Source organism: Alnus glutinosa, chromosome 1, assembly GCF_958979055.1.
Source record: "Alnus glutinosa chromosome 1, dhAlnGlut1.1, whole genome shotgun sequence".
NCBI classification, from domain to species: domain Eukaryota; kingdom Viridiplantae; phylum Streptophyta; class Magnoliopsida; order Fagales; family Betulaceae; genus Alnus; species Alnus glutinosa.
The window spans coordinates 47,872,639-48,016,817 of NC_084886.1; the positions used below are offsets into that span (position 1 = coordinate 47,872,639).

General features: G+C 36.0%; 10 protein-coding genes and 1 pseudogene across 14 annotated transcripts; 7 read left to right on the top strand and 4 right to left on the bottom strand.

Moving 5' to 3' along the window:
- Nucleotides 1-2,443: 2,443 nt before the first annotated feature.
- On the bottom strand, nucleotides 2,444-22,380 carry LOC133854375 (uncharacterized). Its single transcript, XM_062290561.1, has 5 exons — nucleotides 21,815-22,380; nucleotides 11,617-11,742; nucleotides 4,547-4,698; nucleotides 4,221-4,380; nucleotides 2,444-2,975 (listed from the first exon to the last, which is right to left on the bottom strand). Exons 1-5 carry the CDS (start codon nucleotides 22,307-22,309, stop codon nucleotides 2,781-2,783), a joined length of 1,128 nt encoding a protein of 375 aa, XP_062146545.1. The 5' UTR covers nucleotides 22,310-22,380; the 3' UTR covers nucleotides 2,444-2,780.
- Nucleotides 22,381-37,231: 14,851 nt separating this feature from the next.
- On the top strand, nucleotides 37,232-43,785 carry LOC133854384 (DIS3-like exonuclease 2). 3 transcript variants are annotated; one of them, XM_062290581.1, is made up of 8 exons: nucleotides 37,232-37,396; nucleotides 38,744-39,165; nucleotides 39,263-39,316; nucleotides 39,425-39,493; nucleotides 40,016-40,166; nucleotides 40,353-42,271; nucleotides 42,604-42,675; nucleotides 42,796-43,785. In XM_062290581.1, exons 1-8 carry the CDS (start codon nucleotides 37,276-37,278, stop codon nucleotides 43,210-43,212), a joined length of 3,225 nt encoding a protein of 1,074 aa, XP_062146565.1. In that variant the 5' UTR covers nucleotides 37,232-37,275; the 3' UTR covers nucleotides 43,213-43,785. The 3 variants fall into 3 exon arrangements, with proteins under 3 accessions (XP_062146565.1, XP_062146556.1, XP_062146573.1); XM_062290572.1 differs by having other exon boundaries at nucleotides 40,016-42,271; XM_062290589.1 differs by lacking the exon at nucleotides 37,232-37,396 and having other exon boundaries at nucleotides 38,771-39,058; nucleotides 40,016-42,271.
- Nucleotides 43,786-44,515: 730 nt separating this feature from the next.
- LOC133854402 (uncharacterized) lies at nucleotides 44,516-51,796 on the top strand. Its single transcript, XM_062290601.1, has 7 exons — nucleotides 44,516-44,738; nucleotides 44,827-44,965; nucleotides 46,235-46,336; nucleotides 46,570-46,694; nucleotides 47,499-47,785; nucleotides 47,867-47,957; nucleotides 51,276-51,796. The coding sequence occupies exons 1-7, from the start codon at nucleotides 44,625-44,627 to the stop codon at nucleotides 51,711-51,713; spliced, it is 1,296 nt and encodes a 431-aa protein (XP_062146585.1). The 5' UTR covers nucleotides 44,516-44,624; the 3' UTR covers nucleotides 51,714-51,796.
- A 234-nt stretch (nucleotides 51,797-52,030) lies between these two features.
- Nucleotides 52,031-54,267, bottom strand: LOC133854412 (uncharacterized). Of its 2 annotated transcripts, none has more exons than XM_062290612.1 (3): nucleotides 54,051-54,267; nucleotides 53,827-53,891; nucleotides 52,031-52,515 (listed from the first exon to the last, which is right to left on the bottom strand). In XM_062290612.1, the coding sequence occupies exons 2-3, from the start codon at nucleotides 53,874-53,876 to the stop codon at nucleotides 52,281-52,283; spliced, it is 285 nt and encodes a 94-aa protein (XP_062146596.1). In that variant the 5' UTR covers nucleotides 53,877-53,891; nucleotides 54,051-54,267; the 3' UTR covers nucleotides 52,031-52,280. The 2 variants fall into 2 exon arrangements, with proteins under 2 accessions (XP_062146596.1, XP_062146605.1); XM_062290621.1 differs by having other exon boundaries at nucleotides 53,827-53,901.
- An 806-nt stretch (nucleotides 54,268-55,073) lies between these two features.
- On the top strand, nucleotides 55,074-60,782 carry LOC133854426 (uncharacterized). Its single transcript, XM_062290633.1, has 3 exons — nucleotides 55,074-55,279; nucleotides 60,218-60,286; nucleotides 60,391-60,782. The coding sequence occupies exons 1-3, from the start codon at nucleotides 55,100-55,102 to the stop codon at nucleotides 60,583-60,585; spliced, it is 444 nt and encodes a 147-aa protein (XP_062146617.1). The 5' UTR covers nucleotides 55,074-55,099; the 3' UTR covers nucleotides 60,586-60,782.
- Nucleotides 60,783-64,837: 4,055 nt separating this feature from the next.
- Nucleotides 64,838-66,729, top strand: LOC133854577 (caffeic acid 3-O-methyltransferase-like). Its single transcript, XM_062290841.1, has 4 exons — nucleotides 64,838-65,322; nucleotides 65,433-65,746; nucleotides 65,916-65,980; nucleotides 66,217-66,729. Exons 1-4 carry the CDS (start codon nucleotides 64,892-64,894, stop codon nucleotides 66,508-66,510), a joined length of 1,104 nt encoding a protein of 367 aa, XP_062146825.1. The 5' UTR covers nucleotides 64,838-64,891; the 3' UTR covers nucleotides 66,511-66,729.
- Nucleotides 66,730-69,719: 2,990 nt separating this feature from the next.
- LOC133854435 (uncharacterized) lies at nucleotides 69,720-75,959 on the top strand (annotated as a pseudogene).
- Nucleotides 75,960-80,242: 4,283 nt separating this feature from the next.
- Nucleotides 80,243-82,085, top strand: LOC133854848 (caffeic acid 3-O-methyltransferase-like). The gene is made up of 4 exons (XM_062291144.1): nucleotides 80,243-80,726; nucleotides 80,836-81,149; nucleotides 81,346-81,410; nucleotides 81,646-82,085. Exons 1-4 carry the CDS (start codon nucleotides 80,296-80,298, stop codon nucleotides 81,937-81,939), a joined length of 1,104 nt encoding a protein of 367 aa, XP_062147128.1. The 5' UTR covers nucleotides 80,243-80,295; the 3' UTR covers nucleotides 81,940-82,085.
- A 22,189-nt stretch (nucleotides 82,086-104,274) lies between these two features.
- LOC133861000 (uncharacterized) lies at nucleotides 104,275-107,433 on the bottom strand. Its single transcript, XM_062296693.1, has 3 exons — nucleotides 105,841-107,433; nucleotides 105,287-105,748; nucleotides 104,275-104,346 (listed from the first exon to the last, which is right to left on the bottom strand). Exons 1-3 carry the CDS (start codon nucleotides 107,431-107,433, stop codon nucleotides 104,275-104,277), a joined length of 2,127 nt encoding a protein of 708 aa, XP_062152677.1.
- A 6,770-nt stretch (nucleotides 107,434-114,203) lies between these two features.
- Nucleotides 114,204-115,926, top strand: LOC133855865 (caffeic acid 3-O-methyltransferase-like). Of its 2 annotated transcripts, XR_009897719.1 has the most exons (3): nucleotides 114,204-114,676; nucleotides 114,787-115,308; nucleotides 115,545-115,926. XR_009897719.1 is itself a non-coding variant. In XM_062291457.1 (2 exons), the coding sequence occupies exons 1-2, from the start codon at nucleotides 114,246-114,248 to the stop codon at nucleotides 114,875-114,877; spliced, it is 522 nt and encodes a 173-aa protein (XP_062147441.1). In that variant the 5' UTR covers nucleotides 114,204-114,245; the 3' UTR covers nucleotides 114,878-115,536. The 2 variants fall into 2 exon arrangements, 1 of the variants encoding a protein (XP_062147441.1); XM_062291457.1 differs by lacking the exon at nucleotides 115,545-115,926 and having other exon boundaries at nucleotides 114,787-115,536.
- Nucleotides 115,927-132,919: 16,993 nt separating this feature from the next.
- LOC133861009 (uncharacterized) lies at nucleotides 132,920-135,420 on the bottom strand. The gene is made up of 2 exons (XM_062296705.1): nucleotides 134,220-135,420; nucleotides 132,920-134,172 (listed from the first exon to the last, which is right to left on the bottom strand). The coding sequence occupies exons 1-2, from the start codon at nucleotides 135,418-135,420 to the stop codon at nucleotides 132,920-132,922; spliced, it is 2,454 nt and encodes an 817-aa protein (XP_062152689.1).
- Nucleotides 135,421-144,179: the final 8,759 nt, after the last annotated feature.

Here is a 144,179-nt window from a genome sequence, read left to right on the forward strand (position 1 = left end):
TGGTCACTCCAAACCGAAACACTTTCCTGACTTCAAAATGTTCCATTCCATCAAATATCCTCTCCAAGCTCTACACACCATTCACCTTCCACCAGAACCCTCCACCTTCAAACAGGCTACCTCCAAACCCGAATGGATTCATGCCATGAACCTTGAATATCAAGCCTTGCTCTCAAACCAAACATGGTCTCTCTGCCCGCGACCTTCTAGTCACAATGTGATCCGAAACAAATGGGTCTTTAAAGTTAAACAAAAATCAGATGGCAGTGTGGATAGGTACAAGGCAAGACTAGTGGCTAAGGGGTTTGATCAACTTGGTGGGATTGATTATTATGAAACCTTTAGCCCAGTCATTAAACCAGCAACCATTCGTCTAGTCTTAGCCTTAGCAGTCCAATTTGATTGGCTAATCCACCAACTGGATGTCTCTAATGCATTTCTCCATGGGGTGTTGGATGAAGAGGTCTATATGGAACAACCCCAAGGTTTTGTTCATCCTTCCTACCCGGACTATGTGTGTCGTCTACATAAGTCAATCTATGGTTTAAAGCAGGCCCCGAGAGCTTGGTTCACTCGGTTATCTCAAGCTCTTCTTGACATTGGCTTCACCGGCTCTCAATTGGATCCCTCCCTTTTCACCTATCATGCCAACTCTGTTCACATTTATCTATTAGTCTATGTAGACGATATCATACTCACTGGCAACAACAACGACACTATTTCCTGGATATTCAGCAAGCTTAAATCAGAATTTGCTCTCAAAGACCTTGGTGAACTCAGCTACTTCCTTGGGATTCAGTCTATCCGAGACTCAACTGGCCTCCACCTTCGACAGTCCAAATATATTACTGACCTTCTAGACCGCACTCAGATGACAGATGCCAAGCCTTACCCGGCTCCATGTGTTGCCGGCACCAAAATGTCCAAATTTGATGGAGCACCACTGTCTAATCCGACTCTCTATCGCCACATTGTTGGAGCCCTCCAATATGTGACCCTCACCCGGCCAGACATAGCCTATTCAGTCAATCAACTATGTCAACATATGCATGCCCCCACCACCACTCATTTCACAGCCGCCAAACGTGTCTTACGATACCTCAAAGGCTCCATTGATTCTGGCCTTCACTACACGAAAGGCCCCATCAAGCTCACTGCTTATTGTGACTCGGATTGGGCAGGGGATCCGGATGATTGGCGGTCTACCTCCGGCTTTGGTGTATTCCTTGGCTCTAATCTCATATCCTGGTCCGCCAAGAAACAGCATATTGTCTCCAGATCAAGCACTGAAGCTGAGTATAGAGCCTTATCATTGGCTACTGCAGACATGTACTGGCTGCGTATGCTGCTCCGGGAACTTCATGTTACACTTCCTTCTCCTCCGGTTCTGTGGTGTGACAACTCAGGAGCCCTTGCTCTGGCCTCCAACCCAATCCATCATGCCCGCACCAAGCATGTCGAAGTCGACATCCATTTTGTTCGGGAGAAAGTTGCCAATCGGGATCTCCAACTCCATTATATTTCCACCCTTGATCAATTGGCTGACATCTTCACCAAAGGTCACACCGCTGCTCGGTTTTGTTTCCTCCGTGACAAACTAATGGTTCTTCCTCCCATTAGTTTGCGGGGGGGTGTTAAGGAAGTAAACCTAGTGGAAACGGAAAAACAGAATGCAGAGGAAAACCTAGTCACTACCGAGTAACGGCTAGTAGCCGTTACTCAGCTCCTGCTCTCCTTTGGCTACTCTTCCATCATTTCTCAGCATTCATCCTTGGGACTCAGCATACACATGAACCTAAGATTGATCATCAGCATCCTAGACTAGTCTGCACAGCCAACCTGCAGCAGCATTCCTTCCAGGATTTGAGCTGCATTTTCACCTCCTGGTTTCCTGCCTTGTTACACGGACCAAGACATCCTCTTCTCTCTTTGTTTCTATTTGTTTAATTTAGTTGTTGTAAAGTATTGTGTTAGTTTTCCAAAACTAATGTACATTGATCAATATAAATAACATATCCTCCCTGGTTTGGTAAATTAACCAAAACCAGTTTCTGTTTAAACTTTCAGGAAAACAGGGAGTGGAGAGGGGAGGTAAGGGCCAAAGCCCATCCCCCCTCCCTATCGGCTCAAGTTGAAGGAGGAGAGTTTTAGAGGGGAGGTTTTTTCGACATCATTGGATGTTACCACTTTCATATCTGAAACTCTGAAAAACAAAGGCTATGCCCACTACAGTTTTCTTTATCAGTAATGGTGAATTCTGTGTAAATGAACATCTTAAAAAGGTAACCCCCCAATTAAGATTCCTTGAATAACATTTTACTTTAGCAATTATGGCTCAAATGCCTCTGGATATATCAGTTTATTGAAGAATATATCAAGCCAAAAAATATATAATTGATCATTAATGATTTTACAGCAATCATATATCAACAGTTCTACAAAATTGATCACTAATAAAATGCCTTTAAACAAAATGTTTACAAATATATTTTTCATGATCTAAAGAACAAAGACATGCCAAACCTAACTATTATTTTATATAAGGCCTGAAAATAAGACCTGGTTTGACATTAGCCACATAATAGAAAATATCATAGGAAATTAAAGATACACGCACACAAGCAGTTATTCTAACGTTTGCTGCCTATTAAAATGGTATAGAAAGACTTGATTGAATTAGCATAGTGCTGGTGAAGAGATATATAAATCTAAGTTATAGTGAGTTTAGTTTAATAAAGAGGCACGAAAAAAATTAAAAGACAACCCTTACTATGCACTAGCTAGGAAACATCCATTTTGTCACTAGTACCAGAATGTTTTGCTGAAGTTCCATGCTCAATCAACCGCACCTTAATGGCCCATCTCTCCATATCTTCCCATGCTTCGCATATCATGCTCTCCTTTTCCCAGTCCCATATATCCTTTGAAATTGAGATAGTTCCTCCTTGGTTCAGTTTGTTGGACGCATCAAGTCCCTATGTGGCAAATCAAAGAAACTTTTGGACAATTTTTTTAACAAATAAAGCACAATATAGTAGTAAAGGCTCAGAAAAAAAGTACAATTTAGTGTAGTTCTTATGCATAACCAGACACCAAAAGAAAAAAGGGAGAAAATAAATTATCAAGAGTATGCAATTTGAAATTGCTTCATTATTTTAAAAAAATCCTGTATGGTACATATTCAGCAGATTAAATTGAATCACCCTCGAAAAGTTAGAGGCTCACTATAAATGACGAGATAGCATCACTTTAAAGAATTCATGAAATACCCTGTATTGATTTTGTCTTTCTTCGATCATATATGGTGATGGATGCCTGTCTAGAACTATACTGCTCGTAGGTATTAGACTGTTCCCGTATTATATACAAATCAAATCAACAATTAAATTTTCAAGCGACATCTAAACAGGGCCAGAAGCACCTTTTCCTGTTGTTCTTCTAGTTACTCTTCTAGTGAAATCCCAAGAATTGAGTGGAGAAACCATTTTAAGAAGGACAAGCCCAAAAAAAAAATTCAAAGAAAAGAGGAGAAAGAAAGGAACCAGTTAGATTGTTTATTGTGAGATGGTAAGAGGTATGTTCTAAAGTGAATCTTAAATTCATTCAGTTTACATCTCCCTTCCATTGCTGGAAAACTATAATAGTACGGTGAAAAAACGGGGGAAAAAAAAAAGAGAGAAAGAAGAACGAGGTAGTGCAGTAATCAGATCGAGCTCATTATGATACAAAGCCACATAAGCAGTATCAACCGCAGATACATTTACAAATTGAAGTGCAGTTGTAGACTTACTAATAGATATGTAATAATAATAATTGTTTATAGATACATCATGTCATGTAAATTCACAACCAAAATCTTTTTCTTTCTTTTTTTGGAAAGTAATTCATTACCAAGATCACTAAAATGAAAAAGTGGAAAAAAAGAAAAAAGAGAGGTTATTTAATGGGGAAATTACAATTTAGCTTCCCAAACTACCAGTCATTCTACGAATAGCCTCCCGAACTATCAAGGTTTGGACTCTGGCCCCTCTAAACTACCAAAACGTTTGAAAAATACCACTTTTGACAAAATATGCCCATAATATCCTTGCCACGTGTCATTTTTCAATTAAAAAAAATTAAAAAACTAAAAAAAAAATTGCAGTTCTTATATAGCAGAGGCTTTGCTTAGATTTGGAGGGAAACTGACTTTTACAATTTAATTGGTGGAAAAGGATTACCTCCTTTGAAAAAGGTAATAGGTGCAACAATCCATCAGCATATTCTGACATATCAACACGCAGTTGAAGAGATTGTTTCACAATCAAAAGTGCCTTATCCATATCAAGAGAACCAACTTCCACCATCCTCCTTAAGACTCTAGCCTGGAAGGTCTTCCCCCTGTGCAGAAAGTGAGAATTCAGATTTTGGTTTTTATGCAACTATTGGTAATAAACATATAAGGGAACCAAGAACAAAGTGCAAAAATCATTTTAATACAACGAATACGATTGCAGCAAGGAATCGATACCAAAGTAGGATTAATACATAAATAGCAGCACCTAACCTGCTAAGATCCCTGAGTGGTGATCGAAGTTCTGGGGCAGGTATAATCCCAGCAAGCATTGCAGACTCCCCCAAACTGAGAAGAGATGGATGCTTCCCAAAGTAGAAAATTGATGCTGATTTAATGTCATAAATACCATGTCCCCAGTATATCTGTAATATTATCTGACTTCTATTACAATCTTACACCCAACAAGAATTATAAGAAAATATCTGAAAAATAGCAGGGCTATGATATTGGGAATAGGATTCTAGGAACCATTTCCTGGTTAAGATTTTGTTTTGTTACATCAAATAGTGTAATGGCGCTACGTCATTTAGAAATTTTAAATGATGTGACAACATATACACCATTAGATCCGTAAAATATAATTTAGACCATGAAATGGTTCCTCTCCATTTCACTTCAAATTGAGAGGATCTTGATTTGTTATATTGAACCCTTCACATTGTGAGTGCATGAAGTTATTAAAGCTTTGGCTGTGGGCTTTAAGAATTTAAAATAATTGCCAAATGGGCTACCCAAAAGATAGTGTAAGAAGAAACAATGCTGCCAGTAAAGAAACCATACCATCTATCCATCACAAAAGTTTAGGAAGAACATGGTCTATAAATTACAAGCCTCAGGATTTATGCCAGAAAAGTTGACATATGCCACCGGATCCTTCCTTTTGGAAAGGGAGGATTAGGAAAATCCTATTGATTGCAGCTTTCCCCAAACCTCTAGGAAAAATCACGAAAAAAAAAAAATTTGAATACCATCTGTCAACCCAGAATTAACGAAATCTTTAAGAATTTGATTCTGCATTAGCAACTTCTATTTTTTCTTTTTCCGTCCCTTTCTTCTTTTTTGACTGGAAATAGAATAGTTGGCTAAATCAAAAAACCAAAGAATGTTCAAGGCCAAGGTAAAGATGTTTGAGTAACAGTTATTTGTGAGATCTTTTTGACTTTACCACGACCTTATGACATTATCTTACATTCATATTAGGGTTAGGCAGCCGGCAGAAGAACCAAGGAGCTCAAGCTAGGCCTGTTTTACAGTTCTTCAAACCTCAGCCTTTATTATTAACAAAGACGAGCCAAGCTTAAATATGAATTTTGAGCTTGTCAGTTCAATCAGCGCAACTTGGGTTACACTCGTAATCCCTTACCCTGCCAATTAGCTCTAGCTTAAATACCTCCTTCGATTATAAGAACAGGATAGAGGGCAAAGTCTTGGATTCAAGACCAATTGGGTCTGTATAACTTACCAATAAATAAAAAACCTACTTCAACCCAACAGAAAATGACAAAAGGAGGGGGGGGGGGGGGGGGGGTGAGGTTTTGCTTAATAGTAGTCTAACTTCCATAAACTTTTTTTTTCTTCTTTTTTTTATATATTATAAATCCTCTTATTGGTGGATGTAACAAAGATCAAACCCTCCTTTTGCAACATAATTTCTTAAAAAAAAAAAAAAAAAGGTCATTACAATAAATCTTAAACAAGCATTCGTAGGCACTCTTTTGAATGAAAAAAGTCTCCAACTATGTTTTTTTTAAAAAAAAACCATTTTGCAAAGTAAATGCTAACCTTCTAGTCTATCCTTTATGAAACCCAAGAAAGAACACTTGCTCTAACACATGGTTTCGAGAATAATGATTGAAGATATTTGACAGAATATAGAACAATCTTGATTTCCCTTGGGATAGTAAGAAATGTTTAAGCCTTAAGGAGATCAAGATATGAGGTTCAAATAATGGGATTTTTCATATTTGATTGGACTTGTAAGACAAGTCCAACCATACAAATCTATGGTTGGTTGTACTTTTGCAACCTATTCATGTTTGACATTCTTTTATTTTTTTAGGTTAAATACCTTTTTGGTCCTTGTGCTTTGCATTTTTATCAAACTGCTCCTTAGGTATTCCCTGCGACCCACTTGCAGGAGAGAAGGGGTCGCGGGGATGGGGTCCCCCACGACCCACCAGCGGGAAGGTGGTTCACGGGGGAGACTTTATCCCCGCGACCCCACCTGCCCCGGGATCTCCCTGTTGACGGGTCGTGACCCACCCAATGCCTCTCTTTTTTTTGCCTATTTCTTTTTTAATTTTTAAGTGATATGTTTAGGTGGCAAGAATGGACATGTGGCAATGTTTTATTGGTTTTATGTACCAGCCTGACACATGGCACATAATCCGTTGACTTTTTTAACGGAATATGGACGGAAGGAGTAAAACGATAAACGGTGAAAGCACAATGATTGTTTCTGTCATTACTAGGGAACCAAAAAGGTATTTAACCCTTTTTTTTCCATTACTAGGGGAGATCTATTCGTCCCGTTGATGAAGAGATGTATTTTGAGCTAGGACCATGATTCAGCCAATAACTGGACTACAACCTTTATGTTGACCATGATCCTTGTCTAGTTCCTTTTCCTCCACATCTTCATTGCCTAAATTTTTTTTCATCTCTAATATTGACAGTGCAACCTTACATTTACGAATTACGAAATGGTGATTAGATCAATAGGACTAGAAAACAACTATTTCAAAAAGTCTAATAACTTGTAACAAATATGAGTACAGTAACTTAGAATTGAAGAGGGGGGAGGGAAGAAGTCAGTTAGAATAACAAGTGAGCTAATATTCTCAACCCACACATGACACATCCAGCTAAGAAATTTAAACAATAGACACATTAACTTCCAACAGATAAAATGACACATCCACCCTCTTTCTCTTTTTTATTATTATTTCTTTCTTTCCTTCTATATTCTTCAAGTTGGTACCAGAGCAATTGATTCCTAGGAAAATAACCGAAAAAAAAAATATATATATATTGAAATGTTAGCCATACAAGCACTGACAAGAGCCATATGAATGCTGCCATTAGCATAATGGAAAGGGCTCGGTTTTTTGCTCACAATCTCATGGAATTCACAAATGTGTTTGTTGAAGATGGTAGAAGATCATTCGAAGGTTTTCTTGGTTAAATCTGAAAAACACAACCGGAAAAGGTGGTGCAAATCAGTTACTTTGGTCTTGATCCTTAGTTTTTTCCTGGATGTAGTTTGTACGGATACGATTAGAGTAAGCAGCATGTTCTGTATTGGTTTCTAAAGAAATCCCAAGTTTTTGGTGGTTGCGGTAACTGTTCTAGTGGCCATGTATGGCGGTGGTGAAAAAGAGCTAAAATGACAAGTTGTTTTGTTTGAAGGGAAGAACAACATATCGTATGTTTTGCGAACGATAGACCGCATAAGATGCAGAAAGCGGCACGTCATGTAGCTTGGGACCAAACATAAGTTGGCCTAAACAATAGATCTTTTTGAGCAAGCAAAGAAAAAAAACAAACAAACAGATGTTGCTCTACTTGTGTTGTTTGCATAGTTTATCAAGTATGATGTGTGTTGCCTAGTTTATCTTCAATATTTGATATTTCATTGAGCCTAGTGGTTGAGTATTGGAGCTATTTGTTTGGATGTCTTATCTCAAAATGTCATAAGTCAGACCTCATAAAATCACAAAAAGGGGCTTAATTATATTACTTGGTTGCAGTCTACCATGTTATATATTAAGAGTAAGAGAAAATGGGATATCTGAATGGTAAAATCCCTGAACCCCAGTTGGATGATCCTATTTATGATAAATAGTAGGCAGAAAATTCAACAACTATGCCATGGTTATTACATTCTATGCAATCAGAGATTAATCAGGGTTATCTATTTCTCTGCACTGCAAAGGATATTTGGGATGCAACAGCACACACTTATTCAAAGATGGGGAATGCAGCATAGATTTATGACTTTAAATGACATATTCATGGGACAACCCAGAGTGAGTGGTTTGTAGCTACCTGTTTTCATAAGCTTCGTGGTTTGTGGCAGGAATTGGATTGTTATCAAAACTTTCAAATGCAGTGTGCAATGGATGCAATAACTATCCAAAGAATAATAGAAAAGGGCGTACTTTGAGTTCATTGCTGGTTTAAATTTTGAGTTTGATCAGTGGTACCATCCACCTTTGAGTAAGTGTTTTGTGCCTATGGACGTGATGTTCTTTGGATCACAATCTTATTTTTCGTCTACCCAGACTTCTCTTCAAGGGAAGAGCAATAATAAAGAGAAATTCTCTATGAGTCATTTGTTTGTTCCTGCTACTTTGCCAGAACAAGAACATGAAAATCAATCATCTACTAATGAGGCGTGTGAGCCACCAACGAAGTTGAAAGTTTACTTCATACGTCATAAGAGTATGACCACTCCTTATTCTCCTTGCCAAGCATCACTCTAAATCAAGTAATTTTACTTCTATCCATGCTTTAAACTCTTCAACACTTGTTAAAAACATAGACCTTCTTATTACACAGTTCAAAGGAGTCAGATTATGTACTCAATATCTTATATCTAACTTTGTTTCTTATCAACATCTTTTACCTTCATATCATACCTTTATTTCCAAATTGTCTTTCTTGTCTATTCATCAAAATTTATAGGAGGCATTTAGTGAACTAAAGTAGAGGGAAGCAATGCAAGAGGAGATGACAGCCCTTCACAAAAAAGGCGGTTGGATGTAAATGGATGTTTACAGTGAAGTATAAGGCCAATGGTTTCGTGGAAAGATACAAAGGCTCGATTGGTTATGGCTTTACACAAACCTATTGCATGGACTATGAGGAGATGTTCATTCCGGTAACAAAGATGAATTCTATTTGATTCTTACTCTCATTGGCAGCAAATTTAGATTGACCACTTCACCAATTTGATGTGAAGATTGCATTTATTCGTGGAGACCTACAGGAAGGCGTATACATGGAAGTCCCTCCTGATCTTGAATTCCCCTCGGCCAATAGTAAAGTGTGCAAGCTGAAAAAGGCATTATAGTGACTATAACAATTTGTAGGACATGGTTTGAGAGATTTTCCAAGCTATGTAGAGATGTGGTTATAAGCAGGGTCAGGCTGATCATACACTTTTCATCAAGCATTCTCCACAACGAAAGGTAATTGCTCTTATCGTTTATGTAGATGATGTCATATCGGTAAGAAATGATGATGAAGGAATGTGAAGGTTAAAAAATTATCTTACCAATGAGTTCAAAAAAAAAAAAAAAAAACTTGGGCTATTTGAAGAAGTTTTTGAGCTTTGAGGTAGCAAGATCAAGACATGGTATATCTATTTCTCAACGAAAGTAAGTTCTTGCTCCGCTCATAGAAACAAGATGCTCGGTTGTAAAGTAGTTGATAATCCCGTACAGCAGGAGTAATAAGTTAGGGGAACCCCTGAAAATTGTGAGAGTCCTCTAGTCGAAAAAGGAAGATATAAATGATTAGTTTCCAAATTAATTTAATTGTCTCATACACATTCGGACATTGCCTATGCAGTCAGTGTGGTGAGTCATTTCATTCACCATGTAAGTCTTATATGAAGGCGGGCTATTGGATTCTTTGTCACTTAAAATCCTCACTTGGTAAAGGTTTGTTTGTTGTTTTCTCAACATCATCACTTGAAAGTAGAAGCCTATACAGATGCATATTGAGCTAGATCAGTTATGAAATGATAGTATTGTTAGAGAATATGCTTCCTATATTGAATGGAAATATGTTGAAGTTTTTCTCCATATAATTATGATTGAATATGGTAGGAGAATATATGATATTGTATGTTACTTACCTTTTATAGGATTCCTTACTCCAGAGACCCTCGTCCATGCTTACAGCTTGCACCATATTTTTATTCCTACTCCAGGAACCCTTGTAAAAGCCCATGCCATGAACTTTTGCCCTTCACTCAAGGACGCTCATCTATACTCGCACCTTGCACCTTTTTGTCCCTACCACAAGGACCTTTGCTTGTGTTTGCGCCACTCCACTATACTGCACACCACCATCGGCTCTGATACCACTCAACAATCTCCCCCTCATGTGTGAGTCTATTATCACATTGCTACAAGTATACTTCAGGATATTGCACATTTATGCTAGGTAATTTTGTTACTTGGCATAGCAAAAAACAATCGGTGGTTGCTACATTGAGTGTAGAAGCAAAATTCAGAGCCATGACCCATGGAGTATGTGAAATATCATGTTTGAAGATACTGTTGAAAGAACTTGGGTATGGTTCTAAAGATTCCATGAGATTATATTATAACAATAAATTAGTAATTAACATTGCTCACAATCCAGTCTAACAAGACCAAAGCACGTTGAGATTGACAAGCATTTTACTAAGGAATTGTCCGCAAGCTTAATTTGTACACCACATGTAAAGACAGGAGAACATCTTGTAGATATTTTGGCTGAGGGAGTTTCAAGTAGTGTCTTTCACACAATCTTAAGCAAGCAGGGCATGCAGGATATCTTTGCCTTAGCATGAGGGGGAGTGTTGATGTACTACATCTATTTGTATATTATTATGATATTGGAAGGCAGTTATGTAATTGTATATTTTTTTTAGGCTATCATAAATAAACCGTTAGCAGAGTAGGAACCCTAATTTTGAGTCCTCTTTTTGACAACCTCCCTCTCCCTTCTCTTCTTTCTTTCTTTCTTAATTTTCTTCTATATTATTCAAATATGATAACTATTCCAAAAATCCTAATAACTTGTAACAAATATGAATACAGTAACTTAGAATTGAAAAGGGGGGAGGGAAGAAATGAGTTAAAATAACAAGTGAGCTAATATTCTTGACCTATATATATGCTAAGGAATTTAAACAACAGTGCCACATTAAATTCCAACAAATAAATTGAAAATACAATATCTCCAATGTTTTCAATTATTGCACTTCCTAGAACCCGTGGATGGGTGGGTGGGTGGGGGTGGGGACAGGAAATATGTTTCCAAAGATCGAGTTTAAACACATTATGTGCAAGATGCAACTATATTAATCCTGTTAGCATCTCTTCAAAACTGTTTGGTGCAGAAATAATCACATTAAACAACATGAACTGACAAAAAAATTGACAAAGCACCCCTCCTCCCCCCGTCCCTCATCTCCTGTCCCAACACAAACTAATACACATGAGGGATTGAAGAGACAGCATCTCGTGATAAATTAGATTTAGAAGAAGCATAGTTGACCAAACCTTATTCACATAGCAGCTCAGAATTCTCCTTTTTGACATTGTCCTCTCCAATGCTAGCGCCAACACCATCTCAACTATTTTTCTCGGAAGAGTGCGTTCATTCTTTAGGAAGGTGTTTTTGACAAGCTGCAATGTGTTTTAAGAACAGTCAGGAAACAATGGCATAAATCAAAACGCATAGTGTTGAAATCAATTAAAAGAAGAAAACTGAAAAATAGCATCACACTTGATTCCATGTCAATGTTTTCAAAGGCACAGGATGATTCAACCCAAGAACAACTATATAGGCCAAGGTCTCAAGAATTAAAAAAACAAAAAAACAAAACAAAACAAAAAAAAAAACAAAAAAAACCTTATAAATGAATAGTGAAGTAATCAAGACTGTGTTTGGTAACGGTTTCAAAAAGTCTTCTCTTTTCAAAACCAAAAACCCGTTTTCTCAAACATTTAACAAGCAATTCAATTTTCAAAACACAACACACTTTTTAGAATTTTTCTTTTTTTCATAAAATTTTTCACACCTTATAAGAGTATTTTGAGAAAACGGATGCTTAATTTTTCAAGAGTAGGGGCTAACTTGTCACTTATAAAAAGATTTTTTTTAAAAGAGGTGGCTGCGTGGCCACCTCTATCAAATAGCCACCTGGCCAAGGGTGGCCACGCAGCTACCCTAACCACTTATGTTCTACTAAGAGGTGGCCGCACAGCACACTACCACTCTATTTTTAAAAATTTATATTTTTTTTTTTATAAGTAAGAAGTCAACTCTACACATGTTTGTGTTTTCTCAAAATAATCATGTTTAGTTTTTGTTTCTTTGAAAAGACAAGACACTTTCCAAAAAGTTTAACACAATTTTTTTAGGGGAACTCCACAGAAAACATTTTGTCAAATGTGGACCCCACAAAAAACAGTTCTCAACTTTATATCACATCAAAAACTTTTTCAAATCAAAACACAAAAAACACTTTTCAAAATCATTAATACCTCAAATGTTTGTATTTTTAGATAAAAGGTATCCAATCAAAATAAACACATACAAATGTAATCCTCTCAACATTAGCTATTATAATATCCTAAAATTGTACCCATCAAAAAAAAAAAATTTGTTAACCTATCAAAAAATAATATCCTAAAATTGTGAAAAGCAACTATAGGAAAGATAACTTTGTTTGAGTATTATGATTGCAGGGCATTGTTTTCTATTTTCTATGTCAATTACTTCAACCATCATATTAAGAGATAAATTTGTCATCAATCTCGATTAAGCCTTGATGGAAGTCAAATATTTCACAGAGTATTATCATGCATTGGCGGAGAACAGACAAATGTTCCTCTCCTCAAAGCCCTTTTTTCTTTTTATGCCTTTGGTGAGACTGCAAATGACGGCCACTATACAAATTTGTTAGTTTGGGCTTTATTAACGCACATGACTCAACCACTCAAGACACTTCTCATCCTATCCGTGAGTCTAGTGATAAAGAGATAAGGAATAAGACCATGAAGAGATAGAGATAGGAAGACATTGTAATCTAATATAACTCAAACTCAATGTATAGATGAGGAAGAATTATACTTCAATATGAAGACATAGAAGAGGTAGAGTTGTAGTTGATTTTATATATTGTAAATGCTATATATATCAATCAAAGCTCACTGAAATGAGTACTGTGAATCAGATTATACAGCAAGGGTTATTGTGTTCTATTATGATATCAGGACCTCATATAGACCACCGTCTTTGATCCTTATGGCTGACTCTACCTCCACCACCTCTTCCATGGCCTCACCGCGCCACCCAACCAATCCCATGTTTGTAGTCTTCACCGTCCCTAACATGAATCACTCCCTGAATATCAAGCTCTCCAAAGGGATGACTTGGAGAGGGCAAGTTCTTGCCTACTTCCACGGTCAAGATGCGTTCGGGTTCTTGGATGGCTCATCTCAACCACCTGCCCAAATTGTTCCCAATACTAGCACAGAGCTGGTGCTCTTTCCACCATGGCCAATCCAGAGTATCTTGCATGGTGCCAAAGGGATCAAATGATCCTTAGCGTGCTAATTTCCACGCTCACTGAGCCTTGTGTTGTTCATGATGTAGGATGTGCCATTGCCCATGCTTTATGGACCACATTGGTCACCATGTTTGCCTCTCAAGCCCGGGCTCGCGTCATGCAGATCTACTTTCAATTAGCCACTATCAAGAAAGGGAATACCTCTATCACTGAGTATTTTCAGACCATCAAGACCTTAAGTGAAACCCTGGCTGCTGCTAGCCAGCCACTAAACGACTTTGAAAGAGTCTCCTTCCTTCTCAAAGGTCTCGGATCCAAGTATGACCCGTTTGTTACCTTTGTAACAACGCGTGTGGATCCTTTATCCATCGATGAGCTTTATGGACATCTTCTTGCACATGAGATGTGTATTGAACAACAGCTCCCGTCCATTGATCTTGCCCAGCCCTCTGCTAATATCTCTTCTCAATCTACTATGTCTAGAGGTCGATGTTTCCGTGGCCATGGCTTGTCATCTTCCTCTGGTGGACGAAACTACTATCGCGGTCGTGGTTCTTTGTCAATCAATTGAGGTCGTGGCTCCTACTTCTCAAATGACACTGCCTCTTCATCACAGCCTACATGTTAGATTTGTGGCAAGCTAGGCCACACTGCACTACGGTGCTACCAAAGGCAGGATTCAACACCTCCATCTGAATCTTAGCACAGTCCACATGCTTTCTACTCTTTCTACTCTTTCCCTGCCCTACCTAATGAAGACAACTTGTACCCCGATACCGGGGCAACTCATCACATTACCAGTGAGCTCCAGCATCTCAATCTCTCTTCTGAGGCCTACGATGGTCAAGATCAGATCCGTATAGGAGATGGAACAGGTTTGCCTATAACTCACATTGGTTCTGCATCTCTCACTCTTACTCGTCGTCAATATCTACTTAAACAACTCCTTCATGTTCCTTCAATTTGCAAAAATCTTCTCTCAGTTCGTAAATTTGCTCATGATAATTGTTTTTTGAATTTCATTTATCTTATTTTGTGATTAAGGACAGTCAAACCGAGATCCCACTCCATCAAAGCCCAATTAAGGATGGGCTCTACCAACTCCATGCTTCGCCTAGTTCTTCCTCTTCAATAAAACAAGCACTTGTAGGTGAGCGAACCTCCACCAATCACTGGCACAAGCGCTTAGGTCATCCTGCTCTTCGAACAGTCAACCAAGTCTTACCCTAGTTTCATCTTTCAGTTTTCCCTAATAGGGCATCGACTCCTTGCACTGTCTGCCCTCAGGCCAAAGGACGTCAATTGTCATTTTCATTTTCTACTTCAAGCATATGTAAACCTTTAAATTTATTTTTTTCAGATGTATGGAGTCCTTCTCCAACTCTTTCTATCAATGGAAATCATTATTATGTGTCATTCATAGATGCTTTCAGTCGTTTTACATGGGTCTTTCCCATTCAATCTAAATTTGATGTTATGCCCGTGTTTCTCACATTTCAAGCCATGGTTGAACGCTTACTAAACTCAAAAATTAAAAGTGTGCAACAGATTGGGGTGGCAAATATCGCAACCTCCATACCTATTTTCAATCCATTGGCATCCTCCATCGCATTTCATGTCCTCACACGCATCAATGGCAAGGATGCGCTAATAGAAAACACCGTCATCTTATTGACACCATGTTGGCTCTTCTAGCTGATAGTCATCTTCCCAAAACCTTTTGGGATGAGGCGTGTCTCATTGCTTGCTACCTCATTAATAGGTTGCCCACTCCATTGATGAAAAATAAATCTCCCATTGAAAAACTTTTTACCCGCACTCCTAACTACGGGTGCGTTTGGGATTGCGATTTCATAGACAAAAAGTGCGATTTTAAACCAAATCGCAAAAAATAAACCGTTTGGAAATTGCGTTTTTAAAAAATTGCGATTTGAAAACGCATAAATCTGTTTCTTCAAATCGCAAGCAATTGAGTGCTTTTTTGAAAATACAAAAATATAAAAGGCTAACTTGCGATTTTAAAGGTCAAACTGCGATTTTGCCAAACGCTTAATTGCATTTTTAAAAATTACTTTTTCAAATCGCAAACCCAAACAAATCCTACACCTTCCTTAAAATCTTTGGGTGTGCATGCTTCCCTAATCTTCGACCCTATAACTCTCATAAATTCTCTCTCCGTTACAAACAATGTGTCTTCCTTGGCTACAGTCCAAACCACAAAGGTTACAAGTGCTATCACACTGAGTCCAGCCGCATATATATCTCATGGGATGTGGTGTTTCATGAAATTAATTTTTAACAAACTAATATCACTATATTCAGAAGACATTTTCAGTACAATATAGAAAAATAAACTCACAAGTTTCTAGAGCTTCAACTATAGATTCAATGACTAACAAATAAATAACTCTACTGACCAATAAAAGAAACCGAAATTTGTGGTTAACTTTAGCTAACCTCTTAAAGTATATTATGCAATCAAATAACTTTGTAGTTTTACAACAAAATGTGAATGACCAAACAAGATAGCCAAGCAGTTTGCTTAAAAAAGCAATGCCGCCAAAGCGAGCTAATCAGGCTGGTTGAAAGAGTCAAACATCACCAAGAGGACAGTGAATGACCAATAATGGCTGAACTGTGGCCGAATTAGGCCCATCAAATGGAAAAACAAGCCCAACAATAATGACCTCATGGTGGCCAATATCAGACGTGTCAATTGGGCAAATGCGTCCATAGTGACTAGGATGGATATCCCGTATCCGAAAACTAGTAGTTCGCCCTGTCAATCCTCCAGGGCCCAAATAACTCGATTTTCTCCCATGAACTATTTGCGTTAATGGATTAGTTCGATCCAAAACTTGAGATAGTGGGTATAATCCGAAAAAGCTCCAATTCTGATAGGAGTCATCAAAATTTTGGCACTTTAATATGATAACCAGCAGCACTTTGACAAGTTGAAACTACCCAATGCATTAGTTCATTTACCAAAGGAGAAGTAATCTGGAACTAAAACAATCACGGAATCACACAAAATTCCCAAGTCCTATGTGACGTCCCACATCACCTGGGAATGGAGATATGCTTATATGTATAAACGCACCCTTCTTGACACAACACGTTTTAAAGCCGTGATGACCATGAACCTATCAAAACTCCGCAGTTAAGCATGCTTCTGCAAGAGTAGTACCAAGATGGGTGACCTCCTAGAAAGTTTGGTTCATGGAAGCTAAAAGCGGACAATATTGCGTCATTAGGGGTGGGTCATTACAAATGGTATCAGAGTCATTGCCCAACCTGAGATGGGAAGAGCGTGCACAAGCTTATGAGGGTCGCCAGCGGGCACTTGATGAGACGCCAAGAATGGGGTGATCCCATGAGGGTCACCAGCGGGGACTCTGGGTCCCAAGAAGAAGTGATTGTGATATCCCACATCGCCTGGGAATGGGGATGTGCTTATATGTATAAACGCACCCTTCTTGACACAATTCGTTTTAAAGCCGTGATGGCCATAAACCTATCAAAATTCTGCAGTTAAGCATGCTTCTGCGAGAGTTGTACCAGGATGAGTAACCTCCTGAGAAGTCTGGTTCAGGGGAGTCAAAAGCGGACAATATTGTGTCATTGGGGGTGGGTCGTTACATCCTAATCAAACTATACCGAGCCAAATCATTTATGCGTTCATACTTCTACCCAAAACAAACCCACTATTACATTACAGCCTCAAAACAATTTCCTGTCGCATGGACATGAACTTGTCACACAATTTAAAGACAAGAAAGAAAAAAAAAGTAACAAGGATGGTAGAAAGACTTTATATGGAGAAGTTTAACACTAGAACATCATCGATTTCATCAATAGAATGATGTTTGATGTTTGGAATCACATCAACTAGATCTATGTACTAGCGAAGAAAAGAAAAAAAAACAGACCTACCTAGTTCATGACAGAAAATAGATGTAAATAATGACAGTTTTTGGATAATTTCCAAAGTTATTATAGCATTCAACAACAACCTTTTTTCATTTGGATAAAGGTCAAAAGCATTGGTCTCTTTTCTTTTGCATAATTAATTCTAATTCGAGAAAGTTCCTTACTAAGGCAAGCTTAACAATAACTATGACTTAGGAACACAGCAATTATGTTCCAAACAACAAAATCTTCTCAATTCTGAACAGTTAGCATAGCAAATCAATGAATATCATGTAACAACAAAAATAATGACACAAAATTTACAAAATATTCAATCATCCTGGACAAAACGACAAAAATAGAGATATTACGAATAGAATTCCATTACCGTGAGAAGGAAAATAAATTCGATTATTAGGTTGCTAAAAGGGGCCCTGTACTTATACAGTGAAATGAAAAATAGCCTAGACACATTCTGAGTCAGCACCAAAAGAATGTGTAAAATATACATACCATGACAATCTTTGAGCATCTTCTCATACTGCCAATCTACTATAATTAGATATAACAACATAGTGACATTCAGAGAGTAAAATATAAGGACTGAATCGACCTCTGGTTTACATATAATTTTATATATCAAAAGAACCCTTTACACAAGTGTAAAGAGTCAGTCACTAAATCCATCTTGAGCCTTGTGGCAAAATGTAAGCATGGTACAGTACATTCCATTTTTAAGAGAAAGCAATAACTAGAATCCCTAACAACATAGATTTCATGGTCGTTCGCAGAAAACTATACAGAGTGGCAAAATCTTGGCCATTCAACACTATCTTGGGCCAGAGATCTGCTGCGAAGAGATATAAGAAAAACCCGTATGAAAGCCACATGTTGTGCTTGTAGTTGTAGAAGCATTTGCTAGTGGATATGGCATAGAACCATTTGGCTCCATTATTGTGGAAGCCTCAGTAAACCTACGCCCATAAAAGCGCAAGAAGTTTAGAGATTCTATCACTGGCTGAACCAAAGGAGTCCCACCTTCCAACATTCCAACAACATTAACCATATTCGGCCTAAGCATTGGTTCCTCATGAAGACAACACAAAGCAACACGCACTAATTTCTCCACCTCTTCCCTTGTTACCCGTCCCTGCAGCCTTGGGTCAGCAAGCTCCAAGTACTTCCCTTGTTCATGCATCTCTAATGCAAGTAGAGGAAAATAAACAAGCACTGACCTTAATGATGATGAAGAGTGGCCACCGTCGCTATTACTGTCATCCATGCTATGGCTTTGTGATCGAATTAAACAATTTTTTCTTCCACTCACAAGTTCAAGCAGTACCATTCCAAAACTATAGACATCAGTTCTTTCAGAGATTGCAGAGTTGGTTAGCCATTCAGGTGCAAGATAGCCACGAGTGCCTCTCATTGTTGTGAACAGACCAGACTGTTCAGGGCTCAGAAGCTTTGAGAGCCCAAAATCAGAGATTTTTGCCTGAAGGTTGTCATCCAATAGAATGTTCTCTGGTTTGACATCACAATGGATGATCTTGTGTTGACATCCACTATGCAAGTATGCAAGCCCACGTGCTGTTCCCAGCGCAATATCAAACCTCTCTTGCCATTCTAAGACTGGTCCACTGCCAAAGAGAGTCCGGTCCAGTGAACCAAGGTTCATATATTCATAAACCAATAGGCGTTGTCTGCCTTGGACACAAAACCCTTTCAATCTAACCAAATTGACATGGTGAATATTTCCAATAATTGCAATCTCAGTGCAGAAATCTTTTCTCCCCTGAACACCTAAATTGGTTATCTTCTTTATGGCCACAACAGTTTTATCAGGCAGCGTACCCTTGTATACAGCACCAAACCCACCTGATCCAATCTGAGTCTTAAAATGATCAGTTGCCACCTCAAGCTCCTCATAGCAAAACCTTTTAGGTAAGCCTGGGATGTAGAAGGAATCCAAGTCTTCGGAAGAATGTGAGTTGAAGCGGCGTAACTTTATTTCTTTACTCTTGGAGAGTCTCCATCTCCTCCACCACAGAAAACCTAGCGCCACTAACAGAAAGAACCCAGTGAAAGGTAGAAGCACCAGAGCAGCTACGGGAACCTTTTGTCTTTCTTTACTAAAACTGCTACTACCTTTGGGTTTTAGTGTATTTGATCCAGCAAGAGTTTTGATGTAGCCCTGCAGGTCACTTTCACCAGCGTTGCTTGATATAATGGACCCCAGCTCATTTTCAAGCACATAGCAAGAACCAGATGAGTTTCCATAGAAAATTCCCAAGCAGGAACAGTCCCTTGAGCAGAGATCTTCACAAACTGACAAGTTCACACCATAAAGTAAAGGCTCCGAGAAATCAGTGGAAAAATAATCTACTCCATAGCCAAGCCACAAATATGAAACAAGTGATGTGTTTACCTGACTCTCATTATTGGTTGAGTTACAACCAAATGGCAGAGAGTAAGAACCATCACTTGGCACACAGCCACTCATATTCTGTGAACCTACATGGAATCCCAATGGACATGAACATATCGGGGTTCTGGACGGTGGGTTGTCGGTACACAATCCAATTTGGCCACAAATGAATGGAATTTTACAGTCATCATCTGGCCCAAAAAATTCCTGAACCCACTTGGCACTAGAATATCTACTGACACTAAATTGCCCTGATGCACCCAACTTGGCAATTCGGAAGTCCGCTGGCGGCAAGATGAGCTGTATAACAACCACTGACTCATTATGACCAAAGAGATAAAGACCTGTTCTGTTTATTGCCATGTATTCCACAATATAGTTCGAGTTGATATAAGCGTTTGTATCCATTGACAATTTCCAGTATGTCTGCTGGTTCCATTGCTGTAAGGCATCAGAAGTACTTATCATGAGCCTGTAATCACCAGATGATAAGTTGTAATCTGATACGGCACTAGATAGATATGTCCCAACAGCTAAGTGCTGTCCTATCACAATTGTGTCCGTGGGATGGTGGAAACTCTCCCAAAGCGAACCATTGGAATGATCAAGTAAGACAAGATTACCCATCTCAGTTAACAGTAATGCATATACCGATGACTGTAATGCCGGAGTTGACCATCTGGGCTTGCCATCTTGATCAGCTATTGCAATCCCTTTGGTCGTAAGAGTGACTGTACCAGACTCCGAGATGGGTGCATCACGGTTAGCAGACCAAATGATTGTGTTCGATGCCATATGGATGACACACAAGTAGAAATTGGTTTGTTGAGCACCGGGATTGAAGATAGCAGCTGTGAATGTGCCGTTGTGGGAGGACAAGAAAGCACCATGGTTGTCAATAAGTTGATATTCTGATGCGGTGAAATTGGGATGTATGAACTCTGAGGATGGAAAACCAGAGACAAGGGTAACGACTAGAAAGATGGCTGGGAAGAATAAGAAGTATCCCATGCAGAGGTTTAATGGAATGAATAAGAGAGAAAAGTAAGTGGAGTGTTTGATGAAAAGCTTAATGGTGAGGGTAAAGATGGTTTGCTCTGGTTTCCTCCATTTCTTTCCTCCCAATCCCAGATGGGTTTTGTGTTGACTATGAAACTCTCTAACCACCAACCTGATTCTAATTGGTGGCCAAGATTATATTTATTCAAAGCTAACATCAGCCACGGATGTAAGGTGCAATAATTATAAGTGCTGGTCAAACCTGAGTGCATATTTATTTATTCTAAGAAGATTGGTGTTTCATGCATTAACACCATTTCTCCCCCTATTTTATTGCCTTCACACTGTCTTGATTTCCTTAAATGCTACACGCACGATCATAATTCCTGCTCTCTTAAATTATACCAATAATGCAATTTGCTAACCTGTTGTTTCTTTATTCTGAGCTAATGGCGTAAAGTGCATCGTGCACTATTTCCCTTTGTTAGTTCTTTTATGCATATACTAATCCATCAATCATTGATCTATAAAATACCCTTCTCTTTTTTTCTTTCTTCTTCTTCTTCTTCTCTTTTTCTTTTTTTTCTTTTTTTCTTTGGGAATGGGGGAGAGAGAGAGAGAGAGATTTGAAGTTAGAGCCTATCCAATCTCCGCCATGCCGCTTTACCATCTGAGCTATGACCCAAAGACCGTAAATAAATAAAACTTTTTCTTTAGACATCAAAGATTTCAACGATATTAGCAATAACTGATAAATGATAAATACCCATTATTCCAATTGGTTGAAAGAAACCATCAAACACATGGTCTGCAAAATAAAAAAAATTCAAGTAATTACAAACTGCACCTGTTGGGTAATGGTGCTGCCGCCCCCAAGAGCCGAAAAAGACAACACCGCACGGGCAATCCCGACCGGGTCAATCCCAAAATGCCTGAAGAAGCGCTGGTCCTCGTAAGCGACAATGGCTTGCCACACATGCCAAGGATAAGAACTGGCTCTGACTTCGGCTTCTGCGGAGAAAGCAACAAGGTTTCTCCACCGACTGGGAAAATCCGGTAGGAAGACATTGGAGAAGAGCCGGAGGCAGAGAAGGAGCGAAGAAAACGCCAAGAGGATTAGTATTTCCGCAACGACGTGGTTGTTTAAGGAGTTCCGAGAGGAGATCCGTGCCAATGGGGGGATCGAGTGGACTCGCCTGCGCACTGGGTTGGAACGAGTTGGAGGTCTGTGGGTGAAGAAAGGGAGTGAATGTGGAGTAGGTGAAAGACATGGGTTTGGGTTTGGGTTTGAGAGATCGAGTTTCAGTTGGAGAAGAAGATGGCGGATGGCACTGAAGCTCATTTCTCTCTCTTTTCACACACTGTTTCAGTTCATGGATTCGGTAATACAGTTAAAATTCAACCGTTTGTTTCACCAAAATTCAAAAAAAAATTGCAAAAAATAATAATAATAATAATATATCACTAATTATAATTTAAAACTAATCTTTTTAAAAAAATAAAGATAATGTACTTCTTATATGATTAAAAGACAAATAATAATTTTATGAAAAATGCAACATACTATAAGTCTATCTAATCTTCATCCAAGAAAGCTGACATTATACTTTCAATTAAATCTTCGATTAATTTTTTTTAAATAAAAAATAATAATTCAGTGGTTGATTTAGAATGTCACGTCAATATTGTTATATAATTGCAGGATAAAAATATAGTATCTATTGTTACTATCATTTTATATACTAAATTGGAAAAATAAATATGTTAACCCAATTTTTTTTTTAAAAAAAAAAAAAAAAAAAAAAAAAAAAAAAAAAAACTGGATCCTTATTATAATTTTAAATTTTTAATAACTCCATGGAGGAAGTTGTGAATCTTATTTTAATTTTAGGATTTCTCAGTTAAAAAAAAAAAAAAAAAAAGTCTAGTTAATAAATTAATTTTGGTCAAAATGACTGCAAACTCAAGTACAAGCTATCGCAAGTAATAAATTTTTTATGAGAACGAGGTCGATTATCAAATTATGATAAACACTCAAGTCAAATCTCTATTCAAAATAAATAAATAAATAAAAATGACTTGGATGTTTAGGGTTGTCTTAACATTCCATCAATTCCTACAAAAAAGTGATTCCTTCGTTAATATTCTATTTAAGCTCAAGTTCATTGGTTGAACAATATTCCCTAATTCAATATAGAATAAAATAATTAGTGTAAATAAGTTATGATAATGCTTATTATTAAGGATATAAATTTCCTACGGACCGATTTATAATAAGAAATTTATATCCTATTATTAATAAAATAATGCACATTTAAACTATTGTCAATCATTTTTTTGAAGTTTACTCTCCTAAAATAATATTGTTCTTTTGCATTAATTACAAGTGGGGTAATATAGTTCTCTACACTCCAATAAAAAGCTAGGGACAGAATTTATAAAATAAAAATAGTATAAAATTCCAAAGTCAACACTAACGTGTTCAATTTTTTATGCCATTCTTTAATTAATTAACAATAATATATATATATATATATATATATATATATATATTGTGCCGGCAAGCGGTGGTTGCCAAACCCTATTCACCGGATGTAATCACATTTTCAGTTTAATGCCAAATGAACAAGTCCAACTCATTCAATTTGCAAGTTTGTTTTTGAGATCCAGTGTATTTTACAGGATCATTGATCTCAACCACCAAATCTTGGTGAGAGACCAACCCATTATTATCTGACGGGCACAATCGAATTGCATTTGTTTTTGTTTTCAATGCCTTAATTATTGAGAATCATTACTAGAATTAAGGCCCGCAAATTTTGCCATGAATTGTGAGTCGGATATAAATATAACATAAAATTATTAGGTTATGGTCGAGTGATTTGACCCGTTTAATTAAATAAATTGGTTAGAATTGACGTATATAATCTTATACTAATTCTTTGATTCAACCCAAACCTAACACATAAACACGAATGGACAACTTTAAGCAGAATTACCTTAAATAAGAAATTGAGCGAATTCGTTTTACGGTTAAGATTTTGTTTTGTTGCATCTAATGACGTACATAATGCTAAGTCATTTAAATTTTTAAATGACGTGACAATATATATTTGTGAAAATGTAATATAAACTATAAAATGAATTATCTCAATTTCACTTAAAATATAAGGGAAATAGGTGGTTCACCATGGAGGTCATATAATTCCATTAAATTACTCCATTTTCACAAGCTTGAGATTTTCTCTGTCACGTTAAAATTTGAAAGAGTCCAATTTTCAAAAATTGGATTAGAATTCCCTACAGTGTCTTTGAATTATAGATTCTCAAATTATGTGAAATGAGTATATTGTCGTCAGATTCTTATACTATATGTTGTAAAAAAGCTCAGAGTTAAAATTGTCTCGTAGTATCTAAAATTTTTTAAAATTATAATGGATCTTGATCCACAAATTTTTACTTGCTTATGATTTAAGCAATTTGTCAATTTTAGGCGTGATAAGAGTCGACCAATCAAAGCCCCTTGAAAGTCTCAAACTATGCATAAATTTCAAAATGGCTTCCCGGTTTCGGGTGATTTTGGTTGAAATTAGTGTAAATGACACTATTCTGGATTTATAAATAATGTTTACCAAAATTAGTGTAAATGACACTCTTCTTTTTCTTTTCTTTTTCTTTTTTTTTTTCCTTTTTTTTGGTAGGTTTATAATGAATAATTTGAGTTAAAGAAAGACAAGTAAGAAGAACAGATTGTTTCCGTAATAGTCAACTTGATAAATTAGTTGCCGACCAACGACTTTAGCAATATAAAACGGTGTAAAATAAAGCATGATAGAAAGACATCATACATGTGAGGGTGATATCAATCATTAGTGCTATAATAAATAAAAATAATAAATAATTAGTGCTATTTAGCCTAATAAGCCAAGTTGAAGGTATTTGAAGTTTTCAAATTCACATACATCATGCTTTTAATTGGACTTTTTTTAGAATTTTTTTTTTTTTTCTGAGCTACTTTAATTGGACTTTGACATTAATAATAATATAATAATAATAATAATGGCGTCTAAAAAGTTGTAATTGGTGACCAAAGGAAGTTGTTGATTGCTTTAAAGGTATATAAATATAGGTAAATGTTTGATGGGGGACACTCATCCATCCCCCATTTATAATAAAATAATAATTTTTATTAAAAAGTAAGCTTTGATGTGACATCAAAGCTTACTTTTTAATAAAAAATTATTATTATATTATAAAAGGCTCAAATGGAACGGATGACCGTCCCCTGTAGCAAGACTCATAAATATAATGTATTTTCTAGCTACATCACATCCAATAGCATCCATTGGCAAAGCACTTGTCATTCGTCGAAAAAAAAAAAAAAAAAAAACCCTTGTCGTTAAGAACAAAAGGTGTGATTAGCCAGCATGTTTGGTCAGGCTAAAAAGGGCTTTGGCTTTTTAAATTTCGAAACAATTTTTTAGACTAGTTCTTCGATGGCAAAAATTTATTACAAATCGATTTTATATAAAATTTTATACAATTCATGTATAAAATTGATATATGTTCCTTGACATGTGAGAAGCACATGTTGTTTTAATAACATATGTTTTTCACATGTTTTTTTAATAGCATTAATATAAAAAAAAATGTGCTTCTTACATGTTTTAATGTCACATGTCACTTTTATATGTGAGTTGTATAAAATTTCTTACAAACCGGTTTATAAAAACGTGTGACATTTTTTTAGGGAAAAAAAAGAAATAAGCAGTTTTATAAAAGTTTTATCACCTTCATATAAGGATGTTTTGAAAACACATGTTCAGCATTTCAAAAATAAGTTAAAAATAACTTTGAAAACACACTCCGGCTTTTTCACACAAAGGACCATCTCGCTAAGAATAATATTACATATTATACCCTTGTAATATTTGGATGATGCGAGTCGGTCCTTTAATTTTATTCTTTTAATAATGGTTGATCTAATGACTGATGGACACAACCACTAGGTCCACTTCAATCCAATATAATAAAAGTATAGTATGTAACATTGCTCTCTCACTGATAGAAAGGTGGCTCATGGCCGCTCCCACTAATAGAGGGATTGACTCGTGAGCACTTCCACTACAAAGAGTAATGTTATATTCCACAATAGTAATATGACAGTTTCATTCAACTTTTAATTAAAGATTAATTGAGACTAATATATCAATATTGTGTGATAATTATGAGATAAAATGTAATTTATAGTATTACTCTTTTGAAAACCATCAAAATAAAATAATTTTTTTTAACAAAAAAAAAAAAAGTTTTAAAAAACTTATCCGAACGCATTAGTGAAAAACTGTTGGTTGTGAGCCGAAAAACAATTGGGCTAAGTTGGCTTTTAAAGCCCAAATTGTGATATCATACAGCTCTTGTGACGACGCCCATAGTGTGCACAAAGAGAAATGCTAAATTTTCTAAAATTTTATTCTCAAATGATATGTTACAATCTCATGAAATTGTGATACATTTTTCAAAATGATAGGTTATTTTATGAGATTGTGACACATCATTTGGAAACCAATTTTATTTTTTTATTTTTTATTTTTTTTAAAAAAAGGATGTATAACATTTTCCATGCACAAAGTTTCAGCCTGATCTAAGTAGTTTGCTCTAGTTGTTGTTATTTTTTGTTGGGCAAATTTTATTTATAAATTGGGTTGCAATAAAAGTTCGAACACATTGTACTTTTAGATATTGTGTTAGAGGAATTTGTGTAATTCAATTTATAGGAAATTTATATCCAACAAAAAATGATATAAATTTACTAAAATATGTGTTGTAGGAATTCCTAAAATCTAATCTCTAAAAATGTCATATGTGGCTAGAACATGTGAGAAACATTTTTAATTTTTATTAACGTTACTAAAAAGCATGTGAAAAATACATGATTTTTAAAAAAATATGTGTTTCTCATATGTTAATGGACACATGACACTTTTAGAAATTGAGTTTGAGAAATTTTCCTACAGCTCAATTTGTAGAAAATTTCTGTCATTTTTTGTTTTGATTTTCTTAGCTCTTCAAGAGAATAAAAATCAAGAAGGGTGGTTGTATTTGTATTTTCATAAAACAGTTTTTAACCAAAAAAATTACAACTATTTTTTTTAAAAAAAAAAAAAAAAAAAAGAAGAAAGAAAATCAGTTTTAGATGATTAATGTTCTTTGAAAAAAGAAAAGAAAAAGAAAGTAATGTTCTTTGGAAACACCTTTGGTAGCTTGTTTGTGAATTATTTTCCATTTTTGTGAATTTGAAGTGGATATAAATTTTTTAAAATTTGAATCAAAATAATGAGAGGAAGAGATGAGACAAATATTATTATTCTAATTGAAGAGATGAGACAATTTAGAGGGTACGCAATCTAAAAATTTAGACCACAATGCTTGAAATTTAATGGAGGACTATAACTAGTTAAATTATAAATAAAATTAGGGACGGGTCACGCGACCACCTTCTCTATTTCTTTGTTTAATTTGTGGCTGCATAATTACGTATCTTTTCTATTGAGAGTTGTCACACTTTACCATGTTTTTGGTGGCCGCATGACCCACTAATTTTTTCGCTGGTGGTGGCCATTTCCTTTATTAAGGTTGGTCTTGCAGCCGCCTCCTTTGTCCTTTTAAAGTGACCATGTGAGTCGATCATCCCATTTTCTCATTTGGAGGTGGTGACCACTTTTCTTCCTTTTTTTTTTTTTTTTTTTTTATATATATATTTTTTTAATTAACAAAGTCAACCTCCCACTTGAAAAAAAAAAAAAAAAAAAGTTTTCAAAATATTTGTATAAAGAAAAAATTAAAGCGTTTTGTGATTTGTTTAAAAAATGTTTTAGTGGCCGGTCACATGTGAAAATCATTTGGTAATTATTGTTTGAAAAAAGAAAGGAGGTTTGAAAAAGTTTACAAAAAATATGTCATTCATAAGTTTTTGGGTAAATGACATTTTACCCTAATATTAACACGATTCACTCGAAAATACAGACTTCTAAAATATATTATGTGTAACCAATTTGACAGTTAGTTTTAAAGGAAAAGGTCACACGTTATTAGCATGTGCTTTTGATAGGGGTGAAAATTTAGTTACAGTTCGCCAACCGGGTCCGATAACCTGATAGCCGGTTAACCGATTATTTAATAACTGGTTGGTACTCGATTATTTGGATCAATAATCAAAATTTTAAAAAATTGGGTTTTGAGACATTATTTAAGTATTGAGCCTACTTTTTGGACATTTTTTGCCCAATATATTGGCATAAGTTTGAATGGAAGTAAAGTGTAAAACTCTAAATTTTCTTATTTTAGTTTTTAAAATATATATATATATATACCCGGTTACTAGTTATAATCGGTTTCAATATTTTCTAAAACCAGTAACTGCTTCGGTAAGGCCGATTACTAGTTATTTCTCGAGTACCAAATCAATTGGCCGATTACCCGATTACCGGCCAGCTTTACACCCTGAACATTTGAGCCATTTTTACCTCGCTCTCTATATATATATATTGAAGTAAGAACAAAGGGGTGGTTGTGCCGCTTTTGAAGCAGGTGCAACTACCCTCATAAGAAATAAAGGGGTGGCTGCATGGCCACCCACTCTATTATATTAGGGGAGGCTGTAGCCACCCCTAGGTTTTTGCTACAATTTTTTTTCAATCATCATTATTAAAATGAAGTCATTTCTAAAAATGATAGAGTAGTCAAGCAGAAAATAACTCAGCCACACGTGCTAGACGCATGTTATGTTTTTCATCTAAATTAATGGCGAAATTTGACACAAGGGTAATTCGTAATATTTTGATAATTTATAGGTTTGAATTGCAATGAGTCAAGTTTAGTAATTAAAGTATAGGGATAATTGCACCACTGGTTCATGAAATTGCCTTAAATTACGAATCACTCCCTGTGGTACTATAATTACAAATCACTCCTTGGACCCGTTTTCCGTCCACCAAGGAAACAAAGTCCGCTAGTAGATTATTATACAAATGATATTTAGAGGTTATTTCACTATTTATATGACGTGGCAAACTAACAGATTTTGTAAAATTGGTGGACGAAAAACGGGTTTAGGAAATGATTCGTAATTATAGTTTATCATAAGGATCCTCCATGAACCTTGTGTACCACAGTGTGTGATTTATAATTTAGACTAACTCCAAAAATCAGTTGTGCAATTATCTATAAAATATAAATCAGATATTAATTTAATAGTTTGGGAGTAAAATGTAATTTTACCTTCAAATATTTATTGTTTGGAGAACTGGGCATACGGATGTCTTGAAGAACTCCAAGCCTCTTGGGCCTGGCCTTGCGCTTGGATTAAAGGCTCGGTTGCCGTGTCACTGCCTTTAAGCATCCCATTGACCTTTTTTTTTAGGGTGCTAAAGCGTGTCTAATGTTTAAAAAGTCATAACGTGCGTTAATAAAGTTTTTAAAATTCTCAACGTGACTGTTCTGTTAATTATTATTATTATTATTTTATTATTATAAATTATTAAAAATATCTAAATGCCTTAAAAGAAAGAAAAAAGAAAAAAAGAAAAAGATAGTCGTAGCCACCCCATTTTTTCTTGTTTGCTTTTTTTTATTTTATTTTATTTTTGTTAAACAAGGGTATTTTGAGAATTAACACTCACCCTCTCTCTCTCTCTCACACACACATATATATATATATATATATATATATATATGATTCAATTTTAAAAATTTTGTACCGAAACATGCACGTGTGGTGCACGTGAATCATTTTCCGTCAAAAAAGACAAAAATGACTAATATATAGAATGCTTAAATTGAAAGTTTTAAGAACTTTGTTAAAGTACATTGCCACGTTTTAAACATCAAACATAAAAATAAGGAAGTAATCAAATTTTAGAGGATGAAATATATTTCTCCCCTTGATATATTGTCGAAGAGGGGGATTTTTGCCACACAATTTGGTTGCTAACTTCATGCCTATGACATGTTATTGATTAAGGCATGACGCAATGGTCCCAGTTCCCATGTCGGTCGACTTCCTTGAGCTTGCGGGGACTTTTGATGTTTTGTGTTTTTGCTTTTGTTTTTAATGAAGTGCTCGAGTTTATGAGGGGAAAAGTCATACAAGATGAATGATGCTCGTGCAAAACCAAAATATAAATAAATAATGCCCATCCTGGACCACAGTCATTATTGACATATTCTTTTTCCTTTTTCCAATTTTTATATGGGGTTAGGTTAGTTTGGAAAATACTTGTATATTACACGTTTTATTGTAAGTTTCCTTATATTATATAATGTGTAAGGTTATATATCACACATTTATTTTATTTTTATTTTATTATATTGACAGAGAGTAATAATTCACTACCACCTAAATATACAACTTTTCACCACATTTTCTATGTGGCAAGGTGGTCCCCTACTAACTTTAGAGTTTTTTTATTTTTAAAAAATAAAATAAAGTGGGGGACCACCTTGCCACATAGACAAGGTGGTGAAAAGTTGTATATTTAGGTGGTAAAGAATCATTTCTCATTGACATAACTGTTAGAGAATATATTGATACCATATATTACGGTACTTTCCATATATTTTAGGATTTGATTTAATCCTCATTAATTGTAATTGATTATAATCAAATCAGATTTAAATACATTCAATTCTGATTTGATTATATTCTCTTTACATATCATTTTGTATTCTCTCTATATCCCTATAAACAGGAATCATTCGTATTGTAAATAAATCATTTAATAAAAAACATAATGTAGCTCTTTAGGCTTTATCCTGTGGATGTAGGTCAAGACCGAACCACGTAAAATTCCTTTATCTATTATTCCGCAATCTTTATTTTTCATTTGTTTATATTTTCTATCATGGTATCAGAGCTATAGGCTAACGCCAGTGTTTGATCTAATGGTCTTGTGATTTATTTCTCTTGTTTATTTTTTTTCAATTTCTTGTATTTCAGTTTTCTCATCATTCCTCTGTTCGATCAATGTCCTCTGTTTCTTTTCTTTTCATTCTTTGTTTCTTTTTCTTTTATTTCTTTTGTTTTGTCAAACAGTGGTGTGCGTGAGTTGGAGATAAACTTTCCTCCGACCCATGTCACTTGTGTCTTCTATGTTGCTGTTCAATCAAAAAAAAAAAAAAAAATCCAGTGCTTGCCTGTGTCTCATTTGGAAACAAAACAAACCATTTTTCAAATGGTTTTCTCTTGCGTTTTCACGCACGGATCTGGATTCGATCAACGATCCAAATGAATTCTTACTACCAATCGTTTTTGCCACCACCGCCGTCCTCTTCTACAGATCCGGTTCTGGTCTTCGTCATTGTCAATCTACAGCAGCAACACCAACCTTGGCCCAGTCATGCCGGTGCCCCCACCAACTGTGCACGATCTAATCACCATCTCATCCGTGCTTTACATCTCACGGCGGATCTACGCCACCAAGCCCCCCTCCAGCGATCTGCGCCGCTAGCAGCCCATAAAGATCCACCAGCTTCATTCGCTTCTCAGCCACTCACCGCAGATTTGTCCAGATTCGTATCTCCAGATTCGCTCCTACAAGTCCTTTTTTTTTGTGCGCGTTTTGTTATCTTGTTTTGGGTTTATATTCTATCCAGAAGGTTCAACTTTGTTTCTCTGTATTGTGTACTCTCTCTAAAAGAGAAAAGAAGGTGTATTGTGTACTCTCTCTCTCTAATAGCAACAAAATAAAAAAATAAAAAATAATAAAAAATTGATGATGAGAGAGAGATAAAGGTGTAGTTTTGGTAGTGAATGGGTAGTCGTGGGAGATGAAAAGGTTTCAAAAAAAAAAAAAAAAAAAAAAAATCATTAAAAGAGGCCAAAGTTGCCCAAATTGTTTTTGGCCCTTTGTTGGCCCATTATTTGTATTTGACCTTTGCGGTATTGTTTCAAACCAAGGCCTATTTCAGCCCATAGTTGGCACATATTATTTGACATGTGGTATTGTTTCAACCCATGTCCATTTCAGCCCATAGTTGGCCCTACATATTTTTGGCTCTTGTAGTATTGTTTCAAATCCAGGCCCATTTCAGCCCATCGTTGACTTTCATATTTGGCCCATAGTTGGCCTATTATTTGTATTTTGGCATTTGTGGTCTTATTTTAAGCCTATGCCCATTTAGCCCCAGTTGGCTCGAAGAAGAAGGAGGAGGAAGACGAATAAGAAGCAGAAGAAGGAAGATGAAGAAGAAGAAGAAGAAATATGTTCTCCAAACTGGGTTATATCCGACCCAACATAAAAAAATAATAATAATAATAAAAAAAATTCAAACTCAAGATTTCAGAATCTTCCACCTTGAATTTGCAGGGGGATGTTAGAGAATATATTGATACCGTATATTACGGTACTTTCCACATATTGTAAGATTTGATTTAATCCTCATTAATTGTAATTGATTATAATCAAATCAGATTTGAATACATTCAATTATGATTTGATTATATTCGCTTTACATATCATTTTGTATTCTCTCTATATCCCTATAAATATGGATCATTCGTATTGTAAATAAATCATTTAATAAAAAACATAATGTAGCCCTTTGGGCTTTATCCTGTGGATGTAGGTCAAGACCGAACCACGTAAAATTCCTTTGTCTATTATTCCGCAATCTTTATTTTTCATTTGTTTATATTTTCTATCAGTAACAAGGTTTAGTAGTCATTATATATATATATATGTGTGTGTGTGTGTGTGTGTTAACAAATGCCGATATAAGGGTTATTACATTTTGTCACTTTAACATGATGATATATTAGTGAGATATTGGTATTTTATATATCATTTACTGTATACAATTGCTAAAGAGTAATGTTATATACTATGATTGTACAATTAGACGATTATTAACCGTTAATCGCCAACCGTGTAACTGCATGGTTGGGCATTTGGCTTTTTCCAACTAACCACCCATCACGGTAGGTTAGCGGTGATAGGATAGACGAATGCGGTTATATAAATATATAAATAAATAGTATAGAAAAACGTTGTTGTTTTAATCACAAAAACGTCTAAAACATGCCTTAGACATAGGTACAAAACACAAAAATATGCTCAAAATACCTATACCTAACAAGCGGTTACACAATACAATTTTGGCTTAAATAACTATTAACTGGCAAGAAAACGGTTGCCAATTGCCTAAGGGGGTGGCAGAGGCAGAGGCAGAGGCGACTAGAGGCAATAACTGCCTCTGCCATCGCTTGTACAACCCTATTATATACTACATTTTAATTCTACAACTTGTGGTTTATAGCATTACTCATTGCTAGAATGATTAATAAGTATGGTTGACAAAACAACTACTGAAAAATAATGATTCCTTAAATGCGTGTGTGTGATCAAACTAAATATGCAACCAAAATATAAAATGCGAAAAAATAAAGAACACAAATATTTTGATTACGAAGTGAAAATTCTTTGCACCAAAGAGAAAAATCAATTCGGGGCAGCCAAACCCAAGAAATCCACCAACAGAAGATATAGCTAGTTACAAAGTAGTCGTACTCACATAACCCAATGCAGCAGTCGTATCTTTAACTTTTATACATACCTATACATGAACGCCTCTCAACCAGACATGTTGTCTAAAGAGCTATTCAATGGATTTCTTTAACTTATAGCTCATCTTTAAGTTAGACTTCAAGCGGTTGATTAAATCACACAAAATAAAAACTCTAAGAGAGTTAGCACATCTAACAATTTATGCTTAAACACCATCTATTAGCACAATGAGAATTCTGCTATGGAATCCTTCAAATTATACAGCCTATGAACCTCTTTAAATAGGTTTCAGAAATCATAATTTTGTTCAAACTCGGACTTGCATAGACGGCGTCCGGATTTGTAACTAAAACTTCGAGTAAACACCGAAGTGCGTTAAAGCTTGCAACCCTAGTGTCCAGACGGTTACATAAAGTACTTCCACTATCCGCAATCATCGCATCAGCGTCCAGATCTCATTGCAGACGGGTGCTCTCTGTGGCTTGCATTTGCTGAGCCGTTCGGACTTCTTGCAGACGAATGCTCTCAGTGGCTCGCATTCGCTGAGCTGTTCGGGCTTTCATAGGACTCTGAGTTTCTAAGTTAGGCGTTCGGCTTCTGGCATCTTGACGTCCGGACAGGCTGTAAGGAAAACTGACTTTCTGAACCGTAAAGTTTCCATCAACATTTCCTTAAATAAAAAATTGCCTTCTTAGGGATATTTTGTGCAGATACTTTATTGTTAAGCTTTTTCCATATTGAAATTAATATTCTACAACAATTCTTTTGGAGTTACGGTGTCATTGTTATGAAAGTATTTTTGTCAACCAGAGTGTAGCCAATTAAAATAAATCAACAACTACTAATTAATTAAATAGACAAGTTAAATACGTCAATTTGTAAATAACTTGTAATAAAAGTTTTAACAGCATAACAACATAGAGTTAGTTTTTAACTTTTGCCCCAAAAATAAACATAACCTTAGGTTATGTTTGGTATACAAAATGACTATTCATTTAGGAAAAAAAATATTTTATTAATAATGAAAGAATGTAGAATATAATAGTCTTGGTGTGAGTATATGATAAGCAACTAACACTTGGAATAACCATTCTCAATTTATAGAATAGTCCTTTATTTTTTTGTCATAAAATAGGAGAATACCTTATAAGGATATGTTGTAACCTCTCATTTTAGAGCCACCAATTATAAGTGGAAAAGTCATAAAAAAAAAATACAATAAACATGAAAACATCAAATCCTTTGAAACAAATTAAAGAGTAATGATTTATAGACAATAGACCCATCATTTCGAGACTCTTACCTTACTATCTTCGAGCATTAAGCAAGCATGTATAAGTTTCTCATTCTACTGAAAGAAAAGCAAGGCTTTTTCAATCATGTGGTAGAAGATGGCGATCAAGCAAATATGACTCCCCAAAATTCTACTCACGCATTCACATGGCCTGAGATAGATTTTATGAGCCTAATATATCCCAGCTAAATAGAAAATACAAGTAGGGGTGGGCACGGGGCGGAGCGGATTTTCGCCCTTTTTGCCCCCGCTTCGCAACCTTGCGGTTTCATAAATTTACACCCGTGACCTGCTAAAATTCAGTCGTATCCATGCGGGGCGGGGCGGTGTTCCTCATCTTCTCTAAAAGCTGGATGAATCAAACCCTAAGATTCAAAGCAATCCCCCAAAATCCCAATTAGAACCCAAAACGAAACCAATAAAATTGAAGTCAGATAAGGAACCACCAAAAAAATAGAAAACTTGCAAAATCAAACCCTAGGATCCAACCAATAAAACCTGCAAACCCAAACAATGAACCACCATAAAATGACCCATGAGGATGGAAGAGTCGAAAAATTACAAAAATGAAAAAAGAAGGGACTCCGGAGGGAGGGATGGTTTGCAGGGAGGGGGTGACTGAGTTAGGGTTTTGGTGAAGGTTGAAGAAGATGAAGAGGCTAAGATCGGCTCAGTGTGAAGAGAGAAGAAAAATGAAGAGAAGGGGAGGTTGTGCGGCGCTAGGGTGAAATCTCTAGAACTAGAAGAAAAGAAATGAAAGATAAGAGAGGGGGGGGGGGGGGGGGGTGGGGCTAGGGTTAAGTGGTAGGATTTTTTGATTTATTTTCTTTTATTCATGTAGTGCTGGGCGGGGCCCCAGTATTTTTCAAAATCCCAACCCATAAACCGCACCGCACCGCACGGATTTACTGGATTGGGACCGAAAACAGCAAAAAATGAAAGAAATCCGACTGCTTGCGGGGCGGGTCCTGCACAGCTCTAAATACAAGAGCAAACTGATTGAGACTTAGGCCCCAGATATCTTTACTAAGGATCTTCTACCAAGAAAAAGAAAACAAAAGATCCAGCAGATTCTTGGGCAGATCCGATGGGGGTGGTGGGTTCACCGAAATACAATGGCTTTGGATGGCTGTCTTCAGTAGATTTCGGCAGTGGCTTTCAGCGGATTCTGGCAGCTAGGTGGTTGTCTTTTCCCCTTGATTTTATATTTTCATAGTTTTTTTTTGGGCAAATCTGGTGAGGGTGTTGGAATCTTTGCAAGGAAGAAAACTCAAAAAGAGTTTTATTTATTTATTTTTATTGGTTTTGTTTTTTGGTATAAAATTTGATGTTTTCATATCTAATTTTTAATATGTGTTTAAATGACGTGTTAATATTTCATTAGAGGCTGCAAAAGTTGAGTTTTACAGTTCATCCTTATCAAATGGGTTATTTAAAAATAGCTATTCTAAAGCTATTTTATTTTACATCATTCTATTTTTAATAAAATTATTTTATACTTTTAATAAAACAAAATTATGTATACCACACGTAACCTTAAAGATAACATCTTTCTCATGGTTCACTCAAAAATTGAGCACGTTCTTCATGCACAAATCTAGCCCAACGGCGACAAATGAAGTTGTACCTCCAAGTAAGTTGATATAACGAAGGCTTCCCCATGTGCAGTTGTAAATAAAGTCAAGAATTAAGATATGGAATATATATTTTTAAAATATTTTTAATTTTTTTTTTTTTTTGCTTGCTGATGACTCAAAATTCGTCCTGAAATAAAAAATAAAAAAATCGCCAGACCGCCACCAGCTGTTTGCAAAAGTCCAAAAGAAGCATAACACGTGTCGGAAGATCAAGCAACCCAGGCCAGCTCCCCCACTCCCACTCACTCATTAATTACAAAAGAAAAAGAAAAAGAAAAAAGAAAGAGAAAAGAAAAGAAGGCGACAAGAAAAGGCTTGCGAAAGAGAAAAGGTTAGTAAAGAGGGGTTGAGAGGGTCAGAGTTGGACAAAAGGAATCGAGAGTCGGCGCCTATGTCCCCGCCGACCAATCAACACGTCCTTTTCTTCCACCACCACCACTACTACCACTATATCTTCCTCCTCCATAATATATAAAACCCTCGTCCTCTCTCTTTATCTGTTTTTTTTTTTTTTCTTCTTCTTCCTCCTCTTTTTTGCTTATTATTAGACTGTTTTTCTCTTTCTCGTCGTATTGTTGTTGTTATCGTTATTACTTTTATTGTGGTTTTCTTCCGGTATATTTTTTTTAAACAATCGGAGGATGCCCGGATTCTATCTCTGTTTTTTCTTATCTACCTAGGGTTTCGAATTTTTTTTTTCTCGCTTTCTTTATTTGTTGGGTTTTTTTTTTTTTTTTTTTTGGGGGTGGGGGGGGGGGGGGAGGTGGGGTTTCGTTTTTTCGTGGGTTGAAAGGGTTGATTTTATTGTTGAATTATGAGGGGCGTCGGTCAGCAATCTGTGGTTGAAACATCTGCGGTGAATTGCGATGGTGACAAGGAGAAGAAGAAGAAGCGCCGATCTAATCGCCGATCCAAGCAAACCCCTCCTGCTTCAGGTTTTCTTTTTTCTTTTTCTTTTTTGGATATTTTGGTCAATTTATAACTGGATTTTGGGGTTTCTGCACTAAGATTCACTTCGGGTAATTTTGCTGTTGTTAATGCGCTTCTTTTGGTTGAATTTCATTTCTGGATTTTTGTGATAATCGTGTTAGGCCGAGTGAACGAGATTTTTAGTTTTAAGATACAAAGATCAAACTCTAAAGTTTTGAGGTGGTGGAGTGAGTTAAGCCAGGAATTAGATTCGTGCACTTTTTTCCTTTCTTTGTTGATGCTCTTGTCAATGACCTTGTGGGGACGGGTTGGTTTCTTGGAAAATTTTTTATTCCTGATGGCTGGGATTGTCTTGCAACTGCTTGTTATGATATGGAAGTACATAAATTCCAGAATAATCTATGCAATTTTGCAAGAATAAAGATTGATATACGTTTTTGAAGCCTGTTATTTCATTTTTGCCCTGGTTTGAAGTAATGCGGCCCTCCAAACAGACAGTGCTTCTAGGTTGAGATGGGTGCATAATTGTGATTTCTGATACTGTACTAGGATGCACAACGAAAAACTTTTGTTTTTAAGTGTTGGACTTATAATTTTTTACATTAGGGAAAAGGCCATTAATTTTTAAAGATTTTGGATTTCACGAAGTGTAATGTAAAAGATTTCTGACATGCTTCAATTGAACAAGTTGCATTTTATTGTTATTTTTACTGGTATTTTATTTTAATAACAACATATATTTCTATAAGTTTTGGGGTTGGTTAAATTTGAAAAGCTAATAGATCTTTTCATAGAATAAAAAGGATTAATTACAATTTACCCATCTATGCCCTGGGTGAAGTAACCTATGATTAAAAAGTAACAGTGACTGACGACAGATCTTTAACATTCTCAATATAATTGAAGATGAGTTTTAATCCTAGTTCTATAGTGCAACTGTCAAGACACTTTATCATAACGTCAACTGGTTTCCTTGAAGCTGTAAATATGTGTATTCGTATCTGTGTTAGACATCTACATTCATGCGAGATACTTTGTCGGTAGGTTAGCTGGTGTCTTTGAAGCTTTAAACATGCGCATGTCTTTCAGTGTTATTTAAGCGGTTTGCAGCCTAACCTACTTCTTACGCCACTTCATACCACCTTAACCAGTTCCTAGGGCGGTTGCAATCCACAAGTTTTTTGCATTAATTTTGTGATTTAATCTCTCTCTCTCTCTCTCTCTCTCTCTCTGAATGGTATAATACCCTTTTGGAAAAAGATTGTGGCTCTGCCCCTATACAAGTCTGTGTACAAAATTTCAACCTATCGACATTGACGCCAGTTTCTCCCCTTATTTCCTTGTCTTGTTAGCTTCTTGTGGTTCAGCAGATGGAATACATGTGGAAGCATCAGAGTACGTGGGAGATGGTAGAACATGTAATCATGTACCTGCATCCTTAAGTAATTCTTCATCTAAGCAGCAAGGAGTGTACATGCATCATCCAAATGAGCATGGATTAACTGGAGTATCCGATGTTGCTTTCTATTCTATGCCATCAATGCATATCAGTGAACAAGTGGACTCATTGGAGTTGCCAAGCATACCAAATCAGTGTGTATCTGATTTTGGTAGAAGAGCGTTTTCACAATCTTGCCCTGAACCACTTGCTTGTGGAGGGTTTCCAGGTACATTTACAAACAAGGATCTGTGTCCTTTCCCTCACATTGAGGGTTCTCAAAAAATTTTTTTTGATCCACACTGGTCCGTGGAGGCTGTTAACGAGGCATTAAAGGTCAGTCTGAAAACAAGGTGTAATATATGTTTGAATATTTGCACCTGTGTTGCTGGAGAATGGAAATTGTTGACTCATTTGTTATCTTCTGTTTCAGAAAGGCGATGCTTTTAGAGCTTTGTTTCGTGTCAATGCTTACAATAAACTTGAGGTTTGTTTTTTTTTGATGAATAAAAATTATGATGTTAAGGTTTCTCTGAGCTCCTCATATATAGATTCCTGAATGAATGATATGAATGCTCTGTTGTTTTACTTATAGGCTTATTGCAAAATTGATGGGGTACCTACAGATGTTCTAGTTAGTGGAATTACTGCCCAGAATAGAGCTGTAAGTCTGGATTTGGTTTGGTTTACATATTCTTTCATCGACTCATCTCTTGCATTATGCATTTTATACATAGAAAGCCTCCATCTCCCTCTCTCCCCTCTCAACCCTTCCCCAATTCTACATTTAATGAAGCAGTTGGATTTTGGTTTTACGACATTCCATTATATTCTCATGCTGTATGCTTTTTGAATGGAGGTATCAATATGTTTATGTGATTTTTTAGTTCTCCCTTGTGCATTTTTTGTTGTTACATGGTGTACCTTGTTTGGTTTTGTTTGTAGTTGGTGATGAGTTAGATCCACCTTCGTATCTGTTATGGTACATTGTTTTATACTAAAAACAAGCATACACTGACCAGTTGTGTACCCTTTTTACTATGACACCCTTGTTGGATGTATCTGCTGTCAGAATTCAGATAAATTCATCATCTAAGTGTTGCCATTGAGATTTGTTTTTTTATATTTCAGTACTTTTGCTAGATGATGATGCTTATAATTTCTCTGACATGGTTTCTTTACGCAGGTGGAAGGAGACATTGTAGTGGTGAAGGTCGATCCTTTGTCATTATGGACCAGGATGAAAGGGTCAACTGGGTTATGTAACAATACCCCACAGGTGGAAGATTGTAACTTGCTCCTGGAAGATAGTGATATTGCTAAGGATAGCTATAAAGGTAAAAGTAAGATAGAGGCAGATTGTGAGTATTTCCATTATACAAGTTGCCCCTTTCCTGAGGGGATAAGGGTCCCATTCCTTCCTGAGAAGGGGTTTTCTTATGGGGACGGTTCAACTGTTCACTTTGACCCGATTATCCCAGCTAGTTGTAATATTGTTGATGAAAATTGCCTTACTGCTTCAGATTCTTCAAATGTATATTCTTCCAGTGGGCAAAATGAAGTTAGCACTGCAGTGGGGAGGTTGTGTACCTTGATTAGTTCATTCCCGTCAAAACGACCAACTGGCAGAATTGTTGCCGTAATTGAGAGGTCTCCTCGTAGAGATGCTATTGTTGGTCATCTTAATGTTAAACAGTGGCTTTCTTACCGCGAGTTTTGCAGAAAAGACGCTAAGAAGAACAAGAGTTCGTTGTCATTATCTGATCGTGAGTATATCCACCTGACACCATCTGATCCTAAATTTCCAAAAATGATGGTCCTTGTCAAGGGCTTGCCAGACTGTATCAGGAAAAGATTGGGGAAGGGTGATTCAACAGTTGAAATGGAGCTGGTAGCTGCGCGAATTGATGACTGGGATGAAGAAAGTCTTGTTCCACAAGCACACATATTGCATATTTTTGGACGGGGCAGTGAATTAGAGCCCCGGATCAATGCAATTTTATTTGAAAATGCAATTTGTTCATCTGAATTTTCTCCTGAATTACTCTCAAGCCTTCCACACATTCCTTGGGAGGTGCCACATGAGGAATTTCGAAGTAGAAGAGATCTTAGAAATGTGTGCATATTTACTATTGACCCGTCCAATTCAACTGATCTTGATGATGCTCTCTCCATTGAAAAATTGTCCAATGGCAATTTCAGAGTAGGAATCCACATTGCTGATGTGTCGTATTTTGTTTTATCTGGCACAGCTTTAGACAAAGAAGCTCAGATTCGGTCAGAAAGTGTTTACTTGTTTAAACGTAAATTACCAATGTTGCCCCCACTGCTTTCAGAGAATCTAGGTTCGCTTAATCCTGGAGTGGATAGACTTGCATTTTCTATTTTCTTGGACATCAACTATGCTGGGGATGTTGTAGATCGCTGGATTGGCCGTACTGTGATACACTCGTGTTGCAAGCTTTCATATCAACACGCTCAGGACATTATTGATGGAATATTTAATGTGGATAGTTCTAATATCATTGAAAATGGCTATCCCCTATTGCATGGCCATTTTGAGTGGCCTGATGTAATTAGATCGGTTAAAAGCCTCCATGAAATTTCCAAAATTTTGAAGGAGAAGAGGTTTAGTGATGGGGCTTTACAGCTGGAAAGCTCCAAAGTTGTTTTTCAATTTGATGGCTATGGTATTCCTTATGATATTATGCTTTGTGAACAGAAGGAGTCAAACTTATTGGTTGAGGAATTCATGCTTTTGGTAAATAGGACAGCTGCCGAAATCATATCTAGAGCTTTCCCTAATAATGCATTACTGCGGAGGCATCCTGAACCTAATATGCGGAAGCTCAGAGAGTTTGAAGCATTTTGTTGCAAACATGGTCTGGAATTGGACACTTCTTCTTCTGGCAGGTTTAATCAGTCACTAGAGCAAATCAAGGAAAAGCTCAAGGATGATGCTGTGCTGTTTGATATTCTTACCTCTTATGCTTCAAGGCCAATGCAATTGGCTACATACTTTTGTAGTGGAGATTTAAACGACAGTGAAAAGGATTGGGGTCATTATGCCCTGGCTATTCCTCTTTATACTCATTTTACTTCACCACTGCGTCGGTATCCTGATATTGTAGTGCACCGGACACTGGCTGCAGCCATAGAAGCTGAGGAGTTGTATTTGAAGCATCAAGGAACATTGCACAAACTGAACAGGGGAGAGGAAGTGGCAAGAAGATGTTTCACTGGTATTCAGTTTGATAGAGATGCTGCTGAATCCCCGGAAGGTAAGGAAGCATTGTCAGTTGCAGCACTAAAGCATAGAGTTCCCTGCACTGAATTACTTGCAGATGTTGCTGCTTATTGCAATAAGAGAAAGTTGGCAAGTAGGAATGTTAAGGATGCCTGTGAAAAACTCTGCATGTGGGTCCTGCTAAAGAAAAATGAGGTATCTTTTATTCTCTCTTTAGCCCCTCGTAATCTGCAGTTTTTTTTTTGCTTGTTTTTATCACACGTGGATTGTGTTTGCCATCAAGATTGTAGCTAGATTGTCCTACAAGAGCATCCTGCATTGGTTTTATGATTTTTCTGTGTCTGCTTTTGTCTTGTGCCTTTCACCTTATATTGTCCATGGATCCTGCCACCATAACTCTGTATATGACAGATATCAATTATATGCTCACATTATGATGTTTGTTATCTTTAAACCTGAATTCCAGCATGATGTAGAAATACACATCCTTATTTGGTTTCATGTTTGGCCTATTTATTGTCCTGCAGATTTTATTTTCAGAAGCAAGAGTATTGGGTCTTGGGCCAAGATTCATGTCCATTTATATTCAAAAGCTAGCTGTAAGTTTTCTTTTTTACTTTTCTATGCATTTCTGGAATAAAACCTCTTTCTTTTTTTGTTTTTGTTTTTGTGCTTTGCATCTTTTTTTTTTTCCATTGCTTATGCCTTCATGCTTTTAGATGGAGCGACGGATATATTACGATGAAGTTGAAAGCTTGACAGTAGAATGGCTTGAGGCTACATCCACATTGGTGCTGAATTTATGTCCTAACAAACACTCGTCTAGGAGAGGTAGCCCTGGTAGATGGAAGGCACTTGAAGATGTTGCATTTGTTGTAAGACCATATGATTTGGAAGTTGAACTGGGGGTGTTTGGAGGGAGTTCTAATGAACAAATAGGAGATACTGGTTTTGTTGCTCAGAATCTGGAGCCCGTTTGCAAATCTGACATTACAAATACTGAAGTTGATCCTGGAGTTTTCCCTCTTACTGTGCATCTCCTTTCAACAATTCCTGTAACACTTCATGCAGTAGGTGGGGATGATGGACCCATTGATATTGGGGTGAGGCTGTACATGAGCTCATACTTGAGGTAATTTGGGTGTTTGGAAGTGTCAGACAGATTATTGGAACTGAAGGAGACATAGAGAAGATGAAGATAACAGAGCTTTGTATGGAATGGGCAAGCTCTGTTGTAGATACGAAATTAGTGTATAGTTCAAATAGAGTTCTAGAAGGGAAAATATTATGGTTTTAAGTCTGTTGATGCACTATGAATCTTATGATATGCTAAGACATCTGGTGGTAGGTGTAGATAACGGTGGAGGTTTTGTTGTGGCTTTTTTTTTAACAGAAGCTGCTTGCTGGAATAGGCCCTTGTTTTTGTTGGCCAGTTCCATCCAATATTTCTTGGTTACTATCTACTGTTATCTGGAGCTTCGAGCTTCAAAGCTGCTGTATTTTTCTTCTTCCCCTTTTGACTGCAGCCCAATAGATTTTTGATTTTGGGTGGCAAGATCTAGTAGTACTCAATCTGGTATGTTCTTGCATTTGTTGTATGTTGTACTGCCAAAACTAGGTGACCGGCTGTTATTCCCAGTCGAATAACATTCATGTTTTCTTCTTTACTTGACGTGAAATGGAAGTTCAATTTATTATTCTCTTCTGAAGTGCCGCGTGGCTTATATTTGATGCATCTCATTGCTGTATGTTTTGGGTACTATTGTAACAATTTCTCCCAATGATGTGATGTTAATTCACCAGCACCTTAAAGACACGGCTTTGGGAAATGTTTGGATCTCCCTAAATTCACGTGATGCTCCAGGAGCGTGAAAGCCGAGAGGGGTTCAAGAATCACTTTTCTATTTGTAAGGGTTAAAAGTCATTTAGGGATAACTTTACTTAAAAGATTCCGAATTGTCGATATGTTTGATTTAAGAGTATTGAATTTTAAAATGTCTCAATTACATGTACTTTGTTAAGATTGAGTGTTAAATCTTGTCAAAATTCTTAAAATATTCATTTGTTTATTTTTTTAAAAAGTTTTATAAAATTTTTAAAAGATTCAGACAAAATGGTATCAACTTTAGAAAAATTGTAATAACTCATAATAATTTTAAATAATTAATCGTAAAAATTGTAATAACTCATAACAATACTAGCATTTTTTGAATAATGTTATTTTTTACTCATCGTACTTATTTTATTATTATACTCATTCGATTGTTGATGTTATGTGTTTTAAGAAGCATTATTTTTATAATTTTTAAGTAATTAACACGAAAAATAAAATTTATAAAAATTTAAAATAAATATAATAAATGAGTGTGGCGGATTTAAAGTAAGTATAATAAATAAATATAAAAGCAAAACATGACTTAAGGATTACACTAGGCGCGGAAGAGTTTAGGTTCGCTCCGGCAACTAAACGCTCAGTAGCAAAACCCTGACCGACTATTTTCGCGCCAAAAAATGAAAAGCAAAGAACTCTCTCTCGGTCTGTAGAGCAATGACGTCAGCAATCGGATGGTACGGGCCTCTAATCGACCTCTCCAACGCCGCTCTCCACGTCGGCGATTTCGTTCAGCTTCTCGTTCTCGTTCACCGGTCCACGCCTGTTCAGGTCTCTCCCTATCTATGTGTAGTGTGTGTGTGTGTGTGTGATTTGTAAGAATTTCCTTCAAAATTTTGTTATTAATTGTTGCGTGCAGTATAAGCTATCGAATGGCGGAGAGGTGATAAGGACAGACATTCAGGTCGGTGACAACACGCGACCTTTTTTTTCGGTGTCCCTATGGCAGAAGCAAATGGCATCAGTGGCAGTTGCTGGTGATATCGTACTTCTACAAAGTGAGCTCCACTTTCATTTGTTCTTAATTTGTTAAATCCCTATATATGTATCCAAATTGTTGTGGCTTGTGCCCAATGAAAATGTTATTTTGCCCATTTCTTGTGCATAAGGAGTTAACGGATCTCACAATTTGATGTGATACTAATGATACAGATGTTAGATGTGCACATAACGCGTGCAAATAATGCTATTTACAAAAATTTTAAGCTTTGGATTGTTTAAACGCACCTGAGGCTTATGCAGTACGCATCTTTGAAGTTAGAAATATGAAAAGCTGTGAACCTCAGCTGTATATCGATGGTCATTTCACCTCACAAAAGAAAGGAAAAACAAAAAGGGATTACATGGATTGAGTGATGGTGTTCTTCTATGATAGTTATGCTGTTAAGCTTTTAATTGTTTTAGTATAATTTGATGTTTATATTTCACAGGTCGGTGTTTTTTAGCCCCCTGAGGTTTTTTAATCTTATGTGCTTTTTAGATGCAACATTTGTTTGATTATTCATATGTATGGCTTTGTGATTCTAGATATGCATGATATAATTAAGGGAAAAATACACTTATCCCCATGAACTATGATAGGTCTCAGTCATAGTTGGTATTTAAGAACGATTAAAGTTTCATTAATAGTCTCCCTTTTGGTGGAAGTAACCAATTACAACAACAACAATCTCTCCGCTCGCCTTTTCTTCTTACTGCCATTAATACATACACAACTGACACCTCTTTCGCACTTACCCTCGAAGACCATTTTTGACACACAACTCCCTTCAACTACCGATCGGTTGTAATTAAATGGTAGTTTGAGGGGTTCAAATATCATAAATGTTTATTTGGAGGGGTAAATGCGAATAAGGTGTCAGTTCATGGGGTAAGTGTATTTTTTCCTAAAAGTAATTTTGAAAATAGAGTTAAAACTCACTTCACTGCACGTAATTACAAGTTTGGGTATAAATATAGCTCCGATTTTATCTCTTTCAGGATGAAAGAGCACAAGGATTTGATGTTTCCTAAAGCTTCGTAGATTCTGTGTTGCCATTTTGTCAATTGTGCTGTGCTTATAAATCTTATTGTATTTATATTTTCTCTGGGATATTCACGTTGGATTCTAGGACATTATAATACCATTGTGTCGAACATGTGTTCTATTAAACCATCTTTGTTTATGGTATTTCAATTTTAAAGTTTGATTTTCTGAATTATTCTGAAGTTGTAATTCTCTTAGTCTTATTAATTTTTAGCTTTTAACTTCTTTTTGCTTAACTCAGATGTCAAGATTACAAAATTTGGAGGTACTGTTGAGGCCAGAACTGTTCAGTGCTCAATGTTACAATGTTTAATCCACCCTCATGAATCACTTTTCTCAAAGGGTATCTCATTTGGTTTTACTTCCTTGGAGATTTTGGAGGTTCTGCATAAATTACTTTGCTATTTACCCTTCTTTGTTGATTCAAAATAATTAGTGTAACACATCATTCTTCTTATTCCACCTACTTAAAATTTAATTGATTTTGGATCAACTGCTAGGCACCGGCATGTAGTTAGTATGAAGTTAATTAAGAGAAAAAGAAAGGCACATAAGGTAATAGCTTTATATTTGTAGGTGTTGATGACTTAATTGCCAATTGTCGAGTTGGGATAACAACAAAGGAAAAGCTTAGGAAGGTGATAGAATGGGTGCAGAAAGCTGGATCCACTCTTTGCAATATTGATTTGCACAGTTATCAAGTACTCTCTTTACCCTTCTATGTTTGCTGCTTTTTCAACTTTCATATAGTCTTTTAACATGGCTAATAATATGTAACTGTTGCTTGTGGAGCATGGATGCGTCTTACTTTTAAATGAATTAATTTTATGTAAAATATTTTCTTCTACTCTTTTAGTAGTTTTGAACATGTGTTGAGCTGTGTCCAAGTAATTTCTGTTGCATGCATATTAATTTTCCCATCTTTGCTGCTTTATGTTCTGTATCTGCTTCCTCACTTTGTGTCTCTGTTTTCTATGCTTGGCTTCTATTTCTAGTCTTCAATTGTCACTTAAGTTCACATATAATGCACAGTGAGTATAGTCACATGCTGTGCCCTTTGCTTCTTGATTTCACATTTAAATTTTGGTATATTATGTGTCCTTTTCATGTCTTATTATGTACACATATCCATTTTCTAGGTAAAGACAGATTCCTCCATGAACTTGCATTCTTTCCCTTATCAAATAGCTTTCAGTTAGCATATAAGCTCAAAATTGTGCAGGGTATCAGTAGCATTTCTACAACTGACAGATACTAGTTTCATTTGAAGGATTATGCCATCATACTAAATGCTTATGCATATAAAACCTTGACACCTCTATTGTTAATGGGAAAGCTTATCCCTTTTCTATTGCATGTAGACCCTGGGTGAGGAGTGAGTTATTTGCTTGTGGTGATTTTTCTGCATTCAGTTGTATTTTGTGTCTTCAGTTCATATATCTGATCTCCATGTTCGACTGCATCATCGAAATCTTTGGATGAATTACTGATAACAACTTGCACAGGAAAAGAGGCATTTTTCAAGAAACTGGAAAGTCGTGGAAGAGAGAAAATCTTGGGAATGTGTTTCCCTTTCAGAAGTATCATGTCTAACCAACTCCTGCAAGGCAGTTTTTCATGCATCGGTCGGTGAAATTTTTCTACCATGTATCCAGATTGCACTTGGCGATTCTGAGAAGGAAAAGATGTTTCTCAGCAGGAGATTATATAGAACTGGAGATGATAGTTTAGCTGACGATCTCATTTGCACTGGTTGCCAGCTGTGTGGTTCCCCGTTGAATTTGGAGTGCAGGTATTGAAGATTATATTTTCGCCTTTGTTGCAATGACAATCAGTACGATCACTGAATGTCTTTGGCCTTTTATTGAAGCAGGTCCATGTTTGAGCAAAATGCCATTCCACTCTATTGCTCAAAAAGTTCAAACCGCCTTCATGCAGTAAGCTTGATATATAGACCCTTTATGGTATGGATTTGTTCTTGCACTTGTTGTGATTTGCCTAATTTTCTGTCATAAATATAATGAAAATGCCATAACTTTTATCCTTGAAGGAAAACCATATGTTCACTGGGGTTATCCATGTTTATCCTAAGCACTGACTTGAACTCTCCAGTATCTTCACAGTATCTTGTCACTTTGCACGTAACAAAATTATTTCGGAGTAATGATGCAATCAAATAATAAAAATGAACAAAATAAAAGGGATATGGGCTACTTCGAGAGAGCCGTGATCTCCAATGGCTACTTTGAGAGAGCCGTGATCTCCAAAACAACCACAAAGGTCTAGGTTTTCATAATATTCAACATGCTTATTCCTTGAGTAGGATTACACTTAAATAGATGACGGCTAGGTTATAAGACATAACCATTAGGTCTAGCCGTCATAACACAATGTAGGAAAATAAACTAAGAAGGAAATAACTAATGGAAAATACATTCCTTATTAAACTAAATTCTTAAGGAAATAATATATGGAGATTATACTCCTTATTCACTGCTTTCTTGGGGATTTGGTATTGCCACGTAAGCCTTAAAATTCTGAACGTATCATCTCTCTCCCCTAACATCTTCCTTGTCCCCAAGGAAGAACTCCGAAAATTGCTCCCTCAATCATTGGTGCTGCCAGGACCAAACAATCAGCCTTGCGGCGTTTTTGCACTCACTCCTGAGGCTCGGGTCCTTTCTTTTTCCTCATCTCAGGTTGATTAGCCCCCGCATAGCTTTTAGTATTTCTTACAGCACGCGGAACTAGAGCTTCTTCAGCATGGACTACCGCGTCTGGTTTTATCCAATGACTCCAAAAGCTCCCATCATCTTCAGCACCAAAAATTGGCAACTTCTTCTTCTTCTTCTTCTTTCTCTTTCTTTCTCTTCCCGAACCAAGCAAAAGCAAAAGCTCTCTTCTTTACGTCTCTCGCACCACAGTGAACACGAGTGACTCCTAGAGGCATGGAGGTGCGGCGTGAGTTGATGACAACGCATTTCGAAGGTTGGGTCCGGTGCCTTCTACATTTACGGCTGAGGTGGGCTGATTTGCGGCCGGTCGACGGTGGTTTGGTGGGACGCCGGTGTGGATGGATTTTTGTTGCTTTGACTGCTCTTTTCTTCCTCTTTTTTGTGACGGTGGCAGCCAGTGAGGTAGGTGTTATGTGTGAGGCTTGGCTTGCCGGAGAGGTGCGTGGTGGAGAAAAGCTTTCAATTCTTTTCCTGATCTCCTCCATCCGTTTGCTCGCTTCTTCTTTGTACGTGAGGAATTCTGACCGCAGCTTTTTCCACCTTGCTCGTTTTTCTTCATTCCGGAAAAATCGGGAAGACATGGTGATGGTGTGGATCGGAGATTGTTGTAGAAAACAATCAACCTTCACTCTGATACCACTTGATGCAATCAAATAATAAAAATGAACAAAATAAAAGGGATATGGGCTACTTCGAGAGATCCGTGATCTCCAATGGCTACTTCGAGAGAGCTGTGATCTCCAAAACAATCACAAAGGTCTAGGTTTTCATAATATTCAACATGCTTATTCCATAAGTAGGATTACACTTAAATAGATGACGGCTATGTCATAAGACATAACCATTAGGTCTAGCCGTCATAACACAATGTAGGAAAATAAACTAAGAAGGAAATAACTAATGGAAAATACATTCCTTATTAAACTAAATACTTAAGGAAATAATATATGGAGATTATACTCCTTATTCACTGCTTTTTTGGGGATTCGATACTGCCACGTAAGCCCTAAAATTCTGAACGTATCAAGTAATTTACATTCTCTAACTGAAATGATGAAAAGGAAAGTACTAAGTACTTTAGATTCATTCAGTAGAGCTAGACAAGGACTTATTGATATCAACTAACTTAATGCTCGTTAATGTGGAGAACTGCATAAGACATAAGTTGCAAAAACACGAAGATGTATTTCTTAAATCCTTGAAATAACAATGTATCCATAACCAAGCAGAAAAGAGGAGGGGATCAGGCCATCACTTGGTATGAAGACAAATGTTTTAGAACCTAAAACCTTCCAAGCAATCTTCCGAAAAAATGGACTTGCAACATTTTAATCAATAAACAATGGACAGACTATTATGTTATTATCGTGGAATTAAGATGTTCAATCCTTATATCGTTATTATATTTTGGGCCTTACAGGATTACTTCCTTAAAGTATATAGCTTCAAAAATGGTGATTTGTGGTTTAATCATTTTCAATCCTTATGTGGTTATTATATTTTCGGCCTTACAGGATTACTTCCTTGAAGTATATAGCTTTATGAATGGTGATTTCTATACTACTTTTCCTGGTCTTGAAATTTAGTGTTTTGAAATCTTGATGATATGGTGATTTAGAAAGCCCAAGCTTTTATGGGTATGGACCCTAATGGTAGGGCATATCTTATCAGAAAACTTAAAAGCACCTAATCAACCATTCATTAAGAGTGGTTTCCTAAAGAATTAATTGTATACTCGAATGACATTCACACACTTTAAAGGAGATTTTACCTCTATTTCCTGTACAATCTTGTAAGCCTTCTAAAAGTAGGTAACTAGTTATAGCTAACATTTTTCCATCTTCTATTTATTTTCATTTTAAAAGTGCGTAGACATGATATACTCTGTTCAGTTCATCATTTTCCCTTATGCCTATAATTTAGATCTAAAGCATGGGGCTTCCCATTTAAATATGGTTTTCTTGCAGATATTACATTACTTCTATATCTTCAAAGAGGAATCTTTGTTTAATCTTTTAATATCATGCCTCAGAGGTTAAGACTTAAGAGTGGAACTTTGGCATTGCATCGCACCCTCAACCATGATACAACTGCAGTTCTTTCTCTGCTTTTTCTTCTGGAAGTATGTGTTTTGCATACATGCATGTGCACTTTTGCTTTTTCCTTATTTTTGGCTGGCAAGAGAAACTGGTATTTTTGTAAATTTAGTTGTTCTCTTGCCACAATTTCAGAAAGAGGAAACCATTACAGAAGCTGAATGACAGATTTATCCGATTTAGCTCCTTAGTTCCCTCTTATATTTTATTGGCTCATGAGTTGCCAATTTTTGTTGCGGGCCTTCTCCCCACTCTCTTCTCTTCAAGAAACTGCCTAAAGAAATATGGTGCAAACATCTGAAATTAATTTATAGTAATAGTTTTGTTTTAGATTTTCCTTCATTGCCAACTATATAATCTTGTAATTGGCAACTATTTTAGATTCTGTTATCTTTTGCATGTTCTCCTGTATCCAACATGTTTAAGTGCTAATCTCTGCCTTCAAATGCAGTTATATGTATGGGACGAATCAAAATACTTGCCCCTCCTCGTCAGGAACAAGGCTGCAGAAGTCTTGTTTGGAAACATCAAGGCTGAAAGAGTATACTTATGCTATAGAGGGCAAAACAATGACTGGAACCCCAATCCAAAAGATGTTCACAAGGACAATCATTTTTGTGCTATTGTCTCTAATCACCCCAAAGCTGCTTCTGGATTTCAAGGTTCTGGTTCATCATATGCAGATAAGAGTCTCGAAAGGACAGAAATACACTGTTGCGATAAAAAGATTAACTTCTATTCGATTTGGTTAATTTTTCTGAAATTGCTGCTGCAACAAGGAAAGAACAGTCCTTTGAAATTTGAAGTTACTGTAAATGCCAGCTTAGATAGGGAAAACGGGAGGTTTGAAATGGTTTCTATGTCAATGCCATGCTTCAGAGCAAAATGATCCAATACACATTTCATACCTGCAATTTGAGGAATAAATGTTACAGTATTTTTGTTTTAATTACCTAGTCTTACAAATCAAAATATGAACAAGGGGAAGTGTTTGGAGATCATCAACTAAGATACACAATTTTCTTTAAGCAAATAAAAATGATTGTCTTGTGTCAAATGATCAACTGTAACTCAATTTGCAACCTCACAACTTTGCTGCAAAGCAAACTTATTTTCAAGGTGAACCGAATGTGTAGAAAGCATCTGCAGAAGCATATCTTCAACCTAACAAACCCTGCCCCATCTTCGAGTCTCCGAAGAAATCAATGAAAAATGAAGAAGATTGTGTATTAACTGATAACAGCTTTGTGGCTGATCAATAGTTAGAGTTGTACCACAAACAACTGTAGAGTGATATTTGAAGTGATGAACAAGTGAACATTTAGAAATCAAAACAAAGGAAAACAAATAATAATTCAGCAAAAAACTGTCAACAAGTATTAGTCTTTTACAGCCAAGCAAGTTGAACAAACTGATAGCTACCAAACATGAGGCATATGAAAATATAAGCTTCAGATCAGGAATCTGCAGTTGTCTCGGCAAGAGAAGCTTCAGCTGCAGAATTTTGAGCTTCTAATAGCTTCATTTGGCGTTCCGCATGTTCTCTTTCACAAGCAGTGATTCCCATGATAATATCAAGCATGGTACCAGTTGTGCCAAAGAACACAAGGGGTGCTAGAGATTTCCGTTTTATACCCACAGGAATTGCTAGCAAAGCCCCTGCCACTGAAAAAACCCATGTGCCCAGTGCGCTGCAAACATTTGACATTCAGTAACACTCATATTTCTATTAAAAACAACACTTTTCTTTTTCTGGGAAAATAGAGGATTACATAATTAAAATAAAACAAACAACACGCCAACTGCAGTAAAAGACCAGCAAGAACAATGTTACTAAAAAACAGCTGGGCCAGTAACAAAGACCAGCACAAAAAAGGATGTTCATCTACCATGTCAAAGAGAAGCTTGAGATCAACAGGTAATGTACACATTTGCTGCAATTGGGGGATTGATCCCCGGATTCTGGTATAGGTTTGTCTTTGTTTTTTCTTTGTTTGGTTTAGTTTGTTGCTGTGTGTATTGTGATTTTGAAGTCTGTTTCAAAATCTTGGTTTCTGCTGGCTTATTGCAGAATTGTATAGAGGTATAGTTGATGTTAGAAAAATTGATACTGATTCATCCAAACAAAAAAGGAAAAAAAGAAAAAGAAGAAGAAGAAGAAGAAGCTTGAGATGTGACTTTATAAAATGAAAATACTATAACTAATTTAAAGCTATATTTAAAAAAATTGCAAGGATTGGAAATAAACATTTTGACAGAATTTTCTAGTTTTCTTCCTTTCAAGAGATCATAGATGGACAAAGCAAGCAAAGCAATTGAAATGAGAAGCACCAATCTAACTCTGGAAATTATTATGTGAACTACATGGAAAGTCAACAAAATTAAACCATTAAATTTAGAATACAAAACATGGCAAAAGACGTACGTACGATAACTCAAATATGTGACAACATTATGAAAAATAATTACACAAGCCCCCCAAAACAATACTTTTAATTCATAGTACATAACACTCGTTATTACTGAAAGCAATTCAATAATTTGTGAGTCATAAGCAAAATTCCTGATTTTAGAGAAGCAGTATACTTGGTTACTTAGATTTTCAACATATGCACAGCTCAAAATATCTGAATGACATGCAGATACCTATGTGATTGACAGTAATTATCAAATAAATACAAACAGATCTTCGTTACACTTGAGCTTAATATGCTCATCAAGAATGGATAACATGACATTAAAATTTAACTCACTAAATGGGAAGAACCTGCTTCAGGATCTTCGGTTAAATAAAGATTTAGGAAAGCCTATTACACACCTCTGCGCCAAAAATTCTAAATTTCTTTCAGGTTCTGAAAAACTCCAAATAGGCTAATATCTACCAAATTTTCACACCCCATTTGCTAGTATAATAGTAAAAACCACTCATGATTCAACACCGTAACATAGCAAGACAAACAAAAAGAAAAAAAGGCAAAAAAATGTGAAAGAAAAATACTGACTTGGAAACTGAGCACTCTTCGAGGTGCTTAACATTCTCTTGGCCTCCCATTTCCCACTCTTCAACCTGTTTCACTCTTTATTGTGATTAAGAACAATCATGAAACTGTACAGCGTACGTAAACTTTGTTCTGATTATTGGAATTTCGATAACTGAAGTCGATGTAAAGAGCAGGTGAGAATTTTTTTTAAGTAATACCCAAAAGGTCAAAGCCCTCAAACCTACCAAAGCCGAAGCAAATCTCTGAAACCCCCTTTGGACCTGCGAAGTAATCTAAGGTTCGAAGCTTGTCTCGTCTGATCAAAACCCGTGTGGGAAGACGAAGAACTGAAGAAGGCACTCTCCGCTGAAGAAATGTGATTAGGGGCTCCCTCGTTTCAAGTTCAACTTCGATCCAAGACCCGGTCCGATCGCTTGAAACGCATTTTTAATATTTTATGAGTAATTCTAAATCTCACAAATTAATGGTAACTTTAAGGGGCATTTTTATGTTCTCCTTCCTTCCTACTTCTTCTCCTTCTTTTTTATTTATTTTTATATATTTTATTTATTTTATTATAAGAATTTTTTTTTGTATTTATGACCATGTAAATTCATATTATGTGGCTATGATTTTGCAAAGTTTTATACTTTGAAATATAAGGATTTTTACGCTCGTGATATTTAATTAATGAAATACTCAGATTTTTCGTTCTCTTTATCTTATTTGACCCGACAAATAATAATAATAAAAAAGCAAAAAGGATCAAATAATAATATTAGTTGTCATAAACTTTTGTATGTAAAATAAGTAACTGATAAAATTTTCTTCCAAATTGAAACTTAGGGCATGTTTGATATGTAAAATAATTATTTTATTGAAAAAAATGGGTAAATAAAAACAACTAAAATTTAATAATTACTCATATTTATTAGTTTGATTGTAACACTAAAATAGAACCTTGGAAAATGTATTTCACTGTTTGATACAACGCAAAAAATTCTATTAAGACGACATGTGTGAGAACATATCCTTAATTAAAATCACATTTATTTTAAATATATATTAATTTAATAGAAGTGAATTTGAAAGAAATTCAAAATTCTATACCTAAGGGACAAAATACTTGATTGCATAAAAAATCTTGCACCCTTTAATGGGCCTTACTTTGAAGAGAAACACGCTTGTCCCCAGCCTCCACTGTGGGCCGTGGCCAAGCCCAATGCTACCTAGCTAAGCTAAGGTTTTAATTTGCCGGAACACGAAAAGGAAAACTCAAGTCGCCTAATAAAAAATGAGAGGAATAGGAGGGCCGCTTCTATGCATTGGCGATCTGCTCAGCGATCTTGGAGAATCAGACGGCGATGCACCTCCACACCACCATGAAACCCCTCTCTCATCGTCTTCCTCTTCCATTTCCAGCCCCATTGAAACCCCTCAAGCGCAAGCCTTGGACCTCACAAAGCTCTTCCAGGTTCACTTCCCGTTCAATTTCACTGTATTAATGAATTGCCGTTCGTTTAGCTCGCAATTTTAGTGAACTTTATTCATCCCCCCTGAATTGTCAAAGTTTATGCTTATACTAGATCTTAGGGAGTGCCCATTAGGAAACTCGAACCAATTTTCCAATTACAAAGGATTCCTCTTATACGCTAGGGAAATCCAATTACAACGTTACATGGGTAACGATAAATCAGAAGATTGGTTAACGTATAAGGAACTTTTAAAGGTTATGATGCAAAATTGAAAAAATAATGGCTGGAATTTAGGGAAGCACTCTGAGATTGGTCATATGGGGTTCGTAGTTTCAGGACAAATTGCTTTCTAGTGGTCTTAAAAAAAAAAGAAAAAAAGAAGAAGAAGCTAAGTTGGTGGGTGTCAAAAGAAGAGCTGGTCTAGAATTATGTTACGTGCAGTGCAGTATTGTTGGTAGTGCAGTAGTGTTATTCTATTGGGTCATTATGTTATTGGGTTTATTTGTTTTTGTTAGAATACTAGTTGGTCACGTGTTAGTGACGGGCTCTTATGTTTATCTCTTTTATGTTGTTATTTGGGTAGGATTAGATTTATCTCTTTTAGGAGTCTTGTTGACAACATGTTAGGTTGTTGAGTTGTGAGTCATATGGAAGTCCTATTTCATGTGAGACTCTTATTGTATTCTTTTAAATAGAATTAATTCAAACATTGTGTTTGTAAGAGTCAAGAGCACTTCTAATTGCTCATAGGAGATCTAGGATTCTTCGAAAATCCTACAAATCTATCTTTCTTATTAGTTTCTCATCCCACTTTACTTATGCACGTAACAAATTATTGTCGTAAATGACCTCCAGCTTTGAAAGTTGGCTTGGAATTGTGGCAATTTATTTCTAACATTTCTATAACTTCGACACCCGTATCCCGATTTATGTTCTAATTGGGTGAAAAGCTTGTTTAGTACTGATATCTTTAGATGGTAGTCATATTAAGGTAAACTGTAGGGACCACCATCACGGAGTTGTGAAAGGGTCTAACTTGAGTAGATTTTCATTTGCCATCTGTAGCACTTAGCTAAAATGAACTGGTAGGATGGCACATTTCATCCGAGTTTTTACTTATTTGTGATTGCTTAATGTGCTTAGATTGTAAAATGAATCAAGAATCTTGATGGTGGTCTATGCACTTGAAGAGAGTTTCTTTTGACCTAGGAAGCAGGCTACTTCAAAAGGGCTATAGTATTTATGTCTGACACATATCTGACGCAGGAGAATCAACAGATGCCGAGTTGTCAGATTCTGAATTATTGTCAGTTGAAATATCTTGACAAAGAAAATCATTGCAAAAATAGTAAGAATCGGTGGAATCATGCATAATTAGGACATAATCGCACAATAGACAGTAAATCAGGCATAACTTTGGCTACAAGTATCAGAATTGTGTATAAGACCATAATACAAAAAGCTCTTTTCCGCGCGCACATCGTGGCCACAAAGCTACACTTGGTGAGCGTTGGTTTCAACCCCCAAAATTCACTGTGTTCCCTTTTGAATCACTATTTTAAGTTATTTTTTTACCATTAGGGATTTTATTTATGGATTTTGCTAGGTTTTAGCAGAATCTTTATTCTTATTTGCAGATTTGATTTTATGTAATAATTAGACTTTTGCCGTTTTGGAAAAAAGTTGGTTTGCTTAAGCTATTTAAGCTTGACTTGTGAGCTTAGTTATTCATTCCGATTTGAATAAGAATTCCAGAATTCTTAATGTTATTCTCTGTTTTCTTTGGGGCGACTAGGGTTTTCTCTTATATATTCGTTAATTTTCTATCTTCCTGAATTATCTTTTACCTTCAATCTTTAGTTCCTGCTTACAATCACACACTATCAGAACAATCTTAGTTATGCTCAGCGTCAATTAGTATTAGAGCTTAGCGTCTTTTTGGGATCATTTTTTCGTAAGTTTTCATGGCTGGTGATCGTAGCTATAGTAGGCGTGGACCAATTCCGATTGAAGGTTGTGTTAGCACCTTAGAGAGAAGGTTCCATTCCTGTACCAGCCACCGAGAAGGGCATCAATCTCTTGTCCATGTCTCGGTTCCTAGAGGAAGTAGAAGAAGGTGTGGTGTGCGCTTTGATGCTATGTGAAAAGGGTGCCAGAGAAGATGATGATGTGCCATTGGAGTTACAAGAGGTGCTGTCTGAGTTTGATGATTTGATGCCGGAGGATCTACCCTTGGTTTGCCGCTCATGAGATATTTACAACACCACATTGACTTCATGTCGGGCTCAAGCTTTCCAAACCGACTAGCTTATCGCCTCAACTCGAAGGAGTTCGAAGAGTTACTGGAGAGAGAATATATCTGAGAGAATTTGAGTTCGTGTGTTGTTCTTGCTCTCTTGGTTTCAAAGTAGGATTGATCGTGGCACATGTGTGTTGACAGTAGAGCCATCAATTAGATCACAATGAAGTACAAATTCCCGATTCCTCGTTTGGAGGACATGCTAGATTAGTTAGCGGGCTCTAAGGTCTTCTCCAAAATTGACCTCAAGAGCGGGTATCAATAGATTAGAATCAGGCTTGGAGATGAGTGAAAAATTGCGTTCAAGATGCAACATGGGCTGTGCAAGTGGATGGTTATGCCTTTTGGACTGTTTAATGTTCTTAGATGCTACAACCTTACAGGGGGGAAGTTCATCGTTGTATACTTTGACGACTTCCTCATATATGGCTTTTGTAGGACACTCACTTGGAGCACTTCAGATCGGTTTTTGAAACATTGAGGAAGGAGTGCTTGTTTATAAACCGGAAGAAGTGTTCTTTTTCTAACCGCTTACATGGCTTTCCTTTGTTTTTTAATGTCTATTGATGGTGTTCATGCAGATCAATCAAAGGTAGCAGCGATCCTAGAATGGCCTATGGCCAAGAGTCTACACGACGTCTAGAGTTTCTACGGGCCGGCATCATTCTACCGACGATTCATCTGGAATTTCAGCACCCTAATTGCCCCTACACGAAGTGTCTAAAAGGCCGAACTTTCCAGTGGTCTGAAGAGGCTGAGGCAAGTTTCTAGTTGGGAAGCAGAAGATGAAAAAAGGGGCGTGTTTTGAGAAGATTTTTGAAGTCAATCGTCATGCATCCGAAGTTGGCATTGGTGGTGTTCTGAGCCAAGATGGGCTTCCAATTGCCGTTTTCAATGAGAGGTTGCTGGGGTCCAAGAATTGAACTTCTCAACTAAGTCCTTTTGAGATAGTGTATGGGCAGAACCCATCAGGAGTACTAGATCTTGCACCCATCGTTGTATTGGTTGTTTGAGCATTAAGGTTGATGAGATGACAAATTATTTCTGAAGAGTTCATGACCAAGTGAAGAAAGCGATAGAAGATTGCAATGCCAAATATAAAGCATTGTTCGACAGCCATAAACACAAGGTAACTTTTGAAGTAGATGATTTGGTTTGGGCTATACTCACACGTGATCACTTTCCTACCGGTGAGTCTAATAAGTTGCGGGAGAGGAAGGTGGGGCCTTGTGAGGTTTTGTAGAAGATCAATGACAACGAGTACATGCTACTTCTTCCAAGTCACTTGAAGACCTTTGACATGTTCAAGGTGAACCACTTGGCTCCTTGTTTTGTTGATGCTGACAGAGACGATGTGAACTTGAGGAAGAGTTCTTTCCAACCCGAGGAGATTGATGCAAGAGAATTGCTAGATGCTGAGTTGTCAAATTTTGAATTAATGGCGCTGAAATCTTGACAGAGAATATCAACGTAAGAATGGCAATAATTGACAAAATCAGGCATAATTGGGGCAATATCGTGCAATAGGCAATAAATTGGGCATAATTTTGGCTACACGTATCAAAATCGTACATAAGACCCCAATTCAGAGAGCTATTTTTGGCGCACATGCCGTGCCCACTTAGCTACTTTCGGTGAGCGTCATTTTTGGACCCAAAATACACCTTTTTTTTCCCCCCCCTTTGAATCACTATTTTAAGTTTTTTTTTTTTTCTTCCATTTTATGAAATATTTATTTTCTCGTTTTAGTAGGGATTTTATTTCCGGATTTTGCCAGATTTTTGGCAGAATCTTTCTTTTTATTAGCAGTTTGATTTTATGTAATAATTAGACTCTTGCCGTTTTGGGCAAAAAGTCGGTTTGCTTTAGCTATTTAAGCCTGACTTCTTCTGCTTTGAAGAAGAATTCTAGTATTCTCATAGTTATTATCTGTTTTCTTTGGGGCATTTAGGGTATTGTCTTCCCTAGTCATTAATTTCTCTTTTCCTGAATTACCTTTCACCTTCAATATTCAGTTTTTGCTTACTATCACACTTTGTCAAAATAATTTTAGTTCTGCTCGGCATCAGTATCGGTCATGGATACGTCTGGATACATGTCTAATATACGTCCATGATTAAAACTTAAAATTTGAAGTCGGATACCTTTGAGACATGACATGATAACTTAGGTGATATGGTTAGGACACAGCTAGACATGATACTTACGTGATATGGTTAGTACATGGCTAGACACGATTGGGACAAAATAAAACTTTCCTAATAAAAAATGGAGTTTCAATCCTTATTTGTAGTTCTTTTGAGTTAATTATTAGAACAGGGAATCTAATAAATAACTGAAGTATTTATGGTTTATACCTCGAAGTATTGGGTCACAAACAGTAATTTGCTTTGTGTGTTGCCTGGAATGACTTGTAACTCCAGAGTAGACTAACTATGCTTTGTGTTACAAATTTGATCCTGTAAGTTTTATTTTTTCACATGTTGATTCTGAAGTAAGGTTAATCGTAGTGATTGCTGATCAGAAATGTAAGAGTTTCAAATCTACCAGAAATAATCCTTCCCAATTTTTATTTACCATGTCCAGTATATATAGATTCTACAGCAGGAAGCATCTAATTCCATTGATCTTTCTTCAGGAAGACTATGACCGCTTGAATGAGGCGCTCTCTGGCACAGACCACTCATGGACGGCTCTAACCCTAAAGGTGAAATTCGTCTGTATTGAAGGGTAGTATACGCTGTTCTATTTTATCCTTGAGAAAAAAGTGTTTTTCTTTATTCTGACCATGTTGCTAACCTTTCCCACTAGTTATGCTCTGCTCTGGAAACTGCAAACAAACTGGTCCAGTCAACCAACTCAAATGTCAGGTTGCTGTCAGAGAAGGTTGGAGAGCTGGAGAAAATAGTCAAGAGAGGAGACTGTGCCATAGCATCAGCCAAGGCCATCCATGTCTGTTTGAACCAAAAGCAAGCACCATTTAGTGGCAGTGAAAATACCAGATAATCATACCTTGTTTCATGTTCATATCAGGATCAAGGTTACTGAAAGTCAGATTTATAGATGTTTTATGTTACTTGTCAGGAGCCTACAAAACCCTCTTCTTTGTTAAAGATCAGCAGAAAAAAATGAAGGAATATAAATTGTCTATGCACCGTGAAATGTGAAACATTTTTAACATTGTGAGGCTCCCTTTGGCTACACCATATTTGTCCTCTTGCTTTGATTTCCTTTCCTCTCCTTTCTCGCACTTAAACATTGTTGGGCTCACTTTTGTTTGACTGCATATTCTCACATAGGAGCAGTGCAACCGGAGAACTGCTCCTTTGCATTCTGAATTAATAGAGGATAGAGTATGCTAAACTCAGCATAGATGTACGTGGGATGGATGCCAAAATACAAATAAGCATTTTTTGTACGAATAATATGTTTTTTTGTAAAGTAATTTTACATGTACATTAAGTGTCTATCAAATAACTTTTAAAATTATCATTAGGCGTGTAATTTGATTAAATAATAATTTTAATTCAATGATAATTTTAAAAATCACTTTATTTTTTGATGGACAGTTAATATACACGTAGAATCACTCATCTTCATATATTACGAAGAATAAATTCGTTGGATGGCTTTGTCAACCCAGCACAAAAATCAAAATACAATCATTCAATTCATTAAATCCCCACCTAATTAAGCTAATGGCAACGTGCCCTTGAGAGCAAATCTCCGTTTAAGTGCCATGGAATGGACAAAAATTCCACCGAATGGACCCCACCTACTATAAATCAATGGACTATTTAGCCAAACATTAATTTTGTTAGCCAAATTAAATGTATGAATTCCACGGCGCACAATCAATCGACCAATGTTGTGCGAGGAAGGTTGGTAGTTGGCTCACTTTTCATATTATTGTGTATACCTAACTTACATTGTTAGGAATTTAGATCAATAATATTAGCCCTGATACCCCCTCTTTTTATTAAAAAATGTTTGTTTAATAAAAAGTGGGGGGTGGGCCACAAATCATTTCCCCAATAATATTGTTGTTAAAAAAAAACAAAAAAAATCAATAATATTGCATGGGGTGCAATAAGTTTTTTTTTTTTTTTTTTTAGAGAGTTCATTTTAAATGAATAGTCTAGTTTGGAGTAATATTAAAAGTCACACTTTTGTCATACTTGTGTACGTCTCTCTAAAAATGACGTAGCTTTTAAAATCACCATTGAACTTGTGATTAATCACTAATAAATTTTGATCAAGTGGTGATTTTAAAACTCACATCATTCTTAAAGGGACACAAAAGTGATAAAAGAATGACTTATAGAATTACTCACTTCTTAGCCAGTTTGTGCTAGCAATGTAAATAACAAAAGAAAGTGAGTTGGGTGGTTTGGTGCGAAAAGGGAGTGGTTTGGCTACCCTAACCCTCAAAAGGCCAATTCAGCCATGCCTGAACGACCCACCTCGAACCACCTAACTAAAATTATTTATTTACGTATTGTTGTCACGATGTGAACCGTTCGTTTAAAATGAACAATCTAAAAAGAACCTATTGCACCCCAAATATAATTAGAAGTTGGAAGGCAATTTTTAAATAATCTATGATTAAGAAAACATGAATTTTTGGAATCCATTCTGATGATGGTTATCTTCCTCTAGGTAGATCAGGATTCATCTGCCCAATAAGTTGTGCTGTATCCATATTGATCACGGTTTGTTCTCTCATATACACTAAAACTTTTTTCATAATTTATGGTCTCATAAGGTAAGCTCTTTATCAAAATTCCAACAACTTCCATTATAATGCAGGCCATGAGAGATAATCTCTCACATCAAACTATTTAGGCCGTGAGAGATAACTTCTCACACCGAACTATGCAGGCCGTGAGGAATAACCTCTCACACCTGACTAACCTCCGTCCTATATATCGTCCATTATGACAGATCTATGGAGAAGAAAACTCTTATGCAAAGCAAAAATACAATCAGCAAACAACAGCAGTGGCCATGGAGGAGATGAACGGCACAATACAGAGGTAGATACACAATGGATAAGCCAAAATTGCTGATCTGATTGGAGAACACTTGTAAATAAAATAAAAAATCAGAATAAGAAAAAGAGGGTAGGAGCGGGGAGTAGAAAGGGAAATGGAGGAGGGATCAAATCTGTTCCCTCCTACTATTAGATAAGTTTTTTTTAGAGTTTTTTCTCTAAAGCCGGTTGAGAAACAATGAATATACTTGCCTTTTTTTTTTTTTCTTTTTTTTTTTTTTTTTCCCTGAATGTGAATAATGAGACTTTCAATTTGTAATTACATTTACAATGATTGAGAGCTTTAGTTAGAAACTATTTATTAAATTTTTACCATATTAAAGTCTTAAAATTTGTTTTGGAAATAACATTTATTGTACAATTATTAAGTGAGGGTCTTAATTAAATAATATTTTATTAACTTTTTACCACATTAAAACCTCAATGTGTCTTGGTGTAGAGTTGATATGTGGTAATGTGATGTAGAAATAACACATCCAAAAATAAAGAAAGTAAAAATAAAAGTTGCAACGTGAGCAAAGGTGATCAAGAGTTGTGCCTTAGTGTGGCGATGTATCACATCTTATATCTCATACCGAAAGTAGGTGCTGTTCATGATTGAACTGATACGTTTGATTCGATAAGTTTGGTCTTATTTTATTATTATTATTTTTATACTAGATGCGTAAATAAACTATTAAATTTATAAAATTATATGTAAATTTTACAAATCCAATAATAAATTTTTATTTAAAAAACAAATATATGTAAAAGAATGTCACAAAACACGTTTAACTTGATTGTACACTATGGTGATAATTTTCCAAGCCTCTTATATGGAATCCTCGGTTCCCTCAACTTCAAGAATATCTTGTACGTACGTATACCGATAGGGAAGGTACTATTGTCACCGTACAGTAGGTAGATGCGGTCACTTCTCTTTCGACCAAGCTAATTAATTAAGGGTATATTTGGTGTTACGACTTTATAGGTAAAAAATGTCATTTTAAATTAAATTGTAAAAAATGAATCATTTAAAAATTATATTTTAAAAAATTGTGATTTGAAAATGTAAAAAATTATTTTTTCAAAACATAGGTAAGTAAATGTTTTTATTAAAACGAAAAATTTTATAAGTTAACTTATGATTTTAAAAGACCAAATTGTAAATTTGCTAAACGTTTAACTGCTTTTTAAAAAATCACATTTTAAAATGATACATTTTAAAATTGTTATTTTTAAATCGAAAATTTTAAAATCTCAAACCCAAACAAACGTAATTAGAACTCCTTGCCTATTAATGAGGTACAATTAAGGTGAAATTTGTGCACTCTACTCATAAATATGTATACCTAACTTACATTGTTAGGTATTCATGTCTTTATGGTATTATTGCAAGGGTGTAATAGCCTAGTAGGCCACGGGTTATATACCTAACTTACATTGTTAGGAATTCACGTCCTTATGGTATTATTGCAAGGGTGTAATAGCCTAGTAGGCCACAGGTTATATACCTAACTTCCATCGTTAGGGATTCATGTCCTTATGGTTTTATTGCAAGGGTAGTGATTGGGGGGGGGGGGGGACCATTGACCGGGTCCCTCCCCCTTTATATTAAAAAACCCTCTTTTAATTCAAAAGAAGGAATAAAATAATATAAAAAACAAAAAGTGGATTAAAAGTGGGTTTTTTAATATAAAAGGGGGGAGGGAGCTGGTCAATGGTCTCCCCCCAATCACTACCTTTATTGCAAGGGTGTAATAGCCTAGTAGGCCACGGGTTAACTTGTACAAGAGTTGTACAATAATAATTTCTCTTGCGGCATATCTTGTGGAGTTTACAAAATCTTGTAATTTTTAGAAAGTCTTGTAATTTTTTTAGAAAGTCTAGTAATTTTTTAGAAAATTTTGTAATTTTTTTTTTCTATATATATTATGGCCTTATAAGGCCCCAACAAGGAGAATTTTTTTCACCCAAGAAAAGTTTTCATCCCTCAAAAAAAAAAAAAATAAATAAATAAATTGAACTATATATATATATATATGTAGAAAGTTAGTCTTTATAATAGTAGATGAAGAAAAGTCTTTTTTCACCCAAGAAAAGTTTTTTTTTTTTTTTTTTTTTTTATATAAACAAAAATCGTAGATAATACGACGTACGTACATGGGATCCCCTGCTTATAAATAAGCTAAGAGACGTGCTATTTTTTTGTCTTGTTGTCCAACTCTTTTTCAATATTCTCTACAAATAAATCTAAGAATATATATCGAGTGATCGAGAATGGAGTGTACGGGAAAGCAGACAAGTCACGATCATAAGCACAGGATTGAGGAAGAAGATGAAGCAATCACGTATGCTGGCGTGTTAAGTAGCTCTTTCATTTTACCAATGGTGTTGAATGCCTGCATAGAGCTCAACGTGCTTGAGATCATTAACAAAGCAGGCCCTGATGCTCAACTCCCGCCCTCTGCTATCGCTTCTCACCTTCCAACCGGCCGCAATCCTGATGCGCCATTTGTGCTTGACCGCATGCTGCATCTCCTTGCTAGCTACTCTCTTCTCACTTGCTCTGTCCACACTCTCGAGGATGGCAAGGTTCAGAGACGTTACGGCCTCACGCTTGCCGGAAAGTGTTTTATTAGAAGCGTAGATAGAGGGTCACTCGCCCCGTTTTCACTCCTCTCTCGCTGCCAGGCTATCACGAATATGGGGTACGTGCGTGTAATATATTGGGGTTTGCTTATATATATATATAGTTCAATACACGGTAGGTACAGGCAAAATTAATGAATGATTTTTTTGTGGGTCGATCTCTTGTTAGTTTCCACTTGAAGGACGCGGTGCTTGAAGGTGGCTTTACATTCGAGAAAGCCCATGGAATGTCGATCTATCAGTACAACAGTGTAAAAGATCCTACATTCGGAGAGGCTTTTGATGAGGCAATGGCTCAACACTCCACCCTTATCACGAAACAAATTCTCAAAAAATACAAGGGTTTTGAGGGCCTATCATCATTAGTTGATGTTGGTGGTGGAATCGGCACTACCCTCAACTTGATCATCTCTCAGTACCCTTCCATTAAGGGCATTAACTTCGATGTGTCTGAAGTATTAAGGAATGCCCGATCTTATAATGGTGCGTATATATATATAGAATAATGCATGACTCATATATGCTCTATATATAAGGAAAAAATTGATCAAGTATTTGTGCAATTGAATATATATATATATATATTATAGTGGCTTCAACCAAATTCCTAGCTCACTTCCGAAATCAATAACCAAATTTCCATCACATGCAGGCATAGAGCACGTTGCGGGCAATGTGTTTGAAGAAGTTCCAAAAGGCGGTGCCATAATGTTGAAGGTGAGTTTCATCTTTCTTTCTGTGGAGCCGGCCTGGTCAACGTTTTCCTTTAAATTGAGTGTTGTTTTGAACATATATGATCAGTTTAATATATATATTTGAGTTGGGAGAATTTTCTGTGAAAACTTTGTTCGGAATCTAAACCTATATGCATGAAGCTGGTTAATTAGGCACGTAGATCAGTAATGAAATTAAAATTCATTTTGTAACTTCTCTAGCTATGGATGTAATGACAGCAAATAATTCATAACTGGGAAGATGAGGAATGCTTGAAAATACTAAGGAATTGCTACAAAGCGGTGCCGGAGAAGGGAAAGGTAATTGTGATTGATCCATTTGTGCCTGTGGCTCCTGAGACAACCCTCTTGGGTAGGTTTGCTTCCCAGTATGACAATCTTATGTTTTGTGAGCTTGGAGGAAAGGAGAGGACGGAGAATGAGTTCAAGGCCTTGGCAATAGCAGCTGGGTTTTCACAGTCCCGAGTTGCGTGCTCTGCTTGTGGTTATTGGGTGCTGGAGTTGAAGAAATAAGTACTCAATATATATATACGTACTCCTTCACTATCTTTGGGAACATGAAAATAAGTGCATGCGGTAGAAGTAAAAATACAATTATTCCAGAACGTGTAATGTGTTTGATAAGTCCCACATAAATAAAAAAGAAGTTTATTTTACAATTTAGCTACACGTGTTAGGATGTAATTGAGACTTTTAAATAAAAATAAGGTGGTTAAGTGATGAATTTTCTTTGTGATGTTGTGTAATAATTAAGTGCGACAGCTACAGAAATAAAAATACAACTATACCCTTTTTCCTTTTAATAAAATTTTAACACTTTTATTACTCAATCAGTAAAATAAAATAGATTGTTCTAATAAAACAATATCACAAATACAATCAGACATTTCTTCCATCTAAACCTGATTTATGATATGTTTAACAAAAGCCTTAACTAAATCATGCATGCGTCGCATTATTAATTAGCAATTCTATTAATACGTAAAATCTGTGAACTAAAAAGCGAATTTTAAACTATGCGAGTATGTTCCGTACGCCCATTTGACTTGTCCGCATTAGCTTCTTAATTTACCTTATAATAACCTTCTAGAGGGGTGCTTTTTACGTTACGTGGATCCCACTTTTAGTCTCTGTTGGAAATACAGACTTGGTCAAATTTTCCTTCTTGTACTCGTATGATACAATTGCACCCGTGAGCATGTAATGTGCTGAAATTAACGGGAAAAAAAAAAAAAAAAGGTGTGCCATATGTCGTTATATAAATTGCACTAGCTATAACATATTCTATATACCCTGAAAAAAATTACACTGACATACTCTAGGTCAAGATTTCTTCAAGAGTATCATTATGTTTTTGTAACTTGGTTTATGATCATTAATTTAAAATATGCTTTTTTTTTTCTTCATGATTACTTCAAGGGTATCATTTTTTTTTACAACTGTGTTACTTTGTGATAAATAACTAAAAATATTTTTTTTGGAGAAATTAATTTAAAAATGTTTACATATTGGATCCCGAGAATATCTATTAGTTAGCTAGGGGGATTGCTTTGAAGGTATAATTTGCATTTGTAAGTTATATAAGGTTGTGTAAAGACATTTTACACTACTAAAGGTATGAAATGATCGGTGTTCCCTAGCATACCCTATAAGGTGACTCTAATAGGTAAACACACATCATGTCAAATAGAACCATTACAAAAGACATCGTTCTTGTTTTCAAGAACGTTGGTTTTACTCAAGAAATCTAAGAAAACTCATAGACAAGTTTAACTATTTTTCATGAATAATTAGATTGGAATCTTGAAAACAAAACATTTTAACATGGGTTTTGAGATCCTCTAGCCTTTAACAATCATCAAACATATCTAGAAAATCTTAAGAACTTCAATAACACTACATGGTTTTTGGAGAGGATTTTGATCAAACCATAAGATAGAATTTAGCTAGACATGAATTAAGCTAAAAGCATGAAATTAAAGGAAAACAGTAAAGAAATAAGAAAGAAATGAAGAACAACAACTATATTTAACTTCTACAATTCGGATTACAAGAAAATAAAGAAAAAGAAAAGCAAACTAAGCTAGAAAATTGAAGAACAAGGAAGAAAATACAAAAGGAACAAGCTCTCTGGATTTAGGTTCAGAGAGTTGCATCAAAGAAACTTAAAAGCAAGAAAATTAAGTTGATACACCTGAGCAAATCCAAAATTCCCAAAAGATGCATGTTCTAACCTAAAACCCTAATCTCATATATATAGAGTTTTAATTTACAAGGGACTCATCAATGATCAATTCTAACCGCACAAACAGAGCTGGTCGCCGTTTATATCTGTCCATCGACTGAAAGTCGATCGATTGAATTATTGGCTGTACAAATAATCGATCGATTGAAATGCCTTGGACGATTTCAGGATCAGCCTCGAACTTTAGAAATGACCAAATTGCCCTTGATGTATTTCCAGGTCTAATTCAAATGTTTTGAACTAGATTTCCACTAAGACCTGAAAATAAGACAAAACACAAAACTACAATAAAACGTTATATATACAACATGAACTAGGTCTAACAAATGCAAATTAAGGGGTCTTGAATTAAATAATTCAAGACTTATCACACCCCCAAACTTACATAATGCTAGTCCCTAGCATTACAACTATAAATTAAAATATAAACAACAATCTACATCCTCTTTTGTGGGAAACGCGATTGCATTTGGCACATGCAACAAGCCTTTTAAACCCTTAGGCTACCCTAGTGGACGAGTGAAGTCTCGTGAAGGTTTAGCAGAAATGCTATCTACAAACATTATCTTTACAAAATATACATGTTACCTAATAGAAAGAAGCTCTCTGGTTCAAGTTCAACTTCGATCCAAGACCCGGTCCGATCGCTTGAAACGCATTTTTAATATTTTATGAGTAATTCTAAATCTCACAAATTAATGGTAACTTTAAGAGGCATTTTTATGTTCTCCTTCCTTCTTACTTCTACTCCTTCTTTTTTATTTATTTTTATATATTTTTTTTTATTTTATTATAAGAATTTTATTTGCATTTATGACCATGTAAATTCATACTATGTGGCTATGATTTTGTTGAGTTTTATACTTTGGAATGTAAGGATTTTTACGCTCGTGATATTTAATCAAGGAAATACTCAGATTTTTTATTCTCCTTATCTTATTTGACCTGACAAAAAAAAAAGCAAAAAGCAAAAAGAATCAAATAATAATATTAGTTGTCATAAACTTTTGTATGTAAAATAAGTAACTGATAAAATTTTCTTCCAAATTGAAACTTAGGGCATGTTTGATATGTAAAATAATTATTTTATTGAAAAAAATGAGTAAATAAAAACAACTAAAATTTAATAATTACTCATATTTATTAGTTTGATTGTAACACTAAAATAGAACCTTGAAAATGTATTTTACTGTTTGATACAACGCAAAAAAGTCTATTAAGACGACATGTGTGAGAACATATCCTTAATTAAAATCACATTTATTTTAAATATATATTAATTTAATAGAAGTGAATTTGAAAGAAATTCAAAATTCTATACCTAAGGGACAAAATACTTGATTGCATAAAAAATCTTGCACCCTTTAATGGGCCTTACTTTGAAGAGAAACACGCTTGTCCCCAGCCTCCAATGTCGGCCGTGCTCAAGCCCAATGCTACCCAGCTAAGCTAAGGTTTTAATTTGCCGGAACACGAAAAGGAAAACTCAAGTCGCCTAATAAAAAATGAGAGGAATAGGAGGGCCGCTTCTATGCATTGGCGATCTGCTCAGCGATCTTGGAGAATCAGACGGCGATGCACCTCCACACCACCATGAAACCCCTCTCTCATTGTCTTCCTCTTCCATTTCCAGAAACCCCTCAAGCGCAAGCCTTGGACCTCACAAAGCTCTTCCAGGTTCACTTCCCGTTCAATTTCACTGTATTAATGAATTGCCGTTCGTTTAGCTCGCAATTTTAGTGAACTTTATTCATCCCCCCTGAATTGTCAAAGTTTATGCTTATACTAGATCTTAGGGAGTGCCCATTAGGAAACTCGAACCAATTTTCCAATTACAAAGGATTCCTCTTATACGCTAGGGAAATCCAATTACAACGTTACATGGGTAACGATAAATCAGAAGATTGGTTAACGTATAAGGAACTTTTAAAGGTTATGATGCAAAATTGAAAAAATAATGGCTGGAATTTAGGGAAGCACTCTGAGCTTGGTCATATGGGGTTCGTAGTTTCAGGACAAATTGCTTTCTAGTGGTCTTAAAAAAAAAAGAAAAAAAGAAGAAGAAGCTAAGTTGGTGGGTGTCAAAAGAAGAGCTGGTCTAGAATTATGTTACGTGCAGTGCAGTATTGTTGGTAGTGCAGTAGTGTTATTCTATTGGGTCATTATGTTATTGGGTTTATTTGTTTTTGTTAGAATACTAGTTGGTCACGTGTTAGTGACGGGCTCTTATGTTTATCTCTTTTATGTTGTTATTTGGGTAGGATTAGATTTATCTCTTTTAGGAGTCTTGTTGACAACATGTTAGGTTGTTGAGTTGTGAGTCATATGGAAGTCCTATTTCATGTGAGACTCTTATTGTATTCTTTTAAATAGAATTAATTCAAACATTGTGTTTGTAAGAGTCAAGAGCACTTCTAATTGCTCATAGGAGATCTAGGATTCTTCAAAAATCCTACAAATCTATCTTTCTTATTAGTTTCTCATCCCACTTTACTTATGCACGTAACAAATTATTGTCGTAAATGACCTCCAGCTTTGAAAGTTGGCTTGGAATTGTGGCAATTTATTTCTAACATTTCTATAACTTCGACACCCGTATCCCGATTTATGTTCTAATTGGGTGAAAAGCTTGTTTAGTACTGATATCTTTAGATGGTAGTCATATTAAGGTAAACTGTAGGGACCACCATCACGGAGTTGTGAAAGGGTCTAACTTGAGTAGATTTTCATTTGCCATCTGTAGCACTTAGCTAAAATGAACTGGTAGGATGGCACATTTCATCCGAGTTTTTACTTATTTGTGATTGCTTAATGTGCTTAGATTGTAAAATGAATCAAGAATCTTGATGGTGGTCTATGCACTTGAAGAGAGTTTCTTTTGACCTAGGAAGCAGGCTACTTCAAAAGGGCTATAGTATTTATGTCTGACACATATCTGACGCAGGAGAATCAACAGATGCCGAGTTGTCAGATTCTGAATTATTGGCAGTTGAAATATCTTGACAAAGAAAATCATTGCAAAAATAGTAAGAATCGGTGGAATCATGCATAATTAGGACATAATCGCACAATAGACAGTAAATCAGGCATAACTTTGGCTACAAGTATCAGAATTGTGTATAAGACCATAATACAAAAAGCTCTTTTCCGCGCGCACATCGTGGCCACAAAGCTACACTTGGTGAGCGTTGGTTTCAACCCCCAAAATTCACTGTGTTCCCTTTTGAATCACTATTTTAAGTTTTTTTTTTTACCATTAGGGATTTTATTTATGGATTTTGCTAGGTTTTAGCAGAATCTTTATTCGTATTTGCAGATTTGATTTTATGTAATAATTAGACTTTTGCCGTTTTGGAAAAAAGTTGGTTTGCTTAAGCTATTTAAGCTCGACTTGTGAGCTTAGTTATTCATTCCGATTTGAATAAGAATTCCAGAATTCTTAATGTTATTCTCTGTTTTCTTTGGGGCGACTAGGGTTTTCTCTTATATATTCGTTAATTTTCTATCTTCCTGAATTATCTTTTACCTTCAATCTTTAGTTCCTGCTTACAATCACACGCTATCAGAACAATCTTAGTTATGCTCAGCGTCAATTAGTATTAGAGCTTAGCGTCTTTTTGGGATCGTTTTTTCGTAAGTTTTCATGGCTGGTGGTCGTAGCTATAGTAGGCGTGGACCAATTCCGATTGAAGGTTGTGTTAGCACCTTAGAGAGAAGGTTCCATTCCTGTACCAGCCACCGAGAAGGGCATCAATCTCTTGTCCATGTCCTGGTTCCTAGAGGAAGTAGAAGAAGGTGTGGTGTGCGCTTTGATGCTATGTGAAAAGGGTGCCAGAGGAGATGATGATGTGCCATTGGAGTTGCAAGAGGTGCTGTCTGAGTTTGATGATTTGATGCCGGAAGATCTACCCTTGGTTTGCCGCTCATGAGATATTTACAACACCACATTGACTTCATGTCGGGCTCAAGCTTTCCAAACCGACTAGCTTATCGCCTCAATTCGAAGGAGTTCGAAGAGTTACTGGAGAGAGAATATATCTGAGAGAATTTGAGTTCGTGTGTTGTTCTTGCTCTCTTGGTTTCAAAGTAGGATTGATCGTGGCACATGTGTGTTGACAGTAGAGCCATCAATTAGATCACAATGAAGTACAAATTCCCGATTCCTCGTTCGGAGGACATGCTAGATTAGTTAGCGGGCTCTAAGGTCTTCTCCAAAATTGACCTCAAGAGCGGGTATCAATAGATTAGAATCAGGCTTGGAGATGAGTGAAAAATTGCGTTCAAGATGCAACATGGGCTGTACAAGTGGATGGTTATGCCTTTTGGACTGTTTAATGTTCTTAGATGTTACAACCTTACAGGGGGGAAGTTCATCGTTGTATACTTTGACGACTTCCTCATATATGGCTTTTGTAGGACACTCATTTGGAGCACTTCAGATCGGTTTTTGAAACATTGAGGAAGGAGTGCTTGTTTATAAACCGGAAGAAGTGTTCTTTTTCTAACTGTGACGTCCCACATCATCTGGGAATGAGGATGTGCTTATATGTATAAATGCACCATTTATGACACAACGCGTTTTAAAACCGTGATGGCAATGAACCTATCAGAACTCCGCAGTTAAGCGAGCCGATGTGAGAGCAATCCCATGGGTGACCTCCTGGGAAGTCTGATATGGGGAGCCAAAAGCGGACAGTATTGTGTCATTGGGGGTGGGTCGTTACAAATGGTATCAGAGCCATTGCCCAGCTTGAGATGGTGGGAGCGTGCACAAGCCCAATGAGGGACGCCAGCGGGGACGCTGGGTCCAAAGAGGGGGTGATTGTGACGTCCCACATCGTCTGGGAATGAGGATGTGCTTATATGTATAAATGCACCATTTATGACACAACGCGTTTTAAAGCCGTGATGGCAATGAACCTATCAGAACTCCGCAGTTAAGCGAGCCGCTGCGAGAGCAATCCCATGGGTGACCTCCTGGGAAGTCTGATATGGGGAGCCAAAAGCGGACAGTATTGTGTCATTGGGGGTGGGTCGTTACACTAACCGCTTACATGGCTTTCCTTTGTTTTTTAATGTCTATTGATGGTGTTCATGCAGATCAATCAAAGGTAGCAGCGATCCTAGAATGGCCTATGGCCAAGAGTCTACACGACGTCTAGAGTTTCTACGGGCCGGCATCATTCTACCGACGATTCATCTGGAATTTCAGCACCCTAATTGCCCCTACACGAAGTGTCTAAAAGGCCGAACTTTCCAGTGGCTTGAAGAGGCTGAAGCAAGTTTCTAGTTGGGAAGCAGAAGATGAAAAAAGGGGCGTGTTATGAGAAGATTTTTGAAGTCAATCGTCATGCATCTGAAGTTGGCATTGGCGGTGTTCTGAGCCAAGAGGGGCTTCCAATTGCCGTTTTCAATGAGAGGTTGCTGGGGTCCAAGAATTGAACTTCTCAACTAAGTCCTTTTGAGATAGTGTATGGGCAGAACTCATCAGGAGTACTAGATCTTGCACCCATCGTTGTATTGGTTGTTTGAGCATTAAGGTTGATGAGATGACAAATTATTTCTGAAGAGTTCATGACCAAGTGAAGAAAGCGATAGAAGATTGCAATGCCAAATATAAAGCACTGTTCGACAGCCATAAACACAAGGTAACTTTTGAAGTAGATGATTTGGTTTGGGCTATACTCACACGTGATCACTTTCCTACCGGTGAGTCTAATAAGTTGCGAGAGAGGAAGGTGGGGCCTTGTGAGGTTTTGTAGAAGATCAATGACAACGAGTACATGCTACTTCTTCCAAGTCATTTGAAGACCTTTGACATGTTCAAGGTGAACCACTTGGCTCCTTGTTTTGTTGATGCTGATAGAGACAATGTGAACTTGAGGAAGAGTTCTTTCCAACCCGAGGAGATTTATGCAAGAGAATTGCTAGATGCTGAGTTGTCAAATTTTGAATTAATGGCGCTGAAATCTTGACAGAGAATATCAACGTAAGAATGGCAATAATTGACAAAATCAGGCATAATTGGGGCAATATCGTGCAATAGGCAATAAATTGGGCATAATTTTGGCTACACGTATCAAAATCGTACATAAGACCCCAATTCAGAGAGCTATTTTTGGCGCACATGCCGTGCCCACTTAGCTACTTTCGGTGAGCGTCATTTTTGGACCCAAAATACACCTTTTTTTCCCCCCTCTGAATCACTATTTTAAGTTTTTTTTTTTTTCTTCCATTTTATGAAATATTTCTTTTCTCGTTTTAGTAGGGATTTTATTTCCGGATTTTGCCAGATTTTTGGCAGAATCTTTCTTTTTATTAGCAGTTTGATTTTATGTAATAATTAGACTCTTGCCGTTTTGGGCAAAAAGTCGGTTTGCTTTAGCTATTTAAGCCTGACTTCTTCTGCTTTGAAGAAGAATTCTAGTATTCTCATAGTTATTCTCTTGTTTTCTTTGGGGCATTTAGGGTATTGTCTTCCCTAGTCATTAATTTCTCTTTTCCTGAATTACCTTTCACCTTCAATATTCAGTTTTTGCTTACTATCACACGTTGTCAAAATAATTTTAGTTCTGCTCGGCATCGGTATCGGTCATGGATACGTCTGGATACATGTCTAATATGCGTCCATGATTAAAACTTAAAATTTGAAGTCGGATACCTTTGAGACATGACATGATAACTTAGGTGATATGGTTAGGACACAGCTAGACATGATACTTACGTGATATGGTTAGTACATGGCTAGACACGATTGGGACAAAATAAAACTTTCCTAATAAAAAATGGAGTTTCAATCCTTATTTGTAGTTCTTTTGAGTTAATTATTAGAACTGGGAATCTAATAAATAACTGAAGTATTTATGGTTTATACCTCGAAGTATTGGGTCACAAACAGTAATTTGCTTTGTGTGTTGCCTGGAATGACTTGTAACTCCAGAGTAGACTAACTATGCTTTGTGTTACAAATTTGATCCTGTAAGTTTTATTTTTTCACATGTTGATTCTGAAGTAAGGTTAATCGTAGTGATTGCTGATCAGAAATGTAAGAGTTTCAAATCTACCAGAAATAATCCTTCCCAATTTTTATTTACCATGTCCAGTATATATAGATTCTACAGCAGGAAGCATCTAATTCCATTGATCTTTCTTCAGGAAGACTATGACCGCTTGAATGAGGCGCTCTCTGGCACAGACCACTCATGGACGGCTCTAACCCTAAAGGTGAAATTCGTCTGTATTGAAGGGTAGTATACGCTGTTCTATTTTATCCTTGAGAAAAAAGTGTTTTTCTTTATTCTGACCATGTTGCTAACCTTTCCCACTAGTTATGGTCTGCTCTGGAAACTGCAAACAAACTGGTCCAGTCAACCAACTCAAATGTCAGGTTGCTGTCAGTGAAGGTTGGAGAGCTGGAGAAAATAGTCAAGAGAGGAGACTCTGCCATAGCATCAGCCAAGGCCATCCATGTCTGTTTGAACCAAAAGCAAGCACCATTTAGTGGCAGTGAAAATACCAGATAATCATACCTTGTTTCATGTTCATATCAGGATCAAGGTTACTGAAAGTCAGATTTATAGATGTTTTATGTTACTTGTCAGGAGCCTACAAAACCCTCTTCTTTGTTAAAGATCAGCAGAAAAAATGAAGGAATATAAATTGTCTATGCACCGTGAAATGTGAAACGTTTTTAACATTGTGAGGCTCCCTTTGGCTACACCATATTTGTCCTCTTGCTTTGATTTCCTTTCCTCTCCTTTCTCGCACTTAAACATTGTTGGGCTCACTTTTGTTTGACTGTATATTCTCACATAGGAGCAGTGCAACCGGAGAACTGCTTCTTTGCATTCTGAATTAATAGAGGATAGAGTATGCTAAACTCAGCATAGATGTACGCAGGATGGATGCCAAAATACAAATAAGCATTTTTTGTATGAATAATACGTTTTTTGTAAAGTAATTTTACATGTCTATCAAATGACTTTTAAAATTATCATTAGGCGTGTGATTTGATTAAATGATAATTTTAATCCAATGATAATTTTAAAAGTCACTTTATTTTTTTATGGACACTTAATATACACGTAGAATGACTCACCTTCATATATTACGAAGAATAAATTCGTTGGATGGCCTTGTCAACCCAGCACAAAAATCAAAATACAATCATTCAATTCATTAAATCCCCACCTAAGCTACTGGCAACGTGCCCTTGAGAGCAAATCTCCGTTAAGTGCCATGGAATGGACAAAAATTCCACCGAATGGACCCCAGCTACTATAAATTAAGAGTAGCGATTCACTACCACCTAAATATACAATTTTTCATCACCTTGTCTATGTGGCAAGGTGGTCCCCCACTTTAATTTATTTTTAAAAAGTAAAAAAACTCAAAAAATAGTGGGGGATCATCTTGCCACATAGGCAAGGTGGTGAAAAGTTGTATATTTAGGTGGCATTGAATCATTATTCATAAATCAATGGACTATTTAGCCAAACATTAATTTTGTCCTAATTTTGTTAGCCAAATTAAATGTATGAATTCCACGGCGCACAATCAATCGACCAACGTTGTGCGAGGAAGGTTGGTAGTTGGCTCACTTTTCATATTATTGTGTATACCTAACTTACATTGTTAGGAATTTAGATCAGTAATATTAGCCCTGATACCCCCTCTCTTTATTAAACAAACACTTTTTAATTAAAAAGTGTTCTTTGATATTACATTAAAGGACACTTTTGCATTAAAAAATGTTTGTTTAATAAAAAGTGGGGGGTGGGCCACAAATCATTTCCCCAATAATATTGTTATTCAAAAGAAACAAAAAAAAAATCAATAATATTGCATGGGGTGCAATAAGTTTTTTTTTTTTTTTTTTAGAGAGTTCATTTTAAATGAATAGTCTAGTTTGGAGTAATGTTAAAAGTCACACTTTTGTCATACTTGTGTACGTCTCTCTAAAAATGACGTAACTTTTAAAATCACCATTGAACTTGTGATTGATCACTAATAAATTTTGATCAAGTGATAATTTTAAAACTCACATCATTCTTAAAGGGACACAAAAGTAATAAAAGAATGACTTATAGAATTACTCACTTCTTAGCCAGTTTGTGCTAGCAATGTAAATAACAAAAGAAAGTGAGTTGGGTGGTTTGGTGCGAAAAGGGAGTGGTTTGGCTACCCTAACCCTCAAAAGGCCAATTCAGCCATGCCTGAACGACCCACCTCGAACCACCTAACTAGAATTATTTATTTACGTATTGTTGTCATGATGTGAACCGTTCATTTAAAATGAACAATCTAAAAAGAACCTATTGCACCCCAAATATAATTAGAAGTTGGAAGGCAATTTTTAAATAATCTATGATTAAGAAAACATGAATTTTTGGAATCCATTCTGATGATGGTTATCTTCCTCTAGGTAGATCAGGATTCATCTGCCCAATAAGTTGTGCTGTATCCATTTTGATCACGGTTTGTTCTCTCATATACACTAAAACTTTTTTCATAATTTATGGTCTCATAAGGTAAGCTCTTTATCAAAATTCTAACAACTTCCATTATAATGCAGGCCGTGAGAGATAATATCTCACATCAAACTATTTAGGCCGTGAGAGATAACTTCTCACACAGAACTATCCAGACCGTGAGGAATAACCTCTCACACCTAACTAACCTCCGTCCTATATATCGTCCATTATGACAGATCTATGGAGAAGAAAACTCTCATTCAAAGCAAAAATACAATCAGCAAACAACAGCAGTGGCCATGGAGGAGATGAACGGCACAATACAGAGGTAGATACACAATGGATAAGCCAAAATTGCTGATCTGATTGGAGAACACTTGTAAATAAAATAAAAAATTAGAATAAGAAAATGAGGGTAGGAGCGGGGAGTAGAAAGAGAAATGGAAGAGGGATCTTCCCTCCTACTATTAGATAAGTTTTTTTTTGAGTTTTTTCTCTAAAGCCGGTTGAGAAACAATGAATATGCTTGCCCTTTTTTTTTTTTTTTTTTTTTTTTTTTTTTTTTCCTGAATGTGAATAATGAGACTTTCAATTTGTAATTACATTTACAATGATTGAGAGCTTTAGTTAGAAACTATTTATTAAATTTTTACCATATTAAAGTCTTAAAATTTGTTTTGGAAATAACATTTATTGTACAATTATTAAGTGAGGGTCTTAATTAAATAATATTTTATTAACTTTTTACCACATTAAAACCTCAATGTGTCTTGGTGTAGAGTTGATATGTGGTAATGTGATGTAGAAATAACACATCCAAAAATAAAGAAAGTAAAAATAAAAGTTGCAACGTGAGCAAAGGTGATCAAGAGTTGTGCCTTAGTGTGGCGATGTATCACATCTTATATCTCATACCGAAAGTAGGTGCTGTTCATGATTGAACTGATACGTTTGATTCGATAAGTTTGGTCTTATTTTATTATTATTATTTTTATACTAGATGCGTAAATAAACTATTAAATTTATAAAATTATATGTAAATTTTACAAATCCAATAATAAATTTTTATTTAAAAAACAAATATATGTAAAAGAATGTCACAAAACACGTTTAAATTGATTGTGGTGATAATTTTCCAAGCCTCTTATATGGAATCCTCGGTTCCCTCAACTTCAAGAATATCTTGTACGTACGTAGTACCGATAGGGAAGGTACTATTGTCACCGTACAGTAGGTAGATGCGGTCACTTCTCTTTCGACCAAGCTAATTAATTAAGGGTATGTTTGGTGTTACGACTTTATAGGTAAAAAATGTCATTTTAAATTAAATTGTAAAAAATGAATCATTTAAAAATTATATTTTAAAAAATTGTGATTTGAAAATGTAAAAAATTATTTTTTCAAAACATAGGTAAGTAAATGTTTTTATTAAAACGAAAAATTTTATAAGTTAAACTTATGATTTTAAAAGACCAAACTGTAAATTTGCTAAACGTTTAACTGCTTTTTAAAATGATACATTTTAAAATTGTTATTTTTAAATCGAAAATTTTAAAATCTCAAACCCAAACAAATGTAATTAGAACTCCTTGCCTATTAATATGGTACAATTAAGGTGAAATTTGTGCACTCTACTCATAAATATGTATACCTAACTTACATTGTTAGGTATTCATGTCTTTATGGTATTATTGCAAGGGTGTAATAGCCTAGTAGGCCACGGGTTATATACCTAACTTACATTGTTAGGAATTCACGTCCTTATGGTATTATTGCAAGGGTGTAATAGCCTAGTAGGCCACAGGTTATATACCTAACTTCCATCGTTAGGGATTCATGTCCTTATGGTATTATTGCAAGGGTAGTGATTGGGGGGGGGAGACCATTGACCGGCTCCCTCCCCCTTTATATTAAAAAACCCTCTTTTAATTCAAAAGAAGGAATAAAATAATATAAAAAACAAAAAGTGGATTAAAAGTGGGTTTTTTAATATAAAAGGGGAGAGGGAGCTGGTCAATGGTCTCCCCCCAATCACTACCCTTATTGCAAGGGTGTAATAGCCTAGTAGGCCACGGGTTAACTTGTATAAGAGTTGTACAATAATAATTTCTCTTGCGGCATATCTTGTGGAGTTTACAAAATCTTGTAATTTTTAGAAAGTCTTGTAATTTTTTTAGAAAGTCTAGTAATTTTTTAGAAAATTTTGTAATTTTTTTTTTTCTATATATATTATGGCCTTATAAGGCCCCAACAAGGAGAATTTTTTTCACCCAAGAAAAGTTTTCATCCCTAAAAAAAAATAAATAAATAAATAAATTGAACTATATATATATATATATATATATAGAAAGTTAGTCTTTATAATAGTAGATGAAGAAAAGTCTTTTTTCACCCAAGAAAAGTTTTTTTTTTTTTTTTTTTTTTTTATATAAACAAAAATCGTAGATAATACGACGTGCGTACATGGGATCCCCTGCTTATAAATAAGCTAAGAGACGTGCTATTTTTTTGTCTTGTTGTCCAACTCTTTTTCAATATTCTCTACAAATAAATCTAAGAATATATATCGAGTGATCGAGAATGGAGTGTACGGGAAAGCAGACAAGTCACGATCATAAGCACAGGATTGAGGAAGAAGACGAAGCAATCACGTATGCTGGCGTGTTAAGTAGCTCTTTCATTTTACCAATGGTGTTGAATGCCTGCATAGAGCTCAACGTGCTTGAGATCATTAACAAAGCAGGCCCCGATGCGCAACTCCCGCCCTATGCTATCGCTTCTCAACTTCCAACCGGCCGCAATCCTGATGCGCCATTTATACTTGACCGCATGCTGCATCTCCTTGCTAGCTACTCTCTTCTCACTTGCTCTGTCCACACTCTCGAGGATGGCAAGGTTCAGAGACGTTACGGCCTCACGCTTGCCGGGAAGTGTTTTATTAGAAGCGTGGATGGAGGGTCACTCGCCCCGTTTTCACTCTTCTCTCGCCGCCAGCCTATCACGAATATGGGGTACGTACGTGTAATATATTGGGGTTTGCTTATATATATATAGTTCAATGCATGGTACGGTACAGGCAAAATTAATGAATGATTTTTTTGTGGGTCGATCTCTTGTTAGTTTCCACTTGAAGGACGCGGTGCTTGAAGGTGGCTTTACATTCGAGAAAGCCCATGGAATGTCGCTCTATCAGTACAGCAGCGTAAAAGATCCTACATTCGGAGAGGCTCTTGTTGAGGCAATGGCTCAACACTCCGCCCTTATCACGAAACAAATTCTCAAAAAATACAAGGGTTTTGAGGGCTTATCATCGTTAGTTGATGTTGGTGGTGGAATCGGCACTACCCTCAACTTGATCATCTCTCAGTACCCTTCCATTAAGGGCATTAACTTCGATGTGTCTGAAGTATTAAGGAATGCCCCATCTTATAATGGTGCGTGTATATATATATATATTACATTATTAAATTAACTTAGAAGCTAGCTTTCAATTGCACAAATAATTGAGAAATTTTTTCCTTATATATAGAGCATGAGTCATGATTTATTCTATATATATATATATATAGTGGCTTCAACCAAATTCGTAGCTCACTCCTAAATCAATAACCAAATTTCTATCACATGCAGGCATAGAGCACTTTGCGGGCAATATGTTTGAAGAAATTCCAAAAGGCGGTGCCATAATGTTGAAGGTGAGTTTCTTCTTTCTGTGGAGCCGGCCTGCTCAACGTTTTCCTTTGAATTGAGTGGACTTTTGAACATATATGATCAGTTTAATATATATATTTGAGTTGGGAGAATTTTCTGTGAAAACTTTGTTCGGAATCTAAACCTATATGCATGAAGCTGGTTAATTAGGCACGTAGATCAGTAATGAAATTAAAATTCATTTTGTAACTTCTCTAGCTATGGATGTAATTATGACAGCAAATAATTCATAACTGGGAAGATGAGGAATGCTTGAAAATACTAAGGAATTGCTACAAAGCGGTGCCGGAGAAGGGAAAGGTAATTGTGATTGATCCATTTGTGCCTGTGGCTCCTGAGACAACCCTCTTGGGTAGGTTTGCTTCCCAGTATGACAATCTTATGTTTTGTAAGCTTGGAGGAAAGGAGAGGACGGAGAATGAGTTCAAGGCCTTGGCAATAGCAGCTGGGTTTTCACAGTCCCGAGTTGCGTGCTCTGCTTGTGGTTATTGGGTGCTGGAGTTCAAAAAATAAGTACTCAATATATATATACTCCTTCACTATCGTTGGGAACATGAAAATAAGTGCATGCGGTAGAAGTAAAAATACAATTATTCCTGAACGTGTAATGTGTTTGATAAGTCCCACATAAATAAAAAAGAAGTTTATTTTACAATTTACCTACACGTGTTAGGATGTAATTGAGAGTTTTAAATAAAAATAAGGTGGTTAAGTGATGAATTTTCTTTGTGATGTTGTGTAATACTTAAGTGCGACAGCTACAGAAATAAAAATACAGCTATATATACCCTATTCTTCCTTCTTCCTTTTTTCTTTTAAAATAAAGTTGTAACACTTTTATTAACCGATTAGTAAAATAGAACAAATTGTTCTAACAAAACAATATCACAAATATAATCAGAAATTTTTTCCATCCAAACTTGATCTATAATATGTTTAATAGCAGCCTTAACTAAACCATGCATGCGTCGCATTATTAATTAGCTATTCTATTAATACAGAGAATCTGCTAATTAGAAAGCGAATTTAAAACTATGCGAGTATCTTCTACTTTTTGTCCAAATCTACTCAAATTACAAACTTTTGAAGTCACACCTTTAAGCACTTGGCCAGCGCATCACCTTCCAAAAGAATATTATGTAGACCTATATCTTTGTATAAAATCGTGGCTTGGAAAGTTGCTAATTAAAGCTTCTGCGGCTCCGAATCTAGGGAGTAATTCTATATGTACTTTAAGTGTCCATCAAGTGTTCATAAAAAAATGAGGTGACTTTTAAAATCATCATTGGACGTGTGATTGATCACACACTACAAAAATTTAGGAAAATCGCCACGTGGCTACAATAGCTGTTACTGTAGCCACGTGGCCAGATTGCCATGTGTCTTTATGACCACGTGGTGATAAGTAACAGAAATGACCAAGTGGCCATCTGGCCACATGTAATTAGTACACATGGCAATATGGCCACGTGTAATTTGAGCACGTGGCAATATAGCCACGTGGATTAATGCATGTGGCCACATGGCCACGTGGATTAATGCATATGGCGACATGGCCACGTGAAAATATGGGACCCGACCATGTGGCTACGTGTACTAATTACACATGGTCACAATCAGCCACATGGATTAGACCACGTGGCCGACTGGCCACATGTTCAAGAACCATGTGGCCGTATAGCCATGTGGGTTAATCCCACGTCACTAAATGGCCACGTGTCATGTGTACACGTGGCTAACTGTTGTAATTTTTATTTTATTTTATTTTGGTGTTTGATAAAATAGATATTTACATGTAAAATAAATGTTTTAAAAAATAAATACAACTTTCAATTAATACTACATACATATTTTGGTATATTCTATGATTTGAATTTTAATTAACTCTAGTTTAGTATTTATATAGCATGCATATATACATATGGCTAGTCTAAAGTTTATATTTGTGTAATGTATACAATATAGATATATATGGTATATCTACATTAAGAATATATACTTATTTTAATTAATATATACTATATACATATTTTTTTTAATATATATATGGGTTAAATATATTTTAGCCCCCCAAACTACCATCATTTTTTCGGATGGTCCCCCAAACTATCAATACTTAGATTCTGGCCCCCCAAACTACCATTTTCTTATTTTTTGGCCCCATCCGTCTATTTATGCTGTCAATTCTAACATAAATTGGCCAAAACCCCGAAAATACCACTCCCTTAACCGTGGGAATTTCAAAGTGTAGGAGGGGTATTTTCGAATTTCTGTTTAGAATTGACGGCATAAATGGATGGATAGGGCTAAAAAATCAGAAAGTGGTAGTTGGGGGGGCCATCCGGAGAAAGGGTGGTAGTTTGAGGGGCTAAAATATATTTATCCCTATATATATACAAATGTAGGGTTAAATATATTTTAGCCCCCCAAACTACCAATGCTTAGATTATGGTCCCCCAAACTACCACTTTCTGTTTTTTTGGCTCCATCCGTCTATTTATGTCGTCAATTCTAACAGAAATTGGCCAAAAACCCGAAAATACCCCTCTCTTAACCGTGGGGATTTCAAAGTGTATGAGGGGTATTTTTGGATTTCTGTTTAGAATTGATGGCATAAATGAACGGATGGGGCCAAAAAATCAGAAACTAGTAGTTTGGGGGGCCAGAATCTAAGCATTGGTAGTTTGGAGGGGCATTCGGAGAAATTGTGGTAGTTTTGGGGGATAAAATATATTTATCCCCAAAATGTATATATAGCATTAACCCTAGTTTAGTGCTATATATAGTATATATATATATATACACGTATGGCTAGGTAGTATACATATAAAACTATATGTTGTGTAGTACACAAATCTTGTATAAGTCATTGTATAGTATATACATGTGTTAACGGTATATTTTTTATATTGAACCCTAACCCTAATTTAGTGCTATATATAGTATATATACACGTATAGTTGTTTAAATTTGTGTACTACGTACACATAAAATATATGCTTCAAAAAATATATATGTCAACTTGGGGGTTAATACTATGTACATAATGTATATATACAATTTATATACCCTAACCCTACATATATATATATATATATATATATATATATAAACCTTATACTTTAACAAATGAATACTTCTTTAATTTGTTATATGTACATTTTCCCGTATATTTTATATATTGAACCATAATCCTAGTTTAGTGTTATATATAGTATATATATATTTAATTAGGGTTAGGGTTTACATCCGTGTCATATATATTCCTTTAAGAATATATGCCAATTTACTTCCATGCAATGCTATATCCATAATATTGTACATATATTATTTATTAAAATATAACCCTAGGTTGAAGCTATATATAACATACGCAGGGTTATGGTTTACATTAACTTGTGTACATACTATATATACATGTTTGTATTTTATCCCATAACTAATTTGTTAGTTTTTAATTGACCATATTCTGTTGGACAAAATCACTTCTTTGTAATGATGCCTTCAAACAAGGATTCCGCTATTCAGAATGCTTCTAGAAGATTCTGCACAGTTTGCAAGTTAAAAAATTCGGTTCACTGCCAGCTGCCCGGACAACATGTCATACCGTCCGGACGCCCAACTGTCCAAAGCATCATCCGTCCGGAAGACGAGAACTTTCCGTCTGGACCTTCCTCTGTGTCGAGAAGCTTCGAATCTGCTCCAACTTGCATTCGTCAGGACGTTTCAGCAACACGTCCGAACGACTCTCAGTGCTCGACAAGCTTCAGGATTTCTTTCCAAAACATAGTTATGGGAAGATTGCTGCAACCGTCCGGACGACGTAGATTCCCGTTCGGACGCACTCATCCATAAAGCAAGTATCGCATTCAAAATCCAGACTTCCGGACGCCAGTCAGCATGGTCCGAACGTGCGTGCATCAGATATGGAAATTGCGTGCATCAGATCAACCGTCTGGACGACCATCCCCTTGGTCTAGACGCGCGAAGCCTTGGTATGAAAATTACTTGCAGCGGAAGTGCGATCGTCCGGAAGACATGGCACCATCGTTCGGATGCGGCTCAAATCAGGAAAGAATTTCAGCAAAATTTTTGGAAAGCCGATCGTACAGTTGTTCGTCTGGACGCCCTATGACTACCATTCGGATGGCGCCTATGTTTATCAAGCCAGCCGCTCATTTGAACCCTCAGCCTATAAATAGAGGTCCCTAGGTTTGAGAACAGCAAGAATTCGGTATTGAATTCCATTAGTACTTAGAAAGCTATATTGTGAAGATTATTGAGCTGAGTTGGTCTCTCTAAAGCCGTTGCTGTGTGTGCTGTTGCTGCGCTTATTTGAAGTCTATCTTAGGGGTTGACCTTAAGGTAAATAATTCCATTGAAAACCCCTTCAGGTAAGAGACCTGGTTGGGAGGCGTTTGTGTTGGGCTACACGTTAGAGTGCAAGGTACGACCACTGCATTAGGGGTATGTGAGTGTTACTACTTTGTAACTAGCTTTGTCTTCAGAATAGTGGATATCCTGGGTTTGGCTGCCCCAGAGTGGTTTTTCTCATATTGAATTTCCACTTCGTTAACAAAAATCTTATGTTGTTTAAATTCCGCATTGCTATTATTTTTGTTAACACTCTGTGCACTAGGGGTGTGCAGATTAACCGATTATCGCCTACTGACCGTTTACCGAACCGAAATTGACCGCCTACCAACTTAATCGACAAAGTTCGGTTCGGTAGTTGGAAGAGAATCTTTTTACCGAAAATTGGTCGGTTCGGTAGGCGGTCGGTTAAGCGGTTAACCGAATTTCCGAACCGGCCCGAACCAAAAATTAACTGACCGCCTATATCGAAAATTATTTTCAAATTTTCAGTGTTTCACATTTGCAGTCACCGGGACCACTACCAGTCTGCCATTGGACCACTTTTCCAGTTTTTTCTTTTATATATTATTGTTTTTTTTTTAAAAAAAAAAATTATGTAAAATAGTAAAAATGACTCAAGGTATAAGAAATTAAGAAAATAATTTTGATTTTCAATTGAAATTTTGATTGGGCTTATGGGCTAATTGGGCCACTGGCATAGGCTTATGAAGTTGACTGGTGGACTGTGGACACACTGGACAGTGAACTAGTGTCAGGTGTGGTGGTGTTGCCGTGTTGGGCCTGCTGGCCCATACTGCCCAGTGGCCCTGTTGGTTGGGCTTGTTGGCAAGTGGCAAATAGCCAAATACTAAAAGTCTAAAAAATAAAGCATATTGATATAGGCCTTAAAATTATTTTTATTTTTGAGTCTTTTTGACCCATTAAAAAATGAGGCCCAAATTAAGAAGGGCCAGAAGGCCCATTTTAAGGCTTAATCTTAACCAAAACCGATTAACCGACCGCCTAAACCGTTTTAACCGCCTTAACCGAAAACTTCAAAATTTTTTCTTGTCGGTTAAATGTTGGCGAATTAATCGACATGGTCGGTTAACCGAACCGACTTCGCCGATTTAACCGACTTCCGAACCGCTGCACACCCCTACTGTGCACACACACTTATTTTTTTGTTAGAAGTCAATTCAATTTTTCAATATACTATTTATTAAAAAATAACCCTAGGTTGAAGCTATATATAACATTCGCAGGGTTAGGGTTTACATTAACTTGTGTACGTACTATATATACATCTTGGTATTTTATCCCATAACTAATTAATACTATATAGTTTATTTCAACTCTCAACATTTAGTCAAATCTCGTATAAGTCATTGTTTATCTTAATACATGTGTTAACGGTATATTTTATATATTGAACTCTAACCCTAGTTTAGTGCTATATATAGTATATATATACTTAATTAGGGTTAGGGTTTACATCCGTGTCATATATATTCCTTTAAGAATATATGCCAATTAACTTCCATGCAATACTATGTCCATAATATTGTATATATACTATTTATTAAAAAATAACCCAGGTTGAAGCTATATATAACATACGCAGGGTTATGGTTTACATTAACTTGTGTACGTACTATATATATATCTTGGTATTTATCCCATAACTAATTAAGACATTGTTTATCTTAATACATGTGTTAATGGTACATACATTTAGGGTTAGGGTTTACATTCGTGTACTATTTAAATACTTTATAAAATATATGCCAAATAACTTCCAATTAATTTGCATATATATATATATATATATTCTACATATACAATTTATATACTCCGACCTTAGATTTGTACCATATATATTATGTGTACGTATATATAGTTGGGGTTTACTTTTACGTACTATAAATATATATATACATTTTTAAAATTTTCACGTTAAAAAAGTCTGAAACTACTTTAAATATTTAATTTAATGAACTCTTACGTATCCTAGCTAGTTTAGTGCTATATATATATATATAGTATATACACTTAGAGTTAAAGTTTAAGGTTTAAGGTTTAGGGTTAAGTACGTGTTTCAATATATATTATAATTAGGGTTAGGGTTTATGCAATATATGTATATTAAATTGGGCTTAGGGTTTAGTGCTATAAATAATATACTTAGGGTTAGGGTTTAGTGCTATAAATAGTATATATACTTAGGGTTATGGTTTAGTGCTATAAATAGTTTACTTAGGGTTAGGGTTTTGGATTTTATGCTTAGGGTTTAGTGTTTATTGCTATATATTGGTATATAATTTTACTGTGCTAAGAGAGGGTGTTTATGCAGATATTGTTAGATGTGCTAACTCTCTTAAAGTAGTTGTGTGATTTGATCAACCATTTGAAGTCTAGCTTAGAGAAGAGCTCTAAGCTAAAGGAATCCATTGAAGAACTCTTCAGATAAAATGTCTGGTTGAGAAGCGTTCACGTATAGGTACGTGTTAGAGTTAGAGGTACGACTACTGCATTAGGGGTATGTGAATACGACTGCTATGTAACTAGCTTTTTCTTCTGAATAGTGAATTTCCTGGGTTTAGAAATATCTATTTTATTTATTTTCTGCATTTATATTTTAGTTGATTGGTTGATCTCTCTCTCTCTCTCTCTCTCTCACACACACACACACACACAGTCTTATGTTTTCAGAAATAAACAACTTTTTAAGACAAGATAAGATGTTTATTAAAATTGAATATAAACATTAAAGCATAATCTCAAGATTAAACAACCATCATTCATGTTCATAGAATTCCCAAAGAAAAACATAATTACACCATAATTACTTGGAAATGGCTACATCAATACCCTACGGATGAATTAACCGCTCATGAAGTTGCTGGAAATCGTCTTTGTCAGAGAGAAATCTATCTAAAGAAGTTGCTGGAACTTTGAAGCACTTTTCTCCTAAAACCTAGCCACTAATCCTATTGATTTTTTCTATGTAATGTGGCTTACCCTTAAAGTACAAATTAGAGACCTATTTATAGAGTACAAGAGCAACCCTAGTCTAATTCGTGGCCTTTTAGAACTTCTAGTCCAAGCAGGAGAAGGAAATCTCTTTCCTTTTCTGATTTCTGCCTTGCTGTTAGTTCTGTCACACGAATGCGCTCGAGCCGAGGTAGTTGGTGCGCTCGAGCCTAGGTAGTTAGTGAGCTTGAACCCATTTTTCTTGCAGCATTCAGAATTTGTGTTTTAAGCCATAAAAGTGATGGATTTGCTTGTATTTTTCCTTAGACACATGAGAATGCCTAAAACAGAAAAATAACACAAAACATTATATTACACTGAAACTAAGAGCCTAACATATGCGAGTTAAGAGGATTGAATATGCAATATTCAATGCTCATAAGTAACTCTCAATAAGCATTTATAAGCCATTTTCTGCCCCCCTCAATAAGCATGCTAATCAAAGAAAAAATTCTTTTGCTGATTCAACTACTTGAAGGTTTTCAAAAACGTGATAAAGATATTGAAAACTTTTTGGCTGATTACAAGCTAAAAGGAATTGCTACCAGTTACCAAGTTTGTTAAGCTTTTTATTCTGCCAAACAATCGGCAGTCCCTTCCCAAGCTTCACAAGCTGAAGAAGGAGATGTTTCTCCCTCTGCTTCTGATTTAAATGCTCCTATGCCTGAGCCTGTTTTTCACCATTGCAATGCTATTACCTTTGCTGAACCTAAGAAAATGGGTTTTAATGATCTTGACTGGCCTTCTTTAGAAAAAGACTTTCGATCTGAAGAAAACCGCCAACAGAGAATAATCTATTTTAAATATTTTTCTCAAAAGGAATAAGATTTGTTAAAACTTCAGTGGGTGGAAAAGATGCTTGAAGAGCAGAGACATACTCTGTTTTTCGACTTTTTTCAAAAGGTTAAACTTGGTGTTTTGAATGTTGTTAAAAAATCTTTTGTTTTGGCTGAAGACAACACTGTTGTTAAAGTCTCTCATCCTCCTGTTGAAACCCTCCGAGTAAAGGGGAAAGATGACACTATTGTCATTGCTTCTCCCTATAAAACTTCTAAGAATGGTACTCATTCTGAGACTCGGAAGATTATTGAACAAAATAATTTTGCTAGTCAATCTCTTCACATTATTGGTCAACAACTTGATCGTATTGAAGAAAAGATTGAATCTTTTGCTATTAAAATTATTAAAAAACCTATTCCTTTGGCTGTTATGAAAGATGTAGAAAAACCTTTGATTTCTTTACCAGAAGAAAGAAGAGGAATTAATTTAAAAACTAATAGCCAAAAGAATTTGGAAAAAATTAAAGAAATGCTTCTAGAGAGAAGCCTTTGTAAGGCTACTAGTGAGAGTACTCCTGAAGCTAGCTCTTCAAATATTTCTTCCAATATTAACAAAGCCTGCGCCATTAACCATGACAAAGGCAAAAATGTTTTGAATGTTTTTAAACATCCTGTTAGTGAGTTTGAAAAATCTGAGGAATCTGATTCTTCTATATCTGACTCATCCACTGATGAAAATATTAAAATTCTTGAAGAAAATTTTGGGAAAATAGACATTTCTCCAAAAATCTAAAGAATTTTTAAATCCAAACCTGTTAACCTTACCAAGAATTGGTATAATAAACCCACTCCCCCTAATTTATAGTATGAAGAAAGGGTTTTTCAAAACCAGTTTTCTGTTTCTGCTGATAAATTATATGAGTGAAATATTGATGGTTTGTCTGAACAGGAAATCCTTAATAAGATGAATCATATGTCTATGGTTGCTAATGCTTACATGACTAACCATGACATTTCTGATTATGATATTGTTGAATTATTAACCACTGGTTTTTCCGGTACCCTCAATGCTTGGTGGGACAAGCATCTTTCTCAAGATGCTAAAACCCGGATTAAAACTGCTGTTAAGACCAATGATGATGGGACTCTCATCCTTAATGATGGCAATCAATTGCCTGATGGTGTCAATACTTTGATATACATCATTGTTAAACATTTTGTTGGGACTCCGTCCAATATTACTTCTCGTATTTCTGATTATTTGAATAATCTTAGATGTCGTACTATGTCTGATTATAGGTGGTATCAAGATGTTTTCATTTCCCGTGTTATGCTTAAGACTGATAGTTTTAAGCCCTATTGGAAAGAAAAGTTCATTGATGGATTACCTTCATTATTTGCTCATAAAGTAAAAGATGAACTTGTTAATCCCATTACGGGATCTATTGATTATGAAAACTTAACCTATGGTGATATGTTTTCAATTATTAAAAAACTTGGCATTAAAATGTGTGTCGATCAGAAAATGATAAGACAACAATTAAAAAATGCTAAGAAAGTTAAGTATGAAATGGGTAATTTCTGTGAACAATTTGGTTTACCTCTCATTGCTCCTAGTAGGAGACATAGGAATAAACCTGATAAGTTCACTAAAAAATACCGTCATACTAAAAGACGTATTGTTAAGCTTGAAAGGCCTAATAAAATCTTTAGAAAGCATAAGCGTTCTAAAACTGTTAAGTCTTCTAAGGGAAGATGCTTTAATTGTAGTAAAAAGAGACATTATGCTGATAAATGTCCAAATCCACCTAATAAATTAAAGAATAAAATTAATTCTTTAAAAATTGATGAAGAAGACAGGATTGATCTTTTCAGGATTTTACAATCCCAAGATTACTCTGACTCTGACTCATCCTACATTGATGATGCCATTACTTCTGATGATTCTTGCTATCATTCTGCTAGCGAATCGTCCAGTAAAGATGTTTTCAAAATAGGCTGCAGTAAATCCTGCTATGAAAGTAAATTTTGTAATGTTACTTCTAAAGAAGAAGAACAAGAAAATTTACTAATCACTTTAATTTCAAAAATTGAAAATGATGAGTTAAAAGATGAATATCTTAAAAAACTCAAGAAAACAATGAAGCATGATTTTGGAAAATCTGTTAAAACCAAAATCTCACTTGATGAAACTTTGGAAAGATTTTTCAAAACAAAAATCCAAAATTATTACTATCTCAGACTTGCAGCATGAGATAAGTAATATCAAGAAAGACATTGTTGATTTGAAAAATGATATGCATCATATTAAATCTGATAATCAAGACTTAAAAAGTCAACTGTTAATAACAAATCTTCATAAGAAATTCCAAATTGAAAATGAAGATTTTAAAATTGAGGATATTACTGGTAATCAACATGGGCATTCTAATAATCTTGAATCAAACAATGCAACTGTCTGTTCCAGTAGTGATTTAAAATTTGTTAAACTCGTCAAGAGTTTCATACCACCCAAATGGTATGCAAAAATTACTGTTATTATAGCAAAAGATTATTCTTTTGATGCTATTGCTTTGATTGATTCTGGATCTGACATGAACTGTATCCAGAAGGGATTAGTCCCTAGTAAATATTTTGAGAAATCCACTAAAAGGTTAAATTCTGCCAGTGGAGATTCTCTTCATATTAAGTGTGAGCTTAGTAAAGCTTATGTTTGCCAGAATGATGTTTGTTTTCCCATTCCTTCTGTGCTTGTTAAAAACATGAAGACTGATAAAGTAATTTTAGGAAATCCTTTCCTTTACTTACTTTACCCTATCTCTTTTATTGATGAAACTGGGATAACAACTGTTAAGATGGGTATAGAAGTAAAATTTACTTTTGCATCCAGACTAGATATTAAGCTGGATTGGCTCAACCTAGTCTCTGCTAAAACCAAACACTTGAATTCCTTAAAACAGGAACTCAAGTACAAGAGAATTGCCCAGCAACTCCAAAACAAACTATTGCAATCTAAGATTGCTGCTTTTAATAACAAACTGGTTGATACTGTTTGTTCAGACCTACCCAATGCTTTTTGGCACCAGAAGAAGCACATTGTTGCTTTACCATATATTAAGGATTTCTCCGAAAGGAAAATCCCTACTAAAGCTAGGCCCATTCAAATGAATGCCAAAACTTTAGATTTCTGCCAGAAAGAAATTGCTGACTTACTTGCGAAGAATATTATTCGCAAGAGCAAGTCCACTTGGTCTTGTGCTGCTTTTTATGTTATGAAAAATGCTGAACTTGAAAGAGGTTCTCCTAGGTTGGTGATTAATTACAAACCTTTGAATGATGTTTTAGAATGGATTAGGTACCCTATTCCTAATAGGAAAGACATAGTCAACCGCATTAGTGAAGCCCTCGTCTTCTCTAAATTTGATATGAAATCTGGAATTTGGCAAATTCAGATTGATGATAGGGATAGGTATAAAACTGCCTTTACCACACCTTTTGGAAATTATGAATGGAATGTTATGCCTTTTGGTCTTAAGAATGCCCCTAGTGAATTCCAAAGAATCATGAACAACATTCTTAACCCTTTTAGCCACTTTGCCATTGTTTACATTGATGATGTCCTCATCTATTCCAAATCCATTGATGAAAACTGGAAACATTTGAACTCATTTCTAGAAATCATAAAAACCAATGGACTTGTTGTTTTTGCAAAGAAAATTAAATTATTTCAAACCAAGATTTGATTCCTTGGTTTTGACATTTCTGAAGGACAAATTCGTCCCATTGATCGAGCTATTGAATTTGCTAGCAAATTCCCTGATGTTATCACTGATAAAAATCAACTCCAAAGATTCCTTGGGTCGTTGAATTATATTTCTGACTTCTACAAAGATTTGAGAAAATCTTGCAAACCTTTGTTTGATAGGTTGCAAAACAATCATCCTCCTTGGACAGAAGTTCATACTTCACTTGTTAAAGAGATCAAAACTCATGTTAGATCTCTTCCTTGTTTAGGAATTCCCACTGATACTGCTTTCAAAATTGTTGAAACTGATGCTTCCAACATTGGTTATGGAGGAATTCTGAAACAGATTGTTTCACCAGGATCATCTGAACAAATTGTTCGATTTCATTCCGGATCCTGGAATAATGCACAAAAGAACTATAGTACTATTAAAAAGGAAATCCTTTCTGTTGTTCTTTGCATTACAAAGTTTCAGTTTGATCTATTAAATCAAAATTTTTTACTAAGAATTGATTGCAAATCTGCAAAATATGTTTTGAAAAAAGATGTTGAAAATATTGCTTCAAAACAAATATTTGCTCGATGGCAAGCAATTTTAAGCGTTTTTGACTTTGATATTGAATACATTAAAGGAATTAATAATTCCATTCCTGATTTTCTCACTAGTGAATTTTTGCAGTGCCACCATGGCAAGTAAAAAGGATCGAGGAAAAGGAAAAATTGTTAATCCCCCTGTTTCTAAGCCTCTGGCCATTAAACCAGAATCTTCCCCTATTGGCACTCCAGCTGCCTTTCCTATTACTACTTCGTTGGCACTTACTAACCGGTTCATGACCTTCTGCCTTGAGCCAAATATTACTTTCAGTAGCGCTCTTGCCTCTGAATACAGTCCATTCCTTGGTCATTCCCATAGACCAAGAATGCCATTTATTAAAGCTGAAAAACCCTCAGCTTATATTCGCTTACCCTATTTCCAGCATCTGTTTTTTGTTGAGATAGGAATGGCTCCCATTAAAGAACCAAGCCAGTTGGCTCTTGCCTATTTTCCCCCTCGTTTTCATTGGGTTCCTGAACACCCCCTCAAAGATATTTCCTATTATACCACTATTTTGGTTGAAACAAAATTGGCCCATTTCAAACCGATTCCAGACCAAAAAACCGGTAAGACTCTCTACATGAGCGTCTACTTTGATAAGGTCCTCCTTCTCAAAGATTGGGGTGAACACCCTTCCCAGCCCAGAATGCTTGCCAATTTTGAACTGTCTTATTCTTATTATGATTATATTGATGCTTGGTTCAGATTTATGCTTTACCAGAATTCTACCAACAACCATTCATGGTTTATTAATTTTGATAAAAAGTTCACTGGGATACTCCCTTTTTGGTTCTCAAAATGGTGGGGACAGTTCGAAGCAATTCCAGACATTTTCCCTCTGCAGCTCGCCAAAGCTTTTGGAACCTTCAGAGACCATTACAACACTGATGCATATGGAAAGAAATTCCCTACCATAATGCATTTTGCTATAAAATTCAAGTTTTCTTAGATTTTAAAATGGAATTATGTTAAAGATGGTGATATCATTGATCGCCATTGGTTTGTTAAATGGTGGGACAAATTCCCACAAACTGATGCTATTATTCAGACTGTTTACAAGGATTTTGCTAAGAAGTCCTCATCAGAAAAGAGTACTTCTCCAGCAGTTCCTAATACGGTCCCATTAATCACTACTACTGGACTTGTTACACCATCACACTTCCTTCCTCCCCCAGAAGAGAAGAAGGTTGCTGTTGATAAGGTCTGTAACACCCCGTTTTTAAGATATTGAATAAAATATCTCACTACAAAAAAAACGCTGTTTTGAGCCGCTTTTTTAGAACCCTTTTAAGCCCTTAAAACGGCTCTAAACAGTTTGAGTCGTTTTTTTTTGAGCCGTTTTACAAACGGGTCCACACCTGAAGTATTAAACATTAAAATTGATCCGTTTGTGCAAAAAACGGTTCAAACTGGAGTCGCTTTTATAAAAGCGTCTCAAAACTGTTTGAAAGCGTCTCAAAAAGTTTTGAGACGCTTAAGAAAAAGCCCTCCAACCGGTTTGAGACGCTTGTTAAAACGGTTCAAAACTTTTTGAACCGTTTTAAAAAGCGGCTCTAAAGTTTAAAATGCCTCTAAATTAGAAAATTATTAAAATATAAGTTTTGAGCCGTTTTAAGTGTTAAACCGGTTCAAAAGTTTTAAAATAATTAAAATATATTGTTAGAGCCGTTTTAACACTTAAAACGGCTCTAAAATTAAAAATAAATAAAATACAATATTTTTATATTTTTTTTAAATACCTAATTGCAAAAATATTGTTTATATATATAAACTCATAAACATTCACATAAACTCATATAACTCAAACTTCATATTAAGGCATTAAAACAAAAACAATAATAAATACAACATATCACCATACATAATTTCAATCAACCCCAAACCGATCAAGTTACCCTAAATCATAAACGACATATCACCATAAGTAATTTCAAAACATAATACATAAGTTATCTATGATCACAAACCAATCAAGTCCAACTGATAACATAAAAGTTACCTACATCATTTACAAAGTTCAATACTCCATTCACAACAACTCAATATGTCTTCTTAACGATAGTTATTTTCACATAAACTCATATATAACACAAACTTCATATCAATGCATTAAAACAATAACAATAACAATAACAATAACAAATACAAATACAACGTATCACCATATATAATTTCACTCAACCCCAAACTGATCAAGTTACTTACAATCATAAACGGCATATCGCCATAAGTTATCTATGATCACAAACCGATCAAGTCCAACCAATAACACAAAAGTTACCTACATCATTTACAAAATTCAAAGCCCAGTTCATTATTAAGACCTAATAATAAGACAAATGAATAAATATGAATATTTATAAAAATAAATATTTATTTATTAAGAAGCATTTATAGTTTGAGTTTAATAAAAGTTCAAACAGAACTTAAACTTTGAAATTACGGAAACAGGGTTAAACAAACTCTGTTTTGATTGATTCAAAAGCCAGAACGTTTGTCTCGAAGTCTTCTAGCTACCCTCTAAATTTCATAATTTTTGGACTCCATTTAGTACCCGAAAACATCCGTGAAAAATTATACCTCTGAATAGGACGAAAATTAATATATAATCTTGTGGGCCCATTTTATTACCACATGATCAAATCAGCCCAGCACATGTAAGCCCAGTTCACACATACACACAGCTTCGTTAGTTACAGGAAAACAGCAAACTAAGTTTCTAAAGTTAGAAACTAACTCCAATTTAGATATAGATAAGAGATATTAAGCTATATTCTTATCTTATAATCATTGTTGAAGCACCTGTGTATCATCTATCCATAGATTGTTTTTGTGTTGGGTTGATCTTGGTCTCCTATAAAAGGAAGCTTGGAGATGGGTCTTCCTCACACCAAGCCGAAAGCTTCTTCCTCTTGTCGAGACTCTCTCCATTTTTAGTGTAGTGCAGAAATCAGAAAAAGCTCTCTCTTCTCTCTTTCTGCTTCTCTCTCTGTTGGCACAGCAAGCAGTAAGAGCACCCCAAAGAACCTATCCTCTTCTTTGTATACAGCAGGAAACCAGAAACTCTTCATCTTCTATGTTTCTCTTCCAACCCGCAGCAACTCTCTCCTTCCTTCTTCTTTCTTCTCTGTTCTCCTTCTTTCCTGTTCTTCCCTTTACTCTCTCTTGCCGAGAGACACAGGGAGACTGAACGAGAGAGTGAGAGACCGTGAGATGGAGAGAAGAAACTGAGCAGGAGGCCCAGAAACCTTCCCCCTCCTTCAATCGGTGAAGAAACCAAAACAGAGCAACATCTCATTCCTTCTTAAAGCTGCAGAAAAATCTTCAAAGAAAAATCAAACCTCTTGCTCTCTCTCTCACCGTAAGTCTCTCCCTTTAGTCCTTTGTTTTTCTTCCCCTGTGTGTGTGCGTGTAAGAAAACAAAGTAAAGAAATGAGATAAGGAAGAAAAAATGAGGCTCTAGAACCATGTGGGTGTGTGTGTTCGATGGGTTAAAAAGAGAAGAAGAAAAGGAACAAAAAGGATAATAAAAGCATGAAGTGTCTAGAAAAAGACAAAAAGAAAAAGAAGAAACAAAAAGGAAGTAAGGAACAATTCTTGATCGACCATCTCCTTCTCTTTTCCACGTAAGTCCACCTTTTATTTTTGTTAGTCAACTTAAAAGGTAAAAAGTAGCAAAAGGCAAAGAAAAAGAAAAATATAAAAAGTAATAAAATAAAGAGACTCTTTAATATTTCAAAATACCATTTTGAGATATTTGGTGAGGCTTTAATTTATTTTATAAATTTCTAATTTATAAGTTTAGTTTTAATGTTTTGTAATTTTACAGTTTTTATTATTTTAAGTATCTAACATTTTAATGTTGGTTTTAAATCAGGTTCAAGCAAAGTATTTAATTAATAAATACATCGTTATAATGCCTGAGTAAAAGAGTCACTATTTTTCAAAAGCGCCGTTACGCCGCTTAAATATTTTAAAGTATTTTAGGCATTATTAATACTGATGCCGTTATTCTGTTTGGATAAATAGATATTTAAAAGTCTTAATAAATGCCGTAATAAATTCTGCATAAAAGATTAGTAATAAAATATAATTAGACAAATTGTATATGTGGAGATCATATTTAAATAGGAAAATTTATTAAGAATTAAAAGTCAGAAATTAGAATAGGATTAAAATGTAATTTTTAGTGAATTATACTAATTCACTATTTGCTTGTATTATATATGTATATATTGCAGTGATTATATCTGTGAACGCTTTTCTGAAGCCAGAAGAATTACTGTGAGTATTTCTTACTCACTGGGGATGATACGTGTGGTGGTTTTTGATTATATGTTGAAGTCTGCTTTATTTAATTGTAGGGGAAACTTCACAAAAGGGTACCCAACTATAGCATTTTTTCACTTAAGGGTACCAATGTAGCAAAACGTTCAATCGAGTGTATGAAGTTATCAAAACCGTTCAATGTAGGGTATTCCGTCACCCTCTGTTCTAAATCGATGACGGAGGCCAAAACACGTGCGTTTCACGTGATATTTTAGCCTCGAACTACCACTTTTGCCCCTCATCTAAACGATCAAAAGAGCCGTTATACTCGAACTCAAAACACACTCTTCTTCCCTCCCAACGCAACACAGCAGCCGAACTAGAGAGATCGGGCTCTCAAACATTTTCGTCCAACAACATCGTGAAAAAGGTGGGTTTTTATTATTGGCCATTATCCTCCTAAACTTCACTCCTATTTTCGTTCATGAAGGAGACGGGTTTTTATTCTTGGCCATTTGTGCAGTTACGGCGCCGGGGTGAAATGGAGCCTATGTCTGACAGTGAGTCGACAGAGTCCAGATCAAACGGTCCAGTATACAAATGTGGAAAGACATCATCATCTTGGACGTCGTTCACCCTAAGTAATTTTGTTAGGAGGTTTTTTTCATGTGTAGATTACAAGGTAAGAGATTTTTCCCAAAGTTTTTCCTTTTGGTTTTCCCTAAAGTTTTTCCTTTTGATTTTCCGCAAAGTTTTTCCTTTTGATTTTCCCCAAATTTTTTCCTTTAGGGTTCTATCTCTGACTTACCGTGAAATGAGTTGATTTGATTTTATTTCCGATTATTCAGAAACCAGAGGTGAGATGTGATTATTTTAAATGGCGTGATCCTGAAATCTGTGTCTACGGTCAGAGAGTTGTGTCGTGGCATGAGAATCTGAAGGCACTGAAGGCCGAACATGAACTGAGTCGAATAAATAGGTTAGATGAAGTTGGAAAATACAAGAATGAAGTTGAGAAATGCAGGCTGAAGCTGAGAAATACAAGTTCAAACTACAGAGACAAAAGGATAAGTTTCGGTCAGTAGAGAGGAAGTACCAAATTGCATTGGTCTGTTCATGGGTGATGTTGATGTGGTTGCTGGCATATCCTTCGTACAACAGAGAGTTTCTTCCATTAAGAATGATGTTGCAGTGAAGCAATTGATCAATTGTAGGATGATCAATTGATCAATTTTGTTGTTGATCAGATGCTAACGTTGTAGTTGTAGTATTTTGTAGTGCAAGATTCTGTAATGTCATTGTTAATATTGATGTTGTTGACATTGTATGGTGCTTGGTATGGTAATTCATTATGCACAATTCAATTATGAGCAATGGTTGCAAGTGGGCAGCAAATGAGCATAAGCAAATATGGTACCAAATTTTGTAGTATCTTTGGCCACAACTTTGGTACCAAATTTGACCACAATCCTCATATGCTTGAGCATTAACATTATGCACTTCTCTTTTCCTTTTGTACCAAACTTGGGCACTTGGCATACCAAATTTGGTACCAAATCTGCAAAGGGGCAGTAAATAGGTACTAAACTTTGTTGCAAATTTGGTACCAAATTTACAAAATGGACAGTAAATCCAACACGATGATACCATAACCTACACAAATCCACTTGATACCATAACCTGCCTAATCAATTTACAACAGTGGTTGCAAGTGGGCAACATAACCAAATTTGGTACCAAGTTATGCAGTAAATACTTGGTAACAAATTTTGTTCCAAATTTTACCACAATCCTGCACAACCAAATACTTCCATACCATAATCTGCATAACCAATTACTTTAACATAAATCATCACACTTTAACTTTCCATAAATCATCACACTTTTAACTTCATTATTGATAATAAACCATGTTCATCACACTTTAACATAATATAACTAGCAAACTTGTTCATCAAACTTTAACATAACATAACATAATATAACTATCATCACACTTTAACATATGTCAACATAATAATAAACCATGTTCATTCAATTTAACATAACAAAATAAATATTGTTCAGACTCTCCACATCTTTTTCTTCCCTTTGTCATTCTTCTTTGCAACTCCTTGTACTTCTGGTTGAGGAATGACAGTGGATACAGCAACCAAATTGTGCATGTCGAAATCAGGGGGAGCAACTCTAAAAGTGATACCAGTTGCACTTCTAGGAGGACCCCATGAGCATGCTGGTCCACCCCCTGGAACTTTTGGTGGTCCAGCAGGGTTTCCAGTGAGATCGACAAGGAGTTTTCCTTTGCTCTTGTGTATTCCTGTTTGTAAAACAGAAGTTCTCAACCTGCCAGATATTCTTATCCTGGTGGCCAACCCGAGATTGCTCTTTTGCCCCCTACCTTGTGCAGTAGCAATGCCTTCACCCTGACTGCTTGCACCCCTTCCTCTTGTGCTCCTTTGACCTCGACCTTGTGCAGTAGTTGTACTGCTTTCACCCCTTCCTCTTGTCTTATTTTGCCCTCTACCTTGTGCAGTTGCAATGCCTTCACCCTGACCTTGTCCTTCCCCTTCACTGCTTGCACCCCTTCCTCTTGTGCTCCTTTGACTTCGACTTTGTGTAGATGCACTGCTTGCACCCCTTCCCTGACCTTGTCCAGACGCACTGCTTGAACCATCTTCTCTTCTCCTCTTTTGACCCCTACTTCCTATTGGGTGAGTAGGATTACCAACACATGGGGCGTTGGATGTGGCACTGGATGGGGCACTTGGCATTGATGCAGTAGATTGGGCCACAGATGGGACACTGGATGAACCATCCAACTACAAACAAAATCAAATAAACTAGTTAGTAAACAACATTGAATAACATACAAGTTTGCAATCATAAATATAACACAGGAAACACTTACCCTTTCAAGATTGCAGTCAAGATCTGCTGCATGTTTTCTATAGAAATTCCGCCTACGTTCTTGTCTTTCATCATGTCGCATCCTCGCAGTGCATGTTCTAGTATTGTGACCATATTTTTTGCACATCCTACATTGGTTCTTTGTACTACCCTTTCTAACTGTGTAGGGATTTAAGGTCTCATCATCCCCTCTGTTCCTCAGTTTTTTAGGTCTTCCTGAAGATGCCCTTACATTAGGTGGTTCAATGATGGGTTGATTTGTCTTAGCCCACTGCTCCTCACTAGGTACAGGGTAGATGATGGGTGTGTATGCCTTTAGGTACATCTCCTTGCCAAAGTATGGGCTCAGATAATCCTCAGGGTTGCCTCCACCATGCCATATTGATGAGATGGCATGAGCACATGGGATACCAGAAACATCTCACTTTCTGCACCCACATGTCTTGGCAGGTAAATTCACAGCATACCTTCTACCCCTGCACTCGACCTCAAATAAACCATCACCAGCAAATGTTGGTGTACAATGTCCGGCCTCATCTTCTGTCACGCCCCCGTTTTGGGATATAAGGGAAACGTGAGTTTGAGTACTAAAATCATATAAATGGAAGCGTGCATTTACAACATATAAATATAAAACTCCTATTTTATTAAACCTTTCTATTACTAATTCTTTACAAGGTCATGAACTCCAAAAAGAACAAAACATACTATACAATATTAGGGTTTGGCCGGTTCATCACGAACTATCGCTCTCAGCGAGGTCTATGCCCTTACAAGGAAAAGACTTCGTCTTACTGCTGTCATCTGGAAAGGGGTGGAGGAAAAGGGGTGAGTTCGACAACTCAGTAAGGAAAATACAACACCAGGGGAATAAAACATGTTATAAACCTTTATGCCAAAATCTTTAGTCATGCATAATGACAGATTTATTCCACTCACTGATAAGAATTAATTTCACCTATGATGAATTGCATAATGTAAATTGATTTATAACCTAAACCAATTGTATGTTGATCTTAATTTATTTTGGGTGATCTGAGTATTTTTAAGTATATTAAAAATTATGATATGTGATTTTTAGTGTGCATATAAGTTTCGAGATTAAAGTTATGAAAATTGTCTGAGAAGTGTTATGCTAGGCTGTTTATGTTTTATAAGAAAACACATATTAAAGCATGATTCATAAAATGAAATGTATTGTTTTAGGACAGGTGGCATAGCATATGAACAATTAAATAGAATTTGAAGAATATGAATAATGATATAAGAATGACAGTTTATAAATGAGAATGACAGTTTATTATGATCCAGTATACTATTTTTTATCAGTTTTCTCTTTAATCCTTTCTCTGTGGTTTAACCTCTTATAGATTCTACACCGCCAATTCCCGTGAGCGGCGCACGTTGGCTTTGTCCAAAGGACCTATAGACTCAGCCTGTCGTCACAGAGAAGAGTCGCTGGGTTGGGGATCTTCCCTAGGTGAAGGCCAACCTCGGTTGGTATCACACACCGACTTACGGTATGCTTGCCATGCTACCCTATGGGTACCAATTCTACTGTAGTAGTGCCTCAAGGTTAAACAATTACTGCACATGAACGTTTTCTGTAATACTGTAGGCTCTGCTTTATCTGTAAACTTTATTTCAAAACTGTAAGAGCCGCTTTTATAACTGTAGTCATGTGCAGAATTTAACTTTAGATTCTCTTTTCTTTCAAAACTGTATTCATAAATAGAGTCATTTATTTTGGAATGCTCTATAGTCATAACTTTCAAATGCTCTCTTTTTCATCATTGCATATTTCACAACTTTGAAATGCTCTTAATTATGACTGTAATTATGCATAAATCATAACTTTAAAATATGCTCTTAATCATATCTGTGAGTATGCATAATTCATAATTTTAAAATGCTCTTAGTCTTAACTATAATTATGCATAAATCATAATTCTTAAAAATGCTCTTAACCAAAACTGTGATTTATGCTCAAAATTCTTAAACAATATCATATGAGTAATAAAGCTTAGCATTAAAAATCGCATGAGCAACGCTTTGTAAAAATTCCCCAACACTTTTTCAAAAGATTTGTAATAAAATCTTGTTGGGGGTTTTTTGGTGTTGTATCCCCTTACCTGGACTTTCCATTAGTGTCAGGGTCGAGCTTTTACCTAAATAAAACACGAGGATAAAATTTAGCGGAGCGTTCTGAAATTCAATTCTAAGACTTAAACTAAATTATCCTATATATATATATATATATATATATATATATATATATATATATATACACACACACACAAAATCTCTATCCAAAATTAAAACATATAAGATTCAATTTTAAAAACAAAGTCTACCAATTCAACTAGATCCCAACCCAAGACAAATCATCCCAAAAATCCTTCACAGTCAGAATAGTAACCATAACTCAATACTCCCGCCAAGCAGAAACATGCCCATACACCCACAAACCAAAAATAATTAACTTCCAAATTCTTCCCATTTAGCCAAAATGGAATAATCAATCTAAATATCGAGCAACAGGATAATACTCAAAATCAGTACACTTTCAACTATCAACACCACAACCCACAACACTACCCACGGCTACTACCCCCACAATCGGTTAAATAGAAATTAAAGACTCTTAAAATTGATCAGTCCGTGGATCATAATCCCCAAAATACAGCTTAAACACACGTTGTCCGTTAACAACTAAAACTCCCAATTAGCAAGTTATCATCTAGATCCACACCCTGTTTACAATACACAGGAACGCAAGTAATAGAAATCCAACTCAAAATCATCAATATCATAAACACATAATCAGTCTAAAATAATTCTAACTTCCAAAATCATCACAACCCAACTAATCATAACACTGCTAACACAGAACAACTAACTGGCTAGCAAGACTCAACCACAGTAGCCATAGCTCAAATCAGTTCTCTTGATCACATCACAGTCCATCAATATTAGAACACAATCAAATCCATAAATACCCAATATACTTAACCGGATCATCAAACACATAATCTAAAACCACTGAAATTTATTAATATTTGGCCATCAACAAAACAGGGCCTAAAATCACCATCAATAAAATACACCAAATAAACCCAGCATCACAGTATTGCCTAGAATTTATCCATTATCATAATTAGACTTCAAACTCCTAATAAATCAGCAACCCAATCGGCCTTCAACAGTAAACTCATCCACAAATCACCCAATCCATACTATATTTCAATAACGAAACCAAATAACATTCATATCAAAAATCATCTGTAATCCGATCAACAAGAAAACCAACTAACAATTGATTTAATCAAATACAATCTATCCAAAATATCCACAATTGGAAATGAGGAAAAAAAATCAAGAAATTAAACCCATAAAAATTACAAGAGATTACCTAGAGAATTTCTGAGAAAATCCACCAGAAAACATCACCGTTGGAAGTTGCTGGATTTTGGCTCAGGTCACCGATCTTGGAGGATAGGGTTTCTGGGTGTTTCGGGTCACGGTTCGGCTGAGTTCATGGGTCACGATTCACGGGTCTCCGAGTCTCTCAGTTTGCGTGCTCACGAACTCGCCGGAAGTCGGCCTCTGCTCTTCTGGACGACGCCGACCCAGCTCACCCACAGGAAGTCCCGCTCCAGGCCGTCGGAAGTCGTGTCCTCCGGCGACCCATGGAGGACCGGCCTCCCCTGGTTCTCTCTCTTCTCTGGTTCGGTCTGGGTCTACCACGATCGGCCCTCTCTCTTTCTCTCTCTCTCTCGCCCTACTGATCTCTCTTCTCATCTCTCTCGATCTCTCTTGTTCTTTCAATTCCCCCTCTCAGTCTCACTCTCTCGCTCTCAGCTCTCTGATTTCTCTGTCTGAGTACTCGGCCGAGAAGGCGAAGAAGAAGAAAAAATGAAGAGCAGGAAAGAAGAAGAAAGAAAGAGGAAGGAAGAAGATACGGAAAGAAAGAAGAAAAAGAAGAATAATAATAAATGAAAAAGGAGACAACTTGCTGAGCAAGTTTTTTTTTTTTTTTTTTTTTCTACAACTTATTGATTAAGTTACTTACTAAAAAAAAAATTTATTTTATTAAAAATATATATATATATATATATATATATATAGATATTAGGCCAATTAATAAGTTTTAAAAAAAAATATATGGGGTATTACATCTTCTTCTATCTCCAACTTCTCCTTAATTTTTGGCCCAACATTGCCTTCCATCGCAGCTATAATTTCTCTTTTCCGCTGGTACCTTCTCATCAAACTTGTCCTAATGCCTTCCAACATTACCAATATGGTCTTATCTCTGAACTTGGTGATCCAAGAATTGAAGCACTCGGCCAAATTGTTGTGTAAGAGGTCACACTTTGCATATGTGTTGAACCATCCCCTACACCAAGTTGCAGGGTTAACCTTCGAAAGGTACTCATAGGTTGGCAGATTAAGGCCCTTAAGCTCTTCCATTACAGTATAGAACTCATTCTGTGTGTAAGATACATCAGCTCTCCACAGCAAGTCCTTTAGTAACACCCCCCGGTGACCGTCATTCCGAAAATTGGCGTACAAGTGCCGCACACATATCCGATGCTCAGCATTAGGGCACACCTCCATAAGACTTGGTACAAGACCCTACACACATGAAAAGCAAGTCAAACACATAGAAAAATACCACATAATCTGGAATGAAATGTCCAGCATAAAAAGCATAAGTGGAAAGATACCTTTTGTCTATCTGAAATAAAAGTCCATCTACGTACACCACTGGGGCCAAGATCAGCCAATAGTGCCTCAAGAAACCATGACCAACTATCCTTGGTCTCTGCCTCTACAACTGCCATGGATATTGGATACATGTTATTATTGGCATCCCTTCCAATAGCTGCCATTAACTGCCCCTTGTAAACCCCCTTCAAGAAACATGTATCAAGGCCTATTACAGGCCTACACCCATCCTTGAAGCCATTTTTCATTGTTGCCAAGGATATGTACATCCTTTGGAATCTACATGGCATTTCGGGCATAGGTCTCTCAACCATCAAAATAACACAACTCCCCACATTTGTGCTTCTGATTGTCGCGCAATAGTCCCATAGACGATGGTACTGTTCACCCAACTTCCCATAAATCACCTCTTGTGCCCTCTTCCTAGCCCTATATAGGGTACTAGGATGGATTTCAACGTTCCATTTCTTCTTCACCTTCTTCTTCAGGACTTCTACAGGCATGTTCGGTTGATCTCTAAAACTGTCCAAGCACCACTCAGCAATCCACTTGGAAGTAATCAAATGATTCTTGTATTTCTGGGCACATGTATGTTTGGGCCTAAGCGAAATCAGCATGAATGTGGCCTCACCCTTCAACTGTCTTCCATAAACCCTATATTTACAATTCTTCTCTCCACACACTGCAATTACTTTTGATTTAGAATTCTTTTGGTAAACTAAGTCCTTCCCCTTCAATATATTGGCCTGTTTAATGGCTTTTCTGAAATCATACACACTATCAAAAGTATTACCTTTCTGCAGAGTCGGCTTCTCAAAATCAGATTTTGAAAATGGCACCCTCTTGGTGACACACGACCTTTTTGAAGAATCCGGCTCATCATCTCCACTAGTATTATCGAGAGTGATCCGTATATCACTCCGAGACACATCGGAAACAGACTCATCCTCACCCTCAACCACACCCTTACCCACACCTTGTGCAAACTCATCTTCAGCTGCAGCTAAAGCTACTGCTACTTTTGCTTCCAAATCTTCTTCTACTACGTGTGATGGTTCTCTTACAAACTCTTGATCTACTCCTACATCTTCTCCTTCGACAGAAGCTCCTGCCTCTCCATACCCCGTATCAGCATTTACTTCTAAGGCGTCCGAGTCATCACTTAGAACCTCATTCCAAAATGGATCTATCCTATATACAGTATTTCTCTCATATTCTTCTTCATATTCCTCATCAACACTTTCCTCTCCTCCAGGTAAATCTACAGGTACATCATACAAAATAAACCCAACCATATATAACTCTGCTACTCCATGACCATTGTGGTGCCCCACCATTTCAATGACATCATGGTCAGAAGACAGAAGCCGTAGCCCTTCATCTAGACTCTTGTTAGGTATTCTGTAATAAATTAGATCACCGGGACTATACCCATAGCACTTAACTACAGTCTCCACCTCAAAAAAAGACAGCTCATCTTTGTCATACAGGTCAGGGTAATTTGTTACATCCCCACCAACATAGGCTACCCCATTTTCCCTATTAAACCGACCTCCGTGGTGCACCTCAAACATAAGACATTCATTAAACATTATGTGTCCTACAAATTGACAAAAAAAAAACTAAAAATGAAATTGAAAATTCAATGAGCAGACAAAAACAAACGAATAAGACACTACAATATTGCAGTCACTAGATAAAGTCATTGGGACCACTTCATCATAGACAAAAACAAACCAGCACATTGCACAGTCATCAAAAAGACCCACGAGACCACAAGAGTATACAAAATTTAGAGCAGCACATTGCACAGTCTTACCGACCCAGCACCAATCACAACACACCCCAAACAAGATACTCACAACATGAGGGACCACAAAACGTAAAAAATATACCTTTTTCACTAACATAAAAACACAACCAGATGTTGACAGTAGCGCTAAACATGGTACCCAAACAAAATCAACCAGATGTGAAAACCCTCTCAACTACAAACATGATGTTATTAACATACAAAAATCACATAACTGAACCGGATTCCACTAACCCATTAACAAAATAGTAAACTTTGACAGATTAGGGTTACATAAATAAACTAAAATATAAGTTAGGGTTTAGGGTTACCTTTCTCAACCCTTTGTGTATTTCACTTCTGTATACAGCCGAAAGCCGAATCGATTTAGAACGAAATGCACCAGATTAGGGTTCTGAGTCGCAAGAAGGAATTGGGTGAGTTGTGTTCAAGGGAGTAGTTGCTTCGAGTTGTGACTTTTTTTGGCCGATTGTTCTTAAGTTTAAAAAATCTGAACGTTTAGATGAGGGGCAAAAGTGGTAGTTCGAGGCTAAAATATCACGTGAAACGCACGTGTTTTGGCCTCCGTCATCAATTTAGAACAGAGGGTGACGGAATACCCTACATTGAACGGTTTTGATAACTTCATACACTCGATTGAACGTTTTGCTACATTGGTACCCTTAAGTGAAAAAGTGCTATAGTTGGGTACCCTTTTGTGAAGTTTTCCCATAATTGTATGCATATGGCTTGGCATTTGGTATGTTTAACATGCTCTGGTTGTAATTATGTATATGATGTTTGCATGATTATATTGTGGTAAAGTTATGAGTTATAAATGGGTTAATAAAAAGACTGGAGATTTAGGTACCAAGGCGTCAGTGATTGAGGAGACCAACGGATGAATTGAGGTTTACGTACCAAGGCATCAAGCAATTGACTAGACCAATGGGTAAACTGAATTTTAGGTACCAAGGTATCAATACACTGATAAGACCGATGGATAAACCAAAGATTGAAGGAATAATAATAATAAAGGTGGTGAGCATAGGCCACCAGTGGGAGCATAGGCCCCCTGAGAGATTTAATGAAGCATAGGCTTCCATTAATAAGCATTGAGCATAGGCTCATAATGAAAGAAGCATAGGCTTCAATCTAACGGAGCATAGGCTCATAATAAGTAAAGCATAGGCTTCAAATGGATGGAACATATGTTCTTATTAAGGTTAATGCGTTAAGTATATAAGGTTGTGCATGTATTTATATAACTGTCATCATTTGATTGCTCAATGTACTTTTAAATAATGCAGTATTTCATTGTGGTCAAGGACTGTTGACTCACTTGACCACAACATGAGATTGTGGTGATAACTGCAATCTCATGCGAGTTTTTGTAGGGTGAATCGAAGGTCAAGACTATTGGAATAATTATTTTAATATGTAATATTTGTTGGAGAAAACAAAAACTATGTATTTATTAAGTGCCGTTTGTGGCACATATGTTATTGTTTTGGATGTAATTATTATATCAGAACAAAAAGGTTATTAATTTTATATATTGAGGTTATTTAGTCAGGTCTGATGTGTTATTGTTAAAGAAAAATTATATTCCGCTGCTAATTTATAACTCTGATGAGTTAGTAATGTCACGTGAAAATCAAAAAATTTTCACTTACACTTTTTGTAAAAGCGGGACGTTACAAGGTCCCAGAAGACAAGTCTGCTGCTGCCTCATCCTCTTCATCTAAGAAGAAGAAGAAGAAAGGCCCTTCCAAGAATGATATGAGAATGTTCCAGCAATTTCTCAAAACATACAAGGAAGAAAATAATGTTGAAGAAAGTGAAGACGGTGGAGATGAAGAAAATAATGTTGAAGACAGTGAAGACAGTGTCCGGATTGGAGACTTGAATTGATTCTCCAATGTAGAGTCCAAGTGACTAGAATCCGAGGGGATGTTCAAGTCAAGAGTCTAATGCAGCCAGGTGATATTTTACTCACTGATAAACTATTATTTTTTAGGTTTATTAGAATAGCAAAATATATGTGTTTTATAAATTCGAACCAATTGTATGTTGAGTATATCTGTTTTGGTTGATTTGAGTAGTTTCAATTATGTTCAAATAATATCAATGATGTTAGGAAATGATGTATGGATGAAATGTGTAGAATTGTTTTTAAAGTATTTGAATGTGAGTTGCGGTTGTGATTTAAATTACGAAGTAGTATGATAAAGTTTCATGTTGATTGGTTTATCGTATTTGAAGAAAGCATGATTTGTAACGAATAGGGGTATAGAGTTTGAATTGTAAAGCATAAAACATGAGCATAAAAAAATGAAAGGGAGGGTAAACCTCATAAGGATGAAAGGAATGGTAAGTTTCAAAGGAATGAAAGAGAGGGTAAACCTCAAAGGAATGAGAGGGAGGGTAAACCTCACAAGGAATGAAAGAACATTCATGAGCATGCATATCATTGTTTAAATTGTGTAATGTTTTCATGATATAGAATATTGTAGTTTTTATGCTAGACGTATTAGTATACCTAAAAGTTTTAATGGCAAAAGAGCTTATGTATACTGCTATCGTCTAGTTGCATGATTTTAGAACATTGAGCTTGGATGAACAAGAGTATTGTCATGGTTCGGTATAAGTAATAAAGTGTATAGGAGTAGGTAGATGACTTGTCATGGCACATCAGTAAGAAGTGCTTGGATACCCGAGCTTTACTCTAGTAACCGCATGGGCAACTATGTGCCATAGACATGAAGTTGTAATGCCCTAAGATTCGGTGTTAACCATATTCGGAAAATGATAGTAAGCTTGTACTAAAGAGCGAGATGGCATGTTTTAAGCTTGGTGTACTTTGGTGACGCTATTGGTTGGGATATCAGTGTGACTTGGGAGTAGGTAGATGGATTGTCGTGGTACATCAGTAAGAAGTGCTTGGATATTAGAGTCTTACTCTAGTAACCGCATGGACAACTATGTGCTTTGACATGAAGTTGTAATGCCCTGAGGCACAGTGATATCACAGTTAATAACGTTAGATCTCTATGCATTTAAGCTACCAACATAAAAATATTATTATAGGTGGGTGTATACGTAGTTGCTTCCAAGCCAATGGAACTCCTACGTATGGGTCCAACTACATAGTATGTTTTAAATATTTTTCTGATAGTCGGTGTCTGCTATATTAGCTATGGGGGTTTTTCAAACAAAATTTTATATATTGGTGGCTGTTATAGTGTACGCGAGACTAAAAAGAAAAGTTGGTTCTTTGTGAAAACTCAATTAGTTTAATATCACTGAGGTCTCGGTATTATGTACTGAGGCGGTAAACTCATTATTTCACCTATACGGATGTGACAAACCCCCACAACCGTATAGATGATGTTCATTTGGCTGCGGATACTCTGGTCGTAGTGATGGAGTTATAGATGTGCACCTGGGGTATTATGACCGAAGCTCGCTGCGACGGTTGTAATTGCAGGACCATAGGCGTCCTCTATTTTATAAGTTTTGTTGATGGCTTGTGAGGCCTGTGTCATTTGTTATTGTATAAAGCCATTTCTGTTATGTATTTATATTGAGGAAAGACTTAAACACATAGATGTTAAATGGCTCTTCTTGTTATTAATTTATGATAGACGTTTAAGATGTGGTTTCCGCTATTAGGTTTATGTTTTCCGCTGCATAGTAGTTAGATGTTGTACTCTGATTTACTAGGTACATATTATGGGGTATGTACCACATGTTGGCTTTGCGACACTTCGTCGTGCCACTGTGAGGATCCATTTGCATTTTAAGAGATTAATGTTTATGAAATGTTTTGTATTAAAAAAAAATGGGTCGTCACAATTAAGATGAGAAGTCTAAGGGAAATCTATGAGCAGACAGAAGATGGAGAGACTAATCTTTTCTGCCTGTATGTTGATCATGAGCCTCTCACATTCCAAGAAGTCGTAGAAGAAGATTGTTGGCGATCGACAATGGAAGATGAGATACATGCTATTCACAAGAATGACACTTAGGAGTTGACAACGCTCCCATCAAACCAAAAGGCTATTGGTGTCAAGTGGGTGTACAAGATCAAACGCACTGCAGAAGGTGAAATTTCTCAATACAAGGCAAGACTAGTAGCTAAAGGCTACAAACAAAAGCATGAATCGACTATGAAAAGGTCTTTGCACCAGTTGCGAGACTTGACACAGTGAGATTGTTGATCGTACTTGCCGCTCATCATAGAAGATATTCCAACTTGATGTCAAGCCAACTTTTCTCAATGGCATCCTTGAAGAAGAAGTGTATGTACAACAACCGAAAGGCTTTATAATGGAAGGAAAAGAAAGCAAGGTTTACCACCTTAAAAATGCATTATATGGCTTAAAGCAGGCACCAAGAGCTTGCAATGCATGCATCGATTGTTACCTTCATCAGAACGGCTTTGCCAAATGTCCATATGAGCATAATGTTTATATGAAGAAAAATCATTGAGGTGAATTTCTAATTATTTGCCTATATGTTGACGATCTGTTATACACAGGAAATAGTAATGAAATGTTCAAGGAATTCAAGCAATCAATGTTTAGGGAGTCTGAGATGACTGACAACGAGTTGATGTCCTATTTCCTTGGTATTGAAGTGAAGCAACAACATGATGGAATTTTCATATCCCAAAAGAAGTACATGGGGAGATTTCAGAGAAATTCAAGATGGATAGCTGCAATTCTGTGAATACCCTAGTTGAAACAAGTATAAAGTTGTTAAAAGAAAGAGATAATCGAGTTATTGAACCAACTCTTTACAAGAGTTTGGTTGGAAGTCTGAGATACTTGACAATCACAAGGCCAGATATTGTCTATGGAGTTGGACTTGTGAGTCGATACATGGAGAAACCAATGCAGATTCATTGGTTAGTTGTAAAAAGGATTCTAAGGTATATCAAAGGTACTATGAATCTTGGTTTATTCTATGCGTATAGTGATGAAGCAAAATTACTTGGTTACTCAGACAGTGATTGGGGATGTGACCAAGATGAGAGGAAAAGTACTACTGGCTGTGTGTTCTATTTTAGTTCTACAACATTTTCTTGGACATCCAAGAAATAAGCAATTGTAGCATTGTCTACCTGTGAGGCGGAGTATGTGAAGCCTTCATCTACTGTTTGTGAAGCTATATGGCTAAGGAATCTCTTGAAGGAACTAGAACATCCACAAGAAGAACCAACTGTGATTTATGTGGATAACCAATCAGCAATAAAGCTAGTGAAGAATCCAGTACAACATGGGAGAAGCAAACACATTGACACTAGGTACCACTTTCTTAGAGACCATGTGAAGTGGAAGATAATAGAGTTCCAATATTGCCACTCCATTGAACAAATAGTAGATATATTTACTAAGTCATTAGCAGGTGCAAGTTTCACAAGGCTAAGAGACATGCTTGGCATGATGACAGTTTTGATTTGAGGGGGCGTGTTGGAAGCTCAACAAATCAAAAACGTAAAAGAATTATTTAATAGAGAAGTTAAGAGTTTTTAATGAATAATGGCATCTGGTTTATAAAAATTGATGTTTTAAGTTTTCTTAAACCGAAGCCTTAACTTAGAAGAGTTATTGTTATTAATCCAAGATGGCTTTGATCGCTTGTTTTTTGTATGCCTATATATATGGGTTTTGTAAGATGTTTTAAATAAGCAAAGTGAGGAAGAATTGCTTTACTCTTCTCTAAGTCATATTTTTTTTAGTAATAAAAGTAAGAGAGAGTGAAAGAGAGATAGATCAAAGGTAACTAGTTAGTAAACTAGTTTGTCTTTCAAGCTGGACACGTTGTTAAAGTTCTAAATGGCATTACTTCCACATCACTGTCGCAATTAGGTTAACCACCTGCTGGGACCTTACATATCAACAACCCTAGTTTGGATCTATCCTTAGAAAAAACAGCAATACCGAATAATTGCAGTACACTACCAAAAGAAAGACCCAAACCATCGCAAGAGAAAGAAAACAATATCAACAACCCCCCATTCGTTCTTTAGTGTTTATATATGCTCCTATTTGCGCTTTCTTTAAGAATAGGTTCATTGCATGTCTTACCGCAATAAAATATTTCCCATAATGCTTCCAAAACCACAAATAGCCAGCTCTTCAAACAAGACAATCAAGCAGCCATCATAGCGCGCTTTGGTTTACTTAGCCGGCCAATACTATATCTCTTCAATGGAAACTCTAATTATTGATGAAAAATAATAGTCAAAGACTACAATAACATGCACCTAGAGTATAATGAGGCTAGGGTTGATCATGAATAGGTGTTTATAAAATAACGTAAAATTTTAAAATTAACCGCCACACAAACCTTCACCAAATATAATAATAGCAATAAATCAATCGATATAAGTACTAAAAAATAAATATAAATCAATCATTTTTAAGAAAAGCTTAAAAATCAGACTTTATTTTTTTTTTTAATAAACAAAAATCGTAGATAATACGACGTACGTACATGGGATCCCCTGCTTATAAATAAGCTAAGAGACATGCTACTTTTTTAAGTGTTGTCCAACTCTTTTTCAATACATTTCTCTAAGAATATATTGAGTGATCGAGATTAATGGAGTCTACAGGAAAGCAGACAAGTCATGATCATAAGCACAGGATTGAGGAAGAGGATGAAGCAATCACGTATGCTGGCGTGTTAAGTAGCTCTTTCATTTTACCAATGGTGTTGAATGCCTGTATAGAGCTCAACGTGCTTGAGATCATTAACAAAGCAGGGCCTGATGCTCAACTCCGGCCCTCTGCTATCGCTTCTCAACTTCCAACCGGCCGCAATCCTGATGCGCCATTTGTGCTTGACCGCATGCTGCATCTCCTTGCTAGCTACTCTCTTCTCACTTGCTCTGTCCACACTCTCGAGGATGGCAAGGTTCAGAGACGTTACGGCCTCACGCTTGCCGGAAAGTGTTTTATTAGAAGCGTGGATAGAGCGTCACTCGCCCCGTTTTCACTCCTCTCTCGCTGCCAGGCTATCACGAATATGGGGTACGTGCGTGTAATATATTGGGGTTTGCTTATATATATATATAGTTCAATACATGGTAGGTACAGGCAAAATTAATGAATGATTTTTTTGTGGGTCGATCTCTTGTTAGTTTCCACTTGAAGGCCAGGACGCGGTGCTTGAAGGTGGCTTTACATTCGAGAAAGCCCATGGAATGTCGATCTATCAGTACAACAGTGTAAAAGATCCTACATTCGGAGAGGCTTTTGATGAGGCAATGACTCAACACTCCACCCTTATCACGAAACAAATTCTCAAAAAATACAAGGGTTTTGAGGGCCTATCATCATTAGTTGATGTTGTTGGTGGAATCGGCACTACCCTCAACTTGATCATCTCTCAGTACCCTTCCATTAAGGGCATTAACTTCGATGTGTCTGAAGTATTAAGGAATGCCCGATCTTATAATGGTGCGTATATATATATAGAATAATGCATGACTCATATATGCTCTATATATAAGGAAAAAATTGATCAAGAATTTGTGCAATTGAATATATATATATATATATTATAGTGGCTTCAACCAAATTCCTAGCTAGCTCACTTCCTCACGTTGCGGGCAATGTGTTTGAAGAAGTTCCAAAAGGCGGTGCCATAATGTACGTTGAAGGTGAGTTTCATCTTTCTTTCTGTGGAGCCGGCCTGGTCAACGTTTTCCTTTAAATTGAGCGTTGTTTTGAACATATATGATCAGTTTAATATATATATTTGAGTTGGGAGAATTTTCTGTGAAAACTTTGTTCGGAATCTAAACCTATATGCATGAAGCTGGTTAATTAGGCACGTAGATCAGTAATGAAATTAAAATTCATTTTGTAACTTCTCTAGCTATGGATGTAATGACAGCAAATAATTCATATATAACTGGGAAGATGAGGAATGCTTGAAAATACTAAGGAATTGCTACAAAGCGGTGCCGTAGAAGGGAAAGGTAATTGTGATTGATCCATTTGTGCCTGTGGCTCCTGAGACAACCCTCTTGGGTAGGTTTGCTTCCCAGTATGACAATCTTATGTTTTGTGAGCTTGGAGGAAAGGAGAGGACGGAGAATGAGTTCAAGGCCTTGGCAATAGCAGCTGGGTTTTCACAGTCCCGAGTTGCGTGCTCTGCTTGTGGTTATTGGGTGCTGGAGTTGAAGAAATAAGTACTCAATATATACTCCTTCACTATCTTTGGGAACATGAAAATAAGTGCATGCGGTAGAAGTAAAAATACAATTATTCCTGAACGTGTAATGTGTTTGATAAGTCTCACATAAATAAAAAAGAAGTTTATTTTACAATTTAGCTACACGTGTTAGGATGTAATTGAGACTTTTAAATAAAAATAAGGAAAAATTGCACCGTTGGTCCCTGTGGTATGCCATAATTATTTTTCAATCCCTATGGTTTAAAAAGTTCATGAGAAATCCCTGTGGTATGCAATAATTACGTTTTACTCCCTGGGTCGATTTTCCGTCTACAATTTTGACGGAATCTGTTAGCTCTACACGTCAACGACACGTGTCGCCAATAAGATGGCGACACGTGTCCATCTTAATAAAAAATAAATAAAAATTTATTAAAAAATAAATAAAAATACTTATTTTTTTAAAAAAATTAAAATTAAAAAAAAAAAAAGGAAAAAACAAAAATGGGAAAGGGGGTGGCCAGGCCACCCCCAGCCAATGGGGGTGGCCGCGTGCCACCCCCGGCGGCCTCTGGGGGTGGCCACACGCCACCCCCATTGGCTGGGGGTGGCCTGGCCACCCCTTTGGGGGGTGGCTGGGCCACCCCCTTTCCCATTTTTGTTTTTTGTTCTTTTATGTTTTTTGTTTATTTTGTCTTTTTTTTTTTGTTTTTGAATTTTAATTTTTTTTTAAAAATAAGTATTTTTATTTATTTTTTAATAAATTTTTATTTTTTTTATTAAGATTGGACATGTTAGCGCCATTTGTCACCAATAAGATGACGACACGTGGCACTGACGTGGCATTTGACGGAATCTGTTAAAAATTTAACAAAATTTGATGCCAGGGATCGATTTGTAATTATTACATACCACAGGGATCTCTCATGAACTTTTTAAACTATAGGGAGTGAAAAATAATTATGACATACCACAGGGACCAACGGTGCAATTTTCCCTAAAAATAAGGTGGTTAAGTGATGAATTTTCTTTGTGATGTTGTGTAATAATTAAGTGCGACAGCTACAGAAATAAAAATACAGCTATACCCTTTTTCTTTTCTTTTTATTTTTAATAAAGTTGTAACACTTTTATTACCCAATCAGTGAAATAGAATAGATTGCTCTAATAAAACAATATCACAAATATAATCAGAAATTTCTTCCATTCAAACCTGATCTATGATATGTTTAACAGCAGCCTTAACTAAACCATGCATGCGTCGCATTATTAATTAGCAATTCTATTATTACATAAAATCTGCCAATTAGAAAACGAATTTAAAACTATGTGAGTATGTTCCGTACGCCCATTTGACTTGTCCACATTAGCTTCTTAATTTACCTTATTACAACCTTCTAGAGGGGTGCTTTTTACGTTATGTGGATCCCACTTTTAGTCTCTGTTGGAAATACAGACTTGGTCAAATTTGCCTTCTTGTACTCCTCGTATGATACAATTGCACCCGTGAGCATGTAATGTGCTGAAATTAAGGGGAAAAAAAAAAGGTGTGCCATATGTCGTTATATAAATTGCACTAGCTATAACATATTCTATATACCCTGAAAAAAATTACACTGACATACTCTAGGTCAAGATTTCTTCAAGAGTATCATTATGTTTTTGTAACTTGGTTTATGATCATTAATTTAAAATATGCTTTTTTTTTTCTTCATGATTTCTTCAAGGGTATCATTTTTTTTACAACTGTGTTACTTTGTGATAAATAACTAAAAATATTTTTTTTGGAGAAATTAATTTAAAAATGTTTACATATTGGATCCCGAGAATATCTATTAGTTAGCTAGGGTGATTGCTTTGAAGGTATAATTTGCATTTGTAAGTTATATAAGGTTGTGTTTATTTATAACTCTAAATGTATAGGCATAAGCCATTTTCTGCCCCCTTTCCAATTATATATTTTATTATTATTATTATTAGGGTAATTGTCTAATAAATCCCTGAATTGGAGCGCCATTTGAATTCGATCCCTCACTTTTTGAAAGTAAGTATTTGGTAAAAATTGGTAGCGGACTAACCGGCTACGTGGATTTTAAATTTATAAGTTTACTACTCGCAATAGTACGAATCAATTGTACTATAGTAAGGGTGATCGAACCACAGAGATTATTGGTTATTTTGCGTAATAGGATATCTAAAGGAACATTTCTAACTTAACTTAAGAGTAAAAATAAGAGTAAAGGTTGTAGAATTGAAGTTACAACAATAAGGTGAAGAAATGAAAGCGGAAAACGAAAACAAACTTAAAAGAAACTTAGGGTATTGATCTTGTCCAATCCTCAACCAATGAAATGCTTAAAGTCTATATGGATCTTCCTAACATGCATGATTTGAGCGCGTAATGGGCGTCAATCATTACGATGACCTCGACACGAAAACACTTTCGTTAAGACGTAATCATAAAGCACCTAGTTTTACATTAAACAACTCCACATAAAGATTTAAACTACAATTGAAAAACGTTTACTCTACCAAAGGTGTGGAGTGATTAATGCTCCCTAGCTTACTACTCTATAAAACATCCTAATAAGCATACACAATACATGAAAACCTTAATTAGGCCACAATGATAAGGTATCTAGTTTTGCATCAGTCTATTCCATGTAAAGATTAAACTACAATGTTAAGACATTTTATATTACTAAAGGTATGAAATGACCGGTGTTCCCTAGCATACCCTATAAGGTGACTCTAATAGGTAAACACACATCATGTCAAATAGAACTATTGCAAAAGACATTGTTCTTGTTTCCAAGAACGTTGGTTTTACTCAAGAAATCTAAGAAAACTCATAGACAAGTTTAACTCTTTTTCATGAATAATTAGATTGGAATCTTGAAAATAAAACCTTTTAGCATGGGTTTTGAGATCCTCTAGCCTTTAACAATCATTAAATATATCTAGAAATTCCTAAGAACTTCAAGAACACTACATGGTTTTTGGAAAGGATTTTGATCAAACCCTAAGATAGAATTTAGCTAGACATGAATAAGTTAATCTAAGCATGAACTTAAAGGAAAACGGTAAAGAAATAAGAAAGAAATGAAGAACAACAACTATATTTAACTTCTACAATTCGGATTACAAAAAAATAAAGAAAAAGAAAAGCAAACTAAGCTAGAAAATTAAAGAACAATGAAGAAAATACAAAAGGAACAAGCTCACTGGATTTAGGTCCAGAGAGTTGCATCAAAGAAACTTAAAAGCAATAAAATTAAGTTGATACACCTGAGCAAATCCGAAATTCCCAAAAGATGCATGTTTTAACCTAAAACCCTAATCTCATATATATAGAGTTTTAATTTACAAGGGACTCATCAATGATCAATTCTAGCCTCACAAACAGAGCTGGTCGCCGTCCATTTCTGTCCATCGACTGAAAGTCGATCGATCAAAATGCCTTGGACGATTTCAGGTTCAGCCTCGAACTCTGGAAATGACCAAATTGCCCTTGATGTATTTCCAGGTCTAATTCAAATGTTTTGAACTAGATTTCCACTAAGACTTGAAAATAAGACAAAACACAAAACTACAACAAAATGTTATATATACAACACGAACTAGGTCTAACAAATGCAAATTAAGGGGTCTTGAATCAAATAATTCAAGACTTATCAGTGCTTAACTCTTTCGCGAATTTGAAAATGATCATTCTGTCATTTTTTCATCCATTTTTCTAACTTCCGCGAGGGTGAGTCATCATTTGTCCATGTAGGCATAGACAACTCATGCTAAAAACGACGTTGTTTTGATTTTCGACTTAACTTGTCAACCCCAACACGTGCGACAAGACTTTTAAGCACAAAGTTGAGGCTTGAAGACCGTCAACTCTCGGGGAAGGATGCTTATAAAAGAAAAAAAAATTGGAAGAAAAAGAAGGCGCGGGTGGAATGAAAGCCAAATCCGATCAAACTCATGCAAATAAGGTTGAGTAATGGTAATTTTTCTACACCTTAGTTTCAGATCTTGTTTTTTGCTGAAAGTTCTTCAAATTTGACTGTTTAGGGTTTGCAATCATCGTCACGGTCGTCCTCTTCAATGTCGTCTGTGAAAGTTGATTTGGGTATGTATGCACCGACGGGCAAATGCGGCCTTCGATCTCTATTAAGAATCTCTTGGATGACTGCAAATCCTGGAAGGCGTTTCTTTGGGTGTGCCATGTATGACTCATAGAGGGTAAGTAAACTATGCCCCAATTGTTTAATAATATGCCCAAATCAGTATCATCTATGTGAATGTATGTATAGCCGGGCAATGTTGTTTTTTTGGTTGTACCGTGTATGACACTTATTGTGTTTTTTGTTTTCTTGTTTTGGTTAGAAAGTCGGGCAATGCCGTTTTTTCCTTTGGTTTGACAAAGAGACATGTCCCCGAGGAAAGGAATTATTGCCTCAATTGCGTTATGAATTGAAGTGCTTGATGGTACGTGTCTAGATGACACGATACATGAATTTTAAATTTATATGAGTTTACCACTCGCAATAGTGCGAATCAATTGTACTATAGTAAGAGTTATCGCCCTTGATGTATTTTCAGGTCTAAGTCGGGTGTTTTGAACTAGATTTCAATTAAGACCTGAAAATAAGACAAAACACTAAAACACGACAAAATATTATATTTACAACACAAATTATGAATAACAAATGTAAATTAAGGGGTCTTAAATAAAATATTTTAAGATTTATCACTTGAGAAAGAGGTTATACAACTTAGAGCACGGAAGATGCAGCTTACTCAAATGTTTTTGTTTTTGACAATTGTGTTTATTGCTTTTGTGGGAGTATGGTTGATGGGGTGTAAGGTCATACATTGACAATGTATGTAATGGTAGTGCTTTTAATGTTTTTATCTGTTTGTAATGGTAATGTGTTTGTGAAGAACGTATTTATAATGGTATATTTGGCTTTGACATTTTTGGATGCTTGATGGAGTGAATCTAACACTCCCATATTGTGACTTTGGATCATTATATAATATATATGGTACTCCCATTATGTGAAAGGTGCAACAATCATCATAAATACATTCACAATACCAACACAAGAACAATAACACAAGAATTATATTCGGCTTTGGCATTTTTGGATGCTTGATGGAGTGAATCTAACTCTCCCATTTTACGACTTTGGATCATTGTACGATATGGTACTCCCATTATGTGGAAGGTGCAACAATTATGTATAATATCTACTGTTTGTTATTATCATAAACACAAGAATATTGTTCATACCACCAACATAAACTCAGGGACCACATGCACCCAAAACCCTAACCGTGTTCATCAAACCACAAACCCTTTATCTATCCATTTGCCATAATCATAAATACATTCACAATACCAAGACAAAAACAATAACACAAGAATATTATTCATACCACCATCATAAACTCAGGGACTACATGCATCCCAAAACACTAATCGTGTTCATCAAATGACAAACCCTTTATCTATCTGTTTGTCATCATCATAAATACATTCACAATACCAACACAAGAACAACAACACAAGAATATTGTTCATACCACCAACATAAACTTACGGACCACATACATCACAAAACCCTAACCGTGTTCATCAAACCACAAACCCTTTATCTACCTGTTTGTCATCATCATAAATACATTCACAATACCAATACAAGAACAATAACACAAGAATATTGTTCATACCACCAACATAAACTCAGGGACCACATGCATCCCAAAACCTTAACCACGTTCGTCAAACCACAAACCCCTTATCTATCTGTTTGTCATCATCATAAATACATTCACAATACCAACACAAGAACAACAACACAAGAATATTGTTCATACCACCAACATAAAATCATGGACCACATGCATCCCAAACCTTAACTGTGTTCATCAAACGACAAACCCTTTATCTATCTGTTTGTCATCATCATAAATACATTCACAATACAACACAAGAATATTGTTCATGCCACCAACATAAACTCAGGGACCACATGCATCCCAAAACCCTAACCGTGTTCATCAAACCACAAAACCTTTATCTATTTGTTTGTTATCAACATAAATACACCACAATACCAACACAAAAACAATAACACAAGGACAATACTAAATTTGTAATATAATTTCAAGGAGTCACTTTTTAATTTTCAAATGTATAATAAACTCCTGAGTCGACGTGCGATTTGAAAATGCCCCATAACTTTTTAATTTTCAACATTGACTCCTTAACTTTTTTACGTTTTTAAATTGGGCCATTCCGTCACTTTTCCATCCAATTTTGCAAACTCTGTTAGTGTCACATGTCCATTTTCGTCACATTACCTTAAAATATTATTTTTTTAATAATTTAATTTTAAAAAGAATTAAAAAACAAAAATAAGAAAAAAAAAATGTTGGGGGTGGCCAGCGAGCCACCCCCAGAGGTGGTCAGCGCCACCTTTGAGGTGGCCTTTGGGCCACACCCTAGGGTCGGGGGTGGCCGCGAGCCACCCCCAACACTTTTTTTTTTTTTTTTTTAATTGTTAAATTTTTTAAAAATAAAATTATTAAAAACAATAATATGTTAAGGTGATGTGGCGAAAATGGACACGTGGCATTAACAAAGTTTGCAAAATTGGACGGAAAAGTGACGGAATAGCCCAATTCAAAAACGCGAAAAAGTTAAGGAGTCAATGTTGAAAATTAAAAAGTTAAGGAGCATTTTCAAATCGCGCGTCGACTCATAAATTTATTATACATTTACCCTTATTATTATTTTGAGTTGAAGCTTCCATCAGACTGAGCACAAGCTAGGGACCGTGGTCATGGGCTGTCCGGGTAGGATGGCTTGGATTGTCCAGCTCCAAAAATTTGGTATCTGGTCTGAGGTATTGTCACCAAGGGTCTAAGTACGTTGAACAGAAAGAACTAAAAGGGTGGCACTTTTATTATTATTATTATTTTAATTTTTCTATATGTTTTTCTTATGTGCGACAAGTTTCATTATATAATTGGATATGGCGTGGCATACTAACGAAATCGATTAAGAATTATGACAAAATTCGATAGTAGAGATTGATCAACTTATTTGTTATTTTTGCATACCACATGAAGTTCTCAAAACATTTTCATATCACTAGAAGCTTATTGAAAATCAGTGCAATTAATCACATGAACTGATTTTGCACTTTTCTTATATATTTGAACCTAAGGACCTCATATATTTTACTCTTAACCTATACACAAATAGGCTACAATTTTCTTCTTAATTTGTGCTAAGGTTGGAAAAAATTTAACAAAAAAAATTAAGGAGAGGTAACTCGATCTGAGTTTGGACTTACCCAAAAAAGTTTTTTAAGTAGAAAATGTTTTAGATTGATCGATTGTGCTTGCCAATTCTCTGATGGACCAAAGTTAACCCAAAGATAACATGTACGAGACTTTTGGGATCAGGCAACTTCTCGGCCAGACTGGCTGGGGATTCGTCCATTCTAGCCAGTTTGGCCGGAATTTGGCACAGTATCGCTGTAATCTGGCGATGGTAGCCGGATGTCGCCAGATTCCGGCAGAATTTTTTGGATTTCGGTATTGACTGGATTCTGATCGGTGTCGGAATTTGGCTTGTTGGAATCTGGCGATAGTTGACTGTTTGAATGTAAAGGCCGATTATTGGACTTCTGGGCTGCAATGATTTATTAGAAGCAACGCAGTACAAATTCAGAACTTCATGTATGTTCTATATATACGTACGTACGGTTTGGGATTATTGTGGGATGTTTTGCCTTAGTTACCTCGAATATAGACATGCATGCATCCAGTACTATGCAATCCCTTGAGAATTAAGCAACACTGATGGAAACTCCACATCACTGTTGTAATTAGGTTAACCACCTGCTGGGACCTTACACATCAACAACCCTAGTTTGGATAGTTTGGATTTAACCTTAGAAAAAACAGCAATACCGAATAACTGCAGTACACTACCAAAAAAAAGTTCCAAGACCTAAACCATCGCAAGAGAAAGAAGATGTAATGGATAGATTAGTAGTGTATGGGCTGGATTTTAATATGGATTGAATGGGCTTGGCCCATTCCAATTATTAGAGTTTAAGTTCCTATTAAACCAGAAAACCTGTTACAGAAGACAACAACATCAACAGACCCCCATTCTGACTTTAGTATTTATGCTCCTATTTGGGCTTTCTTTAAGAATAGGTTCATTGTCTTACCCCGATAAAATATTTCCATAATGCTTCCAAAAGGACCAAAACCACAAATAGATAGGCTCTTTAGACAAGAAAATTAAGCAGCCATCATAGCGCGCTTTGCTTTACTTAGCCAATACTGTATCTCTTCAATGGAAACTCGATCTAATTATTGATGAAAAATAATAGTAAAAGACTCCAATAACACCTAGAATACAATGAAGGTTGATCATGAATAGGTGTTTATAAAATAACGTGGAATTTAAAAATTAAACACCACACAAACATTTATCAAATATAATGAAAGCGATAAATATATCAATACAAGTAAAACTAGGGGTGAAAACCGGAGACGGTTGGCCAAAATTGCCAACCGGCTCCGATAACCGAGTAGTCGATTAACCGAGTGTGTAATAATCGGTGACCCGGTTGTTACCCTATTATCTGGACCTGGTACTGAAATCAATGGTTTCTAGAGTAATTTCAGCATCTAGTGTCCCAAATGGCGCTGAAGCCGACTCATCAAAGGCGCCCAACGTACAACAGAGGCCCATTTCATACCCCTTCAAAAAATTGTCGCAAAAAAGATTTTCGGCTCCAACTCCATCTCCAGACACCCTAGTAGCCCGGCCAACAAGGATGATTCGACAACCTGTTGCTCCAGATTGGCAGATCTGCCAATGAGTTTACGATTTAACATGAAGAGAAGAATCAAAATAGAGAAAGAGAGAGCCAAACCTCAACTGGCGTTGACAGCGTTGACTGAGGCACACTGGCAAAGATGCTGAGATAGTGAGATGCAGCAACAGAACAGATTCAATAGGGTTGACAGGAACTGAGTCCTTGAGGCTAGATAGACGCTCTGCTTGAGACCGAGGACTTAGAGGAGTAGTTCTTGTTATTGTTCCTGTAACCGGTGTTGGGGAAGTTGGTGGTGCTAGTGAAATTGTTGGCAGATGGGTTTGGGTTCGAAGAGAACCGGTAAGAGTCTGAGACTTGAGAGGCGGGAATGGAAAGGTCTAGAAAGGAAAAGTCTAGAAGAATAATGAGAATAAGAGTAAAACCCAAAGGCTAACCCCAATTATTTTAAATTTTTAATATTATATATATATATATATATATACACTCGATATCTGGTTACCCGTTATAACCAAGTATATATAAATTTAGTAGTCGGCCGAATTTATACCCCTAAGTAAAACCCATTCGGGAGTAGCGAAACCCAAGAAATTAATAAACTATAAAAGAATGAGAAATTACAAGATGATCATACTTACCAAATCTTTGTAATTGATACACCCAGGGGCGGAGCTAGCCCCCCAAAGTTGGAGGGCCAAATTGAAAAAAAAAAAAGTTTTGGGAGGCCAAAATTAAAAAAAAATAAAATAAAATTTGGAGCAAAATTTTAATTTTTTTAATTTTTTTAATTTTTTTTTGGGAGAACCTTAGGGCCTGCCGTAGTTCTCTCAGAATCTGAAGACAATTTTTCTACTTGGTATCAAGCTGATAATGGGTTTAGATAAAGTTTTGATCGAGCTAGGGCTAAATGTTTTATGGGAAAAGTACACTTTACCCCATGATGTATCCACCTATTGTCAATTTGACACTCTATGTTTAAAAATTGGTAGATGACTCCCTGATATAATCAATTTTGGCACTTAAAACCTTCCGTCCACTTGGTCTGTCAAAAATAATGGAAAAGAGGTCACGTGCAGCTGACATGACTACTTAAAGGTCAGCTTTCCAAAATTATCCCTGTTCAAAACGGTGAGTTTGGCCAAGACAAACCGTTTAAATTAAAAATCCATTTCCCTCTCACTCAACTCCATTTCTCTGTCTCGCTCTCTCAGAACACCATCACGGTGCAAGGCAACGCTGACCCAAATGAGAACACCATCAGAACACCGGAATCTCAACCAACCAAAACGGCGACGTACATGACTACGATTCCACGATTCGTGCTCTTCAAGATTGCTGGTTTCTAACCGAACTAAATGTTGATTTCTTAGTCTCTCTTCGATCGTCTTCCACCCACCCTCGTCAGAGAGTCTTCTCGATCTGTTTTTGAGAGGGAGGGGAGGCGAGACAGAGAATCACCAGCTCATGCAGGGAGAAACACATGCACACTCAACATGCCCAAACACCACCAGCACCAAGCCACCAACTCCACGCATAAAACATGACGACAGAAAAATTGAAAATGAAAAGGAGAAAACTTGGGAAATTGAGAAAAACAAAAAGGACCTAAAATAGGGACTTTGCCAGCTTCATCTATGCCCATAATGCAAATACTTTCTACAAGCCACGTGCATCGCCTGCCGAGAAGAGGACTTTACCTTGGAGCTTAGGTGAGTGATGGTGATGGAAAGAGTTGGTAGTTAGAAGCTGAGAAATGGTCCTCTGTTCACACACTATAAAACAGGGGAGAACAGAGTGAAGTGCAAAAAGCCAAGAGAATTTTGTAGACACATGCATGTGCATCACAGGAGTTGGCTTGCAAGAGTTGCTTGAACTTATCGATGAGAAGGTAAGGATTCAAGATGAAAAGATGAAGGCCAATTAAGGATTCAACTCTTGCAGAAGTTGTGCTCAAAACAGGCACCATACCCCGATAAATGAAGCTATGCTTCTGCTGGAGCTCCTTTGCTGTACTTTCACCTTTTGTTAGGACCAAAATTAGAGCTGTTTTAATGCAACGGGCTGTACTCCTTTGCTTTAATGCAGGATGCCAAAACTTGCTTGCTGGCACCACAACATGCTTGTTAACGCATGTTTTAGAGTGTTGTGTATTTTTGGTTTTAAATGTGCTCCATGCACTTGCAAGGATATATGAACAAGAAGGGATCCTAGTGCATGAAGTTGGTCCTTGCCGCTGGGATTTCTTTCATGTGCTATGAAGCATGCAAGAGGATACTGGTAGAGGATGATGAGGAAGCATAAGATCGTTTTTTTGGAAGTAACAAAAATTCACATAATGAGTCTCTTGGAGAAAAGAGGGGGAAGTGAGACTCATTTTTCATGTGCACCAGGTTAACTTAATTTTGTTTTGTTTTTGTTATTTTTTTTTTTTCACTCCGCTATTGGATATTTTTATTTTTGTGGCTCAGTTCAAGTAGGTTTGTGAGGTTTTATATCTGATGTTTTTGGAAAATAAGAAATTCCAGTTTAGTGCCATCAATTTTCACCTTGGGTACCACTTTCTTCCTCATGCTAGAAGACCATTTGCTTTTATGCTTGGACAGTTGGACATACGTCATTTTGTCGTTATGGAGATTGGGATTTCAAGCTATTTACAACAAATGTGAGTCCTTATAGAATTGACCTGTCCGAAGTTCATTCAGACAGGTTGAAAATATCCAATCGCTTTCCTCAGCTTTTTAAATAGATAAAGGTTGGAGATTCTTTGGTATTGGCAGCTGAGTGTCAAGAGATGACCACTGACACGGGACCATTTGACATCTTAATACATTAGCAACTGCAGTTTCTGCACCACACGGGTCTGCAGAAACTACAGTTGCAGTTTCTGCAGAATGCAGTAAAACGGTAATCTCCTCAAGCGTACGCATGCATTTCTTGATGCCTAGTGCGCATATAAATTATGCCAGTCTCTAATACTATGCAATCTCTCTCTCTCTCCCTCTCTCTCTCTCTCTCTCTCTCTCTCTCTCTCGGAGAAAACGCGGCGGTCAAACAGAGGACGTGGAATGCTAACCACCCAGTCGGTCACGATGTGTCTCATGCATGTCCTATTCTTGATATTGGTTTGCTACCCGGAATTGGCAACGTAGACATCCAGCAATATCACATGCATCGTGGGGGTCTCTTTCCAGTCTATGCGTGCCATAGCAAGGTTCGGTGCCGACAGTAAACCTGCAGAATATGTGACCAATCTAACGACCTATAGGATGCTGCAGTTCGGTGCGGGGAGGAGAACGGATTACAATTATTTATACATGTCTATTTTTGGAAGTGGAGGATTTTAAAGATTATCGTCATACAATATGATGATCATATGAGCTGGGAACAACCTGAAAAGGAAGTGATATGCATTATAAATTTGCAAGGATGCCCTCTTTGGCTCTTTGATACAGTTCGTGTCTGGAAAAACAACACAACCAGTTTACTTAAGTTGTTTTTCTTATTAGCAAACTCAAGGCAAGGTCTTACAGGTCACGGTGCGCCTTTTTTCCCAACATGGCATGGGCATGGTCGTGATCGCCGACATCCAAGGCCAACTGGGTCACCAAGTAGCCACATCCATTGGGTCACTGTTCTTGAGCTTGACTTTTCACAGTTTGGCCTATTCACCCAAACCACCCAAGAAGTTCGTAGAACTATTCCAGAGAACAACCGGGGCCTCCCCACCATAAAAATCGTCTACGTAGTCTTAGAAGCGCAATACCGAGGTAGAGATGAAGAACAAGTTCATCAACCACGCGCGCAATGTCTGGGACCGTGCGGTGTCACTCCTGCTGAGAATGAACCAGCTCTGGTACAAGTACATATACATGGAGGAGATGCACGGCAACATCGCAGGCGCCAGACAAGTGTTAAAGCTCTGACCAAGTCTCCGCTTCCCTTCTCGAATGCAAGAGACCTTTGAGCTGCACTTGTTTTGGAGGTATGTAATGATGGCACGCAGTTCTAAGTATATCAGAGAAGGTATATGCGTTAAAAGTTACTGTAGGGGTGCAACTCACCGTTTTGAGCCTGGATAATTTTGGAAAGTTGGCCTTTAAGTGGTCAAGTGAGCTGCACGTGACTTTTTTTTCGTTATTTTTGATAGACCAAGTGGACAGAAGGTTTTAAGTGCCAAAGTTAGTTATATTAAGGAGGTCATTTACCAATTTTTAAATATTGAACGTCAAATTGCCAATAAGTGGATACATCAGAAAGTAAAGTGTACTTTTCCCATTTTTTATTATTAAGCCTCACAAATATAGGATTGAACTTTAGGGAAAAAAGAAGTAGAAGAAGAAGAAGTCAAGAACACCGTAATTATTCCAATTAACTTGCGAATGATTAACAAACATGCATGATATGCCAATATATGTATATAAAACATGCGGATATGTCATTAATTGGATTATATTTAAAGTCATTTCTTTCCCTTTCGACGAAGTTCATGTTGTAAGTTTAATGTTACCTGTCCGCCTGCAAAAACCGACTTCTTCAATGATTGACACCGGTAGTAGTGTGAAAGATAGGACGCTATGTATAGATGGCAATTAAATAAGAAAAGTTCGCTAATTGTTTCCCCAACCATAGTTGTTAAATTATATATTATCATAGTCCCTTTATGTTAAATCTAATTAATTAAGATGGGTCCTCTCACTCAATTACTATACAAAATAATCATGAGTCATGACTAGGCAACAGATCGAACTCTGTGTTTATCACTTTATCCCTTTCATTATTCAAATATATTGGTTGCTTCATCGATCATTTTAATCCGTTGCTACACAACAAGTCAATAAGTCGAACACAGACAACGAGAAAAACAAATAATGAGTACGATCGAGTTCTCACTCATACATCTTTCGGTTTTTCTAACTGATACAGTACTGTTGCACTGATTTGCCTGTTGTTAATGAGTCATTAATTCAATTGTTTCTAGAAAACAATCGATCACAACCCGTGATCAAATATCCAAAATATAAGCTTAATTACATAGTTAACTACTCGAAGGTCTCGTTTGGTTTGCGAATAAGTATTCTATTAAAAAAAAAAATATAGTTATTACTTTTTTTTCTTTTTCTTTTTCTTTCATCAGAAACTTCATCTTTCATTCAATCAAAAAAACTGATCCCAAAAAATTAGAATCTAAGGACAGATTTCCTGGTTACAATATGAGCGATATTTTGCGGAATATCTTCTAACTACGTATCATTAACATTATTAAAATTAAAGTTGCCTCTCTTGCAAGAACATGGCAGCGGAATTCTTACTTCTGTGGGCAAAAAAAACAGAAAGTGACAATCTACATTGTCGCACTTTCAGGATGATGCTCTCTATAAAATGGCCAATTCTAAAAAGATAAAGGGGATTCGAATTGACTTCTTTCACAACCGCCTCCTGCGCATCACCTTCGAAAATCACCTCAAAAAAACCTAGTTCCAAACAAAATTGCACTGCATACAAAGCCGCCATTGCTTCAGCGAGTTTTGGATCAACCCGCAAATTTTTTGATATGCATCGAACTCCCAGAACATCTCCACAGCAATCCCTTGCTATAAAACCCAATCCGATTCGTCCCTCCTTCTTATTAAGGGAAGCATCCCAATTCAGTTTCACAACGCCAGGAGGAAGGGGCTGCCAAAACGACCGTAATTGCACCTGGGCAGTGGCAATCGATCTGCATGGCTGGATCTTGTTGAGCTGTATTACATGCCCGAAACTCCTCTAGGGAGGACACGGCCGATCTTTACACTTCATTTGGGTGGTAAAAAATTCCATTGAACAGCCACTTATTTCTTCTAAGTCATATCCCTCGAGCTGTTAACCTACCTTCTAGAGACCTTCCCAAAGTCAGCCTACACGTAGCCAAACTCCCCACCTCAGCAGCCAACTCATCCACACCAGCAACCACACACCTTGCAGCAAATCATGTCTCAAACCTTTCCATATCAGAAACCTCTTCTCCTAGCCCAACAGCGGCATATCATGCTGCACATCATGCAGCAAATCTTCCCATATCAGCAGCCTTCCTTCGTAGACCAGCAGCCACATATCACCTTCCCATATCAGCAACCTCTCCTTCCATATCAGCAACCATATATTCTGCTGCAGAAAATTTAGAAAATCCTAAACATGATCTGCCAATCAGCCTAGCCATTCCAAAAGGAAAGAAATCAACCTCAACAAGACAGCTGCGCACAAACCTGTTTTACCATAGCATCAGCCGTGCTCTCCAAGTCAAGAGTGATGAACAAGGCAATATCAATCCCCAATGCCAGTGTGACACAAAAGACCAAATCTGCTATAGATATATGGAAAGATTCTCTGAATATATAGAACAAGATTGTTTAACACAAATTCAGCAAAGGAAAATTAGTGATTTTATTCTGTAATTATTCTTGCAAGAATTGTTTCCTTGTTGTATGTCTTAGACTTATTGATGGTTGTGTATATAAAGTCGTGTAACACCTCATTGTAAAATTAAGTTATTCAAATAAAGTATTACAGAATTTTTCACGAGCTACCACAGCTATGAGCTCCAACCTGTCCTTTTCAAACCGTTGCATGTAGTAATGGAACAACTGCTTGAAATTTTGACATTCCTAGGAACATTTCTAAAAACAGGAAGAAGCTCCTTCCCATACATCTCTTGCAGTTGGGCAACTCCAAAGGGCATGGACCGTGTCTTCCTCATCCCTCCCACAGCAAGGGCACAAAGCTTCTTTCACCACCCTTTTATGGAACAAATTAGACTTTGTTGGCAGCAAGTTGTTGCAGGCTCGCCAAAGAAAGATTTTCACGGGGTTAGGAACGCTGAGGGACCCAACAACTTTCCAAATTTCCTTTGTCCGCTTGGGAGCATTGGCCTCTGTTTGCCTCCTACAATTCAACCCCCAAGAGATAAGCACCTCGGATAGAAAAAATGCCATCTTTGGTACCCTTCCATATCAGCCGGTTTGGTGGATATAGTGGACTTAATGCAATATTTAATATTACCTCAGCTTCCTCTTGTGCAAAAATGTCTCGAACCAACTGTGTCTTCCAACCATGCTGATCTTTGTCTATTAACATCACCATAGAAGAACCGGCTATAATATTTTGGGGAGATTGGACTGTGTGTGATGGGAGTGGGCAACCACCTTTCACCCCACACTTGAATACTACTTCCATCTCCCACCCTCCATATCAACCCTTACTGTAATAGTTCTTTTGCACCAAACATACATACTCCTCCAAGCAAAACATGGACGATTCCCTAACGAGGATTCAGGAAAGGCGGAATGTGGAAAGTACTTTGCCCAAAGGATCTAAATTATAAGGGAAGTTGGATTTTGAAGTAGCCGCCATCCTTGTTTAGCAAGAAGGGCCTTATTGAACATCTTAAGGTCTCTAAAAGGCCAAAACCAAGACCACCGGCAGCCTTTGACTTTCCAAGCTTCTCCCAACTGCACTAATGGATTTTTGATGAGTTTTCCATATGACTCCATCAAAAAATTTGCTTCATCCGATTCAATTCTGTGCATAAAGAGGCAGGAAGTTGGAAAACACTCATAAAAGAGTATGAAATTAAATAATTATTCTCATTCCTTGATTTTGTGATAAAATATGTCATATATAATTGGAATTGAATCAAAATTATATTAAAAACTCTACATAGATTGAATAGAAGAATGTGAATAGGTGAGATTCGACATGCATTTAATGAGAATGAATGTGTTTCGATGGAACTTAGTTTTAGTCATGTGTAAAAGAAATCAATTTTTTTTTTTTAAATAAAAAAAAAAAGAGGAGATCGTGACATAATTTCTCAAAATAAAACCTTGAAAACCCCAAACCCGTCTCAGTTCTCAAGTTTTCTCCCTTGTGAAACCCTCACCCTTTTTATATTCTCTCTTGGTTACTCGAGCTCGTATCAAACAGCTAGCGGAACTCGATCACCAAATTTGTAACATACATACACCCACATGGGCTTTCATGTTAGACCAATATATCCAACATGCAGTGGCGAACCCAGGTAACTGACATTGCAGGGGCCAATAAATATAATTTAAAATAGAAATTGAATAATTTGTCACACAATATGTATCACAAAAGTATATTATAAAAATTCATTATAATCTGTGCCAAAATTAATATATTAGCAACAAAAACATGTTGGCACTAGTACAAAAAGACAGAAATATAAAGTGTTCAAAAACCTAGTTTACGTCCTTTTAGAGAAACAAAATCATCAAGTATCGAATCTAAATTGAAGCTCTCAGCAATTTCCCTTTCAATATACACAACTAAACTATTTGCAAGAAATTCATCTTTCATTTTGTTGTGAAGTCTTGTTTTAACAATTTTCATAGCTGAGAATGCTCGTTCGGTAGTCGCTGTAGACACTGGAAGAGTCAAAACAAGACGAATCAATCTATCAATAAGATAGTATGTCTTTGATTTTCCTGTCTCTACCAATCCTTGACATAATTCTGCAACAGAAGACAAATTTTGCAACTTCAAATCATTATGCACATCAAGCTCAAAATACTTCAACTGGAATTCCAAATTAATTTTCTCTTGCTCAGAAAAATCAAGAGGATAATACACCTCTGCAAGACTACATATATCATCAATTTTAAATGATTTATAACCATCCTTTGGATCCAAAGCTGAGCTAAGTGTCAAAAGTCTGACTGCCCTTTCACCAAACCTACAATTAAGCTCTTGCAGTTGAAAGTCTATAGCAGCATTGAATATGTCAAAATGATAATAATGCTCCACTGTAATGTGATTCCGTTGATTACGACCTCGACCTTCAATATAATGAGCACTCAAGTCTGGGATGTCAATTTCAAATTTCTTGGAGAAAGAGACAATGCTCTCAAGCAATTTCTCCCAATCATCATCTCTCAGCTTTTGGATAAGCTTTTTTGCAGTAGAAACTGAATTAATAGCATTCAAAATGTCTTGAGATTTTTGCTGCAAAGCTTGACAAAGAACATCAGTGATACCCATAATTTCCTTCATCAAATGTAAAATAAAAATGAATTCGAAGGATGTTATCATTTTATAAGCAGCATTAGTATCTCCCCGTTGAGAGTAATTAGCTCCTTCTCTTCTTATTATTTCAAGCACTGAACAAGTAGCATCAAACATATTTATTAGGCTGCAAATAGAATTATAATGAGAACCCCAACGAGTATCACCAGCTCGTTTCAAAGTGCCAATTTGGTTAGTTCCTTTTCCAGTTTCAAGATCACCAATAGCTCGCATATGTGCAATTTTTTCTGCTTGAGCAGCTTGTAGTTGATCGTGACGTTTACATGAAGCACCAACCATATTGATAATGAAATTCAAATTTGTGAAGAACTCATGAACAGAAACCACTTCTCTAGATGCAGCAACTAATGCTAATTGCAATCGGTGAGCAAAACAATGAACATAGTATGCATAAGGACAATCATTAAGAAATCATGCCTGCAATCCTTCCATTCACCACGCATATTGCTAGCACCATCATATCCTTGTCCACAAATATTTTGAATGTCAAGTCCATGATGAGAAAGAACATCAGATATTTTATTCTTGAGAGTCAATGCCGATGTATCTTTAACATGAACAAGATCAAAGAAGCGTTCTTGTATAAAACCATATTTGTCAACAAATCTCAAAACAATAGCTATTTGTTCTCTTTTAGACTCATCTCGTGCTTCATCAACAATAATACAAAATTTAGAGTCTCCAATATCTTTACGAATTTTATCTCGCACTTTACTTGCCATGACTTGCAAAATCTCCTTTTGAATTCTATGTGAAGTATACTTTGCAGATTTAGGAGCATTTTCCAAAACAACTGTTGCAACTTTTTCATTATATGATGCCAAAATTTTAATCATCTCAAGAAAATTATCTCGATTTTTTGAATCAAGAATCTCATCATGACCTCTAAAAGCACATCCTTGAAATGCAAGCCACCGAACAACATCAATAGAAGTTTTTACACGTAATCGATTATTTTGAATTTGTTCAGTACTTTGTGCATTCAATAATTTATCGATATGCTGTGATTGTTGTTTTAAATCCTCACAAGATTTCACAGCATTATTATGGGGTGAACAAAGATCCTCTCCAATATGAGTCAAAAAGGCACATTTCTTTCCATCGTGAACCTTTTTCCAATTTCTAAATCCCTTGGTGATAAATACATCCCATCCATGACGTCCAACTAGTTTCATTGTAAAAAGATAACATGGTAGACAATATGCGGCATCCGTAGTAGGAGAATACTCAAGCCAAGATGAAAATTGTGTAAACCATGAAGCTTGAAAACGACGGGGATGATTTTCTGGTCCAGAAAATGGATAGTCTTGACGCAAAATTTGATATGGACGTGCTTTCAAATAAGCCATTCTTATTTCATCACGTCGATTGACTGGATAGTCCCACATCGAAGGACGTTTTCCTGGATCCCGTTCTATAGAAAAACCATCAACTTCGTTAACATTAAGCGTGGAGGATTTAAAAGGAATCTCTTGAGCTTCCACAATTAGAGATTCATAAGGATGTTCTTCAACTTCAATCCTTTGAGATTTAAGAGGACGTTCTTTGAGATTTGAAGTTTCAGCATTAAAATTCAATGGTGGATTACTTTCTGGAACATCAACTTCTTTTCTTTTGAAGAATGACTCGATAGTTTTAAACTTTGACATGCTTGATGAACCTAAATTTTCCAAATTAAATTACAACCCCATAAGATACAATCAAACTATCAAACAAAACAAAACAAAAAAAAATTATCAGAGTCTAACAAGTAACAATCATACAAACTAAAATAAAAAGGCCAAAAAAAACAAGAGTCTATATAACACTAAACTAAAAATAATAATATGAAAAACTAAAAACTTCAAAACTAGCATCATTGATAATTTCATAAATAACCCAAAACCAAAAAATATTCTGAAAATTTGAATAGAGAAATTACCTTGTAGACAAAAGTCACAAGATCAGCACAAGTATAATAGAGAAGTAATGCCCAAAAATAATGAAAAACCTCTTGTCCTCTTCCTTCTTATGCTCTTCAAGACTTCAACACCTGCAAATTAGCCAAACCTCAAAACTAACCTTTTTTTTTTAAAAAAAAAAAAAAGAGAAAAAAGTTTTTCATACTCATTGAACACTAAAAAAAATACCTCAAAAAAATGTCAACTTCCACACTTCAAAATTTCTGAGTTTCACACTTTCACACTTTCACTTCAACTCCTTTTTCCACCATAGGTCCACAGGTCCACAGCCACAAAACTCACGGTACTCACCAGTCGGCAGTCACCAGCAGTGGCACAGTGCAGGCTTTTCTTTTTTTTTTTTTTTTTTTCGTTCGTTTGTTCGTTCTTTCGTTCTTTTTTTGTTTTTTTTTTTTTTTTCTCTTCTATCATTTCATTTCTTGAGCCGTGCGTGCTTGATGTACTGCAGCCTGCAAGGCAGCAGGTGAGATGGGCTGTGGATTGATGAAGCGACTGATGGAGTGTAACTGTGTAAGCAATGAACTGATTCCAGATTGAAAAAACCATGCTGTGGGCCCCTTAAAAAAAAAAAAAAAAAAAAAAAAAAAAAAAAAAAAAAAAAAAAGCTATTGGATAGTAATGATGATTATGGTGGGGCCAAGTTTGAATTAACCTTAGAACTTAGTATAGTAAATTTTTTTTTTTTTTTTTTTTTTTTTTTTTTTTTTTTTTTTTTTTCAGGAGCCAGCAGGGGCCACGGCCCCTGCTGGCCCCAACGCTAGTCCGCCATTGCCAACATGAGAAATGTTAGAGCATCTCCTGGTGTTCTCCTGGATTGGCATAGATGTAATTAAAAAATTACATCTATACCATTCCAGAAGAACATTAGGAGAACACCAGAAGATGCTCTAGCATTCCTCTATCCAACATAATGTTAGACTTATTTAAAATGAATGAATAAATAAATATATTCATTATTTTGGGTATTTCAAATAATTATGAAAACTATTGTGTATCTCTTATGTGCATTTATTTGAAAGATTGGAAATCTTTCAAAGTTAATCCAAAATTTTAGATGGAAAACCAAAATTTGGAAGTGGAGGGAGAAAAGTTTGTCTCACAATGGTCTAGATACAAAGATGTCAACTTGCTTATAAGGAATCCTTCTTACTTAACGATTAATTGAGTAATAAAGAAGAGAGCTAGCCGCCCGCGTTACATATATGCAAGGGTAATGGACTTTGGGCGCTATGAGGCGCACTTTACACGTGCAATGAACTCTAATTTATTTTGGAAAATAAGAAGTTTACTATGACTAGTCTTGGTCGACTGAGCTAATGCATCATAACCCCCATACAAAATCCTGAGAGCCTCGATAGAAGGCTCGGTCAACCAAGCCTACCGTTGCAGATGCGATCGATATTAAAGAGAAATTTGAATGTTTCTAACCGTCGGAAGGGTTTAATATGCGATTTATGGTTTCTATTAAAGTGTATTATATTTGGTGGTTATAATTCGTAATTATTAGATAAAATAATTTTGGACCAGGATGTGTATGTGTCATATGCAAAGACACACAATCTCATAACTTCTTTTATTTCTCCTACAAACTCCCTTTTGTGATATTCTCTCAATGAGGTGTTTCTTGTTACTATAGAAATTGTTATTCTAGAGTAATATTTGAGTTTCATCGTATCCTGGAAACTATTTTGTGAAATCTTTTAATTAGCACTTAGAAAGAGGACAAAATACATTTGAAAGATATTGTACATGTGGTTGTGATTGAGCTAGACTTGAAGTCCTAATTTCATTTCGGTTTCATCTTTTCCATGTTTATTTCATTATATTATCCAACGCATAATGGGTTATTTATGTTATCAATAATTAAGTTTAAAAAATAATATTATATCTTATAACCAGCCGGATCTACAAATTTAGACAATCCAATCTTAGGCCTGTATAAATATATTCTATAAATACATAAAAGTATATATATACATAATTATTCCAAGCCTTATGTTCCTAAGCCTATTCAAAAATATATATATAATTATATCAAGTTTGGCATGTTTTATAAAGTAGGACTACTTCCTAAGCCTATTCAAAAATATATAATTATATCGAGTCTGGCATGTTTTATAAAAGTAGGACTACAATTTGGCTGATGATTTTTGTGAACAGACTTTTTTTCCCAAATGTAACGGCTCACCTCCAACGATATAATATTTTTCGCTTAATTTGACTCATTTGAACCAGCCTTTTCTGAAAGTCACCAATCTTAATACTACTCTAGCATAAGAACGCTTGATTGTGTAGTTCTGATAGATTTATGGCCATCGATCACAACTTTAAAACACGTTGTGTCATGAAATGTGAGAATATACATATAAGCACATTCACATTCCCATCGCATGGGTATGTGAATGTGGATGTATGTGCTTAATTATATGCATATTTGTATCATTCATGACACAATGCGTTTTAAAGCCGTGATGGTTATGAACCTATCAAAATTCTGCAATTAAACGTGTTTATACCAGGATGGGTGACCTTTTGAAAAATCTAATTCTGACGAACTAAAAGCGTACACTGTTATATTGTTGGGGGTGGGTTGTTACGTCAAACCTAAGCAAACTATTTATGAACAACTTAATTTGCTTGCTGCCTCACAAAGAATGACCTCTTACCCCATTTTTTATGATCATATTGAATCTCTAACCCCTTATTAGAATATACGGGTTCTGCATAATGCATATATCTTATTCGATTAAACTTATAGTTAGTGGAGTTGACAAATTAATAGTTTGCTAAAAAGAAAAATATTGGGGTTTTGCATATATACGTGGATGAATATTTTTGTGGAAATGGACCTGTCATAACTGCGCATTCGTTTGGATAGTATATTTCAAATCCTGCTGCTTCACATTATTTTTTTAAAATCCAAGTAAACGAGAGAGAAGAAAAAAAGAAAATAATAGGCTCTTAATTAATTCCATGAATCTTTCTTGGAATATAACCTTGGCTTTAATAATATATATATATATATATATATACACACGTAAATGTGAAGGGTGCTAAAACAAGAAAAACTAGGTTAAGCTCTTTACAAATTAATTAATGTCGCCCCAAGAGGCAGAAAATTAGAGTCAGATAGCTTCCAAAAAATCAAAGGAAATTTCGGGTTAAGCGGATTAACACCAACTATTAACCGTGTCTAGCCAATTGAGTCGATCCATTTTGACCCGAACCCTGATATATATAATACTAAACCTCAAATCATATTCGCGGATCGATCGCGTAACATTGTCAACCCCACCTACTTAAATTAGAACCATTTCCCATTCATTTTCTAAGGGCAATATACATAAAATATTAGTGGGGTCACTGTGGGTGAATACTGAATAGAAAGGGCACTGTACGAGGTAGTGGAGTTAAATAAGATAATTAATAAAAAAGTTATAATCAATCGAGGTTGTTGAAGTATGGAATATTTTTAGTATAATCCACGAAAGGTGGAACAACAACACCCCTAATTTAGTTGTTACCTAAAATAATGAAAGTTCGCCGAAAGTCGAGAGAGCCAATTTGTTAATTAATGACTTAAATTGCGTAACATATAAAGTATAAAATATTCTTTCCTCTCAAAAACAAATGAAAAAAAAAAAAAAAGAAAAAAAGAAAAAGAGAAAGAGAAAGAGAAAGAGAGAGATTTAATATTAAAGTATATTAGGAGAATTGATTTAAGAGATTTATTGTAATTATTGTTATCTCATATAAATCAAATTTGAAGGTAATTAAATTTGATTGATTTGATTGTAATCAGATTTGATTACCTTCAAATCTACATGTAAAGCTCTATAAATAGAGTGTTGTACTCAAATCAAATATAAATGAAATATGTAGCTTATAAAGCTTTAACGTGTAAATATAAGTCATTGGCCAAACCACCTTAATCTCTCTATTTTTATCTCTTTATATTATTATTATCAGTTTCTATATCCAGTTGTTCATGGTTAGTTTAGAAAAAAGACAATTCAGAATTTTTTCAAAAAAAAAAAATGAAAAAAAATAAGAAGCTTCTTTGTTTTGGGTTAGACCCGGTCCAACATGGCCTTTGTGGTATTGTTTAAAACCCAAGCCTAGTTCAGACCATAGTCAGCTCTCATTTCAGCCCATAGTCGGCTCTCATTTCAGTCCATTGTTGGCTTCTATTTTGGCTCATAGTTGGCCCATTTGTTTTTAGCATTTATGGTATTGTTTAAAACTCATGTCCATTTTAGCCCATAGTTAGCTTTGATTTTGGCCCATAGTTAGCCTATTGAAATTTAAGGTACATATCTAATCATCGTTACTAACTAGTCATCTTCATCGATTATTGATCGAGAAGAGAAGAATAATAATTTATTGCAAAGTCAAGTTTCTAGATTGTTTCACGAGTTTGAGGGGGATGTTAGAGTATATTAGGAGATTTGATTTAAAAGATTTATCGTAAATATTGTTATCTCCTCTAAATCAAATTTGAAGGTAAATTAATTCTAATTGATTTGATTGTAATCAGATTTAATAGTAATCAAATCACATTAATTTGATTACCATACTTATTTACCCAAACTTTTCATAATTCTCCTATAAATTGGAGCCTCATGTATTGTGAATTTATTAAGTGAATAAGAGTATAGTATAGCCATTTGATCTTTATTCTGTGAACGTAAGTCATGGATCAAACCACGTAAAAACTCTTATCCCTATTTTATTATTCCGCACTTTATTTTTAATTTTTTTTAGGTTTAAGTTTTCTTTCAGATGCATAAATATTAGGGGTGTACAAGCGGAGTGGTTATTAATCGGAAATAACCGGCAACAACCGTTAACTGAAAAAACCGAGAAACTAAGAAACCGAAAATAACCGGATAACTGGATACCTAGTTACGGTTACCAGTTATAGCATTTTAAAAAATCGGTTAATAACTGGGTAGCCAGTAATCGGATTTTATTTATTTATTTATTTATTTATTTATTATATATATACACACACATTATATATATTTTCTAACAGATTTCATTAACCGGTGTTTTGTTCAAAAAGTATTTCTAGTTTTTGAAATCACCCCTTATTAGAGTCTTAAGAGCATCTGTAGTGAAGTCGTTAAAATTTCAGCAAATTTTGACGAAAAATTTCAGCAAATTTTGACGAAAAATATCACTTTTGTTATTTTAGCTACCTAGTACTTTTCAAAAGCTATAAATACCAAACTCTTCAAATATTCACTACTTTAAATAAATATTAATTTTTTATTAGTTTTATAAAAAAGAAATAAAACTGTAGATCAGTCGGATTATCAAACCTTCAATAGATCGGCCAGATTAGCAAAATCGGCCGGAAGATCTTCAGTAGGCAAGATCGGAGCCTTGCCGGTAACGCCGATGGGGTGAGGTCCGAGAACTGGGTTAGTCACGCCGTGGTTCGCTGACGACTTGCCATACCTCCGCTTGAATAGCTCAACACGCCGGTGCTTGGCACCTAACCAGCCATCTGTGCTGTCTACGACCAGTTGAATCAAAGGATCGAACTCTGTCGACGTCGTCGCAGCCGAGACGATGATGAATAGAAAGAGAAGAGAGAAAATCGATTTGGAATAAAAAATTACAAAATATTAAGTGACGATCGGTTTTGCCTTCGTCTCATCAAACGAGGGCTTCTAATAATTCGCAAATTTACTATAAAAGTAGAGAGCTTATTGGAGACGAGATATTGAGCAAAATCGTCTGATATTGATAATTTTGTCTGTTTAACAACATCACTATAAATGCTCTAAAATCCATCGGGATTATGTAATAAGTTTCCCAAATTTGTGCCCAAGATTAAAATTGCACGATTTCTTTTTGTTAATATTAGTGTTATGCTTCCCACCTGGGCCACCTGCCATACATATGGTAAAAGGGCAATGCCTTGCTCATAGCTTGATATTCAATATCATAAGATATTTCGAATGACCTTTTGTTAAGAGATTGAGATTTCACAGTGATTGAGGTAGGTAGGCCGTATGTTTAGCAGTTGTACGTATATAAGGAATATGTTGAAGAGTGCAATCATTTTACGTGATTTTAATTGCAATCATTTTATTTATATCGGATGAATGGTAATGATAGAGTATTTAATATTTAGTATTTCGCATTAAATATTAAATGGCTAAATATTGGATTAAATAAAAAATTGAACAGATTTAACAACATATGAAAATCGGTTATCCAGTTAATAATTGATTTTTAATAACTGGATAACCAGTGGTTACCTGTCTTGGTTATTGAAATGAGAATAACTGACTCATTTAATTAAACGGATCAAATCCATTAACTCTAATCCTATAATTTTGTTTTGAATTTGTACCGAGTTTGTGGATCATATTAAAAATTGTCTGTCATTATGTAGTGTGTCAAGTTGGATCGTGTCAAAGCATAGGTACGTATATAACTATATAGGTCAACTCGAATCCAATTTATTTAATTAAATGGCTCAAACTCTTCAACCCTAAACGTTTAACTTCATATCAAGTTCACTTAATAGTGTAAAAAATTACCTGTCCTAAAGAAAATAAAGTACTGTCTGCAAGCTCAGAAGCGTCGTCTTTCGAATTTTCGTCTTCAATGTAAGTGTTGCACTGGCCTATTAATTGCTGGTTATTCATTAAACACTAAACAGAGCCCTCGTAAAAGCACTAGCAGCAGACTCCCAACCATTTTTCCTAATTTAGGAAAAATTTAGGGAATCAAACCATTTTTTTTTCCTATACAAAAACAACCCACAATAGCTTCCCTTTATCTTTCCCTATATCAATTAAATACTGTTTTTTACTTTTAATTTATTATTATTTTTTTTCTCTTTCTTACTTTTATTTTTTTATTCATTTTTTTCTTCTCTTCTCTCTTGGCTTCTCGGTCCTCCCGATCTCTCACTCTCTCAAAACCCACCACCTACAAACCCAAATGCCCTGTTTCTTGTCACCCATTAATCCGGCCAGCGATGCTCTCAAGCCAATCTCATCGCTTTCTATCCTATGGACGAAGTCAATCCATCCATTCCCGAATCGCCGGCAATTGTTCCCCACCCCAAACAAACAACAGCATTCCCAAATTTTTCGAAACATCAGACTTTTCCCAAGAAAATCAAACAAGAAAGCCCAGATGAAAACGCAATTTCATGAAGGAGCAATAGATGACGACGATGAGCTGCGAAGATCCGACGACCATGTCTCCCCGACGATGAGCAATAGATGACGAAGGGCCTGGCGATCCAGCTCTTTAATTTCACCCAAGCGATAAGCATAAGCCAGCGATCCCCCGAGAAGCTGTTCAAGATCCTCGGCCTCTATGATGGGTTGATGGATTTGATTCCGGACATCGACGTGGGGAGGTGATTCTGGGGCTTGGGGCTTGGGGCTTTGCTGGGGTTGAAGAAATTTTTGATTTTGATTGAGTTTGAGCTGTGGAGACGTGGTCGGAAAATGAGTTTGTGGGGATTGAGAAGGGGTGAGCCGGTGAGGAAGGTGGAAGGTGAAATTGAGGTGAAGACGATGGAGGACGGGGCAAAGAGGAAGGAGAGAGGAGTAGGAGAGAGAGATGGTTTTTTTTGGATTATAATATCTTGTTGGAAAACTACAGTGCTACCCAATACATTGGGTAGCACTGTAGCTTCCCAAGGGTGACTATCTATTTTAGGGTAACTGTTGTGGTATGGTTTTTGACAACTTTTTTCACATTTTTTTTATTTTAAGGAAAAAAAAAACTACTTATAGAGCATCTGCTCCTAGTGCTCTAATGCGTCATTTTTATTTTTATTTTCAGTTTCGAAACAATCAGAATCCGTAATATGGGATCGGTTTAATGGACTCAGACAGCTAATCAATGCTAATAAAGTAATCAATCATAAATTAGTTCAAACTTTCTCTCCTTCCTTACTAATGTTGTTGGAACTGGTCTTTTTATCAAAATATTAAGTCCCCACTAATTAAAAACCTCCTTGAGCCAAATATATTGTACGGGTAATCATTTACTTATTCATTTTATTGTTTTAAATGCACCACCAACAACAATTCGTCAGCTACAATGGACCTGCAAAGTGGACTTAATTAGTTTGGAAAAGGAATCTTATATATGGCCCTTGCAACTAAGGAGGAACTCCACTAACTACGTCTGTGCAGTTGGATGGACAAGTGTACGTTTGAATATTATATTTTCTATCCAAATTAAATATTAAAAAAAAAAAACAGATAATAGTATATATATATATATATAAGCCAATGATAGAGAGTACTGCTTTGACTTGGATTATGAATGTTTGATCCTGCTACTTTATGTCATACTTATCGAGATAGTGATTATTTCAATTACTTTTTCAAGCAAATGATAAATTATTTCAATCCCAAATCATGATCTAAGTGGATATTAATTTGATCCATTACTACGACTGA

What these genes read in the sequence shown, in the direction of transcription:
- LOC133854375 (XM_062290561.1), bottom strand. Translation starts at nt 22,309, where the DNA reads ATGAGCTTCAGTGCCATCCGCCATCTTCTTCTCCAACTGAAACTCGAT. An exon ending in CCACTCAGGGATCTTAGCAG is followed by an intron (nt 4,381 to 4,546) that starts GTTAGGTGCTGC and finishes CTTTCTGCACAG; the next exon opens with GGGGAAGACCTTCCAGGCTA. An exon ending in TATTACCTTTTTCAAAGGAG is followed by an intron (nt 2,976 to 4,220) that starts GTAATCCTTTTC and finishes TTTGCCACATAG; the next exon opens with GGACTTGATGCGTCCAACAA.
- LOC133854384 (XM_062290572.1), top strand. Translation starts at nt 37,276, where the DNA reads ATGAGGGGCGTCGGTCAGCAATCTGTGGTTGAAACATCTGCGGTGAAT. An exon ending in ATGCTTACAATAAACTTGAG is followed by an intron (nt 39,317 to 39,424) that starts GTTTGTTTTTTT and finishes TTTTACTTATAG; the next exon opens with GCTTATTGCAAAATTGATGG. An exon ending in TTTATATTCAAAAGCTAGCT is followed by an intron (nt 42,676 to 42,795) that starts GTAAGTTTTCTT and finishes TCATGCTTTTAG; the next exon opens with ATGGAGCGACGGATATATTA.
- LOC133854402 (XM_062290601.1), top strand. Translation starts at nt 44,625, where the DNA reads ATGACGTCAGCAATCGGATGGTACGGGCCTCTAATCGACCTCTCCAAC. An exon ending in TGAATCACTTTTCTCAAAGG is followed by an intron (nt 46,337 to 46,569) that starts GTATCTCATTTG and finishes TTATATTTGTAG; the next exon opens with GTGTTGATGACTTAATTGCC. An exon ending in TGATATATAGACCCTTTATG is followed by an intron (nt 47,958 to 51,275) that starts GTATGGATTTGT and finishes CTTCAAATGCAG; the next exon opens with TTATATGTATGGGACGAATC.
- LOC133854412 (XM_062290612.1), bottom strand. Translation starts at nt 53,876, where the DNA reads ATGGGAGGCCAAGAGAATGTTAAGCACCTCGAAGAGTGCTCAGTTTCC. An exon ending in GAAGAGTGCTCAGTTTCCAA is followed by an intron (nt 52,516 to 53,826) that starts GTCAGTATTTTT and finishes AAATGTTTGCAG; the next exon opens with CGCACTGGGCACATGGGTTT.
- LOC133854426 (XM_062290633.1), top strand. Translation starts at nt 55,100, where the DNA reads ATGAGAGGAATAGGAGGGCCGCTTCTATGCATTGGCGATCTGCTCAGC. An exon ending in ACCTCACAAAGCTCTTCCAG is followed by an intron (nt 55,280 to 60,217) that starts GTTCACTTCCCG and finishes ATCTTTCTTCAG; the next exon opens with GAAGACTATGACCGCTTGAA. An exon ending in GGACGGCTCTAACCCTAAAG is followed by an intron (nt 60,287 to 60,390) that starts GTGAAATTCGTC and finishes CTTTCCCACTAG; the next exon opens with TTATGCTCTGCTCTGGAAAC.
- LOC133854577 (XM_062290841.1), top strand. Translation starts at nt 64,892, where the DNA reads ATGGAGTGTACGGGAAAGCAGACAAGTCACGATCATAAGCACAGGATT. An exon ending in CAGGCTATCACGAATATGGG is followed by an intron (nt 65,323 to 65,432) that starts GTACGTGCGTGT and finishes ATCTCTTGTTAG; the next exon opens with TTTCCACTTGAAGGACGCGG. An exon ending in GCGGTGCCATAATGTTGAAG is followed by an intron (nt 65,981 to 66,216) that starts GTGAGTTTCATC and finishes ATGTAATGACAG; the next exon opens with CAAATAATTCATAACTGGGA.
- LOC133854848 (XM_062291144.1), top strand. Translation starts at nt 80,296, where the DNA reads ATGGAGTGTACGGGAAAGCAGACAAGTCACGATCATAAGCACAGGATT. An exon ending in GAATGCCCCATCTTATAATG is followed by an intron (nt 81,150 to 81,345) that starts GTGCGTGTATAT and finishes TATCACATGCAG; the next exon opens with GCATAGAGCACTTTGCGGGC. An exon ending in GCGGTGCCATAATGTTGAAG is followed by an intron (nt 81,411 to 81,645) that starts GTGAGTTTCTTC and finishes TAATTATGACAG; the next exon opens with CAAATAATTCATAACTGGGA.
- LOC133861000 (XM_062296693.1), bottom strand. Translation starts at nt 107,433, where the DNA reads ATGTTTAATGAATGTCTTATGTTTGAGGTGCACCACGGAGGTCGGTTT. An exon ending in TTATTTCAGATAGACAAAAG is followed by an intron (nt 105,749 to 105,840) that starts GTATCTTTCCAC and finishes TCATGTGTGTAG; the next exon opens with GGTCTTGTACCAAGTCTTAT. An exon ending in AGTTGGAGATAGAAGAAGAT is followed by an intron (nt 104,347 to 105,286) that starts GTAATACCCCAT and finishes ATTGAAATATAG; the next exon opens with TATGGATTGGGTGATTTGTG.
- LOC133855865 (XM_062291457.1), top strand. Translation starts at nt 114,246, where the DNA reads ATGGAGTCTACAGGAAAGCAGACAAGTCATGATCATAAGCACAGGATT. An exon ending in CAGGCTATCACGAATATGGG is followed by an intron (nt 114,677 to 114,786) that starts GTACGTGCGTGT and finishes ATCTCTTGTTAG; the next exon opens with TTTCCACTTGAAGGCCAGGA.
- LOC133861009 (XM_062296705.1), bottom strand. Translation starts at nt 135,420, where the DNA reads ATGTCAAAGTTTAAAACTATCGAGTCATTCTTCAAAAGAAAAGAAGTT. An exon ending in ACAAGGATATGATGGTGCTA is followed by an intron (nt 134,173 to 134,219) that starts GCAATATGCGTG and finishes GATTTCTTAATG; the next exon opens with ATTGTCCTTATGCATACTAT.